This window comes from Pteronotus mesoamericanus, unplaced genomic scaffold, assembly GCF_021234165.1.
Source record: "Pteronotus mesoamericanus isolate MK-2021 breed Mesoamerican mustached bat unplaced genomic scaffold, CSHL_Meso_final contig_73, whole genome shotgun sequence".
In the NCBI taxonomy this organism is placed as follows: domain Eukaryota; kingdom Metazoa; phylum Chordata; class Mammalia; order Chiroptera; family Mormoopidae; genus Pteronotus; species Pteronotus mesoamericanus.
The window spans coordinates 5,195,172-5,339,350 of NW_026555245.1; the positions used below are offsets into that span (position 1 = coordinate 5,195,172).

Consider the following 144,179-nt stretch of genomic DNA (forward strand, 5'->3'; position numbering starts at 1 on the left):
CTTAAAATACCCATATTCTCTCTCCACCTTTAGCAATCTTTGCTTGTTGGTTGTGGATAGGGTAGTTGTTGTTGCATTTTTTAAAATTTTACCTCTGGATCTTCGTTAATTTTGTGTTGGTTTTTCTTTTTTTTTTTTGAGGAGACCAGAGAAAGACTGTGGGTAAAATCATGCAGAAAAGTCATGAAAGCTTAGACTAGCTGGGTTGTTTGTGAAAACAAGAATATAAAGGAGACACCAATAACTATCTGAACATCTTTTACTACAAAAAAAATGAGGAAGAAGAAAAGTTTTTATTCAGAACACATGGGGCTACATCAAAGTAAAACAATATCTTTATTGGCTTCGGTAAGAGGGTAATTCTGGTCTCATATGATGAGTTAGGACAATTTTTTGCAGATTGGATCTTCACTAATTTTGTATTTCAAATCTCAATTGATCATTCCCCTCTCCTACTCTTTTTTTCATCTCAAATTTTAATTTTGCCCTGTCTTAGCCTGTTTTTTCTTTTTTTTTCATTTTGCCCTTTTTTTCTATTTTTGTTTCAAGTTTTCATTTTTTCCTGTCTTAGCCTGGTTTTTGTTCCTTACTCTTAGTATTCCCTCTCCCTTTATCATTTCAAAATCATATCCCTTTCCTCTAGACATCTCTTAAGCTTTTCTTTATTTTTTCCCTCTTATTCACATCTCATCTATATTAATTTTGGCTCATTTGTTGAAGATAGTGCTGTGGTGGATCTTTTTCTCCAATTTCACTCCTATTATCTTATTATTTACTTTTTTCCCTTTTATTTCTCCTTCACATTATTTTATTTTCTTTAAATTTCTGTTTAAACCTAATACTATATATATATATATATACTTCCCTTTTCTTACTTCATTCTGCCTTCTTCATTACCTTTTTATTTATGATGTAAATTTGACATTCTCTCTTTGCATTGCTCTAATTCCCTACTCTAATTAGTGTTCCCCCCCCTTCCCCTTAAAATCACTTTTCTTTCAGTAGGTCATCTCATATTCACTCTCCTTTCTCAAAATAGTCTTATTCTCTTTACATCCTCATTAATATTGGTTTATTTGCTGTTGATATTGGGATTGTGGGTGGCAGTTATTTTTCCTTGTGTGAGTTTGTTTCCTGGGCTTTGTGGTTTTATTCTGGCAGCACCTGCACAGCTACATACAAGACATGGTAGTCAGAGTGGCCTTCAGTCAATCAGCTGGAGGGAAAGACCTACAAAAGACTGACCCAACAACAATCAAAACCCAATTACATCCAGAGAGACAACATAAACAGTATAAAGGGGATCTTAAGAGCATCAAGGTAAAGGAGATCAAGGAAACTGTACCACTGAATCATGCAGGTCTCCTACCAAAGAAGTTCACACTGCAAAGACAGGGAGTCAAAGCAGATTAATTTAAGAAGCAGAAGCAAACAATAAGAGTCTCCTCTAAAATGGGGAGACAAAGAAACAACCCCCAATCGAAAGGAAAGGAGGAATCCCCAGAAAGGGTGCTAAATGAAATAGAGGCAAGTAAACAATCAGACATTGAGTTCAAAACAATGGTTATAAGCAAGCTCAATGAGTTCAGTGGGAATTACCAAAAACTATAGGGAAGCTACAAGGAATTTACTGTGAACTACATCAGCATGAAAAAGGACAAGGAAACTATCAGTAAGAGCTAGGAGGAAATTAAGAATACAATTTCTGAATTGAAGAACACAATAGAGGGAATCAAAATCAGGCTAGATGAAGCAGAGGACTGAATCAGCAAGCTGGAGGACAAAGTAGAAAAAAATTCCCAGAAAGAGTAAGAGAAGGAAAAAAGACTCAAAAAGAATAAAGAGGGGTTAAGGGAACTGAGGACTACCTGAAATGTAGTAATATCCATATAATAGGGATATCAGAGGGAGAAGAAGAGGAGCAAGGGATAGAGAATATGTTTGAAAAAGTAATGATGGAAAACTTCCCTAATTGGAGGAGAGAAAAAGTTACACAAGTCCAGGAAGCACAGAGGGCCCCAGTCTAGAGGAACCCAAAGAGGCCCACGCTAAGACACGTCATAATTAAAATGGCAAATATCAAAGACAAACAGAGAATCCTAAAGGCAGCAAGGGAGAAAGAGGTAGTAATATACAAGGAAGCCCCAGTACGGCTAGCAGCTGGCTTCTCAACAGAAACACTACAAGCTAGAAGGGAATGGAAGAATAGTCCAAGTCATGAAAAGCAGAGGCCTGCAACCAAGACTGCTCTACCCAGCAAGGCTCTCAATTAAAATGGAAGGTGAAATAAGGAGTTTCCCAGGCAAAAGAAGGCTAAAAGAATACACCTCCACCAAACCGGCATTGAAAAATATGCTAAAAGGGACTGCTTTAAGACAATAAAGAAAAAGAGTGAGAGAGAGGAACACAGGTACAAAGGGGAAAAATGAATAAGTATCTATCAATAATAACCTTAAATGTAAATGGATTAAATACTCCAATCAAAAGACATAGGATAGCTCAATGGATAAGAAAACATGAACCACACATATGCTGCCTAAAAGAGACCCACCTCAGAACAAAATACCTACACAGACTGAGAGTGAAAGTTGGAAAAAAATATTCCAAGCAAATGGATGGGATAAAAAAAGCCAGGGTAGCAATACTTAGGTCAGAAAAAACAGACTTCAAAACAAAGGCCATAAGAAGATACACATAATGACACTTCATAATACTCAAAGGAAGAATCCATCAAGAAGACATAAACATTGTAAACCTATATGCACCCAACATAGGAGCACCCAAATATATAAGGAAAATGTTGGAGAACTTCAAGAAAGTTTTGGCAGCAACACACTGATAGTAGGGGATTTTAACATCCTATTGTCAACAATGGATAGATCTTCCAAACAAAACATCAACAAGGATATTGTGGCACTGAACAATGCACTAGATGAAATGGACCTAACTGATATATATAGAGCCTTGCATCCCAAAGAAGCAAAACACATGTTCTTTTCAAATGCACATGGAACATTTTCAAAGGCAGGCCACATGATAGGACACAAAACAAGCCTTAACAAATCCAAGAAAATTGAAATCATATCAAGCATTTTCTTGGTCTACAGGGCTTGAAACTAGAAACCAACCTGAAGGAAAAAACTCAAAAACATTCAAACTCATGGAGACTAAAAAGCATGCTATTAAACAATGAATGGGTTAATAATGAGGTCAATGAAGAAATCAAAAAGTTTCTGGAAACAAATGAAAATGAATACACAACAGCACAAAACCTATGGGACACACTGAAGGCAGTCCTGAGCGGGAAGTTCATAGCGACACAGGCCTACCTAAAAATGATAGAAACATTTCAAATAAACAACCTATTCTTACATCTACAAGAACAGGAGGAACAAAAACAAACAGAGCCCAGAGCAAGAAGAAAGAAGGAAATAATCAAGGTCAGAGCAGAACTGAATAACATGGAGACTAAAGAACAATTCAAAGGATCAATAAATCCAGGAGCTGGTTCTTTGAAAAGATAAACAAAATCGACAAGCCTTTAATCCCACTCATCAAGAAAAAAAGAGGGAGAGCCCAAATGAATAAAATCAGAAATGAAAGAGAAGAAATTACAACTGATACCACAGAGATACAAAGGATTGTAAGAAATTACTATGAACAACTACATGCCAAGAAATTTGAAAACCTGGGTGAAATGGACACATTTCTAGAAACATATTCTTCCAAAACTGAATCAAGAAGAAGCAGAAAGGCTGAACAGGCTGATAACAGCTAGTGAAATTGAAGCAGTAATCAAAAAACTCCCAGCATATGAAAGCTGTGGACTGGGCGGTTTCACAGGAGGATTTAACAAAACATTGAAGGAAGAGCTAACACCTATCCTTCTCAAACTGTTCCAAAAAATCCAAGAAAAGGGAAGCCCTCCAAACTCTTTTTTGAGGCCAGCACCATCCTAACCCCAAAACCAGATAAAGACACAACAAAGAAAGAAAACTACAAGCCAGTATCTCTGATGAATATAGATGCTAAAATTCTCAAAAAAAAATATTGGCAAACGACATCCAGCGATATACTAAAAATATCATACACCATGATCAAGTGGGATTCATCCCAGGGATGCAAGGATGGTAATGATTTTTGCAAATCAATAAATGCAATACATCACATAAACAAAAGGAAAGACAAAAATGATACGATCTTATCAATAGATCCAGAAAAAGCATTTGATAAGGTAAAAAACCCATTTACGATAAAAACGCTAGGCAAAGTGGGAGTAGAGGGAGCTTACCTTAACATAAAAGTAGGTGTATGAGAAACCTAAAGCCAACATCATACTCAATGGACGAAAACTAAAAGCTTTCCCACTAAGATAAGGTACAAGAGAAGGGTGTCCGCTTTCACCATTTCTATTCAACATAGCATTGGAAGCGCTAGCCATAGTGATCAGACAAGAAAAAGAAAGAAAAGGCATCCGAACTGGAAAGGAGGGAGTAAAATGTCAGTGTCTGCAGATGACATGATAGTGTACATAGAAAACCTTATAGACTCCACCAAAAAACTACTCGATCTAATAAGTGAATTTGGCAAAATAGCAGGATACAAAGTCATTATTCAGAAACTGAACGTATTTTTGTACACCAACAATGAAATATCAGATACAGAAACCAGGAAAAAAGAATCCCATTTGCTATAGTAACAAGAAAAATGGGAATAAACTTAATCAAGGAGGTAAAAGACCTGTACTCAGAAAACTACACATCACTGCAGAAAGAAATTAAGGAAAACACAACTAAATGGAAGCACATACCATGTTCATGGATTAGAAGAATTAATATCATCAAAATATCCATAACACCCAAAGCAATTTATAGATTCAACACAATCTCTTAAAATACCAATGGCATATTTCACATAGAACATTTCAAAAATTTATATGGAAGCATAAATGACCCTGAATAGCATCAGCAATTTTGAGAAAGAGCAAAGTAGGAAGGATCACAATACCTGATATCAAACTATATTACAAGATGACTGTCATCAAAACAGTCTGGTACTGGCATAAGAACAGATGCATAGATCAATGGGACAGAATAGAGGGCCTGGAAATAAACCCATGACTCTATGGTCAATTAATATTTGCCAAAGGGGGCAGGAGCATAAAATGGAGTAAAAATAGCCTCTTCAACAAATTATGTTGGAATATCTGGATAACTACACATAAAAATATGAAACTTGACCACCGACTTATACCATACACAAAAATAAACTCAAGATGCATAAAAGACTTAAATATAAGTCATGACACCATAAAAGTCCAAAAGGAGAATATGGGAAGGACAATTTCAGGTATTCCAGGCAGCCATACTTTCAGCAATATGTGCCCTAGAACAAAGGACATAAAGGAAAGAATAAACAAATGGTACTACATCAAATTAAAAAGCTTCTGCACGGCTAGAGAAAACATTAGCAAAATGAAAAGGGAGCCAACTTTATGGGAAAATGTATTTGCCAATGTTACCTTGGATAAGGGCTTGATCTCCAAAAATATAAAAGAACTCACATGATTCCACACCAGGAAGACAAAAAATCCAACTAAAACATGGGCAGAGGACCTGAACAGACACTTCTCCAAGGAGGACATACAGGGCCTCTAAACACATGAAAGGATGCTCGGCATCACTAATCATCAGCCAGATGCAAATTAAAACCACTTCACACTGGTCAGAATGGCCATCATAAACAAATCAACAAACAAGTGCTGACAAGGTTGTGGAGAAAAGGGAACCCTAGTACACTGTTGGGGGAAATGCAGACTGATGCAGCCACTGTGGAGAACAGTATGGAATTTTCTCAAAAAACTAAAAATGGGATTGCTTTTTATTCCAGAAATTCCCTAAGACTCCTGAATCACCAATTCGAAAGAACTTATGTACCCTAATGTTCATAGCAGTGTTGTTTACAATAGCCAAATACTGGAAACAGCCTAAATGCCCATCAGTAAATGAGTGGATGAAAAAACTGAGTTAAATTTACAGATGGACATTACCAGTGGTATTTACAGCTTGATAGATGCTCTGAGTGTTGATGGTGTTTATTGTACTATCGTGTCAGTCAAATCCCCTACTTTATCATATTTTTAAAAAAATCAAAGTAATAAGCAATAAAAAGAATGAAGAACGAGGTAAAATGGAAATACAGAGTCATAAATAAAAGAAATGGCAGTAAAGAAAGGCTAAAAAGTGGAGGGAACAGGTAATCTAAGTAAAGTAAAAATAACATGCATTTTCACAGGCTGTAAGAATCATGGTAAGAAACATTTGCTACACAACTCATATGACAGTATGAAGGTCTTTTGTAACTGGAAGGGCAAGATTTTTAAAAAGGAACAAAATGAATGAATTTTAAAGACTTTATACCCATAGAACAGTACTAAAGAAATAATAGTATTGTTGAAATGTGTTTAAGAACAAAGGGGAACATACATTTGGATATGTCACTTTCTTAAGGATTTTTTTAAACTACCCCAGTCTCGAAAATATTGCTGACTACCAATAATCTAGGTTATTAATTTTCTCTCAAATTGAAGAGACAAAAACTGAGAAAAATTATTTGGATGTGGGTATCTGGAAAATCTATGTGATTTCTATCGTGTATTATCTATTAGTTGGACCTTAATGTTGGACGGCCATGCCTTAAGGAAAGCCAGTAAAACCAAAGAATGGGGTCAATCTTACCCCTTGGTTTGTAAGAAAACTTGTATATACAGAAGTTTATCAATTGTCCGGAATTAGAATAAAATACACATAACGTCAATCAATTTGGAACACTATCTCTAACTCTTTTCTGCCAAGAGAGTTAGCGTCCTACGCTCATGAAAGCAACATTATCTGTGGGGAGCTAAGTTCTTGGTTTTAGTAGATTAAGAGCTTATGCCGAAGGGCCTGGCAACGCTACAACCGCACCCCCAATTCCGGCTGGGTCCCCAACTTCAAGAGCCCCAAATCAGAGCCCAACACGGAAAGCACAGCCGGGCTCCCGGAGGCAAGGGTGCCAGAGCCGCGCGCTCCTCCTCTCTGGCTGGGCGGGGCCGGGCCCTGCCAGGAAAGTAGCCAGTGCCGACAAACCGTGGACTCTCCTGGCGGACGCTCCTGAGCTGTGCGCCAAGTCAGCCGCTCACAGGGCGCGTAGGCAGCCAACAGGGCTCCGCGCGCAGGGCCATCGTTGGAGCGTGCCGCCCCCGACCCGCGCAGTCCCTTCGCGCTACCCGAACGTTCCCGCAAGAGGCCGAACCACCCGGACGAGTCCAACTCTCCACGACTCTCGCCAGCAGCAGGTGGCCCCGGACTTCCCGCTGTCGCCGCAGTCGGGGCGCGCAGTGCGCCCCGTCGTGTTCTGGAGCTCTCTCGACCGCCCCCGTCGGGCGGGATGGAAGCGGATGAGGACCGGGAGGAGCTGGCCCGGCTGCGCTCAGTCTTTGCCGCCTGCGATGCGAACCGCTCTGGGCGCCTGGAGCGTGAGGAGTTCAGCGCGTTGTGCGCGGAGCTGCGCGTGCGGCCGGCCGACGCGGAGGCTGTGTTCCAGCGGCTGGACTCCAACCGGGACGGCGCCATCACCTTTCAGGAGTTCGCGCGCGGCTTCCGCGGGGCCCGCCGCGGGGGGCGGCGCCGGGGCTGCGGGCTGCGGGAGCCCGCGTTCTCCGAGTCCCGGGCTGGGTCCGACCCCGGGGACAGCGAGGAGGACGAAGGCGACGAGGAGGTGGCAGCGGCAGCTCTGGCAGCTCCCTGGGGAGCGGTGGGCCCCAGCCAGGCTTGGCAGGACTTCCAGACGAGACTCGGGGACGAGGCCAAGTTCATCCCCAGGTGCGTGTCGGGGGTTGGAGGGCTGGAGGTGAAAATGGTGTTTCCTCTGCAGACCCATTGGAAGCTACTCTTCTATGTGACTTGCTTTTCTCCATTCACCGACTCTCTAACTTTTCCAAGACCGAGGTCCCCTAAGAGTTGAAGAAACAGAATGCATTCAGAATCAGGGTTTAGGGGACTAGGTTTCATTTGGCTATTTCTGAGCCCTGCAAAAGGCGCTTTGTTAATTACACGGGACAGAGTGAAATCTTCAACATCTAGAGATTCTTCCAGGACACGGGTTTAGGAGTGCCGGCTCCTCAACGACCTGGTTCTGTCACTTACTTGGAGGACTTCCGGGAGGTGAGCGGTGGTGACCCGGGTCCTTTGCCAGTTTGCTGTTCTCTGTAGCAGTTTTTGCATATGTTGTTTTCCTACTACTAAGTAGAAGAGACATTGTTGGCTATTTATATTGATGGACACATATTCCTTGGTGCTTGCTATATGCTAGGCATTTTACAGAGTTCATTTTAATTTTCAGAGTAACTTTGGGAGGTAGACTTTCTTTTCTCTGATTGATGAAGAAACTTAGACCCAAAAATATTAAGGGACTTGCCATTTAATAAAAGAGGAAGGATTTGATCCTAGGTGTTGTGAATCGAAAAACTCTTTTCATATATAACAGAATAACATGATAAAATCATACAATTAATTCTCTACTCTAATGACTCTAAGAGAAATAACGTAATATAAAGTTACTAAATTAATTCTTAGCGGGAAAAGGGATGCCTGCTGGGGCAGGGTAAGGAGGGGAAGCTGCTCAGGTTTTTTTTTTTTGTTTTTTTTTTTTAAGATTAATTTGCATCCGTCTATTCCTGGTGTGTTGGTACGTCTCAGGCAGCTGCTGTCTCTTCTTCCTCAGGCACTGCAAATATGTGAATGCTGTAATGTTTTTTGCTTTCTGTTTAGATTTTAGTTGAAATTTTTATGGGGCTCTGGGTGTTATTATTAAGACATTTTGAAAGACTATCCTTTTGGTTGGCAGTTCACATACCTGAGAAATAAGACTCAGAAAAGGAAAGAGCCCTGGGAGGTAGCAGTGGCCTGGCTCACCCAATCACAGACTAGACCTGAAGGGCAAGGAGTCTTCACTTCCGCCTCCTCCCAGGCTCTCTCCAGTTTGGAAAGTACAGGGAACGCTGGCATGGAGAGTGACTCACTGCAGTATAAGAGGGATTGTATAGAGAAAGTGGGTGTGATACCCATCTTTTCTAGTATTTACAAATGAGTTAAAATGCAATGTCTCCACCAGGGGAGAGGAACAATTTAGATATGGCTATAAACTGTGCTCTTTGAATCATCTTTCATTTGTAACTTGGCTTGGGTCCCTCTAATTAAAAAGATACCCATTTTAGGAATAACGAAAGGAAAGTTCACATCATATTATTTTGATATATATGCGCACACACATATGGACCTACTTTTCAGAGTTGTCAGGTCTCAGCAGCAGATACTTAACACTTAACCCTTAAATGATTAAAATGACCTTCCTAGGATCAGTGTACAAGTCATAACTTCTTATTATTGGTGATATTATTATTATTATTATTATAATACTTTTTCAAACTCTCCAGAGGTTATTAAATTTAATGGCTACTGGTGTCACCTGGTAGACTTGTGTCTTAAGCCTCAAGCCCTTCTGATGGGAAATTAACAAGTACAGTGTTTGCCTTCCTGTACTTGTTTAAGTGGAAAAGAACTAAACGGAGCCGCGCTTCAACTGATTGTTACCATGGTGGCCATAACTGTTTTTGTAAATGGATTGCTTTTGTGCCACTTCCTTATACAGCTGTGTCCTTCCCTTCCTCCCATCCAAATGTGATAGAAATCTTTTGTTATTGATAATGCTATTGCCATTATATCAGCCAAATTAATTCTGCAAACATTATTGAGTGTTTATTTTGTGCCAGACAGTATATTAGGTCCTGTGCTAGGTCCCTGGAGACAAAGGGAAGGATGAGATGTAGTTCATGCCCTCAAGAAGTTCATACTGTGGGTGCAACACTTTTCAAAAATTTCCTTAAAGACCATTTAAAGGCAAGAGAGTTATTTGCAGAAAACTCCATATATTATGGACATAGCCCAACAGACTGCTGCAAGCAGGAACTTTCTTTGAAGCCTTGATTTTTTATCCTTTAAAAAACCATGTATTTGGTTGTCATTTTACTCCAGTGGAACTTGTTTTAATATAAAATATTCTGTTTTCTTCCAAGAGGGAACTTGTCTCTCCAGAAAGGTGTGCTTTTCCACCTGGTGGCTTTGTTTCCCTCCTGGCACTCCATCTCCCCGCTGGTGGCACCCCGTCCCATGCCTGTGGGGTGAGGGGTGGAGGATATTCATGTATAGTTTGAGGACAGATATCAGGTATAAGAATGTTTAGTTCTTGTAGAGCCAAAAAAAGTGGTAATGATTTCCATTTCAAAATTCATTCAGGCTCTTAGATCCACATGAGCGAATTTGGATTAAACTCCCCAGTCATCAGTTACTGTGATATTAGAAAGTAATACTGCATTGCGAAAGGATAAAAATGGCCTCTTGGATGTGTGTCAACACATTCTTATGTTATTTTCCTTTTAAAAACAGAGAGACTCCTTCCATTCCAGGCTGAGTGGGGAGGGTCCCAAGGAGTCACAAGATGTGTTAACCTGAACTGGGCATGTGTACATGGTGTCTAGGGTTAGGATGGATGGTTAACACTTTCCAGTAAGTTGGAACTAGGTCAGCCAGCAGGTAGAACCACAGTGGATGAGATGATGTGGTTATGTAAGAGAATTCCTGAAGGAAGATTGTACCAGGCCAAGAAAAGTCCTTGATGTGGGGAGAGAATGTTTAGGGAGAGACAGAGAGCAGACTTACAATAACTTAGCCCAGCCAATTTCTGATGCTAGGGGCATTATCTTGGTGAAAGGGAGATTTGTACCCAGTAGGTACTCAATAAACGGACTCAGTAAATATTTCCTGGATGAATCGAAAAAACCTGTGTCTTCAGTTCCTTGGTTCATATACTGAGAAAGCAGTTAGTTCATACTGGCTGCCTTTTTTCAGTTCTCTATATTTTCTCAAGTTCTCAGTATGAGCTGATCATAGTGTTCAGAAGTTGGCAGGGAGAGAAGGAAATTATGTGTGTGCACGCAACGTGCGTGCACTTGCATGCATACATTGATCATTTGACCGGGGGTGGGGACGGCAGAATTAATGTCTTCTCTGGTCAGAGCTGCAACTTTTCAGAGTTTTCTGAACTCCATTTGTAGCCAGTGACTGTCATTTGTGAATTGATTCAGTTTGATTAGTTAGTTTAGAACCCTGCATTCTCAGAAACAGAAACATGAAGGTCTAGCTGGCACTGGGATCACATTTTGTGGAGGGGCACAGGTTCTGCCACAATAGCCAGCTCAGAGAGAGACCGGAGGCAGGTTCCCGGAGTATAACAGGAGTCAGTGCACTTGGTGACCTGCCAGGCAGGGTTTGGGTAGGTTTCGGTCAGACACAAAAATTGGGCCTGTGTGGTCAGTTGTGGCACATGGTTTGTGACCTTTCTACACACACAACACTGAAGGGGAGTCTTTTACTTAATTTAAAAACAAGAAATTTAATTGAGCAGAACCCAAACTACCCAGAACTGTACATGGATTGCCAAAACAGTTTAGTTCAGCATGTTCATATAATGGTGATTACTAAAATCAAGAGGAAAAGGTCAACAGTTGAATACTAATCCCACTTAACAAGAGCATTTTTAAAAACAAGTAGCTACGCATAGGCAGAAGCATAGTTTGACTCCTGGGGAGGGTTTCTTTTACAAGTCATCTTCTTGGCTTTTCAGTACAGTGGTCTTTTATGATAGTGTAGTTGCTCCAGCAGCCTGCTCACTTAACACGATGCAGTGCTGGAAAGACAGGAAAGGGAGAGAAGAGATGGAGGCAAAAAGAGAGAGAAACACAGAGAAAGGGCTGGAGACAGGGAGAGAGGGAGACAAGGTGAGAGGAGCTAAAGACAGGGATAAACAGACAGATGGCAAAACACTGATTGATTAGGTAGTGCCTCAGTTTCCCCCCTTGCCACTCAATGCATCTGTGGCCCTGAGCCAACTGGACACGGGATGGACAAATCAGCACTTCTCTGTTTAATCTCAGCTCTTGAGTACATTCAAAATGTGAGTATCTGGGTGCTTTAGACTGCATTTGTAGTGTTTGAAGATAAATACATGTTCATATATATTTTACTCATACGTTGAGTAATAAATTTTGTGTTCATCCAAGGAGATGAAGATTTGTTCCAGCCTAAAGGTGCAATGCGGAGTTGGACCCCAGTCCTGGAAGGGGCTTAACGTTTTGTTTTTTATTTTTTATTTTTTTTGACTATGTGTAATATGTATCTTTAGCATTGGCTCTAACATCTTAGTGCACTAGCCACAGGTTTTTTAGATCTTCTTTGCCTTTTCTGGATTCGGAACTGGGGTGGGTATCTATCTATCTATCTATCTATCTATCTATCTATCTATCTATCTATCTATCCTATCATCAATCATTTATCTATCTTTGTTTTCTCACTGTTGCTGGTCTGTTGTTTTTTCCTCTTTAGTACGTCCTCTGTCACAATTACGTGTGTCATTACGCTGCTGCTGAGGGGGGAGAAGGCTATTTGTTAGGAAAACTACTGCTTTACCTTGAACCCCTGGAGCCTTGCAGAAGTCTGTGCATGACTTTATATTTATGGGTTCCATTTACTGGTGGTCCCTTTGGGTTCTGATATTTGAATTTCATCTCAATGTCATAATTTCTTTTTGGCCTCCGACCCCAAATGGGTGCTCTGGCCTCCTCAGTCTTAGAGGACTGTCAGTTTTGGTCGCACACGCAGTGACCAGGTTTCTCTCAGGTTTTGGTGAGAGGTTATTTATTCTGTCCTGATGGGCAGGCAAAAAGGGAAAGGCTTACAATGGGGTGTCATTGGAAGACTACATTCCAACAACCATAGGCTCTTCTCTAGCTTGTCTCTACCCTGAAATGTTGACTGACTTCTCTCCCAAATCACTGTTCAAGTGCATAGTCATGCTGCTCCTGTCACTTTGAGTATGTGAAAATCTCTACCTGTTCCTTGATTTCTTTCTGGTTAAATAGTCTTTCTTTTCTTTTCTTTTCTTTTCTTTTCTTTTCTTTTCTTTTCTTTTCTTTTCTTTTCTTTTCTTTCGTCTCTGCCTCCCCCCCACCACTTTCCCTTGCCCCCTACCTCCTTCCCTCCCTCAGCTCTTCCCCTTTGGTTTTGTCCATGAGTTCTTGCTATATGTTCCTTGACTTTCCCCTTCCCTTCCCTTTCCCTGCCCGCCCCTCCCTCCTTCCCTCTTGTCTCTGTTGATTTCTTTTCCTTTCAGTGTTGCTGAATAGGAAAAGTGTTGGTTAAATAGTCTTATTTCATTTGTAAAATGGAAATAGCTACAACACATTATTCTACCTTGAACGGAGGTGTGGAAGCTGATTGCTGAAATGAGATTCTTTAGATGATGGCAGAGGTTCGAATGCCATAGTGATTCAAGTATCTGGTTTTTTTTTCCCCCTCCTAAGATGGTATATACAATATGCATCCTTGCTTCATGTATCTCTTGCTAAGGCTTAGGGAGCCCTCCCCTGCAATATGTAGTTGGAAGAAAGAAATGGGAGACGATCATCATGGGTATGCAGGCTGTTTCTGTCTGACGATCTTAGTCCTATAGCAGGTTGTATGCAAAGTAAATACTGATTCCCAGAGGGAGGCTATAAAGGTGGAATGTGTGTATGACACATATGATTTCCTTGGAATTGTTTCCCCTGAAAACAGTATCATTGCTTCCATTTGTAAACATGTGGGGTCTTCCAAATTATAATTGCTTTTGTCAGTTATAAAAAGAGAATAAGTGAATTTTAACCCTTGAGGCCTTAGCCTGTATGTCTTATAAAAACAAGGTGCAGTAGCTCTAACTTGCTTCCTTCTTCCTCTTATTCACTCAACATTGATGTGCCTGCTAGTGTCCTAGGCACTAGTGAGACTTTGTAGACTTGAGCCTGACCTTCAAGTTTCTGATACCTGAAGCACCTGCGATGCAGTACAGGGAACGGAAAAACACCTCCCCCTCCTGGCGTATACTCGGAACTATGCACATTTCCTGTCAAGAGTGTTTCTCAAGTTGGAGGCTAGAGACCCTTTGGGGCCTTTACGTGTATGTTTAGGAGTCTTAGAAGACTAAACATTTCTGTTTTCATTTAGTGAACGGTAAAATAATCTGAACACATTTGTAATTGCCTGGGTGACCCCTCCATCCTAGATTCGGCTACACAGTTTCACAACCTGCCTTGCGATTTAGATGGTGCAGCGTCCCACAGCTCTACACACATTGTCGTGGGTGGATGAGGAAGGCGGAGCAGAGGGCTTTCCATATGAATGACGTGTTTGGGTAAATGGGAAGCGACAGCATTGTTGGGCCATCTGTGATCTCACTAGAGGGTGATGGGAGGATGGGGTTATTCACGTAAGCGCTCAAAAGAACCACGCGCAAGCGCTGGTACCACATTGGCATTGGCTGTGGTTACTTAGTTTCAGTTAAAGTGCATCCCCCTGTCCGATGAAATCAATGTTGCCAATTTTCAGTGATTTTGTAAACCAGTGTTGGTCTTATAAATGTTTTGGAGCTGTAAGTATGAGGAGTTTATATCCGGTGTATGTTTGTTTGTAGTTAGGTAATATGATATAAACATCATTATATCAACTCTGGAATCCATAGGAAATGTTTTCTCTACTAAGGCCTACATGTTTATTGTTAGAAATACTCTTAAAAGGACATGAAATCCTCAAGAACCACATAGGGTTGAAAACATTAGTTTCTCTATTTTTCATTGCTCAATTGATCTTGTCTGTCATTTAAATTGAGGGCATAATGCTGTGGAAAAAATGTATCTTAAATTTTTCCCAGTCTTGATTTTGTTTTTTTTTTTTTTTGTATTCACATGTGCCGGGGGCTATACTGGGTACTGGATTTCAAATAGTATCCCATCAGAAATCAAAGTTTCTTGGCCAGTTTCTCTCTATCCAGAGATGACATCATCAGCGAGGGTAGAGAGTGGCAAGAACCATGAGGTGGTCTGGATCCAGCTCTCCCCTGTAGTTAGGAACCAAGCAAACCAATTAAATCGGGGAGTTTCCTCCCGACTTCAGTAGAGAAGTTATCTGTTTATCTACAGTGGTAACGTCACAGCTCCCGTGCGAGAGTCTCGGCCCTTGTCAGATGAGCTCTGACCTGTGGGTGACTGATGTGATGGAGGGGGGCTCACACTCAGAGGCCTCCGGGGCCAGGCGGGGAGCACCGATTCGGTGGAGTGGAGAGGAGCCTGGGCCAGGAGGAGCCTCTGCCTCATCCGTGGGCTGCCTCCCCATGGCTGCCATGCCGGATGTAGGCCCAGCATTGCCAGTGATGCCAACTTGTAAAGATGGTGAGAAGTCTGGATGTTAAGGGGAAATTTGCAGTTTTGTATACTCTGTGAAGGTCAAAGCGCGGAGGTGAAAAAGATGCTGTATCCAGTTTGCAACCTCTGCTTCCTGCCTGTGAATGGTAAATCCTTGCGTCAGGTGGGATCTTGCTTTGAAGATCTGTGTTGATGCTGGAGTGTAGTCCCGTGGTCCACTAACTCAGAACTTTAACTCTGGCCTTCCTTCCCCTTCCAAGTTTGTGGGATAGTATTTTGACTCAAAGATAATCTGTTTTTTACTCTCCTTTTTGCTTGGAGTTACCTTGTTCGGGCTCAATAGAGGTCGCTGAATAACACTCTGTCTCCAGGGTATGCTGCTCTGACAGATGAGTCCTGGGGGCCAATGCTGAGCTCTGAAGGCACTGGGGTGTCCAGAACACCTTTTCCTTAATGTCTTCCCACCTCTTCATCTTGAAGCTGGAACAGTTTTTAAGACATGTCACAGTTTTTAAGCATTCCCTGATTTTTAAGACATGTAAAAAAATCAATCGCAATGGAATGATTTCTGATGAAAAATAAGGAAATTTACTTATGAGAGGTCATATTTTCTGGTACCACATTGTTGGAATACTTTGTCATTCAAGCAAAAAAAAATTATAGGTTAAAAAGATGGTCAACATCATTAATCATGATGGAAATGCAAATCAAACTATGATGAAATACTACTTCACACCTGTTAGGATGGCTGTTATCAAAAAACCAGAAAGCAAACAAGTGCTAGTGAGGACGTGGAGAAACGGGAACGCTTGTGCAACTGTTGATAGGAATGTAAAAGGGTGTAGACAGCGTGGAGGTGCCTCAAAATATTAAAAATAGAACCACCATAGAATCCTGCAATCCCACTTCTGGGTATATAGCCAAAAGAAGTGAAATCAGGGTCTTGCAGGGATATCCGGACTCCCACGATGAATGCAACATTATGCACAGTAGCCAGGAGGTAGAAACAACCTAAGTGTCTATTTCACAGATGAATGGATAAAAAAAAGTTTCAGCTTTAAAAAACAAACAAACAGTGGCTCAGCTTTAAAAAAGAAGGAATTCCTACAATATGCATGCTAGGAATTAGGCTAAATGAAATTAGCTAGTCACAGAAGGGCAAATACTGTATGATGCCACGTATAAGAGGTACCTGGAGCAATGAAACTCTTAAAAGCAGAACGTAGAATTTTGGTTGAAGTGGGGTGGGGCTGGAAAATGGGGAGTTGCTGTTCATGGGTTACAGAGCTTCAGCTACTGCAGGTGAGAAAATTCTAGATATCTACTTCACAATAATGTGCATTTAGTCAACAGTAATGTACTATACACTTAAAATTTTATTAAGAAGGTAGATTTCATGTTGTATGTTTCTTACCATGAGAAAAAAACAAATGTTATGGGAATATGAATTTTTTTTACAGAGATAAGACATTGGAATAGCTACAACAGCTCCGTGTCTAGTGTTTTGGAATCAGTCCCAAATACGGGTTCTGTCCAGCTTTGCCCCTTAAATACACTCACCCCTTTCATTTTTATGTGAATAAGCAGATACACTGGGGGTAATAACACATTTAAGAGCTCCTTTCTGCCACACACACACACACCGGGGCAACCACTCTCTTCAATTCCAATTTATTTGATTTAGTTTTAGGACATTTTATGGGAATGTTCAGCTATGATATCCCATTGTGATAATTTACAATTACAAAATTATGGAGCATGCTGCAGTGGCTCTTTTGTTATAATCACATCTTTGACTAGAAATTTTTTTAAATGTCTGGACATACAGCAGAAAAGTGCAAATGAGTTACTCATTCTGAAATCTGAAGGCAGTGGTGCAAGTGTCCTCTGCTGGGAGCCGCAGTGTCCCCTTGTCTAGGCGGGAGGGCTCGTGGGAGGTTGTGGCAGCACATGCTGACTTGTAGCTGGTTGGCTGAGGCTGACGGCTGCTCTGTTTCATCTCCCGATGTGACATGGTCGCCTTGTAATTCTTACTTATGTGGCTCAGAGGTATGGTCTGCTCTGGGCTGAAGTGGACGAGTTCCTGAAAAGTCAGCCGACATTTGCTTAGAAAATCCACGTTTTAGGACTCTCATATGCCATATTTCCTGATGGACGTGCCATAAACTAGTGTTAGTGTTTGTGATGCAACGTTCTCTTTCTCTCCTTCCTTGGGGATCTGTTGGCATAGCACGTACTTCAGCCTGGAAGATACGGTTCATGTGGAGATGTTAATGAATGAATTACAGTGCCGGCCGTTCTGCTCTAACATAGTGTACATGCCACAAAACCTAATATTCTGCAAAAGCGCACAAGTCAAATGAAAAAAAAAGTAGGATTGGGGCAGACTACTCACTAACTGTACAGCTTTGTAACCAGATTAAAAAAAAATAGTAATAATCATAATAAGGTATTAGAACAGTAAAAAAAAAAAAAAGTCACGGAATAATCTTAATAAACATAGGAATACAGCAGCCCAGAATACCTGTAGATGTTTTAAAACACAAAAATATAGGATTTTGCAGGTTTTTTGAAAGTAAAAGTAGCTTGATGGAAGGAGGTATATGGATTGTGGCTGCTGAGTTATGGGGACAAAGACAAAATGTACAAAGATCCGAGAGAACCAAGACAAAGCACGTGGACCAAGTCTGTGCTGAGAGGAAGACCCCAGGGTGAGAGGGCGTTGTGTCCAGCCCTTTGTTCATGTGCAGCCTGCTGCCTTCAGCTATGGCAATGGACTTGCATTTGGTGGCTGTTACTTGAAGGTGCAAAACATTAACATGCTGGGAATTCACCTATTGACTTAGGAAATGAGCTGATTGGTGTCATGGGATCATGCATTGTGGCAGAGCAGTACGAGCCTTGAGTACAAATTCATAAGAGGCTAAAGCAAGGCACAAGGCCGTAAGTGAGTGTTAGATTGCTTCTCTGTGTACAGATTTGGAGGTTTTATACTGGTCTAAAAGGATGCTGCATTCCCTCTCTCCTAACAGATTATCGTGAATAAGCTGTCTTCAGGCTAATAAAAATCTGTCAACCCACAAAAGTACACAGATCTATCAGACAAGTTGTTACAGTCCTAATGAACCGTGGTGGGAATTAAAATGGTATTGTATAGCTGAGCACTTGGGGCCTTAAAAATTGACCTACTGCCCTGGCTGGTGTGGTTCAGTGGATTGAGTGCTGGCCTGTGAACCAAAGAGACGCTTGTTTGATTCCCAGGCAGGGCACATGCCTGGGTTGTGGGCCAGGTCCCCAGTTGGGGGCAAGTGAGAGGCAACCACACATGATGTTTCTCTTCTTCTCTTTCTCTCTCCCTTTCTCTAAAAATAAATAAATAAAATCTTAAAAGTGACCTACTCTGTTGAATAATATTTAAAATTAAAGTTCTGATTCAGCAACCAAGTAGGAGTTTAGTTCTTATTGAATGCAACTTATTGAACTCAATAAGTTGAATAATCTTATTCAGCTCTTGTAGGAATGATAGCAAATGTGAAGTCTGTCTGGAAAAAGTCCAGCCATTGTTAATTTAAAGAAAAGGATTTGTGCAACACTGATGTAACCTGACAGCCAAGGAGAATGGACTGGAATGTGCATGTATGAATAATGACAACTTCACTGTACTAGTCAATGGGGGCAGTAGACGCTATTGAGTGAGCATGTGTACTGTGTGGCCGTCACATTGAAAATGGCTGAACAAGTAGAGCAATGAATCTGCATTAAATTTTGCATTAAGTTTGAACATTCCTCTAGGGAAACTGGATGATTCAGAAGGCCACAGCTATGGGCAACTGGTGATTGGCAGCTTCATCCTGACACCATGCCTGCTCATAAATCACCTCTCGTGCAGAGTCTTTTGGTAAAACATCAAATCACCCAGGTGACTCAGCCTCCCTACAGCCCAGATTTGGTGCCTTATGACTTCTGTCTTTTCCTAAAACTAAAATCACCTTTGAAAGGGAAGAGATTTTAGACCATTGATGAAATTCAGGAGAATGTGACAGGGTAGTCGATGGTGATTGGGAGAACTGTGTCAGGTCCCAAGGTACCTACTTTGGAGGGGACTGAGGCTTCATTGTCCTATGTACAATGTAGAGTCTCTTTTTGATAGTACATGTCTGGATACCTTCTGGACAGGCCTTGTATTCACCATGAAGCTGGTACGTTTGTTTATGTGCAGTCAGCCCCAGTAGAAGTGCAATGATTTAAGCCACTGTATTAGTTAAGGTTCTCCAAAGAAAGAAAACCAATAAGATATGTATATATCTCTATATCTATCTGTCTGTCTGTCATCTATCTACCTACCTACCTACCTACCTATCATCTATCTATCTAAAAAAAGCAATTGAATTAATTTGAGGACTTGGCTCACAAGAGTGTGGATTCTGACAAGTCCAAAATGCAGGGTAGGCTGGCAGGCTGCAGACCTAGGGAAGAATCCATGTAGCAAATTCGAGTCTGAAGGCAATCTGCTGGCAGAATTCTTTCTTCTTTGGGGGAGGTGAGTCTTCATTTAACGGTCTTAAACTAATTGGGTGAGGATAATCTGCTTTACTCAGACTCTACTGAATTAAATGTTAACCTCATGTGCAAAATACCTTCATAGCAATGTCCAGACTTGTATGACCAAATGTTCGATTGCTGTATCCTAGGCAAGTTGACGCATAACATTAACGATCACAGCCACTAAGGAACTTTTTCAGATTCTCTCAGTTATTGAGATTCCCTGTTATGAGAATCAGTTTTAAAAAGATCAGAGAGCATTTTTTAATGCCTTAAGCTTATAAAATATGTACCAGAAAACTTTCAAATATTTATTTGAATCTGGAAAAATCCCTATACATATGTTATATTCCTCCTGTACCCCTTCCAAATACCTAAACACTTCAAAAGAATGTACTAAATTTCTGGGGCAAGTTTAAAATTATTTACATTTTTCTGTCTGCCAGGAAAAGGTTTGCCCTTCATGTGTTTATGGCTGCTCCCCAGGAGAAGAGGGCTTATTATTCACCCTTATCTTTACCCTTCCATTCTCACCCTTCAGTCTCATTCTTCATTAAAATATCTATAATTGCAAACTGAGCATGCACAGAAGAGACATCTTGGATTTAAGCAGCCGTAGCCATCTGGCAAGCCAACCCAGTATTTATAGCGTACACTTTCCGCGGCAACCTAAGTGCTTGCTTGCTCACTTTCTTTCTTCCTTTTCGCCTTCTCTCTCTTTCCCTTCCTACTTCCTTCCCTCCCTATCGTCTGTAAATGCTATGGGAAAGGAATTAAGCTAAGAAGTCCAAAGGCTGAACTTTTAATGAGAAACAGTAAGAAATTCCGTTCAGTAGGAACAAGGTCTTGTTCTGCCATCCCTAACTACTGGTTTTTGTCCCTCAGATAGTCGTTGCTAACAAGGATACAATTTGAGAGGCATGGAGAAGCCCAGATACAGGTCCTAAAACTCAGCAATGAGGTAGCCTCTAGCCCCAGGCTCATATTTTCAGGATGAAGTAATTCAGTTCCTAGAAGCTCAGCAGACAACGGTTTTAAATCTTTTTCTCACGCTTTGCTACTCAGGGGCCTTAGACCAGCAGCATTGGCCATACCTGAGAGCCCTGTACCTGAGAAGTGGATAAATAAATTAGGGTAGCTGTAGATCTCTCACCTCCATTGCCATAGTGCAGGGGTGTCCATCCCACGCCCATGGTGACTATGAATGCGGCCCAACACAAAATTGTAACTTTACTTAAAACATTATGTCATATATTAGTGACTCCATTTTCAGTCGACATAAATATGTTACCTGCCAATTTTCAAGTGGAATGCATAGAGCTGCAATCTGACATTCAGCTTAAGAAAAATTTGATTATGCTTCTTTCCTGGACTTTCATAGTTCCTATCTTCCCAGAAACAAATATCCTTTGCTTCCCAATCACGCCTTATTCATGTCATCGTTATCTGGCAGCACCTGCATTTGCAAGCAACTATTTTCAAGAATGAAACACATTAAGAGTAAAATAGAACCAAAATATCTGATGAGCACCTTGAGAACTCACAGAATTGCAACTACGTCTATCACACCAGATATTGATACACTAGTTTCCCAATACAGTGTCAAACATCCCACTAGTTTTATGTTGCCCTCTTTTCTTTTACTTTTACAATAAAAAATCAATGACATTTTATTACTTGAATATGTACATTTTCTGTATTAGTGATCACAAACTTGGGACCTGCTCGACAATTTTTAAAAGACTATTGAACGGGAGGCTGCATAATTAGGGTAATTATGTGAGGACCTTTTTGCTTCTCTGTGGTGGCAGATATCACGGAAATTATGCACGGACCCTTTTTTTGCTCATCAGTTTTCATTAGTGTTTGTGTATTTAATGTGTGGCCCAAGACAACTCTTCTTCCAGTGTGGTCCAGAGATGCCAAAAGGTCGGACACCCCTGCTGTAGAGAACTTCACTGTGTGAAGTACCACAATGTACCGATTTTACCATTAAGGACCGCTTGGATAATTTCTCCTTTGTGGCTATTGCATATAGTGCTGCAGTGAGTAGTCTGTCACATGTCTTTTGATAGGCATATGGACCCATACAATGTGTTGCTTTTAGTAACTGTTTGCAGAATAGTTTAAGCTTTCCTCGCTAACTCAGGGTCATCTTTATGACGTGTATCTCTTGCTGGGCAGTAGTGAAGTGATATTGCCAGGATCTGTGGAGACGGTAGCCCAGCCTGACTTTCTGAGTTCCTGTCTGCATCGTCTGTGCTGTGGTCAGGCTATGATTTACTATTGTCAGGACTTCCTTCCTTCTCAGGTACCTATGTTTGCCAAAGATTCAGAAAGTAAGTGATCCGATGTATTTGAATTGTTTTAAAAACCTCTGTTCGAATGCAGGTTATTCCTGTACCAGGCAGGTGTGTCGCAGAGGCCTTCATTCTCTCCTGAACCTTGACCTTCGTTTGGATTCTTTGTGGTGCCTGGGTTCCTGAGTTTCAGGTGGCTCGAGTGCCATTTCATCATATTGAAATTATTCCTTTTTTTGCAGTATTATTCCTTTTTCATTTGAATTCACATTTTAACTTTCTTCATGTTGAAAGTCCCCAAAGTAGACATTGTAGTTCTATATTATCTTTTTAAAAATAATGCCATTAAGAAAGATAAGCACAAAACATGGATTTATGTTACCTACATGTAAGAAGTAGGCATCGAGCCATGAGTGGCTGTGGGCTTACACTGAGAGGAACCCATGCAGCCGGGCAAGATAGGGGCTTGATCTAGGTCTTGGTCCCTCAGTTGGTCACTGAAATTATTTTTAATGCTTTTTTTTTGAGTCAGGGAAATGCTACAAAAACTATACATGAAGGTATATAGATACTACTGCTGTGTGGGGTCTCTTGTCCATTCAAGGGAATTATTGTAGTAACTAGTACAGCTTCTTCTTTACTACTTGGATTTAAATGAACTGTTCAACATATATTTCCATTTTGTTTAGTAGCTTTTGGGCCAGTGGCACTGCCAGAGGGGAGGTAATCCATGCAAGTGAGAGAGGAGGGCAGCTTAGACCACAGGGAACCAGGGGACAGTAAAGGTTTGGGATGAAAAACATAAGCTGAGATAAATGTAAATACAGAGTTCACCGAAATTGCTTTTCCCTTATCTGATGAACCAGTGAGCTAAGATGACTCAATTAAGAGAAGACCTGGTTTTTCTTTTCTTGCCTCTCCGGTGGGACTGGGGTCAGATTTCTCCAGTGGGTAGTATTTGCAAATCTGATGGTTATTTGCTCTTTTAGTGGGCCATGGCTCTGGGAGCTCAGCGTGGGCTAGTGTTCGGGACAGCTGATCCTGGGATCATGTGAAAAAGTCAGATTTTAATAGGATTTTTGGCTACCTTCTTTTTTTAAGCACATTCCAGAAAATCACCTTTTGGTTCTTCAGAAAATCAAATGAAAAAGTAATTAAATTCCTGCAGGTTGCTGGGAAAGCAGTGAAGTGCACAGGTGATGAGCAGTGGAGTGTGTCTGGGGAGGCTCTGCCTTGTGGAAAATATGCTGCAGGCACCATTGAAGGAGACCCAGCGCCTCGCGAAGGGTCTTAACTGTTGAAATGTGGAATTAAAGATGCCAGGGACATTTTATTTTAAAGGGGAAATGTGTTCAAGAAAATTTATAAGAAAATCCCTACAACTAATTTTGCTTTAGTTTGATATTTTTGGCCCATCTCTTTGCATAAAACAGAGATGCTGGAAAAGCATTATTGATTTATCTTTATATCTGATGGTTAGGTAGCAAGGTAGGCAGATGAAGATCAATGATTCTTAAAATTAAAAGTGGACTTTAAAAATTCTTTCTAGGACATGTCTTTTGTATAGCAAACAAATAAACACTACCATGTATGCAAATCGTTTTGATTTAAGCTAGTTAAAAATGTTGTCGTTGGAAAGAGATTCTCATTTCACTACATAATCTTTCAGAGCAACCCTCGTAACCTTTGAAAGAGACTTTTAGGCAGGTCAGAGCAGATTGTGTACAATCTCCAGCAAATTTTCTTGCCAGTATCACCTTTCCTCTGGCATAAGGTGGATATTTAACTGTTGAAGAAAATGGGACTATAGCTTTGGCACCTGTTATTCTTCCACGCCATCAATAATGTTTTAGAGTTAAATGCCAGTCACTCAATAATTAGTGAGTGTTGACATATATTAAATATGAATTTAGGAAATACATTTGCTGCTGAGTGAACAGGTAAAATGCATTTATATCCCTAATACACTGATTATAGGAGAGAAAATGTGCTCTTTACTGGTAGTCATGATTCTGTGGTATATTAAGAAGTCGATTGGAGATTTTGGAAAGACAGGCAAATTTTTTTCTTCAATAGAAGTTGGTGGTGAGTTATTTATGTAATGTAGTATTTAAAGTCTGTGTTGATTTATATAAAGTCATGTGATTTATTTGTATTTTTGGAAGGCGTATATATTTTAATACTTATAAAATTATACATACTCTTTTTAAAAAAATGCATTCTTTTTTATTATTGAAGAAATATATTCAGCATTCACAACACTGGTTTAGCCATTTAGCAAAAACACAAATCTGAGTTGGAAGGAACAGAGGGGCCTCTGCATCTCAGAAATATTAGTTACAAGTCCCAGGAGTTTCTCAAGTAGAAAATTTTGGCTCCTTGCAGCTTTTTAAGTGTGGGTTATATAGTAAATATTGGTCATTTCCTCTGTTGGAAACAATATGAAAGGAGAAAAGGGAAAAATAAACGAAGGAGAAGGCAGCCAGCTGGTTGAAGAATAGAGTGTGCTCCTTCAATCTGGCATACTTCCTGGAATCTCCTCCTTTCCTATTGTGTTCAGAGGGCATTGCCACTTTTTAGGTTGGTAATTTGGTTTCCCATAGTTCATCTCTCCCCTGGCCCTGTGCCCAGCAAGGTTTTCACTTCTGTCGTCTTTACTCTCTTTGAGTCAGTCCTTAGCCTGCCTCAGAAACAGTACAGAACTCCACCTTCTCCACATCCTGTCCCATTGGGTCTTCCTTCCTAGGCTTGTTCATTAATACAGGGACTGCTGAGGGTCAGATTTCTGGGTGCTTGGAAGGGATACGGGGGGCTGGTAGGGTAGTTGGAAAGGTAAGCATCCACAGAAAAATCAGTAGGCAGAGCTTCAGGTGAAGCATGGCATGGGATCTGAAGGGAGGGATTTCTTGTGGTTGGAGTAGTCAGGGCAGGCTTCATGGAGGAGACCATTCTTGGGAGATGTGCAGGATTTGATTTGTAGACAGGAAATATAGAAGGCTTAATTTTTATCAATGACTAATATTAAAATAATTCTATGACTAGGGAGGGGTAAAAAGCTGTTTCCCAACTCTTTTCAGTTTAAAAAGTTGAAAAAAATAGTTACGGGATGGGATGATGTGAAATGGACTTAGATAACATGTTTGATCCAAACATTGTCCCTTTGTGGAAATCTCATGAATTGTGTGTCAAGCACTGTACAAAAAATTTGAAGACAGTGAACTCCTTAAAATGCCTAGGAGATGAGAAAGGTGGAGGAAATGAAATAGAAAAGTAGAGTAACCATAGAGTTGATTCTCCAATCCAGAATTTTCTTGTGAATAAATGAGAGGAACTAATACGTACAATTATCTAATTGTATTGACATACTATTTTATTGTCCAAAAAATTGCTTTTATTATGTACATAGTCCTATAAAATGCAGCTGACCCTTAAACAATGAGGGGTTGCCTTCCTGTTCTCAGAATTACTTTTCAGTTGATTCCAAACTGCTAACAGCTTCAGAAGTGGAAGGAAAGTAGTTTTTAAGCTCCCATGTTGACTAATTTCATGAAAGTTTTCCAATAGATTTTCAACAAAATGTAGTGAAAACTCAGAGGACTAGTTTACAAAATAAGTAGATTGATTAGCTAAATAATTCTTTGAAGTTTCAAACATTTCAAAAACCCAAATGATGATAGACTGTAAAGAGAGAAAGTAACCACCGTAAAAATGGCTAGATTCTTTGTATAAGTATATTTGAAATTTTGACAGTTACAGCTTCTGTTTCAATTGGTATAATATCTGTTTGGGTGTAATTGTATACACTACTACCAATTCTGAGTGCATTTCTAATTCACAAATTTCTTAATTTAGTAAAAAATTTTATACCACAACATTTTTACTCTTATTTTTTTGAATTTACAATAACACTCATAATAAGGTTGGATGTTTTACCTTCAACACAATGAATTTCCAAAAACTTTACTTTGATTCCATGCAATGGATGGGGGAAAAAAATCAAACTGTTATTGGAACTGATGCAACTGATCAGACTGATATAAAACTGCCTCATTTACCTAGGTGAAGTTCTTTTTCTGATAATGGAGACAATAAACAACTATCACCTTACTGTTTGCATTTATAGAAGAAAACTTGGAATAAAACTTGCACAGTACCAAATTAGAACAGCGGTTTTCAACCTTTTTCATCTCATGCACACGTAAGCTAATTAAAATTCTGTGGTGCACACAAAAGAATGTTGTATTTTTTGCCAATCTGAAAAAAAAAAAGGTATCATTTTGTTTCATTCGCACCGGATGACTATTGTTGTGTTGGCTGTTGTCATTTTCTTTTTATTTGACAATCTGAGGGAAAAGAGGTCAGTGTCCCTGACTCAATAGTCAGGTATTGCATGTTTTAAAAAGTTCTTGGGGCACACAGGTTGAAAATTGCTGATTTAGAAGAACAGGTCATTCGATCTAAGGGAAAAGTCATGCTTCACAGGTGGTCTGTAAATGAACCTTCTATAGCTGCATGAGTGAAATTGTAGACTCTGAACACAGATTTCTTAAAAAACATAAGTGCTTAGGCTTCTTCAGGAGATTTGGTTCTTCTGGTTTTCAGGGGGTTAACGATATCACCCTAGTCCACCACGGCGAAGGATACATGTTGACAAACATTTTAAAATAAGCTTATTTTTTAGGATGTTTTTAGAGTTACAGAAGAGTTGTGAAGATAGAGCAGAGAGTTCCCATGTAACCACCACTCTCCCGCATTAATAACATTTTGCAACATTTCAATTAATGTATTGGTATTGGTATGTTACCATGAACTAAAGTCCATACTTTAGATTTCCTTTGTTTTCCTTGAATGTCCTTTTATTTTTTTGTTCCAGGATCCCATCCAGGACATCACATTACAGTTAGTTGTCATGTCTCCTTAGGCTCCTTTTGGCTGTGATACTTAAACCTTTCAGGCAAGTGACACATTTATCACCATACTGCTTGAGGACAGGAAATTTGGTACTTAACTTTTTATTAAGCACGCACCTTTGTTTTTTGAGGTCTAAAAGGATTTATTTATTGCAAAATATAAATGCATTACCATCAATAAAACAGCTAGTTATAGACTTTAAGCTAAAAATGGTTAAATCACAGTAGGAAGAGCATTCCAGTTACTCTCTGTTGCTTTCTGACAAGACTGCCCAACTTCTGTTTTTTGTACCAATTTCATGTACTTGTGCCTGGATTTTCCTAGTTTCCCATTGCTTGGGCTAAGCAGCATTGTGAAGGTAGCCCTGCCCCTGCATGTTCCCCAGGTGGCCAGCAAGCAGCTGCCTCTGGTCTTTCTCCGCCACTATCTGAGACCTGAAGGAGTTACCTGTCTCCTGCTTCTCTTGTCCCAGCTTGATGTGTTTTATCAGTGACTATTCTGTTTCCTGCTCCTGAAAAGCAAGGCTTAGTTACATTGTGTCTGGATAGGGTCAGGGAAGGGGAGAAGGGTTTATCACTGATTGTCCTCCGATTTAGGCACACATTAATGAGGAGTCTCTTCACTGCACTGGTGTCTACACATTACTAGAGGGAAGCTGGAAGTAAAAAGTGCAGATCCACCGGCTCACCCTGGCTTATTTTCATGTGACTGTTGATAACCATAATGCATCCTTAGTGCACAGTTTATAAAGTCACTTTTTGATTAAAAAAGAAAATTCTGGATGAATGTTAAAGCAGACAGGATACAGGACAATAAGCATGAGCTATGATTGTTCCTAGCAGACCTGGGAAGGTGACAGAGGTCATTTAGAAGGAAATTTTTACAGAAACTGTTATGTCACTTTATATTTTCTCCTCAAGCCTTATCTTTCTTGCCAAAGTAGAAAATTTCAGTTAAAAAAAAAACCTATAATACACCTACCTGCACTAATCTTACTAGATTATGCCTACATTTAGCTTGATTCAAAGTATGTTGATAGAAGAGAAATACTGGGAGAGTAAATGTGCATTATAAGTACTCTTAAGTAAAGAGGTGCGTAGTCTCACATGTGCATTGTACACAGGTGTAATAGCACTGATAACGTGATATCCATGTATGAAAAAAGTTGATATGGACCTACCTAGGGACAGGAAATGAACAAGTCCTGTCTCCTGGGTATGGACGTGTTAGGTCTGCATTACCCCACTTCCATTTTTATGTTCAGGGCCCATATTAATAGACAGAGATCAAAGTAAGGTCCATTTGGCCCTCTGCCTCTTGTAAAGATGGTTTTACTGATGCACAGCCAAGCTCATTCATTTATGTATCATGTAAGGCTGTTTACATCCTGCAATGGCAGAGTTGAGTAGTTGCAACAGGTATTATTAATACCTTCTATCTGGTGCTTTACTGAAAACGTTTACTGACCCCTGGACTATTAGGTTTGCAGACTGACTCAGGCATGACCCAATTCTCATTTTTCAGATTCTCCTGCACTGGTTCACATAAGGCAATATTTCTGTTCATGGGACTTCCACACCACGCTCCTGGCTTTCTTCTAGATCTTTCCCAAGACACAGCAGAGAAGCTGACAGGAGATAACCACCTACTTCTTTCTAATTCATTTGGATAGAAGAGTCACAGATCATAACAGTGGGTGACATTTATCGATTACCCTTGGTGTTCCTTGTGTGATTGCATGTGCTTCAGGAAGAGTTGATTCTTACAATGTAATGTGGAAGGTTCCATCACTGTACTTACATCATGACTGAGGAAACTGAAGCACAAGAGGTTAAGGATTTTGCCCTGGGGTCACTGAGCCAGGGTGTGGTGAGGAAGCACTTGAATTTGGCCAGGCGATTACACTTGCCCTGTGTAGGAGTCACTCAGGACTTAAGACGTCGTCTGCTGTTTCGAGTGTGCCTCCCCCAGGCCTTCAGCACGTTGCCCCTTGCTGTTTCTATCTTCCTCTCTCCATTGGCAAACTCCCACTGCCTAAATGTCAACGATTTTAAATAGGAAGCAATTTTGCCATTTGAAATGCTTCTAGACATTTAATAAATCTAGTTAACATACCCATTTTCCAGGGAGTGCTCATTTTAACACTTTCTGGGGGAATATTACCCAAAAAAGTACCTAGTGAAATATGTTTCCGGGACGTGAGTCTGGAAGGAATTTTACTCGCAGGAGCTATGTTTGGGCAGAGGGCCCGGGCTGAGGCACTGCTGATCGAATACCTGGACTAGGCCGTCCTTGGATGGAACAACAGCAGAACAGCCCAGGAAAGCCCAGGGCGCTGGACTGGCTTGTCTTTCCCAGTCTTTGGGATGGCAGGACCAAGTGCAAGAGACGCTTGTTTTCTCTGTTCGGAAGAGCCAGGTACCCATGCTGTGTCTGAGTTAATGAAGAGCAAGACCTATTGTGAGAACACAGACCAGAATCATTTCCAGGTGTACGAGGCTGGCTCAAGGTAGTGGCCCTTCCTGTCTGGAAAAAAGGACTTGAACTTCAGAAAGAGAACTAATGTAGCCCTGGTCTAGCAGTATAGCTTGATTTGGCTGTTGGAATTTATTTTCCAGTTAGTTGGATTTTATTCTGTGAATTATTGTACTGTGGAATAAAAGTACATTTTGAAATCAGTAAATTTTACTTAACTTCTGTGGGAGAGAAGGTAAGCCTTTCTTCTTAGTGACAGGGTATCTAGAAAGATCAGCTCGTGTCGGTTTAGTGAGAATACAATCTTTATTCTCCACCCCCTCAAAGAAATAAGGTATCAGATGAAATAAAGACTTTATTTTTTTTTTTAGAGCAGTTTTAGGTTCACAGCAAAACTAAGAGGAAGGTACAGAGATTTCCTGTATCTCCTCTGTCCCTACACACAGCCTTCCCCCCACTACCAACAGCCCTCACCAGAGTGGTACATTTGTTATAATTGATGGACCTACTTCATACATCATGATCAGCCAAATTCCTTATTTTACATTAGGGTTTGTTCTTGGTGTTGTACAGTCGACTGGTTTGTACAAACACGTAATGACATATACTCACCATTCGAGTATCTTACAGAGTATTTTCACTGCCCTAAAAATCTGTGCTCTGCCTGTTCATTCCTATCCCTGCACTCTTATTAACTACCGATATTTTTACTCTCTCCAAGTTTTGCCTTTTTCAGAAGGTCATAGAAGAATCATACAGTAGGTAGCCTTTTCCTATTGGCTTCTTTCACTTAGTAATATTCATTTAAGGTTCTTCCATGTCTTTTCATGGCTTCATAGCTCATTTCTTTTTAATGCTGAATAATATCTTCTTATATGGATGTACCACAGTTAATCCATTCACCTAATGAAGGACATATTGGTTGCTTTCAAGTTTTGACAATTATGAATAAGGCAGCTATAAACATCCATGTATAGACTTTTATGTGGACATGAGTTGAGAACTCCTGTGGGTAAATGCCCAAGAGAGTATTTGCTGGATGGTGTTATAAGATGATCTTCAGTTTTCTAAGAATCTGCCAAATTGTCTTCCAAAGTGTCTGTACCATCTGCATTCACCAGCAATGAACAGGAGTTCCTGTTGCTCCACGTCCTCACCAGCACTGCTGTTGTTGGTGTTCCAGATTTTGGCGAGTCTTATAGGTGAACAGTGATATCTCGTTGTTGTTTTAATTTGCATTTCCCTGATGGCATATGATAGAGCATCTTCTTTGGTGACGTTAAGGACTTTGACTCATTTTAAAGCTAGATTTTTTTTTTATTGTTGAGTTTTAGAAGTTATTTGTATATTTTACATAACAGTCCTTTATCAGATGTGTCTGGAAATATTTTTTTTCTCAGTCTGTAAGCTTGTCTTCTCATTCTCTTGACATTGTCTTTCACAAAGAAGTTTTTATTTTTTAATGAATCCAGCTAACCAATTATGTCTTCCATGGACCATACCTTAGATGTTATATCTAAAAAACCATAGCCATACTCAAGGTCATCTAGGTTTTCTCCTGTATTATCTTCTAGGAGATTTTTTGTTTTTCAGTTTAGGTCTGTGATCCAATTTGAGTTCATTTTTGTGAAGGGTGTACAGTCTGTAAGGTCTGTGTCTGCATTCATGCTTTTGCAAGTAGATGTCCAGTTGTTCCAGCACTATTTATTTAAAAGACTATCTTTGCTCCATTGTTTTGCCTTTGCTCTTTTGTCAAAGATCAATTGACTGTATTTATATGGGTCTATTTTTGGGCTCTGTATTCTGTTCCATTGATCTGTCTCTACTTTCAGATTTTAATTGTCTATAATTTTACACATTCTAGAATAAAAGAAAGTAGAAGCGAGTGAAAACTCCTGAAGTCCCACATTTCTGGATTAAATGATAGTGAACTTAGGTTTACCTTTACCTCTGAAAACTTTTTTCAAAATCCTTTGCTTAATTCTTTGCTGTAGCCAGAGTTTTTTGAAGATGGGAATAATTAAGACGCACACTTGATCATGCCATCTCTCTCTTTAAACCTGCTAGTGGCTTTGTGCCCTCTCAAAACAACCGCCCCCTCCTGTGTCATTACTGCGCTTTCAGGCCCTGTGCAGTCATCTGGCTCCTTCTCCTAATTCCATCTGCTAACTTCTCCTTTCTCATCCACACCTGCTGCCCCCTCCCCATTCTGAGCTCTCCAGCCTCACCAGCTCCTTTGAATTACAGGAATTGCTGGCTGCTTCCCTGCCCCAAATCCCCTCAGCCTGTGCTTATTGGTGCCTCAGACAGGCTGCCTCCCCGCCCCTTTCCTGCTTTCTGCCTAGTTGACATCTACTCATCCATGTTCACCTGCTCTATGCTGCCAGAACATCTTGTGCATAATCTTCATGGTGAGCCCTATGAGGGAAAGAACTCAGCCTGTTCCTTTGCATTTTGTATCCAGGGTCTAACATGGTGCCCTTTGGGTGGCATGGATGTTTAATTTCCCATGCTCAGGTGTTAGGGTCATAGTGTCAATTGTCTTGTGGCAGCCCCCAGTGTGGAATGATGTAGGCATTGGCACTTTTATTCACAGAAAACTGTTTGGGCCTTTAGATCTATATAACTGTATAATTTATAGTTTGAATAGTTAGCCCCCTTGTTTAAGTACTTAAAGCAGCAAGACTCTGAATCTAAGGGACAGTTTTTCCTGGCACTATTACTGGGTCACTGTGTTCCTCAGCGTGGAGTGATGTTGTCTGCACTTGACTATTTCCCAGAGGTTTCCTGAGATCGTAGGTGCCCAGACATTCTAAGTACCAGCCTCACTACATGATAAATACATAAAGACACACACACATGCATACACACACATATATGATCTAAGTAAAATGTTAATCTTATGTGTGACTTTGTAAACTTTTTATACAGCTTGAATGTACTTGTTTTTCTTATAAGTTCATATAACACCCCTATCAGCTTCAGTAGTACTGTTTGCAGTTTAAAATGCTTATTTCTTAGGGAAAAAGTTTAAAGTTGTGAATTTAAAAGTTTTAAGTTGTGAATTTTTTATCAGTAATTCGCCTTTACTACAATCTTTCACACAGATCATCTTATAGTTTATCCAGCAAGAAGATGAACAGGCTCAGATTTTAAACATCTAAAATGGGTTGTAATTCAGGGTGCATTTTTCTCTGAATGCCTTTCCTTTGAACCCTTTGGACCCTTTTATTTAAAAGTAAATTAGATTTTTTTAGTGGAAGTGGCTCCCTCTGCCCAGAAGCAGAGACTGTTCCTGTCTTGGCCAACTACCACATATGACTTGTCCCTTGATCTTTACCTGGTATATGTTAAGTACACCTGTAAAGAGGTCTGCATGGTATTTGTGAATCCAAGTGTAGTTGCCTTAGATGAGGCCCTAAACTTAAACTGAAAGTGCTTTGAGGCTGGTCACTGCCGGACACCCTTCTCACAACGCATGTTTGCTGCACTGGGACAGGCCAGGAAGAAAGCAGAGCTTTCTTTGTGCAGTCGCTGCTTGTTTAACCTTTGACGTCAGGGGCTAGGACACGGGGGATGGGGGAGGCCGTGACTACACTCTCAGGGGTGGAACAAAAGATTATCTTGGCACCAAGTTGTGACACCAAGTCTGTTTTGCTAAAGAATCTGTGAATGTTGAGCCGCCTATACAGAGCAGTGTTTAATCTTATGTTGAGAGACCACATATTATCTCTTGCTATGATCAAGTTTTTGTTGTTTTTTTTCCATCAGGTATGAAAATTGCCAAGTGCCTTGTTTCAGTCTGTTGGCATAATCTGGATGGGTCTCTAGTTTCACAGATACAGTTTCACACAGGCAGATGAAGGGACTGGGGAGGGGGGTGTGCCTGTGTCTGCAATAGTGTTTATCCCAAATAGCTTTAGGTAAACCAAGTTTTATAAGATTACCTCATTTTAATCTTAGTTGTGCCTTTATTTTTTAAAGGAGTCCCTTTGCAATGTGGACAGTTTTTGTAGCAATAATACATATCCTCTTCCAAAATAATTAAAAAAAATCTTGACACAACACACTTTCTTAAATGGAGCCGTCTACTTGGGATCCCTGAAAACAAGTTCAGCACTTACTTCTGGCCTGAAGAGTTAGATCCTCCCTGGAGAACTGGCCTCTGGAGCCAATGGGCTGAGTTGGGATTCTTGGCTCTGCAACCTGATGCTATTTACCTCTCTCTGCCTCAGTTTCCTCTGTGGTAAATAGGATACTAGTGATAGTTTCTTCATAGGGTTGTCAGGGGGGATTAAGTAAATAGTATGTGAAAATGCTGAAATCACTGCTGGGACTGCATATGGAAGGTGCTTAATGAATGTCTGTGTCACTATATGAATGCTTCAGAATAGTCCTTTGTTCCCTTGAAAGGGAGTAGGTGGTGGTGGGAAAGACAGCCTGGTCAGGGAAGTTTTATTACTTGGTTCACATGAAGCCATGAAGGAAGTAATTTAATCTGGAAGAGCATGATAAAAAACAAATTAGGGGACTACACTGCCAGCTGCTTAGCTCCAGGGGGCCATAACAGAACTTCCCAGGCTTAGTGGCTTTATAAAGTACAGACTTGGGTTTTTCTTGTGTGTCCGGCAGACCACTGTGGTCAGGCAACCCTCCTGAGCCATTCCCCTCAAAGTGGGGATTCAGGGATCCAAGCACATGCCATCCTTGGCTTTGCCATACTGGACTTCTTCACTTCAGCTATGAGGATGAGGGGGAGAGAAAGAGGGAGGCAGGGAAGAAGAGGGGAGAGAGGAGGGAACAGGATGGTGGGAGAGGGAGGGGGAGAGAGAGAGAGAGAGAGAGAAAATGAATGAGTGAATTAGAGAGAGAGAAAATGAATGAGTGAATTAGACTGAATATGAGCTGAGGATCTTACAAAGGATGGTGAGGGCCAAGCATGGAAGTGGCAGCACACCATTTCTGTTCCCATTCCATTGGCCAGAACTAGTCGCATGGTTCCACTCTACCTGCTTGGGGTTCTGGGAAGTCGGTTCTTCCTGGTGCCCTGTAATACCAAGCAGATTGTCTGTAGCACAACAGTTAACCATGTAACAAATTTTATGCTAGTGGTGGATATTGTCTATTATTAATCTATTTGTATACTTCACTGTAAATTATTTCCAAAATGCTGTATAATGCCAGCACCAGCAAAGGACCCAAGGGAATTTGCAACCATTATGTTTCCTTCTTATTTTACAAATTTGCGGGAAGTCAGGACATCTACTGAGAAAGCTACTTCTGAACATTTTATTGCTGTGCAGTTGGCCAATAAACAAGGACTTTCAGTGACTGTATCTTAATGGCCATCTCTGATAGGCAAGTTCCTATTATTGAGGCAGTTGTTATGCATTGTATCCTGCTGGTGGTCAGTAAATGACAAAAGGCTAAGAAGTTAATGATCCTGTTGTAATTGAAATTACACGGGACAGTATAAAAGTAGAGATTTTTTTAAACTGCTCTTTAATAAATATGGCTCATTATTGCAACTGCTATTTTTACTCAGCTCCAATGGGAGGGATGATGGCAGTTTTCTGTGTCTTATATCATCAAATAAAGTGACTTAGTCTTGCAGGCTTATTAGTACTGTTTCACTTGAGCAGTTCTTTTGAATCATAATTGGCCTCTGTACAGATCGAACAGTTTATTCATAAGAGCAAACCTGGGAGAGTTTATAGCTATATCGACATACCTTGGGGCCATGCTTAACTGAGCTTCTGGGTTAATTATATACATCATGTCTTGCCGTGTTTCATAGTTCTATTGGCTGATTTCCAACCCCATTTCTTCTGCCAAGGTTCAGTTGTTTAACACAATTGGGAAGCGATAACATAATGGTTGATCATGTGGTCTCCAGCATGAGACTTGAGTTTGGATCCCAGTGCTGCCACCCAGTCACTATGTGCCCATGGGTACTTTCATTATCTGCTGTGGTTGCCTACGTGTTTCTGGTAACAAATAGAAGGCTGGGTGGCTTAAACCACAGAAACCTATTTTCTTACCACTGAAGTCTGAGGTCAAAGTGTTGGCTGGGTGAGTTTCTTCTGAGGTCTCTCTCCTTGTAGATGGCTGTCATCCTGTGTCATTACATGGTCTTTCCTGTGTGCATGCCTCTGTTCAAATTTTTTCCTCTTATGAGGACACTAGTCATATTGGATTAGGGCCCTTCCTAATGACCTCTTCAAATCCAGCCACATTCTGAGGTACTGGCATTAGGACTTCAACATAGGAATTTTGGGAAGATACAACACAGCCCATCACAGGCACTTAGTTCTTCCCGATCTGCAAAATGGGTTTATAGAAGTATTTTTTATGGTTGTTATGTGCATTCAAAGATGTCATGCATACGAATTGCTTAGCATAATACCTGGTGTATAGTGAGCACTCACTAAATACAAGTACTTTTATTATAATCATGAATCTTATTATGTGTAGTTGTGTCATCTGTCCCAACTGGGAGATGGTTGTATGCGCAGCCTTTCAATTATTGAGGCCTGGGATTACTGTATTCTTTCTTGTACCCTCTTAGCATTGGAACAGGCTGCCTTCAACAGAGTAACAGGGCGGAGGCCCAGATGTTGTGATTGGGTATGGCTTTTGTGCTAGGGATTTCTGAGTGGTTTTCTTCTGCTGTGACTTTGGTGGTGTTAGGTGCCACAGATGGCTTGAAATATGCTCAGACATCTTGATTCCTGTGATGGCCCGCCCAATGGCTTTATCAGACTTAGAGAAGCACCTGGAGAAGAGCAATCTGTCAAGGGCAAGAGACTTTTAACATTGTCAGGGGAATAGTTATAAAATTATAGCAGTAGGTCACTGACTGAAAGAGTTATCCAAGCACCGGAGGTGATTTTTAAAGAATGAGGCATGTGAAAGAGGTTAGCAGTCCTGTGATTGTACCTGTCCCAAACAGTTCTAGACTGATGAGAATTGGTAGAATTCTGCAGTGTTGCTGTTATGGTAAGTTATCATCTCAGGCCCAAATAAGGGCTTATTATCTAAATTCCTGGCATTTTTTCGACTGACATCAATGTTTCTTCTTCTAAACAAGTGCTGCTACTGTCACAACATAGTCATAGTTTGTGTTAACCACCAGCAAGCGTGGTTCTCCTCTAAGGTCAGAGAAGGAAGGTCAGACTGCATGGGCCCTGATGGAATACACTGTTCAGGAGGACAATGTGCCCATTGATCAGAGAAGCTTTGGATGTGGTGGGGGATTCTCACGGTCCACTGATGGCAGTCGAGCCCTGCAGACACATTATGTGTAGTTCCAGCTAGATCCATTCACTACATCAGCTCCTAAACTTGAGTCAGCGGCACCACTAGCCAGCTACCCAGCCTTATCAACTTTTCTTTTGAAATGACCATGAAATATTTGTCTTTTAATAAAAGTTATTAAAGAGTATGAGGATTGTCACACATAAACACGTATGTAAATATGAATTTATATGAAGTGATTTTAACTGACCATAAAATAATAGCTATATGTGCTCTTGTGATCATGAAGTCTGAAACACATCCTTACGAGGGATTGGTGAAAGATGGAATTAATTGTTTTAGTGTTACCAAACCTTTTCCCTATAAGTCTATTTACCTTTCTATTACAGAAAACCCGTCAGTGACCAAAAAAATAATCCTTTCCTGTCAATGTCTTTGTGTGCATCTCCACTGCCCCACCGACCTCTGTCTTTTAATTCTAAATCATCACATGGTACAAGCTAAATCTTTACAGTTTTTGTTAGTCATACCTTAGTAGAGCTGGAAGAGCAGTAAGGTTGCTGTTCCATTATAAAAAATATGGAGAATGGTGTCGCAGCATCACTCACTAACTTCCCCCCATGCCAGGTCATTCGGTTATTGCTGGGCTTTTTTCCTTCCCTGGTTCTTATGTGTCTCTTTCATAAGAGTATTCTGAAAATTTGCCTTTTTGCTTTTCATGTGGTTTAATTTCATTTTTTGAAGGAAAGAACAAGTTAGTACCTTGTATCAAAATATCAACCTTGTGGAGCCAAGATTGATTCAGCCGTATGAACATGTTATAAAGAACTTCATCCGTGAGATCAAGCTTCAAAGCACAGAAATGGAAAACCTGGCCATTGCAGTGAAGAGGTATTGAAGTCCTTCCTTTTTAAGTGGCACATGGGGTTCTTGAACTTGCTCTTTGACCTGGGGGTCACAATGACTGAGCTGCATTATCGCAACATGACATGGGAGGACTTCCTGATCCCCGGGAACCTGGAGCTTTCTGAACCGAGCGAGCCTGAGGGAAGCTGAGTCAGGCAGTACTTCATAGGGTCAGTCAGCAATGCACCAGCAGGTCACCATGATCCTGTCATAGAAAGTCTTCCAGGCCACGATTCCATACAGAGCACTTCATAGAAGATTTGTTATCTTCAATGTAGCCACTTGAAAAACATACGGGAAACTTTTCATCCAGAGAGGCAGGCTGGGCTCCATTTGAAGCCTGGCCTTGTGACTGATGGGCATGTGACTTTGGACAGGTTGTTTAGTCTCCCTGAGTCTCAGCTTCTGCATCTGCAAAATGAGGCTGTAAATATTCACCTTTTCAGGGGTGGAGACAAAGATGCCATCATGAGTGATGCCCCTTGCACTAGGCCTCCCACATGGCGATGCTCAGTGATGCTTCTTTTCCTGTCTCTAGCCCTCCTCTCCCAGTCTGAACCTAAAGCCTAACCGCTGCTAAGCTCTTACAGTTTGTGTAAGGGAGAGCAAGCTTACACAGGACAGTTTACTGGTTTTAACAGCAACCCAGTGCAAAAAAAGAATTACATGTGTTGCAATCCAAATATCAGCCTCTTTGCCTCCTGGGAGGACCGCGCTCCTTTGGCATATGCTGGGAAAGAGGGCATTTTGTGTGTCACAGTTTGCCCCACAGAGGCTCCTCGCTGCTGTGTGTTCGTCCAGCAGCCCTGGGTGTGCCTCCCGGCGCTGGTCTCTGCCCAGAACGTGCAGACAGCCCCTTTGAGAGGGTGCCCCCATGGCTGTGGGGCAGGCAAGGGCTGCTGCTCTGCATTCTTTCCTTTAACATGGTGATGGAACTGGGTGGTAGACCCTTTGAAGTAACTGAAGTGAATAAAAATGTACAAGGAAAAATGTTTTAAAATGTTGATGTTAAGTAGGACTATTTTTATAGTCCTGGAGTTATGCAAGAGTGGAACTGTTCACAGAGGGTTTCTTTTGATCATGTTCACTTCCTGACACTGATCTTCTCCCTCACGTTTGCCTGCCAGGGGCTTTCAGCGGGGTGGTCTGCAGAGCTCTGCATTCTGGAGAGCACTGTGGGGTGCTGATCGGAATCCTCGATTGGCCCCCTTTGGGAGGTGACTAGCAGACACACATAGCGAGTTTTAGGCTGCCCAGTGAATACCTGTTAAAATAGACTCTCATGTACACACACAAGTACACATACACAGACCCACATGAAAGTATGCAGGACACACACAGACACACACATTCGCACATGCGCACATGACCTCTAAGGGTAGTACCATGTACACCCATTAGGGGAAAAAAGAATGGCATTCTTCATGTTCCCATTACCAGCTAGACTGTGGTCTGGCTGTGGAGGTTGTCACATTATGTTGAGCTATGTTGGGGCTTCTGTCCTGTCCCCTCGGTGCTCTCTGGGTGGGATCCAAAGTCAGCCTCTGCAGTTGCACTTGAAGAATGGGTTCCCACTGTCCCAGTAGAGGCCCTGGACCAGGGTAAAGCAGACATTCCCAATACCCTAGACATTTTACTAGGAATTAGGAATTGTTGGGGCAAACACTATTATAGACTACATAATCAAAAAATTTAAAAATTGCTCATAAGCAAGGAAAGCAGAAGGAACACATTCAAAAGCAGTTCCAGGTGCTCAGCTGTTTGGGACTGGATGCCCAACAGGAATGGCTGGAAAAACTGGTTATAGCAAAGGAAGAAATGGGTAAGTGGCATAGCTCTTTAGAGTTTCAGCGTTCACTAAAAACAAGCAAATCCCCAAACCAAGGTTGCTATGGAGAATATATAATTCCTGAGGTTCAAAGAGCAAGTGTGTATAAACAAACCAGAACTAGCTGACTTCCCACACGAGGTTTTCATGACCTTGGGCAGGCTGTAAGGTGAGGAGGGAGTGAACAGGAGCAGAAAACAGTACTTAGTCACTCAAAATTTTACTTTGGGGCTTCCTCCCCCCATCCATTCATGCTTGTTTGGAACTTTATGTAGAAATTAAACTAATGCACCAACAAATTGTGTTCCAAGGTGAAGGCAGGTAGGATGGGGTAGCAGAAGCCATCAATTTGGGAGGTGGGAGTCTTCTACTCAGGTCTTGTTCCCTATTTTTTTATTAATGGTGTCTCATTGATCCAAGTGAACTGACTCCCTAAATCTCAGGCTGGCTGCTTTCAAATCACTTATAATCTAGTTGAGTAGGCGAGACATACTTGTGAAAATGTAGATAATTAGGCATATTGCTAAGAGAGAACAAAAAATAAATTTTATAGGGCTTTACAGGAAGCCTCAACCATAGTAAGGTGACAGATGTCTCCATACTAGTCAACTGATAAATAAAACTGTCCTGGAATGCTGCTCAACAAAATTTTCCCATTTCTAACTTTTTTGCAAGTCAGCACATTGTGCCTTTAAAAATTGTGATTCGTTGATTACACTAATAAACAAATTTTCTAAAGGGTAACTGTATCTATATAATGTTAAGGAACTGATTAGTAATAATTACTGGGATCCTTTCTTTTTTTCCCTTTCTGACTGTAGCATGTAACATTGTGTGTTTCATATAATGAAATTCAAAATTATATCTAACCATCTTTTTGCCTTGGAGTTTATTTTTCCCCCCAGTGGTTATAGCTCAGTCATGACAGCAAAAAGGATTTTCAGAATTTATTGTGAGCCTGCCAGGAATTTGGTATTTTTTATCAGTTCTTTGCCACAGTCTATTTTAATCCCACTTTATCTAACCTATTCCATTTATTTAATATCTAGTTTTCATGTCCTCTTATACCCAAATGGACAAATTGGTAATTTCATTTTATTATGTGGAAGGGACAGTGATTATTATTTTAAATATTGTATTTCTCCTCATTTGTAAAATAAAGGGCTTGAAATAGATTAGGTCAGAGTTTTCATGTTACACCTTCAAGAGTATAATGAAAAGGTGCACACCCTCTCGACTTTCAGAGCCCAGGACAAGGCAGCCATGCAGTTGAGTGAGTTGGAAGAGGAGATGGATCAGAGGATTCAGGCTGCAGAACACAAGACACGGAAAGACGTGAGTGTGTGGGCCTCGTTCACTCAGTGAGTCCTGATGGAGCACCTTTTATGGCCTGGGCACCGGGCGTCCTCTGGGGGCAGCAAGTGCAGGCTCCCGATGATGGTGATGGTTTCGAGTGGTAGGTAGGGTAAAGGGAGGGAGGGAGAATAAGTAAGTAGTGAAAGAAAAAAAGCAGATAATTTCAAATAGGGACAGGGGCAGTTAAGAAACAGCGTGTGATAGACAGCGACCGGGATGGGAGGCTGTTCAGGTTGGGAGGTCCTGGGCCTCTTCAGGGAGGTGACCGAGAGCCGAGGCCTGAAGGAGAAGGCAGAGCCATCCTTCTGGAGAGCAGGGCGGCTCAGGTGGTACAAGCCACTGTCCTACTGCCCATGCGTGCTGGCAACTTTAGCTCAGTTACAGCAAAATTAAAATTCTCTCTGTAAACTTCAGTGTTTTATAATGGAATACAAATTACAAATAGAAGGATACATAGAATATACCTTTATTCATCATTATAGGAACTCTTAGAGTTGAAGTTTGGATGCCACCTTCAGGTATTTTCATAGAAGAAATAATTATCTTTTTTCTTTATAAAATATATTTGGGTGATTAATGTTCACTGGAAACAGAAATTAGATATATTTCTTTGAGTAGCTAGAGTTAGGTTCCATTTTTTTTGAAAAACATTTCATTTTTTTTTTTATTCATTTGTTCTATTAGCTCTGAGAGGCATCTATAGATGTTACTTTGCTCCTGGCTCTGTCCTGTCTGGATTATAGATGGTACTGGAAAAGCAATCTGACCTCTGAAATTTGTTGTTCCATCTTTAGGATGGGTTTCAATTTCAGAAGTGGCTATATATCTACACTCATGTGGTTACCTACCCCTCCATGTGTAGGGGACTTGGGATTAGCCTTTGTTGACACAAAACACCTCTCACCTATGGAGTCCTGACGAACCCATTTAAATCAACAAACCTTTTTTTTTTTTTTTTTTTTTTTTTTAGGAAAAACGCAAAGCTGAGGAAGCCCTCAGTGACCTCAGGCGTCAGTATGAAACAGAAGTAGGAGATCTACAGGTGACAATAAAGAAGCTGAAAAAGGTAGGCATGTGGCAGCTAGACTTTTCGGAATAGCTTCAGGATATCAGTGTATCTGAGTTAGTAGTGACTAACGATGATTGGGATCACACTGACGCAGCGGATGGAGTCAGATCTCAGTGGCAGGACTTTTTTCTTTGAGGGACCCTGTTTCCTTTTCTTTTTCCAAAGGCATCTGTCTTTCATATAGATCTAATAAATACAGTTATCCATCACACCAGTTTTCTTTCCTTAGTCTTCACCAACCAAGTGCCCTCAATACCCACGTGTGTGTCCAGTGGACTATCTGCTCATGACAGCAGGGGGCACTGAGTTCCCTGGTCACCTATCCCTGTATATCTGCCCCCAGCTTACTGCAAGGTACATGGTAGGTATTCAGTGAATATTTGTTAAATGAAATGAGTATTTCCCTTCTATATTCAAAGTTTCAGATCTAGGCATAGGTAGGAGAGGATTTGTTGAAGTGTTAGCAGAGGTGTGAATGGGTTTTGGCTTTTGCTCTGTTTGTTTCCTAATGAGTAGGAACATTTCACTCAGTGGCCTGCTGCTAGACATTTAACAACTGGCTCTGGTTCTGACGGGAGGGAGAGATTTGAAGCACTTACCACTTTCCATGGTATCTATATTCCCACCATTGCCTGTTACAAGCTACCAAGTTGGCATTGCTGAGTGCACTGTTTGGGAAGAGAAGCTCAATACAGGCTTTCAGCTGGGGGCACAAATTGACTCTAGCACAGTACTGGATCCATTTCTTGCATGTGGATTGTCTCCATAACAAATGGAAAATCTTGGCTAATGTGAAAATGAATACTTAAAAAATAATCATCCCTGAAAGTGGCATTGTGAATTTGGGGACATCACTTTACTTCCCTGGTTGGTCTTGTGATAACAGTTGATACTCCTTCCAGTAGCGTTAGATACAATGAGATGAAGTGATGATTAACTGTATTTTTTGGGCCAGTGTGATTTAAACACCTGGAATTATTAAAATCCTCATGGTATTCTTGGAAAATTATTGTCAATGTTAACCTTTTTTCTAATTTCCAAGGGTCATTAGACTATACATATGATGCTTGTATTACAGAATTTGAATGGACCAGCCCCTTATTTATGCCAGAGTCACAGATTCTCCTAGTTATTGTCCTCACTTATTTCCATGTCTCCCCACATCTTTAGACTAAGAGAATGTATGCAAGGAGAGACACATTTTTTTCACCCTGATACAGTGTATGATGAGGACCAAATAGGCCCTGGACAGCAAGAGTCAGGAGTGGTGAGACCTGAGTCCTTATAGAAACTGCCAGTTTCTGTTTGTAACACCTTGGACAATTGGTTTCATCTTTTTCATCTTTAGCTTCTCATCTGTAAAACATGATTAATAATATAGTGCCCTGTTTAACCGTACTACGATATTTTATTGACTTTACAGTTTACTAAGCACTTTTTAAAATAATTTTTAAAAACGAAATCTCAAACTTTTTACAAAAGTAGGTATAAGTATCCTATTGTTACATATGAAGACACCAAGTTCCACAGAGGTTAAATAACTTAAAGTTACACAGCTAACAAGCAATGGAAGAGTCCTTACTACACAGTTGGTGCTTCTTCACCTGTAATAGAATTTCTTTTTGCTTGATAGGGTTGTTCTGCAAGAAGGTAAGAGGCTATTTATGTGAGCATGCTAAAGGCTGTAAAGGACTATAGAAAAGTTTACAACGGTGTTATAATTGCCATTACTTTCTGCCATTGATTCTGAAAACTCAGTTTGCCAACTGTTTTCCTTCCCTGAAATTGGCATGCATGTTAAAGTCCATGGCTCTCCTCAGTTACTGTCAACTCTGTGTGGTCTAGACATAGTTGTGTGAAAACCTTCCGTGGAAGCCATCTGTCAAGATGAAGAAAGTCGAGTATCAAAGTACTTAGACTTTGATTTAGACTTAATGAAATAAGGTATACATTTTTACCAATGCATAAATATTCAACTAATGGACACCCACAAATCCTCACATTTCCCGTAGGGTGTAATCTGTTTGTACAGAAGGCATGTTTATTGTCCATGTTATTGATGCTCTTGAGCCAACTGAGCCTGGAAATACTAATGAGTCCATTAGTAAGCAAAACTCATTTACACATTTATATAATTTTGTGTGCACATGTCTCTACCTTCACAACGTACTTAAATTTTATGAATTTCAGTCATTTAATAAGAATTACTTGAAATCACTGTGAAGAAAACAGGTGGAAGTGACAATAACTTTGTTCTTAAAAATCTTAGACTCTAGTGAGGACAGGTAGAACATGTACAAATAAATATAATACCGGATAGAAGTGTTAAACGTGCAGATAAAGTTCTAGGTGAATATAGGGGTCCAGACTCATATGCAATGTAATTGGAAAAGCAAGGATTGGGTTGCTTAATTGTTGAATGGTCTCCATAAAGGGCTTTCACGTTGTTTTATAGAAAACATATTAAACAATAAAATTCCTTTTTCAAATTTTTAAATTATTTAGAGCAAAATTTTAAATGTTTACAGATTATATGTAGTTTAATGACTTACATAGTTGTATGAGGTTGAAAATTGAAGACTTCTAGAATTCCCATTTCTATATGCAAGGATATTCCTAAATTTAACTCAATAAATTCAGTGTGTAAACGCACAATGTTCATTTGCTCTTTCAGCTAGAAGAACAATCAAAACATGTAAGTCAAAAAGAAGATGTGGCTGCATTAAAGAAACAAATTTATGATTTATCAATGGTAAGAATCACCTCTTCACTTACAGGAATGCATTTCCTGTTAGATTACTGTTTTCTGAACATATTCATGCTATTATTTCAGTGTTCCAGGAATAGAAGCTTAAAGAGAAATTAATGCTATAGTTAGAGAAAGTCTTTGAAATACCTCAACCAAAGGTTTTATTCATGCAGACTTTTCCCCTCAATGATACGCCATCTGTTGTGAACACTTATATTTATTTTTTATTCCAAGCAATAATGGCATGGCCTGAAACGTTCAATAGTTAACTTTGCATTCTTACAGCATCAACTCTGGTCTGTGTCCCTGGTGTGGAAACGCCCTGCCCTTCCTCCAACTTTCCTATTTCTATTTCTTTTGTATCTTTTGCTGACCATATCTTTGGTCTTTCTATTGCCAATACTGATGACATTTACATCTGTTTTACTAGCATTAAGAAGTTTTCCTTATTTTTTAAGGTTAACTCTAAAAGTTGAAAGCCAATAACGAGCATTTCTTTTATTCTCACTTGCAGAGCCAAGACGTGAGATAACATGAGCGAGAATTGCATTCCTTTCTCTCTAGCCAGGAGCCCTGTGCCACTCAAAAGAGGTTTCTAACCTCACAGTCAAATGAATCCCCTTAATGCGTCACCAGTTCCATGTTTTGCCACATCTTAGTTGGCTCTGTATTTAGGTCATAACTATTTTACAGAGTTGCTTGTTTTTCTTGGATTTCCTGGTTGAGGTTTTGGTCTCTTGGTGTGAAAAGCAAAACAAAACAAAATAAAAATCTCTTCCATCTTCACGATACCACTGACTCCTTGTAACTTCCTATTCCTTCTTCTTAATGCATAGAATTTGTTTTTTCTCTTAAAAATAATTTTGGAGTCCACGAAGATTCAGTTCTTACTGGACTGATTGGGTCATCCTGGAATTTCTGATGAGTTTAGGTAGCTGGTGTAGGAGTCCTGTGCGGCTCGGAAAATGAATGTTTGCCTCAAGGCCTCTGCCCTCAAAAGAGGTCTTTCCAGGAGCTCTGTGTGTGAAGCTGGCTGTCAGACTGCGGGACCCCAATTACCAGAATGTGTGGGACAGGGATAGTCAGAGGGATGCTTTAGCTTTCCTTACAGGGGTCGTACAGTTTTTGTGAAAAAGACAGGCCCTGTCTTGTTGCCTTTGGAGAGTCAACCCTTGCTATTTGCTGTTCCTCCGTAGGGTAAGAGCAGCCTTAGGCTGGAGGGGAAGGGTGACTTAATATATAAATTGAATCTTTGTTTTCAGCTCCACACTCACTCTCTGGGCTTCCTGCTGGCCAACTGCCTCTTCTTTGTTCTATAGCAGAAAGTTCCACACTGTCTTCTGGATCTCCTTTTCCTTTACTCTCTTCCTTTCATCAGCACATTTCTGTCCAGTTTCCATTTTTCAGAAATGTTTAAGTCACTTCACTGCAGATATTCCCCTCTTCCATTATTTTAACTTTTATTGGCTTATTTCCTTTGGTATTTCATGTCAAAAGGGAAGGAAGACAAATTCATGTACTCAGTTCACCATTTTGAGCTGGAAGCTGCCAAAGATTTTTTTTTTAAGAAAAATTGCTTAGATAAATTCTTAAAGTTTTAAAAGTCCTTAGGAAATTCTAATTCCTTTAGAATTTCCAAAAAAAATAGAAAATTTTTAACTACATTGGTTTATTTTTAAGGGCAAAACTTAAAAATGTTTGATGATAGGATTTTTTGTAAAAAGTAGCCAGTCTACCTGGTAATAGATACCATTAATTTCCTAAAGTTTTTATCAGTAGTTTCATAGCTCTCAAGTAAAACATATGTTGAAATGTTTGGCCGCATTTAATTTGCCAATAACATGTCCAAGTACATAATGACAGACTCTTGAGTGTTGGAGTTTGGCATCAAATGACCAGTATTTTAAAAAAACAACTTTGAAGATTTAGAGTATTGACACCTTAATACTTTATAATAATTTCAAATTACCTTGACTTGATAATTAGTTCTTTGAATACCAAGATCTGAAGAATTGTGGCTGGGTGAGAGTGATATGTGGGGAAGTTACACTGCACTTTACTTTCTTTCTCCCAGGTGGAAGAAACTGAATCTAATGACCTGCACTATTCCTTTTCTCTAGGAAAATCAGAAAGTTAAGAAAGATCTTTTAGAAGCACAGACGAACATAGCCTTTCTTCAGAGTGAATTAGATGCATTGAAAAGTGATTATGCTGATCAGAGTCTGAATTCTGAAAGGTATGAAACTTCACATTTGTGTTTTTTTTTTTGTTTGAGTGGAAAGTTTATTTAGGTAACCATCCTGGGGATGAACTTTAGCTATATAATAATAAAAGCTTATCTGTTAGCTTTACTGATATATCCTTTACTTTCTAAAGATTTTCCTTTCAGTGTCAGCTTTCCCAGTAATTTTGGGGTTTTAGTATTTTTTTGTTTTATACAAACAGATGAATTAATTTAATTATTGGCTGGGTAGGACAGGGCAGGGATTAATAAATGTTTGAATTAACTGGGAGCAGAAGAATATATCTAACATTTCAAGGGTCAGTGCTAATTAAAGAGCTTTGAAGATAGGAATATTGGCCCTTTGACATAAGAAAAGTGGAAAATAAGCATTACTTAGGCAAGTAATTTTATTTCGCTTTCCTTTAGTTTTGCAGTATAGTATTAATAACAGAAGGCCTAACATACATACACAGAGGCAGGTATTTATTACACAAGCATATATATATATGAATGAAAATGAATATATGTGCAATTATAAAATATACATGAAGTCTGTCCAGAAAAAGTCAAACATAATGAGAATGGTTTGCGTGACATTGATGTAACCTGGCAGCCATGAAAAGTGTACTGGAATGCACATACATGAACAGTGATGACTTCACTATATTAGTCACTGGGGGCAGTAGATGCCATTGAGTGAGCATGTGTACTGTGTGGCCATCGCATTCAAAATGACTGAGAGAGTAAAGCAACAAATCTTCATCAAATTTTGCATTAAGCTTGAACATTCCTCCATGGAAACTTCGTGGATGATTTATGACAACCCACCTGCTCATGCATCAGGTCTCCAGCAGAGTTTTTTGGTGAAACATCAAATGACTCAGGGTGGCCTAGCCCCGCTACAGCCCAGACTTGGCGTCCTGTGACTTCTGGCTTTTCCCAAAACTAAAATCACCTTCGAAAGGGAAGAGATTTCAGACTGTTGATAAGACTCAGGAAAATATAATGGGGCAGCCCATGGCGATTGGAAGAACTGTGTCACGTCCCAAGGTGCCTACTTTGAAGGGGACTGAGGTGTCATTGTCCTGTGTACAGTGTTGTTTCTTTTATGTTCTTCAATAAATGTCTCTATTTTTCATATTACATGGTTGGATACCTTCTGGGCAGACCTTGTATATGCATATACATATTTGCATGTAAATGCATATATATGCATAGGAAATGCATCAATATGCATAGATGTATATACAGACGCATATATGTACACTTAGGAAAAGATCTTGTTTTTTGTTTGCTTCTTGGCAAACTTTAATCAGAATCAAGGTCCTATAATGGAAGGCAGTGCAGTGAAACATTTATGAAGTAGTTGCTGTATACAGGTCCGTGAGCTAAATGAGGAGTTTTGAGTGTGGAGCATATAAAAAAGGAAAGTTGTGGTCTCTGCTTGAGAACTTCAGAGTTAGTTGAGAAAGGTAAAAAGCTAAAGGATTACAGAGTTGACATAAGAGCTGAAGGGTGCCAGGAACAATACCACCAGCAGTGTCACAGGCTGGGTTCATTGCTGTGTGACAGTGGACAGTGTGTTCTTAGAGTTCAGAAGAGGTGAAGAGCTTTACTAAAGAGGAGACACTTGAAGGAACTTGGGAGGGGGAATGGGCTTGTGTTGATCAAGGGGAGCAAAGGCAACATCAGCAAGTAATGCACGTGCCATCTACCAGACAGCATCTTTAGTACTTTACTAGTATTAACTTATTCAGTCCACAGAATATCCTATGAGATAGGGGCTTTCCTTATTCCCATTTCACACATGGGAGGACAAAGTTCAGAAATGTTTCAGGTGAGGCAGTAACCAATGCAGTGTCAAGAACACAGGGACAGATAAGACTGTTTTGGGGAAGAGTGGTCATATCATTGGACAGAAAAAATAGGCAATTTGAACAGAGAGGTAAACATTAAAAAAATTAGAATGTTTAAAAGCTAGCTTAGCACTAGAATGTAAGGGCCCAGACTTTTTGGTGAAGGAACTTAAATTTCTATAGACAATTGGGAAACTTTTAGCCTTATCAAGAGAGAGAATGGGCAGGTTATTGTGCACAAAATTTGATAACCTGGGAGTTTTGGAAGCTACTGAGGGTGTTTTCTGCTTAGAAATGGGGCTGAGGTGGGGTGTGGGCTGGCGACGAGTGACTAATGTCCTGAGTGGACTTTCTGAGAATGAGGCCAGGGCTTCATTTAAAGCCACCGAGGAGTCAGTGTGCAAGAGTTTATGGAGAAAGCCTGATCCTGTGGGTCTCTCAGTGGTTCAGGGCAAGGAGGGGAGGGAGAGCAGGAGCAGGGGCAAAGCAAAGAGAGGAGAAGGTATCAAGAAAAGAGAATGTACCTGGAGTTGGGATTGTATAAGGCTTGGAATGAGCAAAAAAGGGTTTTAGGTGAGAGACTGAATTGGGGAGGGGGAGCTTAGCCGAAGATCAGTGGTTCATTCCCAGTGAAGAACAGAGCTGGGTCAGTGGGGTGTGGCTGGGAGGACGGGTGGGTGCTGAGTGGGCAGTGAGGTGGAGCAGCACCCGGCTCAAGGAAGCAGAGGGTGTGGGTGTGTTTGTGGAATCTAGGAGGAGAGGGGGCTGCAGACAACACAGAGGAACCAAGCGGGAGCATAGATGAATAGAAACTGGTGAAGGATGCATGTCTTTGAAAAGGTGAAAAAAGAGTCTGAGAGGACAGGTTTGGGTAAGGCAGGACTGAACACCTAATTTTCTTTCAAACATAAAATACAATTTTACAGGGATCTGGAAATAATCCGAGAGTACACGGAAGATCGAAATAGCCTTGAGAGGCAAATTGAAATACTCCAGTAAGTTCTCATATAAAATGCTCATTACATTTACATTTTATTTATTCTTTGTTAATAAAACACATGCCACCTATAACACAAGATGCTGAATGCTAAAGACTGGGTCCCCGTGTCCTTGCGTGAGTCTTCTGGCTGTGCTGCATTTAGTACAACCACTTGCTGTCTAATCCTAATTAAACTATTCAAATCCAGGCGCTCGAGTGTAATTCTCTAAAAGTCCTTGCAAGTCAGCTGATATGTCCAGCGTGCCTTTATTATGCCTCTGTAAAGAATAATGGCCCTGACCTTAATGGCTTTCTCTGCAGCTCAACTGAGAGGTTGTCAGGCATCTCACAGGAGTGCGTGTCACAGCGCTAGGCATACTCAACCATTCCTTCACAATTTATTGTGCTTGGTTAGAGGTATATTTTCCTTAGATTTAAAAAAAAAAAAGGTAGTGGAAATATTATACCTGCTCAGTCAACTTCACAGCTGAGTTGCAATAATTCCGGCTTCTGAGGCCCTTCTGCACAAAACCTCCCCCTATCCCTCCCTTTCTCTCTTTTCCACCCAGACAGTGTTTTCTGCTGTTTTCACCTCCCTCTCATGAAGTAAGATCAGGCTTGACAAATTTTTTCACCACCTTTGAGTGGTTATTAAGTCTCACCTGTGGCAATTACAGAGTTGACGTATTACCATAATCCTCTTCATTCATTCAGCAGATTTTCACTCACCATCTTTTATAGGTCAGGTGTGCCGGGACCTGAGGATAGGGTGGCAAGTAGGGAGAAAACTCTCTCTCTGTTACTGGGACTAGTCAAGGGAAGAAGAGAGAAACCGATCAATGACTGTAGAAATATAAAGTGTCGAATGAGAGAGGTGAAGCAAAGGGAAGGGATGTGTCCCCTACAGGCATACTGTAGAGAACTTCGGCCTAACCTGGGAGGTCCAGGAAGTGTTCACGGTGGGAGCACCGAGTGAGCTGAGGTCTGAAGGATGAATAAGCCATCAGCAGGGAGAGATTAGCCACTCTCCAGGGCAGAGGTTCTGTCATTAGCCTCATTTCATAGAAGAGGCTGCTGGGGCTCTGACAGGTTAAATAACTCGTGTCAGTCATGTGGAAAGGATGCACCTGAATTGGGATTTGAACCCATAGTCAACATTGGAGCCTTTAGCAGGTACATGACAGTGCCCGGTGGCACAGCACCAGGCCAGGAGTGGGATGCAGCAGTAGCCAGGAAAAAGTGTGGTGTAGCACAGCGCATCCACAGCCAGGCTGTGTGCAGGCCGATAGGGCGTGGCTTGCGGTGGTGGCCTGGTCCAGGCACTTAGGGAGTGGGGACCTGCATGAAACCTGTTTAAACAGCGGGGCTACCTCTGGGAAGATCAGTGCCACAGAACAGCTAATACCTTTCTTAAAATGCCTTGAGATCTTTAAAAGAGAGGCAATACATCCATTAAGTTGTGCATTCAGTTTATGAGCTGTGAAGGAAAGAGGTAGCAAGTTGCAAGAGGTGGTAATTCCACATTCTGAACATCACAGCCTGAAAAATAAGTGCTGACATTTACTCCCACTAATACGTCTCTGTATCGATTTATCTCTTTTATTCACTTGCTCTGTAGAACAGCTAACCGGAAACTGCATGACAGTAATGATGGCCTAAGGAGTGCCCTGGAAAGCACTTACAGCAAGTTCAACAGATCCTTGGTATGCTGTAGAATTTTCCAGTACCTGTTGTTCTGTCTGTGGTAGACTATTTTGATGAAAAATCAAAATCAATTTTGATGAAAATTAGGGAAGAACTTGCAATCATGAGGGACTATTCCATATAATAAAAGGGGCAGCATTTTCCCAAATAAAAAAAATATGCTACCCTTCTGAGGAAATAAATGCCTAGAGGTTAACCAACGCTTTTTAAGATGGTCTAGGAAACCAGAGAAAGGTGTATAAAGGCGCAACCTGGGTTCTGGCAGAGTTTATAGTGTAGTAGGTAGTTAAGATATGCACAGATAGCAGTACCATCAGAAAAAGTGGGCTGTCCTATTTGTTGTACAAATGAAATACTGCCCAACTGAGAGGAAGGAGAGGTGCTTCTGGCTGAGAAGTGTGTTTACACACATTGAGTGTTCTTTACGGTAGTGAGGTGATCAGAGTGGAGGCCTTGGATTTTAAATCCTCCTACAAAAAGCAGCTAAGCCCCATTTGGAATTTTGTGGACCTTCCCCAGACTGTGTGTGCCAGAAAGCCTCTTCCCCCACATTTCAGGGTCAGCTTCACATTTGGGGTCCTAGTGCCATGGCTTTGGATATGGAAGGGTCACTCATTAAGTCAAATGATGGTTTGAGAGGAAGCAAATCCCTAGAAGTTGGTATTGCCCAGTCCTGGCAGATCTAGGAACTGGGTGCTGCTTGATGGGGGACGCGGTGGGGTGTAGACTTATGACACGATAAGGAGAAAGTACCATGTGTGGTTGTTGCATTTTTCTCCTCGATTTCTGTGCTCATGTTTGCTCGTGTAGGACACCAAATTTTTAATTACATTCAAAATTAACTAGTGTGCTACAGTTTAAATAACATATATAAATAAAATGTTTACATGGAGTAACAAACCATTACTTATGTATTACAGCGTATAAATAATATATCACCAGGGAATACGATTTCTAGGAGCAGCCCCAAATTTAATGGTCATTCTCCTCAACCTCCGGGCTACGACAGGTATGTTACTTACATTTAGTTTGAATTCTAGATCAAAGTTGAAAGAAAAGTAAATTTCCTTAGAGGTAAATTAAGGTCATAGAATATATTTTGGGTACAAATTTCTACTTCTACTTTTACTTTAAATTTTGGAAACATGAATATATTTCAAAATATATAAAGATCAAAGTAAAAATGTTGCAGAAAGTCCAAAGTTATTTCTTTAAGCTGTTATCCTGACTTGGTTTTATGTATGTTCACCTTTACCTCATCCCTAATCATCTCTTGTTTCATAGGAATGGAGTCAGTAAGTGGAGTTTCAGGGAAACCAATCTTATGATATATATGGTATATGATTTTGAGACTCTTGGCAAATGTTTAATAGCTCAGCATAATATTATGTCAGCTATATTCAAGGGAAAGGAAATGTTCAAAACATATAGCACTATGGCTAGTAAATGTTTACAAGCCACTGTATTAAAGAAGCCACAGAGGCTTACCAGAAGTGGAAATTTAGCTCTGTTTTTAATTAAATGTAGTGAAATATTGGCTCTACTGTAACTTGAGATCCAGCAATAAAAATCAGAAGATTATATATGTGTACACATGTGTGAATTTATACATATATCCAGTGTTGCTACTTAAAAAGTTACTTTTGGAGTATGTCAGAGTTTGAAAGTAGAAGTGAATGCACAGACTACAGGTTTCCATCTTTCCATTTCTGGTGCAACTTTCTGATTCATGTTCATTCCCTTTTTACCTAGGAACCTTTGGGCTAAAGAATAATGTACTTAACATCCTGGTGATAACAAAATAGGCAAGTGCCCTTTAAGGAAGGTCTATAACCAAGGCAATTGGTGATCACTTTTAAGGAAATTCTGTCCACATATCAGATGTTTTTTTTTTAATTTTTTAATTTTTTTAAAGGTTTTATTTATTTATTTTTAGAGAAACGGGAAGGGAAGGAGAAGGAGAGAGAGAGAAACATCAATGTGTCGTTGCCTCTCACAAGCCCCCAACTGGGGACCTGGCCCACAACCCAGGCATGTGCCCTGACTGGGAATAGAACTGGAGAGTGACCCTTTGGTTTGCAGGCTGGTGCTCAGTCCACTGAGCCTCACCAGCCAGGGCCGTATCAGATGTTTTTATTGTTCACTGCTTTGTGAATAAAAGATGTTAATGGTTTACTGATTGATAGGCAGCTGGCTGCTCTGTGATTGGGAGATAGAGATCACTTCTAAGAATGTGGGGTGTGATGCCATTTTTCTGAACTGATATCTAAGGTCATTTTTAAGGACATAGGAGATAAGATACATAACTGAAAATTATTCCAGAAATTTTATCATGATTTATTTTTGAAAACAGTAGATGCCATGAATACAGCTCATAAATACTGGACTAAGAGCTCCTCGACAGTAGAGTCTAAGGGACAAAGTCATCACACCCCAGTGGCTCAGCGTGACAGGAACATATCACACGTATGCTCATCACCTTGAACAGTAACTGGAGAGACACATGGTGTGACTGATGTTTCTTTTGGGGACATCTTTAGTATGATATGAAAGTTAACATTTTATTTTCTTTTTGATGCTATAAAAAACTTAAAAGCATATTATAAATTTAATTTTATTAATCTGTATGTTTTTTTAGTTTTGTGTTTTTCTAAGAGCTCTAATAAAATATAACTTGTGTTATACTTTTACATATTGTAATAAAAATATTCTTTAGTTGGGTAAGAACAGTTTCCTTTTAAAATAGTATGTATATAAGTTGAGTTTGGAAAAGTCTGATTTGTATCTATATATTTAATTTAGAGTTTAGATATTCATATAGGTGATTTCTCAATTCAGGATTTTACTGCTCTTTCATTCTTTATCAAAGATACAATTAGGTTAAAAAAAATAAAGTTCTGACCAATAATGACATCAGCTGAAGTAGTTTTGTACTATACTATAATGAAAATTTTTTTTTAGGTTCCTTATAGGTTAACCTAAAATCAGTTTCAGGAGAGTTTCACAGATGATTAAATAGTAAAAGAATGTGTGTGTACACACACACACACACACACCCCCACCCCTCCCATCAAGCTAGCTAGATCTGGTTCCAGGAAAAAGACCTCATAACTAAGCAACATGTTTAGACAGAGTATGGTAGTTAAATCACCTTTTTAGTTAATTTCAAACATTTGCTAAAGGCACCAAAATATTTTGATATCTTAGATTTTTTTTGTATGGCTTGTACTTATATTAAGATCACCCTGTCTTTTCTAAGTGTACCCAACTCTTATTATTTCCCATATCTGGAGACCCAAGTACCCTGCCCCTTCCCTGCTTCTGATGAGATCATGTATGCTAAATAGGATCATGCCTGGTGTGTTGCGGGGTCTAAATAAATTGTAATCATTTTTTAAAAATTTTAATATAAACTTAGGTTCTTATGAAAATGAATAGAAAAACGAAAGTTAATAGGGAAATAGGCAGTTTCTTCAGATTCTCCTGTTTGAATTTCAAAAAAGGAAAGATCAATAAAAGTCAGAAGTTCTAGCCTTTACCTATGAAACCTCTCTTATACAGGTCTTTCCACACTATGTGTCAATGCTTAATGGAAGAAATCTCATCTCGCCTGTGAAACCATTCCAAAACCACACATTTCTAATTGCCTATCATTTTTTACCATTTTGTTAGAAATATGACTCCCAGGAAAGTTTAGCAGTTGGTCCTTATTTGGTCTTGGGCAAGCTGAGAGAATATATTCCTTGATTGTTTGAAAAGAGGAATCATTGAGACTGAAGCCGAGTACACTGAATGACTTCTCCTGTCGGAGGTTTTTGAGTCTCATGTCGTCATGGTGCCTTTCCCATCCCAGTTTCAGCATCCCTTTTAAATAGAGATTTTATCTAGAAACGGACACACTGTTCAGAATGTTGTCTGACCACATCAGAGTGAAAAGGTTCACATGTTCTATATTTTCTTTTTTAATGTGACTTTCGATTGCATTTAGACTCTGGGAACTTTTGTATCAGGAAATAAAGGTGGTTTTTAAAAATAGCTTCATTTAGTAAATGTTTGAGTGTCTTTATATATTTTTTTAAAGATTTTATTTATTTATTTTTAGAGAAAGGAGAAGGGAGGGAGAAAGAGGGAAACATTAGTGTGTGGTTGCCTCTCGTGTGCCCCAAACTGGGGACCTGGCCCGCAACCCAGGCATGTACCCTGGCTGGGAATGGAACCACAGTGACTCTTTGGTTCGCAGGCTGGCACTCAGTCCACTGAGCCGCACCAGCCAGGGCTGAGTGTTTTTGTCCTAATTGATTGTTGCAGAGAAAGAGCTGATGTGGCTTTGAACATTTATTTCCCCCGATGCTTAATCATGGATTACGTGTGGCTCTTGGCAAAAGTGAAAATGTTGGTCTTCAAGAGTCCATTATGTCCCACTCTTGCCTGTGTGGTTTTGAGCATTGCAAGCCCTCGGCTGAAGCAGTCTTCTCCTTTCTCCCAGGTCATCCCGCTCCTCCTACGTGGATGAGGACTGTGACTCGTTGGCCCTCTGTGATCCTATGCAGAGGATGAATTGTGAAGTTGACAGCCTGCCTGAGAGCTGCTTTGACAGCGGCTTGTCCACCCTGAGAGATTCCAATGAGTACGACTCGGAGGTGGAATACAAACACCAGAGGGCATTTCAGAGGTCACATGGCACGCAGGAGAGCTTTGCGGGGGATGCTTCAGACACAGACGTAAGCCCCAGAAATCACTGCTCTCCTAAGCCTTATCTTTTTAGAGATCTGTCACCCTGTTTGACTTTGATCCATCATCGGAATCCATTTTCAAGGTTATAAATATGAAACATAGGTGGAATTCTTTTTTTTTCCTCCACCAAAATAAGGAGAAATTCTCATAGACTGGTGTTTGGGACCACTTTATTTCATAACAGCATTGCCTGTAGATTCAACTGTATATTTTTCTTCTCTTTAATCTATGCTGTATATGTGTAATGAGAGTCTTTTGGTTCTTTAACAGCTAACTTTTTTTTTTTAATAGGTTCCTGATATAAAGGATGAAGAGACATATGGTTCAGAAGGCATGGCTTCCGTCTTAGACTGGAAGCCCCAGGGGTCTGCTAGTGAAGGCAGCGTTGCTGGTGTTTCAAGAAAGCCCATCTTGGCACTTTCACCCCAGGTAGGTAGTTTCTGAGACAATTTTATTCATGAACACAATTTTCTACATCATAAAACTTTTAGGAAGAAAACTGGCACTCCCTTTGTCACCCACTGTGGCTTTCCCCCCCAGACAGACCTGGTGGATGATGACAAACCTTCCAGCTCACAGAAGGTTTACAAGATTGTGCTTGCTGGGGATGCTGCCGTGGGGAAGTCTAGTTTCCTCATGAGACTTTGCAAGAATGAATTTCGAGGAAATACAAGTGCCACCCTGGGTATGGTTCCTTTTTCAGATACTTAAGGGAAAAATGACCTTCTTTAGCTTGATTTTATTTTCTTTGGGGATTATATACAAGATACACAGATCAGTCTTCTCTCTCTCTCGCGCGCTCTCTCTCTCTCTCTCTCTCTCTCTCTCTAGATGTGTGTGTGTGTGTGTGTGTGTGTGTGTGTGTCCTTGTCTGTTGAATGGTCCTCTTTTTGTTTTGGCCAAGGCCCGACGTTAGGAAAGGAAGACTGACAAAGGACAGAGGTATCTACTTAGCCAGTCAGATGAACCATACCAAGGTTGGAGCCTGAGATGATATTCATTTATTCAGTTAGCATTTCCTGGGTCCTACTGTGAGCCAGATGCTGTTGTAGGCACTAAGGATACATAATGGACAGAGCTGACTATATCCCAGCCTGCAAGGAACTTGCATCCTAAAGAAAGGAAGTAGATGTAAAACAACTACAAAAAAATATGAGGTTTAGGAAGAGGTGCACTTTTGTACAAGGTGGCTAGGGCAAGCTTTTCTGATAAGATGTCATTTGATTTTGGTAAAGTGATGTTATGGATAGCTAGTTTGTCACTGTGGCCAAAATCATAGATGTACGAGGTATGTCTGGAAAAAGTCCACCCGTTGTTAATATAAAGAGAACAGTTTGTGCGACATTGATGTAACCTGGCAGCCAAGGAGAGTGGACTGTAATGCACATACGTGAACAATGACGACTTCACTGTCCTAGTCAATGAGGGCAGTAGATGCCACTGAATGAGCATGTGTACTGTGTGGCCGTTGCATTCAAAATGAGCCAGTTGAGCAATGAATCTGCATCAGATTTTGTGTTAAGAGTCCATTATATAGAGTCCATTGTGTTCAAGAGTCCATTATGCATATGGAAACTATGGAAACTCTGCGTATGATTCAGAAGGCTTGCAGCTATGGGCAACTGGTGACTGGCAGCTTCATCATGACAATGCGCCCACTCGTACATCATGTCTCCAGGAAAGTTTTCTGGTGAAACATCAAATCACCCAGGTGACTCAGCCCCTCTACAGCCCAGATTTGGTACCCTGTGACTTCTGGCTTTTCCCAAAACTAAAATCACCTTTGAGAGGGAAGAAATGTCAGTCCATTGATGAGATTCAGGAAAACACAACGGGCCAACTAATGGTGATCGGGAGAACTGTGTGAGGTCCCAAAGTGCCTACTTTGAAGGGGACTGAGGTGCCATTCTCCTGTGTATAGTGTTTCTTGTATCTTGTATCTTCTTCAATAAATGTCATTATTTTTCATATTACATGGCTGGATACCTTCTGGACAGACCTTGTATGCTCCCTCCTCTACTGTAGAATAACAGTACTATCTTTCAGAACATGGAAAGATGTAGTGTCCTGATTTCCCAAATTTGTGTAATAATCAGTAAAAGGAGTTGAGGATACGCAAATTATTATTAATATTTTTCTTTTTCTAAAGTGTCCTTATTTAGATAACCAGAAATGTTTAAAAAAGGATTTATTACCATCTTCATAATGGGCATCTTTGTAAATTTATAGTTCTCTGTTAGACTAGTGAAGATAACAAAGCGGAAAGTTCACTTCAATTTGATTCATAAAAAGATTATAATATCTGGTTCAGTTGTTAGAGACCATGGTATATATACATATCATATACATATATACACGCACACATGTATACATGCATATATACACCTATACATATTTATGTACATGTGCACACATACACAGATATAACTGAGTTCATCTAATTACGTGGGCAAATAGAACATAGATTATCCCTTTGTCCTCATACTAAATCCTTCCCCAAGTCAGCCAACCTGCAGATGGTGCCTCTGCGTGCGCTTGTTTGGTGTGGCTTACCATTATTATGTGATGGTCACTCTCCGTGAAGTCCATGTTCATTTTTCTCTGCCACGCTGGGCTCTTTGGCTTATTGGCTTGAAAGTAAAACCAGTGGAATTATTTACACCATGTTCTCCATGTTCTCCTATATTCCTTTTCAGGAGTTGATTTTCAGATGAAAACTCTCATTGTTGATGGAGAGCAAACGGTTCTGCAGCTCTGGGATACAGCCGGCCAGGAGAGGCAAGTGCTTTCCGTAAAGCTTCGGGCTCTGCTTCGGCTTGCACAGACACGCTTTGTAGCACACTTGGTGTGTTTTATGCTTATAATTATATAATTGTAATATACCATATAGTTATATGGTCCATTAGAATTTCAAGAATGTTCACTTTTTTCCCTATCTTACCTTCTTCAGTTATCTATCAGTTGTGTGAGGAAAGGATCTTAAACCTCCACTGAGCTCATGTTCAGCTGGGAAAAAGAGAGCGGCCTTTCCTAACAAGTATTTAGGTGAGACCGCACCTCTGAAGGCAGTGACAGTAATTGGGGCACAGAAGAAGGTGGGGAACAGAACCTGTCAGCTCCTCTTGGTTCAGAGGCAGAGGCACAAACTAAGTAGTAGACTCCCATTTGGTGACCTAATTGTCATTTATTGCTGATGACCAGAAGCATTAAGCATAGCCTTTAGTATTGTCTAACTCTTTGGGAGTAGAATGCATCTCCCAAATTGTTCAACAAGTAAGATTGTTCAACAAGTAAGTATGGAATGCCTGCCTACCTCTATACCAGGCACCATTGAGGCTGCTAAGATTCATCAGTGAATCTTTTCAATAGGACACAGCTACCTGCCCATACGGAGCTCATATTCTGTAGCAGACTGAGAGTGTCAATATATGAAACATACTTGTGGCTGACATGACCCTATGTAAAACAATATAAAAGATTGCACTTGGTTTAGATTCAGACATATATTTCACAGTGTACTCTTCCCCCGGTGAATCCCTTACCTGTGTATGTGAAGCTTCTGGCGCATTGTCATGCCCAACATTGTTAGTTCTTCTAACACCCAGAAGACCATTTTTCTCTGATGTCCATCTCCTTCCCCCCTTTTTCTGTATCCCACTTAATGGATTTTGGTAGGTTTTTGCTAAAGCTGGAATTTTCAGAAATCACACTGTCAGCCTTGTCCTGGTTGTGTTCTGGGGTTTGTAGACATTCTTGGGGTTGTTTGGTGGAGAAAATGATTGGCTTTTTTAAAATCAGTAGCCCAGATTTTACATTACGTTTCACTGGGTCGTGTTAGGCCTCGGAGATGGCTGATCCACAGCGATACGTTGCCAACAGATTTTTCTCAATTGGGGCTTGTTTGAGAAGATGACAAAAAAGTGCGCATAAAAGAGATGAATGAAGCAGCACCAAATGAACTGATCAGAACCGTGACTTAAGTTCATTTCTCTCTTCCAGATTCAGAAGTATTGCCAAGTCCTACTTCAGAAGAGCAGATGGTGTTTTGCTGCTGTATGATGTTACGTATGAGAAAAGCTTCCTTAATGTACGAGAATGGGTAGATATGATTGAGGTAAGAAATCAAAACAGAGAAACAGGAAATTACATGGGAAGGCAGTAGGCCATCTTGGAAAATGCAGGTTCTTTTTTTCATCAAAAGGAATGTGATGAGAACTCACTGATCTGCGGTGTCACAAAGAACTGGATGTTAGAGGAAGAGTTCCCAGTGGCACTCGGCAGCGATGGTGTCTCCCTCAGTAGCTGGGCAAATTCCCACAGGGCCAAGTACACAACTAAAAAGGAGCTTCTGGGAATAAAACTTCTGGGTTTTCTTACAGATAAAATCAGAACCCTATTGGAAGCAGGTGGAAATGCAGGTAATCTGAGAAGCAGCCGCTCTCCCGAGGCTGGTGTGGCTGGGTGTAGAGCATGGTTGCACATGTGTGGGGACTTCCTCGTGCACTGGGAGCACAGGTGAAACCCACCTGGTGTGAGCATATGCGAAGCCCAAATTCCATAGCAGCTGTGTTCTCAGCCTTATTCTGGGAGTGATTTGGCTCTTTATAAATCCCAAGGTACCACTGGAAAACTAATTGGTATTTTAAATGTGTGTGATAGCTATCTGTGCTTTCTTTTGAGCAAATGAGATGGTGTCTTTCATCTGAGGAGCTCTCATATCCTTTGGTTTCATGGTAAATACTGTTTAAAAGTAGGAAATGATTTGACCACAGTTAGTGTGCTGCCAGCACTTATTAGTCCATGTAAAACTATAGTTCAAGCTGTGGTTCAGCATACTCTCTAGGGGGAAAAAAACCCCTGAAACACTAGACTAATACAATTTTTCAAGTAGGTCTATTATGTATAATTTTTAACAGGCATTAAGTACAGGGGCACTCAGTTTACAATCTAACTGAACAAGTTATGTGATAAGGGACATTGTAATTGGCAATAAAACTTCGTGATAAATAAATGTGCATTTTGTCCTATGGAAATATGACTTAAAATTATAAATGCAGAGAAAGTGTGTTGGCATTTACAAAATATTTTTTTCATAACATCTTCCGTTATGAAACCTATGAACGTTATATTCATCTCTGTAACATATCTGAGAAAGGGAGAGACATAGTGTTATTTTCACTTATTATGAGAAACCTGAGGCGCAGAAACCATATCACACTGGCGTCTAGTTATTTAGAGGTTAGGGTTGGAACGGGGGCCAGAATTGGTCCTTCTGGTTCCATGTGGTTGCTCCCTTGCTTGGAAAAGCATCAGAGTGAGCAGCAGATTATGAGAAGAAGCTTCTGAGGTCAAGAATTCCTTTCTTGAGGTACGGTCCGCGCATGAAGGAGCAGCATCTACGGCAGGGAGCAGTGGCACGCGGTGGGATAGAGCAGTAAGCCCAGAGAATAATGGATAATCCCAGCTAACTAACCCACATGGGTAGTTAAAAGTACGGCAAAACTTTTTGTTGAAACACTTTGAACTAGTTTTCATTGTAAGTCTTTGGATCATGCTCAAGAAAAAGAAGCCTAAGAGGCAAGGCCGCCGCAGGGTTGAAAGAGCCCCTAGTGACCCGCTGTAGTATGTGCCACGGGCCCACTACCATGGCTTGCCGTGCCGAGCACAGGCTGAGTGACCTTTTCAGCTTCGTAGCACTTTTCACGGGGTCTGGGGAGTACGAACACTGTATTCAAGATGAATTATTGAATTTGTTACAGAGAAAAAATTAGAGACCACTTGGCATTTAACTTTCATATCAAAAATAATGGGTGCAGTGAACCTTTGCCATGGCTCACCCTTTCCAATTTGAGGAAATTCCATAGGGACAAGTTTATATGGCCACTATGAATATGGGTAGAAACTAACTGTGTTATCATCAGGATAGGGCAGAGGGTTGAGAAGAAGTAGAATGTCAGTGGTGAATGGACCCTCCGAATTAATAAACACTTTGAAAGCCACTATATTACAGACTCTTGTAATAAAATCATGGGTAAAATAAAATTATGGCCATTTATTTATCTGTCATGAATAATTTATTGACTGAATATTTGAGTAAAAGTTGAAGGGAGATGCTTGAGACATGAGATCTCATCCTGACTTTTATACATTCAAAAATATTGGGTGCCTCCCCAGTGCTGGTTCTGTTCAGGTGCCTGGGATGTGTTTGTTAAGAAAGCAAAGAGCCCTGTTCTTGTGGAGCTTGTTCTTTAGTGAGGGAGATTTAACAAGAAGCAAACATACATAAATAATATAAATAGAATGATGGAGAGCGATAAATGTTACCGTAACAAACAGAGGGCAGGAGGGCGGCCTTTGGATGACGTAGTGGGCCGCAGTTGTCCTCAGGGTGGTCAGGGTGGCCTGACGAGAAGGTGATATTTGAGTCAAGACTTGAAGGAGATATTTACCTGTGTGACTTTGGGAAGCCATTTAGATGCTGGGATTCTTGGCTTACTTAAGTGCATATTTGGTTAATGGCTTCCAAATGAGGTCCCTTGGACCCTGAGCTGAAGGCCAAAGAACGCAGTTAATTAACACATTAAGGGGTGGGTGGGGTAGGTTTGGAGAGGGCCTTTTAATTCCCGCTGCCCCCCCCCCCCCCCCCCCTGCACTGAACACACTCATCATGATGCCTTCAGTGAGAGGAGAGTGGCCTGAAGAGAAGGGAAGTCAGATTTAAGTTCATGATTTCTAAGGCTTATTTCTTGACCCTGTTCTGGTTATGGCACCAAACTGAATGAGCACCTGGGTGTCTTTAGGCACTGCAAAGAGTAATTTCCACGTGCCTTATCCAGGGCTGCTGCTTCTCTCATTTAGGACCCAGAAACCCATTTTTTTGGGCTAGGCAGGTTACATTCTCTTGTTCTCATCATAGCCCACTGAGTTGGAATCTGGCTTTTATGTACCCCCTCATTTTACACATAGGGATATGGAGGCAGAAACATGAAAAGGCTTGCTTGATTTCACACAGCCAGTGAGTGACCTGGAGGTGGTAGAGGTGGGGTTTCAAATTCACATTGGCCTCTCACATCTTACATTTCAAAGCAGCTCTGAGAGTGTGAGATAGTGTGACAATTTCCATATGCTGTTTTGGAAACATTATCCTGAGACGCTATTATGTTGAATAGAGTGGTAATTGATGACTCATAAGAAAAGTGTTGACTTTGAGGACCTTCTTGCTTTGCTTTTGTTGCAAACCAGAGAGCAGCAAGTGTGGAACTTCCAAATTCCATTTTGGTCCCATTACAGCTGAGGGATTACTCATGCGTTTTATATCTGGGATAATGAAGTTGACTTGTAATCACTCTTGGTCAGAGTGAAAGTTACAGAAAATGATGTGGGCATTGCAGTTAGATGCAATTCTGATGTCATGCTTCTTGAGTTAATATTGATTTGTTTGTCTGGTGGGAAGGGGGATGCAGTCAATTTAGACCCTAGCCCAGGCCCTTACTATTTCCTATTTGAAATCTTTGGATTTCAGTGTTCTCACCTGGCAATGGGGAAGCATTTGGCTCTCTTTAGAGATTTTGAGGTTTAAGGATCATATCGGTACGTCATGTGGCACACAGGGACTTTTGGACATGGTAGCTGCTGTCGTCATCATCATAATGTGTTTAGTGTTTGATGTTTACACACCTTTCTCCTTTTCCTTGTGATAGGACGCAACCAACGAGAGTATTCCTATCATGTTGGTGGGAAACAAAGCTGATCTCCGTGACACTGCTGCTGCAGAGGGACAGAAATGTGTCCCGGGATACTTTGGAGAAAAACTGGCCATGGTAAGAGTGAGAGTGGGTCCACATTGGAAGAGGTCTCTTGCTTTTGTCTGCCTTTGCCTAAGAGGTTCTTTGATGAACCTGCACCCTGTTTGATGGGGCTTCTGTACTTATTCAGGCAGAACTCCCAATGTTCCTCCATTTGATGAATGTAAGTAATTGCACCAACGGTTAAACGTCTCCTAGAGGTAAATTGATCACTTGATCCTTTCCTCCCATTGACTATCCTTGACAAAGAGGAGCCAGAGTTATCACATCTTCCTCCTCCCTCTCACCCAGTTCCTGGAATCCTTCTGGCCCTGGAATCCAGGTAAAGGAAAAGAATGGGTGTCCTATTTTGAAAAGATGGGTTTGATTCCAGAGGGTTACAGTGCCTAGGGGCAGAAGATGGTGCAATGCGTCACCTGGTTGGAAAAGAATACTATTTTTTCCCACCCTGTAAGACCTGTGTTTAGTTGGAATAGTCTCAACTTATTTTCGGCTTGCATTTGTATAGAGGATGTAGCTCACTCCTGTCCAAATGATGACTGTGGGCAATGTTTATCCTCCTGTTACTATCACTGGGTCACAGTGCTACGCGGCCCCCTTGTACCTTGTCCTACCCTACAAGGAATCAAATGCGCATTGAGTCAGATAAGTTCATACTGTAACAGTCTGATGTGACATTGCTGCCATTGTTGTCTGTCATCAGCGCCATGAAAGGACGTCTCTGTAGCATATCCACATGAACTTTAGAAAGAAGTTTGAATTTCACTATTCTGAGTTGGGGGATCTTTCTTGTTTTACATTTTAGAACTCTGAAGCAAATACGATAAACATCAAAACGAAGCAGTGACACAGAAGAGATTCATTCAGCACTATTTAATTGTCTCCACGACATCACAAGCACTATATTGTGTGCTGAGCAAAGACTAGATAGAGAACAAAACACGCAGTCCTTGTCCTTCCAAGTTCACTGCCTGGGGGAGATGGACAGGACATGCACGTGACCACATTGCGGGCCGTGTCCCCCATGCCACATCAGAGACCTCACAATTCCTGTCCACGTGCCGGTTTTACCCCCTTCCCACAGCTTCTCAGGTTCCGAGGTGGGCCTGCTACGCTTCTCACTGCTGACACCCTCCTGTGTCCTCAGAGGCATTCGTTTCGCCCCGTAACATCCTGGCCACGTAACAGCAGCGGCACTACCCATTTCTGCTAGAAATCCGTTCATTTTGTGAGTTCTTACAAATTTGTCTATGGATTCGGGGGCGTGTGGGTAAAGGTCCCACAGCGGAGCTTCCCCCACTGTTTGGTTTCCCTCTCTCCGCCTGCCGCGGAACAGCCATCACACCCTCCCCGTATCCCACCCAGGAGTGTGAGACCCCCACCCAGGCCACAGCACACACCATTGTTTTTTCCTAAGGGAAATCGTCTCCACCCTGTTCGACAAAGACACACGGTAACTTCATTAGTTACAGCTGTGGCAAGTGCGATGCAGGAAAAACATAGATGGCTCTGAGGTTTTATAATAGGGAGACCCAACAGGGACTTAACAGGGTTAGAAAACAACCTTAACTTCAGGGGAGGATTACCTAACATCCTAAAGGTAGGTTAGGAGTCAGTCTGGAGAAGAGGGTCGATAGGGTAGAGGGTAACCTAGCTAATGGGAACAGCAGGTGCAAAGATCCTGAGAGGAGAGGGAATTTGGGGCATTGGGGAAACAGAGGGAGCATCATGAGTGAGAGATCAGGGCGGCAGGTAAAGCTGGGAGGTTGGTTGGGCCACATACAGGCAGGTCTTACTGGGCATTGTAAAGCATTTGAACATTAGTTAAAGTAGAACAGGAAGCATTGAAAGGTTTGAAGCAGGAGAACGATACGGTCAATGAGCATACACATAACCACTGGAAGGCTGACTAACAGAGGGCTAGAAAATGCCCAATGGTTTTAGCAACATGCAGCTGCTGAATCATGATAGGAAATGATAGTGTGTGCGCTGCTGCCAAAAGGAGACATACTTTTGATGGACTTTAAATTCCTGAGTAGTTACCTTGAGCTATCATTTCTATTTCTCTCAAATGATTTGGTAGCAAACGTTGGGTAGCATGTGTATGACTTTTGGGAAATAAACACCTTAAAACAGGAAATTTTGCATCGTGGGTTTTTATTTTTTAAATGCAAACTATAAACTACCTTGACTAGGAACTGTTTCTGGAATAACAAGGCTTTATAACTATTGTAACTCTGAATCCAATTTCTTAGCTACTAGTCAACTCTTAGTGTACTTACTCCATAGGAAAATATTTTTATTTTAATGATTTATAAGCTAAAATTTTAGGAAACTTAAACAAAAGCTTTGTTTAATAGTGTATATTTCTTTTCTACAGACCTATGGGGCTTTGTTCTGCGAAACAAGTGCCAAAGATGGTTCGAATATAGTGGAAGCTGTTCTCCATCTTGCCCGGTAAGGCTTTGTCTCTTATTTTGAAAACTGGATGTAGGATTGAATTTTCATTTAGCTGGTGTACTTGTTAAACTTCTCCACCATAACATGACTATGCATTGGAAAACACTGTCTGGCCTTTCAGTAGTGGTTAGAGAAACAAACACAGATTTTATAAAAACTAGTAATGCTGTATGTTCACTGTGAACATTGGCAAAATACCTTTACTGCCAAACAAAGCAGGTGCATCACTGACATTTCTGCAGAATGTCACCACAAAGCTAATAGTTGACTTACATGAATCATTTCCAGGAACCAGATTTTAAACACAAGAGACTATTATGAATGTAACTATTGTGACGTTTTCCAGTTAAAGGAAACAAAGGCTCAGTAAAGCAAATTGTGTATCATGCCAGTTGGAAGCACTTTGTTAAATTTATTACACAGGTAATTGTTAAGCTAAAGCAGTGATGTTAATAATAAATAACATTTTGTGAGGTAGATTAGAATAAAATATTGCATGCTTCGGGAACTTGGATGTAAATGTGTGTTTTAATCCTTAGAGTACTCTCAGGAAATAACAGCATTTTTTGTTATAATTATTTCTTCTGCCTAGTTTTCTGCCACAAATAAAAAGATTCTTTACTGGCCTAAAGGAATTAAGTATGCAAGAAAAAAACAAAACACCAAAATATGTGTTAACAACATCCAGGCCGATGATCTTTAATTGCTGACAGAGCCAAAACATAATTTTAGATTATAAAGTGCATTTCCTGATCACTTGTGAGATTTTCAAGAATCTTAACTTTAGTGTGATATTTGGCCTCTTATGCTAGTATACACTGATAGTTACAATACTTTTCAGTGTTTTAAATTCTGCTTTTTTATTAACAACTTGATGTTTATAGTACTGCCTGGAATAGAATTCCATTAATAGAAGGCTTGGACAGGGGCCCTGAGCGCCTGGCCTGAGAGAACCAGGAAACAGGCCCCGCGAGCGTACACGGCCTGCTCAGAATGAGTTTGTGGCAGGGCCAGGAAGGGGCCTTGAGCTTGAACTCCGAGTCTTTGAAAAACATTATCTACTTTGACATCAGTCCCAGAGAGAGAGCCAGCTGCTCCCACCACACTGGAAATCTGGAAATCATTTTTATTTAAAGCAAAAATAGCGCTAACTTTGATTATGACCTAGAACAGGTGGAAAAAGGGCAAACAAACATTTAAACATATACATTCAAGTGAATTATGTGTTTTTTGCTTGTGATTAGAAAGAGAATCATGGGCTAATATCACATATGTCAAGAGCCAGATAAAACCTTTATAAATGAGGTGAAATAATGGATCCCATGCACCTTTGGGTACACAGCCATTTTGGTCAAACAGGATACATGCAATAAATGGGGAAGGGGGATATACAATGATATGAACTACCGCTGGAATCATTACTCAGTTGGTAGGTGTCTTCCTTTTTTGCGGATGGTTGTGTTGTGTTTCATTAAAATGTACATGGGAATTCCTGGATGGAAGTGATGTGCCCGCTGAGGCAGATGGGTGTCGGCGGGACCTGCAGGCCTTCAGACTGTGGTTGGGCGCAAGGCTGGCCCGACGCCCAGTGCTGCCTTAGCCTCAGGAGGTGTGGTACCGAGCAGCTGCTCTGCCTGAGCAGGAAGGGGTGCTGCTGAGCGGGCTCCCTGCGTGGCTCTTGGCTGCTGCCCAGAGTGTTGGAGTACTGTGGTGTCAGAGGCTCAAAGTCCAGCCTTAAGTCTACCCCCGAATAGCTGTGACATCTTGGACAAGTCCCCATCTTCCTGTAGGCATCTCTCATCCATAAAATAAGGGAGTGGGCTGAAGAAAATGATCTCTCAGGCCCTTTCTAGTTTTGACAGTCTATGATTCTATGTACGAAAGCCTATATTCCACTGAGTAATACAGTCGCTATTTAGTGCTGACTTGTCTGGTAGGGTCATATTAAAGTCAGATGACTCCAGATTGCTGTGGTCACACCCAGAGTGCAGAACTGATTTTTTTATTGTATCATAAAGGTGGGAGCGGCTGTAAGCCGTCTGTCCCCATTTGCTCCTGCAGCTCTGTTGACGGTGTAGCTTCCACAGCGGGCTGGGTTTACTTAAAGCGCTGGGCACACAGGCATCTTGATAATGGGCAGTTCTTGTGGATTCCTGATCAAGGAGTTTTTTCGGTTGTTGTTATTGCATTATAGCCTAGTTTGAGGTCTCTAGTTCAGTCATTAATGTTAAATATGAAAATTATACAGAAAGCAAGTATGTAGAGACTTTGCTTTATACTCTGCCTTTGGATTTGCTTGTCAAAATACCTAAGTCTTAAATAGAAATGGTATAGTCTCCATAGGATAAATGAACATTTAAAAAGTTTTACACCCTTTAGAACGTTACTTAGAATGCACAACATGGACGTTGTTGATTTAGAGCTCGTAAGACAGTTCCCAACATGGTCCCCTTTTATGTCATATCATGTCATAGAATGTGAACTAGATGCGTTTATGGATTTGTACAGTCTGAAGGATTCGTTTTTGAAGGGAGGCCAAAAATGTTCGGTTGGCAACTTGAACTACTTTATCTTTTCTTAGAAAACCTCTCAGTCCCAGGAAAAATTTCTCTTAGAAATGTAATTTTGCAATTTCCCTGTAGTCCTGGTAGGACACCCACACAACCATTGTCCATTTTTGGTAAGTACATTTGCTATTAACAGAGCCACAGGCTTTAAACTTTTTTCAGTCTGTTTCAGTGCCACAGACATTTAATTGATCAATGGCCTGAAATTTGAAAGAAACAGGAGCAGCTCAGGTGATGTATCAGTTTAGCGCAACTGCCGAGCCCTTTGGGTGTAAGTGTGTTTCCAAGACTGAGCCATTTAAAATGCGGTTGTTAAGCCTACGGTAGTTTTTGAGGGGAGTGATTTAATTTTTCCAGCCTTGAACTGGTTTTTTGATGTTCAGAATCATAATCTCTCTAATTTCCTTGAAGTGAGACATGCCTTTATTTTTGGTGAATTAAAGAAACTGAAGGCCAGATGAACAACATGGGTGCATATTTTCCTCCCTTATTGTTTGCTTTCAGGTTGAGTAATGTCTGCATTATTAGGAGCACTCAGCACGTGAAGGTCCCATTCATGGTTCAGTAGAGATACCAAAGGGAAAAGGCTGTGCAATTTAACATTAGAGGGTAAAAAAAGAAAACATATGACCAGGAAAGCCATATGATATATAGGAGAAAGAGACTGTTGGACCTCCCAGAAAGGAGAGATGTAAGCTGTCTTGTGAGGATGCTATGATTATTGTACCCCTTGTACAATAAGAAAATTGAGAATTAGAATGCTTAATCTTACAGTGACATAGCTACTAAGTGGCAAAATCAGGACTTTTCATGACTAGTCTGAATTGCTGGCTTGGCATTTATATGTTGATAATTTTAGGATTCCATTTTTCACCTTTTTCCTGCTTCCTCTGTCTCTCTCTGCCTAATGCCTTCCATCCCCATGGTTTCTAGAACTATCTCTAGCTGGTGACTTATGGTTTCTGTGTTTTTAACCTCCACTTCTTTTTAAAATTCTATAACCATACTCCCACCCAACAGCTGGAAATTCCATAAGCTTGACTGACCCAAATTGCCCAAATCCTAATGTGTTAATTTTTCTTTAAAATCATTCCTCATTCTCAGGAAACTACCAAAATTATAATAAAAAAATAATAACCTGGAGTCAATCTTGACTCCTTTCTCTCCTTTATCATCTATCTGTAGTGGGTTCTGGGGCCCTGTTGACCCTTCTGTACTCTTTCTTGAAACTGCCCATATTTGCATTCATTTATTCATTCATATCCATTCTATCTGTATGCCTGCCTATCTATCTATCTATCTATCTATCTATCTATCTATCTATCTATCTATCTATCTATCTATCTATCTAATCTAGCTGCCTGCTTTGGGCCTGAAAACTTCCTGCCTGGGAATGTCTTGCCTAGGTTTAGTGCAGGAGGCACCAAAGATTCTGCCTCAGCCTTTCTTCAACTTCAGTTCATTCTTCACCCTGCAATTAGAGTAATATTTATAAATGAAAGTCCAGTGAACACTTTCTTACTTGCAGCCCCACATAGCTGTCCTACCTACAGCATAGAGTCTGAGCTAGCAAGTGGCTTAGTTTCTCATAGTCTAACATCACCCACCTTTCTGATTATATGTCTTATTTTGCTTCCCACATGAATGGTAATCTGTAGACACAGGAAACTTTATTTCCCATCATGGCCAAGCTCTTTTATTCCTCTTTTCCTTTGTACATGCTGTTCCCTGCACCTGGAATGTCTTTTCCTCATTAACTGAAGGTGAATTCCTATTCTGTCAAGAGGTCGCTCTGCTGTCAAAGCCTCCAGCGAGCTCCTTCCTTCTCCAGGAGGGCTTCCTTTCCTGCACCCAGCACCCTGCAGTGCTCCCTTTGTGTTCTTGCAGAACACTGTGCTTGTGTGAAGCAGCTCTCTCAGGACCTGGTAATGATTTAGTTAGACCTCTGGCTGTCCCTCAAAGCTCACTAATTGAGGATCCCAGAGTTTGGCACAACGTAGACATTTATCAAATGATCGCATTTGGAACTTGTATTAGTTTTCTATTGTCACTGTAACAAAGTCCCACTAACCTAGTGGTTTAAGCAACAAAAATGTATTATCTTACAGTTGTGGAGGTCAGAAGTCTGAAATGAGTCTTACAGGGTGTTAGGGGTTGAATTGCAGATCGTCTTCTTTTCCCTGAGTCCTTGTTAGCTCATCTGTGAAGTGAGGATAATAATGCTCACCTGTCACCCGTCAGGGTGCGTGTGTCTGTGTGTGGTATGTATTAAATAATAAAATGTATAGCACAGCATTTATTAGTTGGCCTTCAGCAAGAATTAGCTTCCTTTTTTTTCTTCTTACAGTGCAGTGGTTTTCAAAAGTTGGCACCTCCTAGACCTGTGCTGTCCAATTTGGTAGCTGCTAGTCACCTGAAGTGAGGCTAATTCAAATTTACTTGTGCTGTAGGTATTAAATACTGGATTTTGAAGATGTTATAAAGATTGTAAAGTACCTCATTAATATTTTAGAGATAACATGCTGAATTAATAATATTTGTGCCCCACTGAATTAAATAAAATACATCATAAACTTAATTTCACTTGTTTCTCTTTACATTTTTATAGTGTGGCTGCTAAGAATTTAAAATTACATATGTAGATCACATTATATTTCTATTGAACAGCATTGCTTTCCTGGCCATTGATTCCTGGTATCTACCAGTCTGTAACAGTTTTAGTTATCTGCCACTCTGCAATAAACAACCCCAGAACTTAGTCACCTTACACCACCACCACTTTTATTTTTTGAAATTACCAGAATTGGCAGGATCTCACGTGCAAGGTTCCTCAACTGCCCTCACTTGGGGCGTCACCCGTGTGTGCAGTCAGATGGCTGCCGGGCTGGCTCTGGCCTGATGCCTGCCACCAGGGTGCTCCTCCTGTGTCCTCCGCTCCCCCAGAGCCCTGTGCTGGCCTCACTGCATCCAGGAACCCTGGACTTCCCAAACGGCAGCTCGAAGCGGCCAGGCCTTACTCCCTCCTGGCTTGGAAGTCACAGCATGCCGCTTCCTTGGCACTCCGTGGGTGTAAGCAGTCACGGGACCCATCCTGACCAGGGGAGAGTGACAGTAGGGGGTGCCAGGCACTGACAGGGAAGGGCAGAATTGTTTGGGGATGCGTTGGGGACTAGCTGTCACACTCACCTCACCCAGGGAGATCATCTTTTGGCTTCTGTAAGGTGGGGCTTAAGGATCTGCATATCTTACAAGCATCCCCAGTGGCTACACTTGGAAGGACTCTAGGGGGCTTTTTTAAGAGCACAGAGACCTTTTGTCAGTGTTGCCTCTAATGGTTAATTCCAAAAGAAATTTAGGAAGATGCAAAAGGAATATATTTTTTTAATGGATTTTAACCATCCATTGTTGCCTCCATGATCATGTATAATTAAAGAATGGGTACAAAGTCATCATTGCTTTTATTAATGTAAGCACGTATCAGCTGGGGGTGTGAGCCAGGGTCCAGGGCGTTAAGAAGTAGGCTGTGTGTGTGGCAGACTAAAAAGCATGTGAAATCACAGGAGAGAGCAAGAGGAGTCTGTGTGTATGTGTGCGCGCGTGTGCGTGTACACGTATATATGCACCTCTGCACGGGTGTCTGTGCCAGCATGCATGAGTCTGTGCATGTGTGAATCTGTGCCCTTGTGCTCAGACTGCAGGCTCTGGAGCTGCCGGCCTGCATGGTTCGAATCCCAGCTCTGCTACTTCTCCAGCTGTGTGACTTAAGGGAACTCCTTATGTATAAAATGTAAAATGGGGCACCACAAATTCATATGGTTCTTGTGAGGACTAAATAAGTCAACACCTATATAAAGCATTCAGACCGATGCCTGGGTGGCACACAGCAAGTGCTCAGCTGTGCTGTTTTAATTTCTACAGAGCTGTCAGGGTTTAGTTTTGTACCTCAGTACACCCCCCTTTCCCTCTCCCTCTACTTTTACCTCTACCTCTACCTCTTTCTCTCTCTCCAGGGAAGTGAAAAAAAGAACTGATGAGGATGACAGCAAATCTATCACAAACCTGACTGGAAGCAGTTCCAAACAGTCAAGCCATATGAAGAATTGTTGCAAGGGTTGAACCCAAAACACCGTGGCCTAAGAAGTCTTCGTTTCCGGAGTACAGAACTTGTGGGACTTGCTTGTGCAGCCTACAGACACTCTCATACGAACTGTGTTCTTCAGTCCCACCGCAACCTTGGCTCTTCTTTGCTGCGTTTCCATGAATAGTTTGGGCTCCCTGGTTAAATATGCTTGTCCTTACAGAGTCTTAAAGATAAGGTGTAAATGTTTCTAAGTGCTAAAAAATCACATGCTCAGATCAAGGCTGTAGAAGACACTCTTGGATGTAATTAGATTCATGTGGTAGCTGATGTAACCTATGACCACATTTCCTATAAACAGTTAATACTCGAGTACTAGTAAAAAGGGGTTATCATCCTAGCTTTGCTGTTACCTAGGCTTGTGGTCTTGGACATGTCCTTGTAGGCGTTGGCCCTGGCCCTGGCCCTCACTCACATTCTGTAGTACATTTTTTTTTTGGCAGTGGGAAGGAGAGTGTAACAGCTTATGATTAATAAGGACTCTGGTTGTTTGTACTTTTAAAATGTTGGAGTATTGACTTTTCTCACTTCAGAAACAAGAACAGAATTTAACTGAGAAAAGTGGTAATTTTCAGGCTTCAGTGGAGACAGAAAAATCTATTTTTCTATGCATGGAGAAGAAAACATTTTTGTGACAAAAATAGTTTTATATAAAAGAAGGTATTTTATAGTCTCAGAATACTTACAAATCCGTGCTTTAAATTCAGTGTTAAAAATTCTAATAAAAACATATAAAGCCACATACTATTGAAAGTACAAAGCCCGGGAAAGGTGTGACTCTTCACTTAAAAAAATACACCCACGAGTGGTTTCCAAGGGCTGGGGAAAGGGAGGAACTGAGAGTGAGTGACTGCTAATGGGTATGTGACATCCTTTGGCGATGATGAGAATGTTCTGGAATTGTGAAATTAATGGTTGCACAACTTTGTGAATACACTAAAAGCCACTGAAGTGTATACTTTAAAAGGGTGAATTTTATGATATGTGAATTATATCATTAAAAAATACATTAGTCCTTAGAACTATTTAACATTTTGCCAAGTGAAAATATGTATGCATGATTATGTCAAACCTTCCAAGGGTTTAAATACGTATCTCCAATATAATGCAAGTCCCTGTACTCCCTACCTGCCAGCATTCGCTTCCTTAAATAATGAACAATGAAAGAAGTGCTATGCATGGTTTTTGGAACATCATCTCTTTGAAAGAGGAGGTGTGGTTAGGAAAGGAATCGGAGCCCTTTGATTAATGGGACTAGTGACTCATCTTCACCAAGGACCTGGTTAGTCTTGTTCTCCTTCTAGACCGTGCAATAGCTCCCACATGTCCCCATTGAAATGTCTCTAAGAGCCAAAGGGGTCAATACCTGACCCTGGGGTGGGTCAGCAATGCCTGGTTTTTGGTTTTTGGTTTTCAGTGGCCTGAACCAATGAAGTTATTCCCAACCAGAAATCCGAACTTACATTGGTTCATGTAGCTCAAGGCCCCAAGTTTTTTGCTTAAAAAACTGAAATAATAGCTTTTTTATATATAAGCTAAAAACATTCCTTTTTATTGAATTACAATTTATTGTAGCAATTCTCCTGTTTATGATTTTTATGATCAAACCTTAAATTCCCCAAGCTTCATTTTTATTCTAATGGAAGTTGACAAGGTACATCACACACATAGCTTATGAGCAGCCACTCCATCATTTAGCTTTTGAAAGCTTGCTTTCTCTCTATTGATGGCATCTAGTTTTTGTCCTGGAAAGTTGGATCTATCCATTGCAACTCCAGTATGGATTCCTGTTTCCACTTTCATGGTTTTTGGTCCCAGAAAAAAAAAAATTGTTTTTGACCAAAAAGAAAGCCTTGCTCGTGGGGAACTGTCAAACTGAGCGGCAGAGGGAGTAGTAGTTATTTTGGGGATGTAGTGAGATGGAAGTTCTGTCACCGCTGCCTGCCTAGGTGACGTCTGTGGAACCCAGTTAGAATGGACCTGACATGCGTGTCATATGGGACTCGGGTTTGGGTGTTTGGTGCAGTTGCACAAAACTGTTGTGAGGACATGTTCTCATGTCGCCTTTCTTTTCCACCAAAGTGTGTCTCTATATTAGTATTACCACCTGTGCCTATGAGTATACCTTTGATGCAGAAATATTATCTCTGCCAGCACCCCCACATTGATTAGATTACATAGGCACCTTTGATAGACAAAGCAGTCATCTTTAACTGCTCAAACATGGATAAATATTTTGGCAACAAAATCCAAATTAGAGCCTTATAGCTCTGGATAGCAATCTTGTTTGAAGAAAAGCTCTTTCAGCCACATTGCTATCAAATTGTGATTATTGCCAACATTTGATTTCATGAAGGTGTTCTCAAATTTTAAAGTATACTTTCATTAAGAACAAAAATACAGTCATATATTGCTTAAGGAGTGGGATGCATTCTGAGAAGTGCTTTGTTAGGCAGTTTTGTCGTGCGAACATCATAGAGGCACTTACACAAGCTTAGATGGTGTAGCCCACTACACACCCAGGCCATATGGCATAGCCTATTGTTCTGAGACTACAAACCTGTACAACATGTTATTGTACTGAGTACTGTAGGCAGTTGTAACACTGGGGGAAGTATCTGTGTATCTAAACAGAAAAGGTACAGTAAAAATACAGCGTGAAAGATAAAGTATGTGCGCCTGTGTACCTGAGTTGGGAGAGTGGCTGGGGGAAGGCTGTGAGGGAGGTGCTGTCCGAGGGAGAATAGACTTCAGGAGGAGGGAGGGAAGAAGGCAGAGAGGGAAGAAAGACAAAGGGAGAAAGAGGGAAAGTGGAGATGAAAGAGGCCTGGAGAGAGAAAGCTTGAGAGGAGATAAAAGGGAGAGGGGGAGGGAGGGGGAGAGAGAGAGAGAGGCCAGGGGGCCCAGACTGCTAGACGGGGAGGGAAGAGAGAGAAGCAGAGGAGGGACGCTGAGTTTGTGCACAGGAGCGTGCGTGTGTGCACGGGCGGGTGGACAGCACGCTGAGCCTCCCCATCGATTTAAACCACTCAGAGCGGAACATTCAGCATCTAAGTCGGTCGAGCCTTTTCTTTCAGCATTGTGAACAAACTTTTTGCTTGTAATCCATTATAATCTTATGGGACCACCGTCGAATTTTTGGTCTGTTCTTACATGTGGCACAAGACTGTACTTCATGTTTTTAACTTAGATTAATTTGATATATTTGCATAGTTCAATGTAAGTAACTCGTCTGAATTTTGCCTCTGAGAGCTTTTAGAATCACAATTATGCTACGCTCCTTTTTTATGCATCCTGACACATTGGATAATATTTTAATTTCATCATAGAAAAGAACGTTGGATAAGGAGACTTTTTTACTGTTAACTTTTAGCCTTATGCATTTTCATAATTTATTTTTTTCCACTTGCTGCTTTGTATGACACATGTGACATTTGATTATTTAATACAAACTGTGATTTGCATAAACTCAAGTCACACAGCCGTCTTGCTGAAGATAAAATTGAGGTTAAAGATAAAGATTTATTTTCATATTTGTGCTGAGATCGGCTTCAGAGTGATCTTTTTTGGGGGGATTTATTGTATATGTGTATAAAAATTTTATATGTATATATGAAGTAGGCCTCTGTGTATTAAATAATTGTTATATGATTTTGATTTACATGGTTTACATTTTCATAGTATCAGCCATATTTCATTTATACTATTTATTTCTCTTCAAACCATTAATAATTATACCATAAAGTATAATTTGTATAGCCATGCAAATGTCCAAGGAACTACAAATATTTTATGTATTGTACACTAAATAAAGCAGGCTTCCTTTGGCCTTGGGGTGTTTCCTCCAACTGAAGGCATCCCCGAAGCGATTTTAATTCTAGGAGGTGCATACATGAAACTGGGTCTGTAAAACACTTGTGGCCTGGGCAGATGGCTGGTGGGAGAAAAGAATGAGCACATGGTGGCTGGTGCTATGGTACAGCCAGGTCATCTGGGCCTGTGTGGCAGCAGGTCCACCAGCTTGGGGTGTGACAGCCAGGAATAGCGAGGCTTTTGTAGAGAAATTTCAGGATGTGCCTTGGCCACCCCCATGACCTCAGAGGTTAATCTGTTTCCCTGACTCCTGTCTTTCTCCCTCTGCTCCCCTATGCTGCCTAGCTAACTCCTTCTCATTTTGCTTAAACATCTGTTCCTTTAGGAAGTTTCGCCCTCTGAACCCCCAAACTAGGATGAGGTTGCCTGTAGCACCCTTTTAACTGATTGGCATCCTTGTACTTACTCAAGTAGACACAACGCCCAGTCCTTAGCCCAGCTGGCTCCTTTCTGCTGTTCACAGGGCTCTTGAATGGGTGATCAAAGAATTAACTTTAAATAAGGCAGACTTTGCGGAGAGCTTCTGCACACACACACACAGTGGTCATAGCCATCTAAATATGAGGTAGCATGTAATAGTGGCCACAGGTCTGAGTTATGCAACCAAGCTGCCTAGGTTTGAACTGGGACTCACACCTACTATCTGGGTAACATAACTATAAACAAGGGACTTAACTTTTGTGTACCCAAGGTTCTTTGTAAAATAGGGATGATAACTACCTTTTTCTCATGGGGTGGTTGTGAGGACTAAATGAACTAATGCACATAAAGAGCTTGGAATAATACTTGGCACTTTGAGCACTCTCAATTAAAAAATAGTTTTGAAGCACTGTTGGTTTTATTGGTCTTGTTCAGCACCCTGGGTTCTGCCATCGATGAATAACAGAACTCCTGAAATCTACCACCACATAACCTGGGGCATGGGGCATTCTGGAGGATTCACTTGCACATAAGTTCATTGACTATTTCCCTAGCCTGGGACACTTTGATGGACGCAAAGTTAGGGGATCATAGAAGATAGGATGTTACGTAGGATGAATTAAAAGAGAAGGAAACTGTTGAGAGAAAAATGAGGGCCTGAAAGTGAAAATGGAAAGTCGTGACTGGAATTCATATAGTTGTAGGATCTCAGTTTATTAAGGGCTGATTGGAACGAGAGGTTCAAAGGATGAAGAAAATACCAGAACTCTGACTGGGATGTTGAGTCTAAATGACAGAAGTAGTGACGGGGTCATGGGGCTCTCTGATTAAACGGAAGCTAGCTTTATGTTTATTCTGTGACAAGTAGGCTGTTGGAAAGCAGCTCCAGGGGATATGTCCAGAAGTCCACAAGACAGGAATGAATCCTCAGGAGAGCATATTGTTTTCCAAGCTTTAAAATAAAAATAACACCTTTCCTTTCCAGATCCAGACATAATGTTTGTATAGCTGAAAATGCAAAACAGGCAAAAATGCTTCAGCTTGAAATTATGGGGTAAGATAAATTTTCAAATGCAATATTCTAAGAATAATTACCCAGTTTTCTTTATTTTTTTCTGCATTGGTGTATCAGGTTCACTTGTGAATTTGTATTTCTTAACTACTGATAGGCTGGGAATTTGGTTGTAAGGCCCTTGAACTTGTGACCTCTCAGGCTGGTGGTTTATGAGCCATGTTTAGCTCTTGCAGAGTTCCTCACTGTCCTCCTTAAGGCCTTGGCTTTCCGGAAAACTTTCCATCCAGGTTTTCTGGCACATCTTCCCACAGCTGTGCAGTGGGGTAGAACTTGAGAGCTGGGTGAGGATCCCTTCAAGGGAGAATCTTGTGAGTAGGTCCAGTATGGTTTTGGGGGTAAAAGGAATGTTCTCTAATTCACCACAAATCTCTTCTTGATCAGTCATTTCAGTAATAGAACTTTACCTTTTAGATAACTAAACTTCTTATAACATAAACTTCTTAACATAATCTCCAAGTCCCTCTGTGATCTGGCTCCTAACTGTTAACTTGGTAATTTAGTCACATTTATCAAGTCCAGCTGTGTCCTTTGTATGATTCTAGACACTGGGGATACAGAGTGGATAGGAGATTCACGAGCAGGTTGCATTCTGGTGGGGGTTGACAACAAACTTGTAAACAAATCACTTGCCTCCTTTTTTCATAACTACAGACAAATGGGTCTTCACAACAGTGTTTTAATTTCTTGATTAAATGCTGTGCTACGTAATTCAGATTACCAGACCCTGTGGGAGGCATTTGTCACCTTTTCTATCAGTATCCGAAGAGCCTTCTTTAGGGGAATCTCACACCATGTGAATGATAACAGGAAGCAGAACTCCATGGTCCTGAGAGATGCTGAATGGAACAAATATGCCCCCTCCCATCCCTGAACCTGGGGGTGGTATAGGACTCACACTTAGCTCATCGCAGGCATCCACCCGGCCGCACACCCTAAAGGAGCGATGCAGACTTGAGGCAGTTACGGACTTGCTCACACCGCGGTGCTGGCGGAGGGGCTGCAGTGGTGGCAGCCTCTTGATTGGACCCCAGAGCCCCGGACATGGCCTTGGCTGTACCCTTCAGGGTTTTGCTTCCATTAGTTGCTGCTTATCATCTATCATCTTCCTGTGTTCTTGAACCTTCTCATTGACTCTGTGAAGCACCCATGGCTTTTCGATAAGATTGTCTTCTGCTAAAGCTCAAAAAATGCAATGAATCCATTGCTCTTTCTATTTTGTTGACACGTGACAGCTCTTAATTTTGATATCAAAACCCAAAATAGTATATATAATATGTCTTGTTTTTCTACATGATCTGTATTAGTTTCCTGTTGCTGAGTTAACAAATTACAGCAACCCCGTTGACCTAAAACAACACATGAATTTATTACCTTACAATTCTAGAGGCCAGAAGTACAAAAATGGGTCCGTGGTCTAAAACCGTGGTGTCAGCAGGACGCCATTCCTTCTAGAGGCTCTGGGGGCAGATCTGTTCCTTGTGTGTCCCGGCCTCCGCAGTCTGCCTGTGTCCCTTGGTTCATTGGCCCCCTGGGCTGTGATGACATCACCCCAGCTTCTGTTTCTGCCCTTATTTCTCCGTCATTGGCTCTCACTCTCTTCTCTCCCTTGTGAAGAAGGACCCTTGTGAATACACTGAGGTGACCTAAATAATCCAGGATTCCCTCTTCATCTCAAGATCAGTCATCCTATCTGCCAACTCCCTTTTGCCGATAAGATAATATAGTTCAGATTTCTACTTTGGCAGGGCATCGTTATGTGTATTGCAACATCCGCAATAATTTTGTACCATTTCCTTTGTCTTTCCTCGATTTCCAAGTTATTAGATGATCTAAATTTTTAAAAGGAACAATGCTTTATTCTTAATGAGTTTGCTTTTTAATCTTTTGAAAACTTAAGCGCACAACCAAAATTTTCACACTTTCTTTGTCTCTATGAAGTGTGCTGATGAATTTTAAAATTTCCTAATTGCTCTTTGAAAACCAGAAATAGGCATTTGTCATTTCAAAATTAAGTTTAACTAAACAACCCCACTTGACATAGAGTTGACCAGCTAAACATTTATACAGCACTGATTAGGGGAAGTATTTTCTCAAAGGCTGGGCAGAAAGGCTGGGCTCCCTATTCCTGATGAACATACCATTTAGTTGACAAGATCACAAAAGAAGTCATCTCAGCAACTGGAGAAAATGAGCCGCCAGTAAATTCCAGCTGTGTGGTAACTGGAAGAATGTGCATTCTCACACATTTCTCCACTAGCCGCTGGATTAATTTGTACACTGTGCTTCTTATCTCTTAGAGGTTGTGCTGGTGGCTGTAAACAGATACGGTGTTTTGAGCAGTTTATAACTCATGAGATTATAAACTTGATAGAATTTCAGTGGGAGCACTAAGCAAGTACACAGATGAATTGCTAAAAATATATATCAGCATGTACAACTGACCTTGTGCAGATAGTCTATCATAATGGGTGCTAGATATCTACCACAGAGTACCATAGAGCTTTAGACAGGCGTGTGGTCAGCTCAGAGTCAGGCAAGGCACTGAGAGGATATACATTTCTTATTGTGGACAGGAAAATGAGTATTTCCTAAATGTTTACTGTGCCCTTCAAACTTCCTACATATTTTCTCATGCTATTCTTGCAATAGCATTCCTGCTTTAGCAGACGAGAAAGCAGGCTGAACTCTAAATTGATTCAGGGCCAAAATGCCCAGAGCTGGGATTCAAACCCAAGTCTCTTTGAATCTTTCCACTATATATAGCACCCTGTCTCAGACCGCTTGATATAAAATTAGAGCAGCCCATAGTTATTTCACAAAGTTCAGGTTGGGAAGCATTCAGGTGAGGCTCCATCAAGGTGTAAGCCCCTTGTAGCCAAGTGTCCACTGGGCTGACCAGGCTTGACCAGCACTGTTTGCTACAAACCATCTCCTCATTCCATTCTTTCAGCTCCTTGTTGCTCCACCCTATCTCTGAATATTGAGTCTAAGTGGTCTTGGAGAAGGAAGTATCTTGGGACTTAATGATTATAAGGAATACCTAAAAAAATCACAGGGAATTAATTTTCTTTCTGTTGTCTTGACTTACCGAGCTGACTTGCCTGTAGGAGGGATAACACGGTAATGTGGCTACTGTTCTGATTCAAATTCAAGACAGTTTTCTGAAAGGCTTTGTCGCTGTGGCAGCCAGGACTCTTGCAGTTCTTGTTTTAGAAAGACTTTGGTTTCTGTAGGGTGTTTCTTCCTCAGTCTTGAACACTGGAAGATCTCTCGCTCTCCTAAGAACTGAATCTTGATTTTCCAACTGGTTGGTGGGCAGAAGAAATATTCTTGTCTCTGTGGATCTACTCCACTGAGTGGACACCCAAGATAGAATAAATGTCAGCGGTAAGAGGGATTTTAGATATCATCCATACTAAGCGCTTCTTTTTAACTGGTAAGGTAACTGGTATTCAGGGATAGTCTGTGATTGTCTGTGTGGTTTCAGAGCTGGACCCAGAGCCCAAGTCTCCTGTTTTCAGGCCAACAGTTCAACACACCACACTTCCTCTTGCTTGGTAGAACTGGGAACTGCGAGTGTGGGCTGTCTCCTCTCTCCCGCCCTCCCTCCCTTCTTTCTTCCTTCCTTCCATAAAGTATTCATTTAATCATTCACTCAGCTTTTCTGTGAAGTCACTTGTGAATTGAATTGCATCCACCAAGAAGTATGTGGAAATCCTGAACTCTGATACTAGGGAACATGAACTTAACTTGAAAATGAGGTCTTTGCAGATGTACTCAAATTAAGACGAGGTCATTCTTGATTAGGGTAGAGCCCAATCCAATGTGACTGGGGTCCTCATAAGCAGAAAGAGAAGACAGACAGACACACAGGGAGAACACCATGCAACGATGGAGGCTGAGATTAGTGATGTGTCTACAAGCCTAGGAACACTAAGGACTGCCAGCAACACAGAAGCTCCGAGAGAGGCACGGAACAGGTCCTCCCCTCGAGCCTGTAGGGAGAGCATGGCGCTACCAGTTGTGGCTATGTGGTCTCCAGAGCTGCAAGAGAATAAATTCATGCTGTTTTAAGCCACTTGGTGTGTGGTAAACTGTTACAGTTGCCCTAGGAAATGGTTACAGTCACCAAACATTTCCAGCATTCTTGCTCCAGCCAGGAGCTTCGAGTACTGTTTGGTGAGTGGAGGGAAGGACCAAATAGGTGAATATGACAGGTTTTCACCCTCTCAGAAGTCACAGTCTAATAGTTCTGATAGGGGCCTCAGCGATTCCCCGACACTGTCCCACCCACAGGTATATCTACTTTTCAGAACAGCAGCCAAGGACAGGTGACATTCATGGCGACACCTGTGCATTACAGTTCAATGCAGGGATTGAGTCAAGAAACACTATGAAATGTTACTAAGTTGTCAGAGTCAGGCAATAATTGAGATTGGCTTCAGGGAACTGAAGGCCACATTTTTGAATTATTAAAAGAACAATGCATGGAGCGTTCTATTTGGAGGGGTTTTTTTCCCCCCAGGGGGCGGAGGGTCTTTAGTTGAGAAGAGGTCTGAAGAAATAAGGCAGAAGAGGGTAAGAAAGTTCTGTCTGAAAATACTCTAGCCAGGAGTGCGGGGGCAATGTGGTGTGGTAATCACGCCTCCTGGGGACCTCATCCCCTCTCACCTCCTGAGCATCACCTCTCCCTGGCTCCCCTTCTGGACGCAGCGAATTCCTACTGGACTGGCTTGAATTGTGTTGTGATCATGTCTCCAGCTCTCATTTTTCATAAAGAGTCAAGTTGGGACCCACGGTGGCTCTACTTTTGTTGTGCCAATGAACTTATCTGCATTGGCCTTGTCCCCTGATGCCTGGTTTAAACCATTTCCTATAAGGACTTTGGAGAAGATGGAGAGAGGAAGACGGAGACAAAAGAGGGCAAACTCAGAGATAGGGTGGAGCAACAAGGAGCTGGAAGAACGGAATGAGGAGATGGTTTGTAGCAAACAGTGCCGGTCAAGCCTGGTCAGCCCAGTGGACACTTGGCTACAAGGGGCTTACACCTTGATGGAGCCTCACCTGAATGCTTCCCCACCTGAACTTTGTGAAATAACTATAGGCTGCTCTCATTTTATATCAAGCAGCCGACTAATTGATCATTTCAAGCTTAGCAACCCTTAATTTTGAAGAGGTTTGAATGTCTAACAGAAACTGCTAAATAGGAGGCAGCATGGTACAGCAGAAAGCACCAAAGGCTATGTCTAGGTCAGTGTTTCCCAGCCTTTTCAAAAAGCTATCATTAAACGAGTCATTTTAGACCTATTTTTATAATTGCCTCCACCAGGAAGTTTTAGTGCCATAGATACCTTACGTTATCTATTTATATACTTACATACATGTCTATGCTGAAGGTAAGCTCCCCCTCCCCCTTTAGGAAGTGATTTCTCCCACCTTGGGGCGATACCACCACGTTGAGTTTCCTGGTCTAAATGAGAACTGACTCCAGGACCTCGGGATCCCCGAGCTGGGACAGAGGCCCAGTGTTGGGCACAGTGTTGTTTAGACAGCATGGCTTGGAAATCAGACCGGCCTTTTGTTGAATTCCACTTCCTAACTGTGAGCTTATCCTGAGTTTTAGTGTCCTCATCTGTCTTATCTATGTATTAAGGGTAATTTAGATTAAATGGTAAGGAAAGTGAAGTACTTTGCCCATTGCTAGACACCTAGTCTGAGATCAAAGTGGATGTCCTTCCTACCTCTTTGCTTGGCTGTTTTTACCTCTCTGCATAAACCATCAAATGAATGGGCTTTGTGAATGTTAAGTCAGGAGATCTGCAAGTGTGAGTGTTCATTTGCAGAGAGTTTTCCTTCCTGAAGCACATTTCCGTAAAGAGCATGATGACCTCCTTCTCTCAAGGGACTTGCTGGGCCTGGGCGACCTGCGTCCCAGGGGGCTCTGTCTCTGCGTCCTCCCACCTGCCCACTCACACCGGGAGAAGCGGGCTGCAGGCTGCTCCTGGTTCCCAGGTACTCAGTGCAGGTAGGGTCAGAGGTAGAAAGGAATTCAGAAAGCCAAATGGGACACATAACGGTACAAAAGAAAAGCCATAAGCCTTCAGAGTGTTTAAAATAAAATAAAGGAACAACACATGTATGAACTATTGTCTAGAAGATAATTTGCTTCTCTTTAGCTGTGTGGCTCCTTAGTGGAAGGTGACTCCACATACCGGCAGTGGGGGAGAAAAAAAGAGAAGGAAAAAGTGCTAGGGGAACATTTCTAAGGTGATGAATGAAAGAGGAAAAACGCTTCCTTCACAGTGGTGCTGGCACTCAGGGAGAAGTTGAAAGTGGTGGTTAGTTTCTAAATGAGGTGTGTAAAGATAATCAGCTCTGAACTTTGTAGATGATGATGTACTTGGATAAGCTAGGATTTTCCTTTATTTATTTATTTATTTATTTATTTACTCATTCATTCATTCATTCCTACAAGATTTCTGAATTTTTACAAGCTGCTGAAGTCTGGCATCTGGAAGGACTTGATTGTAACAATTTTACCTTTTAGACAAATTCATAGAGAAAACATACCTCCCCGCCCCACACACCAAAGAATTTACATTACCTACCCAAGATTACATGGCTAGTGAGTAGCAGATTGATAAGCCCAGGTGTTTTGATTTCAGATCTGCTGGTCTGTTCTCCAAGTAAGCAGTTAGTAATGCAGACTCAGAAGGAGCACAGGATGTGGAGTCCAACTGCCTTGCACTGGACTCCAAGCTCTTCCCCTTATCAGATATCCAGCCTCAGAAACATCATTTAACCAGCCTTTTTCAGGTAAATAATAATACCATGGAAGAGCAAAATTCTGCTTATTGTGAGAAGCAAGCGTGTTTGCACGCAGTAGGTACTCCATCAATGGGATGTCATCTCAAATTCCAAACCCGGGTCTCTTGGGTCCCAGAATATCGGCCCCTTTGAAATGGGTCTAACCTGCTGTAACACACAAGATGCCAAGAAGTCCTAAAGCCCCAGGTGATTTTCATCATATGAAGTTTGTTCAGCATCGCTCGTAAGAAAAATTCATATGAAAACAATGATACTATTTCACTTTTCCTACTGATTAGCTTGAAAAGTTCAAAAAATTTGATAATAAATTGTGTTGCCAAGTATGTAGGGGAAAGAGGCACACTCCTAATTTAGAGTATTAATTGGTATCACCTCTTTGAAAATTAATTTGGCAAACCCTATCACAGTTTAAAACACACATACTCTTCAACCCAGAGTTTTCACTTTTACAGGTGTGTATCCAAAGTGTGCATCATCGCAGCATTCTCTGCTGTGTCAAAGTTTTCATGGGAAACTAAATGTACATTTACAAATGGGTTAAATAAATGATGGTGTGTCTACACAATGGAATATCATGTAGCCATCGAGAAGAATGAACTAGCTCTACATATACTGCTGTGGAACCATTTCCAAGATGTATCGTTGAGTGAAAAAGAAAGACACAGACTGATAAGTATAGTATGATATGGTTTGTGACATAAAGTTATATATATGCTTATATATGTAAAGGCTACCTGTAGAAGGACGTAGAAGAAATTCAGGGACATAAAATAGGGGAACTGAGAGACAAGAGAGAATAAGAGTACCACTCAGTGTACCTTTGCAACCTTTTGAGATTTGCTCCATGTACATGTACTGGAAAAACACAAGTTTGAACTGGATGGGTCCACTTAAATGCGGACTTTTTTCATTCAATACCTGTACTGTTTTTACACTGCAGCTGCCAGTCCTCAGATGCAGAGACCTGACTGTATGCACTGACCTACACAATTTTATGTAAAAGACTTGAGCACCCATGGAGCTTGGTGTCATCAGGGGTCCTACAACTTATCCCCTGTGGGTACTGAGGGACAACTTAAGTTTTGGGGGAGTCTAAAGTTATATGCGAATTTTTGACTGTACAGGGGATTAGCTCTCCTAATGTTTAAGGATCAGCCCTATTACCTATTCTAAAAAATAAACACAAAGTCGAAAGAAAGCCCAACCAAATGGCCCTCACACCCATCTGCTCTTACCTGTTTGGCTCATCTCTGGCTCACTTATCTCTTGGAGTCTTACCTTGGCTGTCTCTAGGCTCCTGATACCCACCGCCAGCCTCCTTTGTCCTGACGCCTCATTCCAGACAGGCTCCTCTGGCCTCTGTCACTGGTGTTCGGTCTTGGGCATGATGCCACGAACACTCTCTGGCTCTGTGAGCTCAGTTTGCTGGAGTCCCCAACCTGGCCAGAGGGTGTCCATGTGCTTGTTCATTGTATAGATGTAGTAGTGGAACTGCCTCCCGTGACATTTTACTTTTGAGTGGCCCCAGGACATCTTAGTTTCTTGATGAACTTGTTTCTTCATTGGCTGATTTGTTGGTTTTTCGGTTCATTAATTCATTCAATACTTCTGAAAAAGAGAAACAGAAGTTATGGTACAATGGGATTAACATTAGGGTGTGCCTGGGACTTCCTATCTATCTTTTCTCTCTTTCCCCAACCCCAAGGATAATTTAGATTTTATTACATCCTGATAGCATTAGACTTAATAATTAAACCAACTTAACATGTTATATGAACAGTGACAGCTTCTGGGAGGCTACCTTTAAATGACCTCTCTTTCACCCTTACCAGAAAGGAACTACAAGGCACAGCAAAGAGATGTTTAGTTTGATGACATTTGCAGATGAGCCTTATTTCCTGTGACTGATTTTTTTAAAAAGCCCGTAAAGTCCTTATTATTGAGGCTTTTCAGTGTTCCAGTTCCTCCAGAGGCACCCTGGGCGGAACACGGAAATGCCTGCAGGCGATCGACCACTTTCTATCTTAAGCCACCGGGGATCTTGGGTGAGGTTAGAAGTGCCACTAGGAACCCCATCAATATTGAAAACGCCTCTGGCTTGATTAAGCTTTCGAAATACCTCCATTGATCCTATTCAAATATTTATTGAACACCTGCCTCAGACCTGCTATACCAATTAACCCCAGAAAAGTCACCTTTGCCCAAGGCCTGGGAGGGGAAGACGCCTGAGGACACTTGGTGGGAAAAGGAAATGCCTCCCGGGTGACTGCAGAAAGGGCTGGCTCAGCTCTAACTGGTGAAAGATCCAGGGGGAAAAACCATCACATCCCAGAACACTGATAGGATTTACATAGGCTCCTGCTGCCAGGAGGTGATCCGACCTGAACGGGTATCCAAACAGGAGGGGAGGCCTACAGAGAGGCAGCAGGAGTGGCCGTCAAGAAGGCAGTGACTCTAGTTTGCTCATTTATTTTGCTCATACAGACAGACTCAAAGATAGAGAGCAGTCTGACAGCCATGGTGGGGCTGGGGGGAGGCTCTGGGGGAGGGAAGGGGTTGAGCAAAAAAGGAAAAAAAGAGAAAACTCAAGGATGCAGACAATTGTCATGAGGGTTGCCGGGGCAGGGGGCGGGGGGAGGGGGAGAAGGGTAAGGGGAGATAAATGGTAATGGGTGGAGACTCGACTTAGTGTAGTGAGCACACCATACAGTGTACAGATGATGTGTTGTGGAATTGTGCATCTGAAACCTGTGTAATTTTAACAGTGTCACCCTAATAAATCCAATAAAAAGGGAAAAAAATAAAATTGAAAACAAAAAGGAAGGCAAAGAGTTTCATTAAGTTGAGGTGCCATCTTGAACAACACCACAGGAAAAAGCAGTATAGTCTCTTGAGTTGTCCTGTAGGAAATGTTCTTTAATGTGATAATTTAATGGCATAATACAGGCATACCGCGGAGATATTGAGGGTTCGGTTCCAGACCACTGCAATAAAGCAAGTTATAATCTTTTGGCAGGTGGAGGGCCTTGGCTTCCATTTGCAAAAAAAACCTCAACATCTGTAAACTGCAATGAAGTGAAGTGCAATAACATGAGGTGTGTCTGAATTTAGCTGAGGCTCTGGAGACAGACCAACCACCTGAGTTTGGATATAGGCTCTGCCTCTAAGTTGGCCTCCTCTTTCGGGACCTCACTGTGCTCATCTGTAAAACAGAGATGTGATAGTACACACACACAGGGTTGTTGGAGGACCAAATGAATAAAGCACTAAGATAGTGCCAGAAGCATCGTAAGGACTAAAAAATGTGAAGTTATTTTAACTGTGCTAGGTTTTGCCCTTCTGAAAAAGACTATGTCTTCCAATGAGTGGAATTGTTAATTTGTCTACTTTTGAATTTTGTATTTTTATAGGTAACAAGATTTTGTGCTGGAAATACATTTTTTTTCTTTTTTGTGGCTTTGCTTTCTTGTCCTTTCCACATAATTTTTTGATCTCAGAGAAATGATGCAAAGGCAGGAAGCCACATGGTCTGTTGTCCCTAGATTGTGTTGCTAACATATGGGTGCTCCTTAAATTCAAAGTGGAGCCCATTCTTATTGGCTTAAACTGTTATAAAGAAGTTGCAGCTGAAAATTCCCTAGGTCTTGAATGATTTGTCCATCTCTTACCATAAGTATCATTAATAATGTTGACTAATTCCTTACCTTTCCAAAAGCCTGCCAAAATGATCTTTTCCCCAAAGTTGTGTGTTTATGGTGTTAATCATTTGAAAACAATGTTCTCATGAAATACAAGTTCTTCATGTTTAATTAAAATGGTTTGCATTTGTGTAAAATTTGACATTGCCTGAGGAGAAAGTTAAAGACCTTGTCAACAACAACAGGCTTTTGTGTTTGTCCTCAAAATGGTGAAAATTAGGAATATACTTGTCAAGTTGTGGTTTGAAGAACTTAAGTACTTCACACGTTGTCATTGGCCCTGTCCTTTACTTCCTGGCTTCTGGGTTGAGCCTGAATAACTTTTGAATAAATTTTATTTTTGCAATTTTGATTGTGGTTCCGAACATATGGGTCTATTCAGACTTTTATAACAACCCGTTGCCAAATGATTTTCTGTCAATTCAATTCAAACTGCAAATCAAATCTAACTGTTGTAATGAAAAGAACTGTGAGAGAAAAGCATTTTCGAAGTGGAACTATTCCTTAAAGGATCTCCTTCCTTAGGGCCAAGAATAATTTTTCACCGAACACACCCATGGCCATGCTTTTTCATGATATATTTTGTTTAAATGAAACTGAGGGAATCGTTTTAGTTTCTTTTACCCAGTCCGTTGCCCTGGGGACAGGTCTCATTTTAACTGAACAGCTGCCACGCTCTCCGAATAGCAGAGCGTCGGTTCTCCCGCGGTACCTCTAGGTGGCAGTGCAGCCCAAGCCAACGTTCTCCATCCTCCGCTTCCTCCCTTCCCCCTAAGTCTGGGTTGGCAGCACAGGTTGGATTGGCATGCAGGGAAAATAATCATTAAAAATAAATGCAATCAAAAGAAGTAGGTTATTATAGTGGCACATTGGAACTGCTTTAGTTAGAAGTCTGTCAGCCTCCCATTAGAAATGTTGTTTGGGAGGAGTGTGCCACTCGGCTGTGAAAATACACTAGAGGTTAAACATGACACTCTCTAGGTCTCAATCTCAAGCCTATTCATACCTAAGAAGTTTGATTTTAGATGGTCGGGTGGCTTTGAAGTAGCACGCAGAGATATGCAGATGGATTGTTTTGCTTAAGGCAATTCATAACTTTTTGTAACACTGAAAAACACTATGACCCAATGACATAGTGTGGTTTCACTGGCCACGTGAGAGTGCGTATCCTTAGCAAGATTTCCAGATTAAATTCTGAAAAATATAGTTGTATGAGCAGGGCAAATATGATTAGAAAGTGCTGCATAGTAAAACATTTGGATAGGGTTAGTAACAACCCTCACCCCGCCCCGTTTATCTGAGGCCCACCCCTTCTGACGCCAGCGTTCCCCCGCTGTAGAATGAGCAGTCACTCTCCATTGCTATTCTCACCCCGTGTGAATTAGGTGTTCTGGGTTGTGCTGTGGTAATAAGCAATCCAAATCAGAGTGGGTTACGACCACCAAAATGTATTTCTCACTCACGTAGTACGTCCCAGTTGGGTTCAGGGGACCCTGCTCTGCGCCATCACAGGAACTCCGCCGTCATGTAACAGCGCCAACGAGAAGACGTGCCCTTGCGCCTTCTCTTCCATGCTGTGCTCTGGATCAGGACACACCACTTCTGTCCTCAGTTCATTTGACTACAACTAGTGACAGCTAGTTACACGGCCCTACTTATGGATAAGGGAGTGGGTAGGTACTGGGTGGGTAGCACAGCACCCATCGTAAGCCACTGTAAGCTCTGTATTTTATGATCCTTTGAATCTGTTGGGGGTGCCAGCTTATTTTGTAGTGCTTTCAACTGCCAACGCCAAATGCATGTGAATTTCTCAAAAACTAAATTAAATTGAATACCTTGATGAACTCCCAGGTCCCCACCAAAGTGCAGGCTGTGCATTTTTTTTTTTTTTTTATGATACTTGTACTCCTTTTCTAGGCAAAATTAAACATTCCTTCTCTGTGCTTTGGTGGCACTTTGTTTGTGTACGTGGGCTTGCATTTATCACAAATTTGTTGCTACTCTATCTCCTCTAATGGAATATAGTGTGCTGATGGCAGGTAGTCATACTTATCCACCTTTGTGTTCCCAATGCCTGAAAAGGATAGAAAAAAATGGATGGGAAAAGTTATTCTATAAAAAATCATGATAAAAATAATATTTTTGAGGTCTATGTGCTCAAAATACTAATTAATATTTTAACCAATATAATATACATAGGTGCCTTGTCTCTCAATTCCTGAAATAATTCTGTAAGGTACATATTGGAGAAAACTGCATTTTATAGCAGTCAAGTAACTTGTGCAAATTTATGAGGTAGAAAAAGCTAGAGCTTAGAATCCAGACATCTCCAGCTGTAGGGTTGTGCTTTTGAACTATTATGTTATAGTGACATATCTGATTTGTATGTTTTAATAACAAAAACATAATTAAAAACATAGTGATGGTTGACTGACAAGTTTACTCTGCCAATGTGGAGAAAAGCCTCCTATAAATGACAGAGATCTGGATTCTATTTCCTGTTCTAGTTCTACCACTGATGACTTTGGACAAAGCTCTTCGTTTGCCTTGTCCCAGGTTCTGTATCTGTAAACTGAGAGTTAAGTTTGGATCATTAATTTTCAACTTTACTGTACATACTGAAGATCTTGTTAAAATGCAGATTCTGATTCAATGGGTCCAAGGGTCCTGAGATTCTTCAGTTCTCACAGGTTTCCTGGTGAAACTGTTGTTGCTGGTCCATGAAGTATATTTGGAATAGTTTGGAACTAAAGGATGGCTTTATACTACCTGATTTCATGAATCTATAATCTATAGAAACTCTTGATTAAACTGCTTCTTAATTTATATAACTGGCAGAAAACTATAAAACAATTGCAGTTATTTTAATGTTCAGGCACTTAATCATTCACTCCAACATTCATTCTCTCTTCTTCCAACAATAAATTTAGAATTTTCCTGAAGAGTCTCTCCAGTTCTCAATTCCTGTGCTTCAGGTGAATTTGGGAGGCATCCATGTTTAAAATTTTTGGCCACGACAATTGATTCAGTGAATGTCTTGAGACAGATTGAAAGCCAGTGAAATGTAATCAAATGTGTGCCTGAGAACTCAGAAACAGGGGCAGAGACATTTTTCTGCTGGACTTCAACTTGAAGGACTAGAGCTGCCATACCCATCTTACCTTATCACCTTCAGCATAAGAAGGCACACACCTAGAGAAAATGAATCTAAGACATGGAGGGACAGAACCCATGTCCTGGGGAAGTCTTTTGAGCATTACTTGTAAAAGTAACTGGACAGGTTCAACCATACATGGTTAGATACATTTATTACTTGTATGCGTAAGTGTGTGTGCACCCTGACATATGTGTGCCATGTGTGATTGACCTATTAAAGGATTATCAAATCTGCAGGTTCAGCCTCCTCCCAGACGAGGGCCTTGGGTGTTGGGATCTGGGCTCAACATGGGAGAATGGACCTGAGGACTCATTTACAAGAAGTCAAGACTGAAGCCACTACTAAAAACCAAGCAGAAAATTCAACAGAGGTCGGATGAAACAAAGAAGTAGGAAATGGGAGGAAAGCCACAGGACCACATCAGAGATTCAAGGCCACATCCCAAGGGGTAAGAATGGGGCTTGCAGAGTGGCCCAGAGCTGCTGGCATCTGGCTGTGGTCTCTTCCACAGGGAAACTCTGGCCTCTGCAATGGGTGAGGAAGGAATCGTGAGGTGCATCAAGCCAAGGAGTACAAAGAGAAGGCTGTACTGCTCTTCCAGACCTTAGTGAGGCAAAGACATAGACTGCAGGCTGAAATGTGTTTTGGTTAGGAAACTGCTGCTTGCATTGCGTGCGAGCTCTCTCTCTCTCTTTCTCCCCCCACCATTCCCCCCACCCGCTGATTATTTATTTTCTGACAGAAGCAGTAATCTCAAATAGTCTCTTGAGACTGGGTAACGATTATGGATGTCACAGATGAACTCCTCGAAGGCTGGCCGACTTCACTTTGACTGGGGGGCAAAAGCTATTTAAATTTTATTAGGGAAGCAGGCCAAATGCCCTATTAGACCTTGGGGTGATTAAAAGAAAATCACCCTACAAAATGTTTCATTATATATGTCTGTTCACTGACCATGGCTTCTTGATGAATTTAAAATATCTGATAGCATAACTAACAATTTTATCTGAATCTGACTAAACACACTCAATTTTACAGAATATCATGGGATCTCTGTTTTTCCTATTTAGGAGCAATCCCCGTCCTTTTCCCACCCCCTCAAGCATGGCTGTTTCTGCATATTCTGCAACCCATGTTCCCATGATCGTTTTTGCCTTGCTTCAGTAACTCTGGAGCATTTATCCATGTAATAGCATGGTCTTCTGCTCCACTGCTTACATAGCCCTCACGCCTCAATGCATTTTCTTGATGGGATGAAGACAAAATGCTGCTTAGTATATTTTATGTATCTAAATGAATATTTATAGCAAACAAAGGAAGCTGACATTTAAGAAAAAAGAGATGTAATCATTGTGAGGCAAATGGCTAATTAAGTTTTTATCAGCCATAATGAGTTACAAATCTGTATAACCCTCATTTGTCTTACACCAAAATACATCCTAAAATATGATTGCAAGCTCCTAACTTGGGTTAATTATTCTGGAGTAGTCATTTACAGGTACCATGATATTATGTGTGGAAGGATATTCTGAACAGAAAATTTTGATTGGGGAAAATTAGACAAAAAATTATCAAAAGGATGTCCATATTATGGTACAGACTCATGAAGGCATCTAATACAGTTGCTGAGAAATAATGAATAGATTTATTCTTGCTGACCAGGAAGAATTTCTAAAAATAAAGACAGTTTTGTAAAATGTATGTATAATATAAACATAATTTTATTAAAATGTGAATAGTAAAAATAATAAATGTTTGTATTTTCATAAAACTGTGGAGGAAACTACCAAATTGTTTTCATAAGGGAGGTAAGATAATGGGTTACTATCTCTTTCTAAATACATTTCCATATAATTTTATGTGGAATTGATAATAAGAAAAACAAAGTAAATGTTTCCTTTTGAAAAACATCCCAACTTAGTGTACATAAAAATAATTCTGGCCTCCCATTGGAAATCTGGCCACCCAAGAGAGAGCTATAAAATAAAATGAAGTAATTTCTATTGCTGTTTATGGAAGAAAGGAGTAGATCCCTCACAATAACATCAATTCTTGAATGTCTAGCCTGGTGGGTAATTTAGCAACAGGAAATCCAATGCACTGTTGTTGGAGAGGGAAGACTGAGGGGTTAGTAGTGCCTCTTCTGAGCTCGGGCAGTCAGTACCTGATGAGATGGCCATATGAGATGGCCATCCACGTGAGGTGCCAAGACTCCTCAGAGACCCCACCCAATGCTTCCTCTATGCGAATCTTCTTCCCAGTTTAAGGGCTAGTCATACCCAAGTTTTGAAATATGTCTGTCATCGCATTTGGAAGCTAAGTAATACTTTAGCTCGTTAACGTAAGAATCCTAGAACACCTGTGTCTTCAATTGCTTATGTTTTATTACTGTGCTGTTCGATTCTGGTTTTGAGTGTGGGAAATGAATTATTTATGACTCTTCATTGAAGCAGTGAGCCCTTATTCCGGTACCTTCGTTTTCCAGATGAAGGAACATGGCACCAAGAGGGTAAGTGATGTGCCATCCGTCACACGCTGGGTCAGTGGCAAAGTTGTTAACAGTCAAGCTTGGGTCAGAGGATTTTATCTCAGGTTCCCTGTATCCTCCTGCTTTAAAAACGAGTTTTGGAAATCCAGGACGCTAATCATTGACTTACAGATTCTGGTATTTGGGGATTCTAAGGATTCAATTTTTGTAGCAGCAAAAAAAAAAAAAAAAGGAACAAAATGATGAGGTTAGAAAATTAAGTATATAACAGAGATGTTAACAGGATACTTAACCTCTCACCACTGGGCCACCGTTGTTTGTGTACCTGTGAAGAATGCAGTACTTATAAAATGCCTGTGCATAAACCTTTTTTCTATTCTATGAGAAAGATACAGAAATAATCTTTTTTCTGCTTTCTTTTATTAAAAATGTGCATAAGGCCCAGAAATGTTTTAAATTTGTCTGTCTCAGACTTGTGTGATGAAGCATTGAATTTGTTTTTATTGAACCATTCTGTGCATAAGACTATTTTAATTATGTTTTTTGAAATCTAAATGAAACCCTCTATTACTTTGATAGGAAAGAGTCAGATAAGGGGAATCACATTACGCAGACTCTCCTGAGACACTCACACCATCACTGAACTTATTGGGACTCTCAATTCATCAAGTGCACTTGTGAGAATCCACAAGCGAGGTTTTTTCCACTTTAGGTCTTTGAGGGTCTTTGTTTGACGTGCAAATAATTTTAGCCACATACTTCCTTATGAAACGCACACTCCAAATTATTCTTCCTTGGTGGAATGAACTGAAGGTCCTGCCCCTGTTGCAGGAGCAGAAACCTGGTGATCAGAGAGAAGAAGTGAACTTTGTGCCAGTTAGCATCATACTTGTCTCCAGAGTTAATTTGAGTTTCTGTCAAGTAAACACTGACCCAGGAGAGCAGAAAGTGCACTTTCAGGATAACATGGTTGGGAGGTTTTATTCTGGCATTGGGTTGGAGTTGGGCTTCAAAGAGCAGCCCTGTAAGTTGTTTCCTGGTTTGGGTGTGGGTTGAGCAGGCAGTCTTCAGAGACACTAGCCCAGAGAACCTACAGAAGATGGTGGCTTATAACAGAGACCAGATGTGTTTGCCTCTAGATTCCTCACCTCCACCCAGCCATGCTGCGGGAGGAAGGTGGGAAGAGTTAAACACAGCCCTCCCCACAAGGGGACTCCACTCTTCCTTCTAACCTGAGTCTGCAGAAGCCTCCGCTGGCACCAGCTGAAGCCAACGACAGTCCTGTGTAGAAAACATGGAATGGGATGGTCTGTACCTCTGTCACTCTGTGAGTGGGTAGCAAGGCAAAGGTTAGTTTGGTGTGTCCTGAGGGAGGACTATTGACATGGTGAGGAAAGCTGAAAGAGGACACTGCAGGAGAAGCTGGGAAAGAATTTGGGGAGAAAGGGGAAGTTAGACATAAGGAAACACTTTCAGAAAGTGTGGGTGGGGAGGGGGAGGGTGTTTTCTCCAAAACCTTTTGTTGGTGCCTCTTGTGAGGGCTGCAGTGCAGAAAGGAAAGAGACTGCCGTGAACCAGAACAGAAAGTGAATGGTTAAGGTGTGACAATGGCTTGTTGTGACTAGAGTGGACAGTGTAGGATAGATAATGACTCTACAACAGTAAATTGAAACAGATTATAAAACTTGTTTGATGTCTGTTCTTGAAAAATCAGTTATAATACAAGTTAGCTAGACTCATTTAGAGTGACTCATTTGTCTTTTGGCCACATTGTTTATAAAAATATGCATATGTGATCCAACAAATCCAAGTAGAGAGGTGGGCACTTTTTGGTATGCATCCCTTAGCTAAAATAATACAGTTTGCACAGCATTGTCTATAAAGAGTTTTGTGAAGGTACCTATACTGATTGGAGGGAGCTAGTTTAGGGGTTATCCATTTTACAGGTTATAAAATGAAGACTCAGAGAGGCTCAAGTATATCCAAAGCTTAAGGGAAAACTAGTGCTGAAGCAAGGACAGGAACCAAGATTCCTCAGCCCCAGACTGATATCCTTTCCCATTGGCTTACACTGTCTAATATTACTTTAACCAGAATCCTTCCCCTGGAAAATATTATCCCCTTCCCCACTCCTTTCACAAACATGAAAAGAAAATATACTTCAGTTGACTGACAGGATCATCTGATGTAATGAGAAGAGGCTGGATCATTTCCTTCTCCCCATCTTTCTCAGTAGGATGCGCTTCTTCTCTCTCCTTTTTATGCTCATCCTCTCCACCCCCCGGCCACCTGGGTCAACACTCTCCAGTTGATAGAGTAGCCCTGAGCCCAACTTCATAGTGTGTGTTGTAAAACATCTGGATTAGATTTATTTTATCCTTCAGAGAAGGAGTAATCACAGAAAACAACAGTATTTTTTTTTTCACGTAGGCCATAGTTTGTCACTTCTAGTCCAAAAAGTACTAGCTGAAATTATTTATTATATCTTATTTGGGACCTGCAAAAATAAATTAGACATTGTTTTGAAACATCATTGAATTTCCTCTTTTCTTGGGAGAGTTGTCATTAATTTACGCAATGTTTGGGACTAGCAACAGCGTTTCATGTTTGAGGGTACATTCTATAGAGCAAACTCTTTGCATATCACAAGAGTATAGAATTTAGGAATATGTAATGGCAGAGATAATTCGATCTTCTATTTATTTTCTCCCTTTTGGGAGGATTTGTTATTTTAAAAAGGAAGACTGTGGTGCAGTCCATTTCATTTCATTTTGACGGTAACATTCCCTTGTACAGCATATCTGTTTTGAATGCTACAGATTCCCTTTCCCCCATAATATATAAACCTTCCAAGTTCAGAGATTCTAGAAGATGACTGACAAAGCTTTAACTTTACTGAACATGATGCCATAATTAAGGAAATGTGGACTTTGCAGGTAATCATTACTTCCTCTGTATGAGCATCTAGCCTAGGATTTTGCCACCTACTATGTTTCCTTCCTAGTGACAATGTTGGGAGGCTTCCATTTAATTGAAACTGCCCCCTTTGAAGAACTGATGTGTGAAGTGATCATGTAATCTCAAGATGAGTGAGTAATAGAGACATCAAGAGAATTTATATACTGGCACAAAGTGGAAATAAATAGACAATCATGATAAATTTCTGTACCATTCTACAAGTTTGCTGTAGAATCAGAGTAGTTAGATGTTGCCCACTGCTGCATAAATTTAGGAAGATGCTTCTAGATTGCTTTAGGCATGTCATAAATCAATTTCAAATATATTCCATGGAGTTGGCCACTTGGGGGGGGTGAAGGACCATATAGCATATATATGTCTTATGTAGGAGTTAGGGTGAGGAGAGTATGATTCAGCTGTTTCTGCAAAAGTGTTGCATTTTGAGCATCTCCCAATCTTGCTCACAGGTCTACGGGTCTGGTGCACGTGAACTGAGTGAGGCTGGACCCTGGGTTCCAGGCTCTGAGCTGTGTCTCAGGTTGGGTTTTGACTGCTCCACGGGTTTCTTGTCCTTCTCAGACCAGCAGCTCTCCAGAGCCTGCTCTTCATATGGCAAATGGCAGGAATTTAGGAGAGACAATGGAAACAAGCAACGCCGCTGGAGTTTTCAGTCATGAACTCTCACACTGTCTCTTATACACAGCATCAATTGGCAAGTTGCAAGGCCAAGCTCAACATGAATGCAGCAGGACAGGGATTCCACATCACTTGTCAAAAGCCATGGATGCATAGGATTATATTATATATAACTGCAAATAGTGATTAAAGCTACAGCAAGGCCATAATCTCTATTCCTACAAACTCCCTAGGTGATTCTTCCTCATCCTTGAGAAATGTTGGATATATTTTGTTATTTTTGTAGTCTCCTACCCACAGATTCTCAAATCAACAATGAAGTCAAGCTGTTAGTAATGCATTCATTTCAAAAGAAGATCACAAAATGTGCTAGAGGGGGAGTATTTGCTCTTTGCAGAGTCTTGTTTGTGTCTTGGGGATTTGTTTATGGTTGCACATACTTAGGGCAGGTATTTAGGTTTTGTCTTCTCTAGTCGCTAAATACCTTTTAGGAAACACGTAGGCTTCTGTTGTAGAAGAGCTCGTATCATCAGGAAGCCCCCTCTGTCTGGGGAAGGGATGGAGCTGCCATCTCCTGGACCCTGCAGCCTCCCCTCCCTTCCCACCCTGGACATCTGGCCAGTCAGCACATGGGCAGAAAGGCTGCACCTGGCTAGTCCAGGTTGTGTCTGAGCTGCTCTCACATTCAATTTTGTGTGGGTATGGAGTTGTATTCAGTTCTCTAGGAAACAATTTAAATATGGCGTGCATTTAATATCAAATCCAAATATGAGAATGTATAATACTTTTGCCTGAAGAACACTTAAAAGTTCACATTCTTAAGCCAATTTTTCTATATATTCTAAAAGAAAGGGAAAAATTTTCGGGTTGTTTTGTTCTTCCTGCATGTGACTCTGGTGAGCTGTACTGCATGTCTTGTTACAGAATATTCCATCCATTTAATTTTCACATTGTCTGAAGAGGAGTGTTTTGATGGGAAGACTACTTGAAATAGAAACTTTCCATTAAACCTTGAGAACACAACCAATGAGTCTATAAATGAGTTATTTTGGTGATCTCTCTTCAAAATTTAAGCTCTTAAAAAAGACCTTTAATTCATTTTATTAATATGAAGCCTCAAGTTACATATAAGCATTTCACAAATGTTTTTGGATTGTGGATTGATTTTGATTCCAATGCCTGGAGGCAGAGATGAAGAAATGGAGGCCAGGATGTTCGATTCCTCAGCTTAGCCCTCGCACTAGGTTTGTGTCCTAGGGACAGAGAGAGCATCTCTGCCTTTCCACATGGTGCATGGCCCAAAGAAGAGTTAAGGGCACCCAGGCCTGTCCTGCCACCTTCAGCGTATCAACTGATCCTCCAGGTTTCCTGGAGGACTAAGCACCAGGAAAGGCAACTTTCTATGGAGGGCACACAGCAGTGTAAGTGTCGTAAGGCCATCTCAGATACTTCTGCTGATACCTCACAGTCCAGTGGCGGCCAAAGTAGAAGAACAGATGGAATGTGTTTTGGAACCCACGCGAGGCATCTCTAAGGAGGCCCAGAAAGTACTGGGGGAGACTCAGCATGTGTGCATGTAAGGAGGCTGAAGCCCAGCTCTAAATCAGCAAATTTTTGCTTCCTAACATTTTTAGAACTTTCTGTTATGTTCAAAAATAGGTAAAACTCAAGACAATTCAGGTCACTCATACACTGGCAGATGCATTTGGCCAACTAGACATGTTAAATACCAACTGTTGAGTTTCTTGGCCTCATCCAAATTGTTCTATGATGAGAATCTGGTCATAGGAAGGTCACTGGTCCCGTGAAAGTGACTCCCTGCCATCATTCTCTGTCTTAACACCCTTGCAGTTCTTTGTTCTGATGACTCCCTAGTTCTCTACCATCCCACGCTCCTGCTTTCCTCACCAGCATGAGGTTTTTGGGAGATGATGTGTCTTGTTCCTGGCTCATGCTTCAGCATTTCACTGAAACACGTGTTACCAGACCTCAGGAATAGGGAGATTTATTTTTTGTCTGGTCAGGGCTGAGTATTTGATGGGATCATTTCTATTTTTAGTGTGCAATGTTCTGGGTCTGATACTTTGAGTCTGGCAGTCCAAGGCATTGCCTTAGATCTCAGGCCAGCTCCCTGTTTCAGAAGACTTAAGTCAGCTACAATCCTTAAAAAAACCCTATAAACATACTAGGTACATTTCTATATTAGAAATGTTCTAGCATTTTTGTAATGAGGTACTTTTGAGTATTTTTACTCCAAAGACATCATGGATGCCATATTTCAATTGCATGTCAATTACTGACTCATACTTCTGCAATATAAATTTTGCAACTTCTTGCCCACAATTTAGAGTGAGTTTGAATCATGCGAAAGGGATGAGCTTGCTGCCTACAGATTTTTAGAGAAAGCCATAGGAAATGAACTTTTTAAGTAGCATCAATGCTAAAAAAATTCTCTTAGAAGCATACAACATTTTCAAGGTTTTTCTAAGTGCTCCTTGATGTAATGGCACCTCTGTGATTAAGATTTGAACTCCTGTGATCTGCTTAATACTGAGAATGTTATTCTAAGTCTTTGTGCTCTTAAACAAGAACAGCATTTCATTACCCCAGAATTCAAAAGAACTTCTGAAATGCCAAGAATTTGCCTGCCATTCCCAGGCTCCATGAAACATCTCCTGGTCCAGCAGGATGGAGGACTTTACCTTTGGATGTAGCCCACCATGAATGTGAACTGCTAAGTTTTTACAGCCAGAGCATCTGAAATGGCCTTTTAGTTCTTCATTAGTGGATGCTTTCGCTACCACTAACTACCTGAGACTGACATAAAGGAGAATTTGCCTAGTTCACAGGGGGGCCTGGGAGCGCCATTATCAATCACAGTGTGTCAGAAATGAAAGATTGAAGAAAAGATGATTAAAACCCCAGCGGCTGCCTTTGCAAATGAACTTCAGGAGAAAAAGTAGTTCAGTGTATTGCAAATGTGGTAAGTATTCATATTGGAGCTTGATGAAATTAAAGACAACACCATGTGATATAAACCATTGTTGAATCTTTCTTTTATTAAAATTGGGCTAAAACAAGGAGTAGGAATTTGTCAGGTGCAGTAATTACTTTGGTACTTTACTGATGAAAGCTCTCTGGGGCAAGGCCCTCTGTTCATCTATTTTCCATTTCCTCCTAGTTTTACCTTTAGCTGCTGGAGAAGAATAAATATGAGCTGAGAAGAGCAGAGGGCAACTTCATAGCCTACCTATTTATGGATAAAATATTTCTAAGGGTAACAAGGAGGGTGTTTTTCTCATTCTTTCTGTTGCCCTGAATTCTGAATTGCCTTGAGAAATTTCTGGATTATTTAGTCAAATACATTCTTAGGAGAACATAGAAATATACATGTTTGTGACCACAGAACCAAGAAAAATATTGAAAACCCTCATGAGACACCATTTTGTGCTTGCGACAATACTATAACCCAGGTATTGCAGCTGGGACAGGAAATGGAGGGAGGACCCTGGGGCACAGACAGTGGGATAAAAGAAACTGGGAAGGGAGAAAGGGCAAGCCTGTTAGATCCTTGCTCCTCACCCTGTGGTCCTTGATGCAGCATCGCATCATCCGGAAGCTTGTTACAGATGCAGAATCTCAGACCTTACCTCAGAAACCGAGCTGGGATTTGCATTTTAATAAGATCTGCAGGTGATTCACATGAACATCAGAGTTTAAGAAGCTCTAGTCTAGCAACCACAGCCCTTGAACTGGCTGCTGCCAAAGCCAAGCACACCTATAAAACCCAGAGAACACTCACAGGCTCTCTGAAGGCATTTGGAGAGGGACCTGCCAGTTGAAAGAATTACACCTTCAGTGCTGGTGAAGACAGAAACAAATAGCTAGAGAAATGGAAATTCACATGAAATTTTTATAGGGAGGACAAGAAAGCTCTATCCTTTAACCACTAGAATTTGTGCCATAGTAGAAAGATATTAAAACTCTTTCCAACAGATTTACTTATTATGAAAAAAGGTCCTGAGTGGTCTAAACAAGGGTGGCAGGGATGAATATCAGACATGGAGCTGCCAGAAGCAGAAGGAACACATCTGCACCAGGCAGGAAGACAGCAGTGTGGCCCAGCATAAAGATCTGCTTCTAATCACTTTTTGCTAGAAGTTTTAACAAAAGCTATTAGCAAGGTAGAGTTAACAATGAACCCAGACCATACTAATCTATGTTAATCCTTTGTAATTTGCTGCATATTCTTATCTAGTCCCATGTGTACTTATAGTAACTCTAATAAACTCTACATACTCTGTTCATAAATGGGCTTTGTTTCTTCACAAGCATGAGCTCATTTCCCAACTCTACTTTCATATGCTGTGTGACTTTAACAGCTTGGATCTTAGCCCCACTTGCCTCAGTTTCTTTAGCTGCAAAACGGGAATAACAGCAGTACTCACCTCCTAGGTTCATTTGAGAATTAAATGAATTGGTACATGTTATTTGCTTAAGAGTGTGACATGTAGTTAGGGTTTAATAATTATTATTTGTGATTATTATTTCTAAAGTCCTGGAAAACAGGAATTCACTTGTGTATTATACAGAGAGGTAGCTGAACCAGGAGATTTAACCAGCATTGGCAGTCACTCTGGGGGCACCTCAGTCAGACCTATTATTTTTAGGTGCTCCCTACCTTCAAAGTGAAAATTTGATAGGATTTTAAGTTGTCATAAATGAACTTAAATGTATTTTTATATAACCAAGCAATGAACTCTTTGGAAATAGAAAATGTATTGCTTACCTTTGCTTCCAGAAATCTCATTCATTTTCTTGGCTCCTATTCATTCTCACTCACTCCGAAGGCCAGTAGTTCTTGGATAAATAGTGACAGTAAAAGGACTGTGTCTGAATTTCATCTTTAAAAATTGATTTAGAAACTGAAATAATTAGCAGCTGTATTCCACATCTTGTTCCAGATGATAGGAATACTAGAATACAATTAAGATATGGTAAAACTGTAAAATATTTAGGATCAGCTGGAACTCACTAAGAATGAGAGTGTTTAGTCTTAAAAACAGCTTTAATGAAAAAGTGTTTTTCCCCAACTACTTTGCAGTAGTTTTTCATGTGCATTTTGAAGGGTTTTCTCCTCTTTCCTCGTCTCTTCTCCCTCCTTCTTTTTCTCCTCCTCCTCTTCCTTTTCCTGTTTCTTCTTCTTTCTCGAAGGCCGTTTCTGCAAGGAACTTTCATTAAAAACACAAATTGTCATTGGTGATGGCAGCAATACCCAAAAGCAATGCATTCGAATAGCTCTCCTTGAAAGCCATAACAAACGTATAAAATAAATTTTGACCCATGTTATAGACTGAATATCTGAAAACGTTCTTACTGTGATTCTGCTCTGACATTGTTATCATCTCCCTTCTCTAGGCTCCAGTATCCCGTCTGAAATCTGGACTAAAATATAAAATCATATAGCCAGCTGAACTTGTAATTCTGGGCCTCAATGATTAGGACTCTGCACAAAGAATTATGAAAAGCATTTCTAACCAATAAACTTCACCTGGTTCAGGAGCATTGGGGTCAGGGACCAACACAAAACTTCCTTGAGGACAAGCACAAATCTTTCCCTAAATGTAATACTTTCCTTGGGTGAATGTAATTTCTGAAGATTTTTTTTTCCTGATTTTCCTTCCACCTGGACCCAAGTTGGTCAGCCTTTTTCTCATAATATGGATTTTTATTTTCAAAAGTGATTTTTGTTGCATTTGCTTTTTCTGTATCTTTGAAGATGCTGTTAACAATCTATACAAAAACAGGAGGAAGAGGTCTTTGGGATGCTGATGCATTACACTCATAGTCACTTGGCTCACATGGCCCAGGTTTGGGAAGAAGGACATGGCAAATATGCTGGGAGGTCCTGAGCCAGCAGGGATTACTGTAACTGAATTCCCGGGCAGCACCTTGTTTCCTTCCAGGGCAGGCACATTCTTTGCCTTGTTACTGTTTTCTTTCTGGCTTCCATAAATAATCTACAAAGTGGACAACTGGCAGCAAGAAAATCAATTGGTCTTTAGATTTTTCTTAATTAATTTTTCATTGTCAAACACTAAAAGACATTGGTAGGGAATAAACTAACTCTGCTACCTGTTACAGTGAATTCTTTAAAATAAAAAAAATAAGTTATAGTTGACATACATAATTATATTAGTGTCATATTTACATGTTGATTAGACATTTATAAACCTTATGAAGTGACTCATAAGTCTAATATCCTTCTGACATCATACATAGTTATTATTATATTATTGACTATATTCCTTATGCTGTACTTTGCATCCCCTGTTAAGGTATTTTTTAGAGATGGTAAAATGAAGAGATATTCAGGGTGGGAAAAACAGGCAAAATTCTATAACTGAGTGCACTCTATCTGGCTTTCCTCTTTTCTTGACTTGTATATCTGTAGAAGACAATGTTTTCCTAAATAAAAAATTATTAATATAAATAGTAATTATTTAGAGTTAGATATATTATCTTATTTGATTTCTACTTTTTAATTTCATTTTAGTGTTATATTTCAAAAACAAACTCTGGGCATTATAGCTAAATAGAAAATAGAGATGGTAAAATGAAAGGTAAAATCATAAAGTACATGAATGTTCCTAAGGCTGTGAGACATGTAAATAAGGAACACAGTAGACTCATATTAGATGCGTAAGAAATATTTACTGTATGAGTGGAATTTTCCAAAACAGTTCTTATTTATGATATATCTCTTCCTACCAGAAGCTTAGGTGATAACTCATTTGCCTTACACTTGCCCATGCCATTCAATTGTTTTCAATTTTTTAAATTTAAAACTAAATATTTTTATTATACACCTATGAGAATAGCTAAAATAAAAATTGTTGAAGGTAACAAATACTGGTAGAAATGTAGGGTAATAGGAACTCTCATGTATTGCTGGTGGAAATTCAAAATTGTGAAGCAACTTTGCAAAACAGTTTGGCAGTTTCATGTATATATACTTATAATAGAGTTCAGCAAGCACACTCATAGGTATTTGAGAAATAAAAATTTGTGTTCATACAAAAACTTGCACACAATGTTTATAGTAGGACCATTTATAATCACCCAAAACTAGAAACCATCTAAAAGTGCTGCAATGGGCAAATGGATTAGCAAACTCTTTTATTCTATCGTATGATGGAATACTACTCAGTAATATAAAGGGGCAGATTATTGATGTTCACAACTACTAGGATAAATCTCTCAGGCATTACTCTGAGTGAAAGAAGTCAGTCTCAAAAAACTACTGCATCACATTCTCAAGAAGTCAAACCTGTAGCGATGGAGAGTAGATCAGTGGTTGCTAATGGTTTGGGGTGGGGAGAGTGTGTAATTGTAAAGCGAAAGCAAGAAGGAGTTTTGGGGCATATAATTGAACTGTTCTGTATCCTGATTGTGCTGGTGGTTACATGGATCCTTATGTGTGTAATAATCCATAAAACTGCATACAAAAAGCCAGCTTTATGGTATGATTATTTTAAAAACAAAATTTACAAACAAAAGTAATATATTTTTACTAAAGATTGTTAACAGGGAAACATAAATGTAAAATGGAAATCTTGACCCCTCACCTTCCTAACTCCTATGTTTCGGAGCTCTGACAGGCTGAGAGTTGCTGATTAGTACATTGACTCGGGAGACACATGTGCTTGATCTGTGTCCCAGCCCCTCCACTTACTCATTGTAGCTCTGTGACCTTGGATAGATTACTTAACCTCTCTGTGTGTCAATTTTCTAATTTAAAAATAGTGATTGTAGCAGTGTTGTAAGCATACGCATTGTTATGTTGTAAACATGACAAACACCGTATAAGTGTTTGCCATTTTTATTAAACAGAAATCTTACATGCACATATAAAATGTATTTATATTATTTACATAGTTTTGATGTTTATTTGTTCTTTTGATAGTATGGTAGTAACATCTTTTTGTATCAGTATATAAAGATCTTCTCTACTGCTATGAATTCCAAAGGCTGTATAGTAGTGGTATATCATATATATGAATTATAATGTGTATAATATTGCATATAATATATAGATATATATTCAGTATACTTAATATTAAATATATGTCTTATTTAACATAATATATAATATTACAGGTGGTTTGCAAAGGTAGATTTATAGTTGCATGTGAAATGCAGAGCTTATTCTTGATTATTATTTATTAATTATTGTATTATTTTCCATACAAACCACTGTAAACCTACCTTTGCCCACCCCTGCATTTAATAAAGTATTGTTGATGAACACTTTTAAAGTTAAACTAGCTTTTTATTTTTGAAAAGTTTTCTCCACCAATTCAACCCCAATGTATTTGCAATGTTCCAAGATTAGTTTATATCCTGTGTTTCAATGCTGGTACTTTTTTTTCCTTTTTATCCTCTTCTTCCTTTCCCTTTTAAAAAAAATAGTATAGATGGATAGTGTATTCATTTTCCAATTACAGTCGACATTCAATATTATTTCGTATTAGTTTCAGTCGTACAGCATAGTGGTTAGACAGTTTTCTTCCCCGATGGCTCCCTTCTGCTTGAGAACTTCCCCAAACTCACAGGAGGGGCCGAAGAAAGGGTCTTGGGAGAAAGCCAGAGCCCTGGTTCAGGATGGTGGACTGATGACACACATCCCGTTCACTGCCTTTCCAAAGCCTATTGGATGTGTGGAAAAGTTTTTAAACAGAAGGAGAAGATGGGAGGAGGGTTAGGGGCTGGGGGAAAGGCAAAAGGATTAAGAAGTACAAATGGGGAGCTACAAAATAACCTGGGCGCAGTGGGGAGGAAAACTGGACTGGGGGCGGGAAACTTGAGTGTGAATTCTGCTTAGCCATCAGTGAGTGGGATGAAGTTGAGAGTTCACTTTATATTCTCTGGTTTTCAACTTCTTCAGCTGTAAAATGTCATGGTTAGACCAAATGAACTGTGAAAGTCTCTGTTACCTCCACTTACAAATGAGGAAAGCAGGCACAGAAATGAAATGATTTGCCAGTGGTCATCCAGGAAGTAAGAGGTAGAAGTGAGTCTTGAATATGTGTCTTCAGACCTCACATCTTGGCTACACCAAGCTGACCTGAACAATGCATCCTCACGAGCGCAGAGTGAAGGGAACGCAGCCTCACCGAACGTAACTTCCCACCATGGCAAGTACAGGTGTGGATGTGGTTATGGGCACCTCCCTGAAGAGGCTGTCCTGAGCTTGGTCTCCTGGGCCTGACGCCTCTGCACCCCTGCCAACAGAGCTGTGCTCCAGGGCCTCACTTGCTCTGGCCTTGCCCAGGGCTGGGTGGGGTTGCAGCTTGGGTTTGGCGCAGCCCCGAAGAGCAGCCCTGTACAGATGGTGGTGCGGCTGGCTGCACAGTGGTCGGGCCTCCCAGCGCTGGCGAGCACGGCTGTGCTCGTTCCGAAGTCGCTCTGACAACATTCCTCTCCTGGCAGCCATGTACTCTCTCCTCCAGTCCTGTGCAAGCAAATGGCTTTGCAGCAGCTTTCTCCACCCCTGTCGACTAGGATACAAGCACTAGGCCAGTGCGTATTCATACATGGCACTTATTTAAATCTTTCCATGGGCCCTCTTCAGACTTTATTTCCTCCTTCCAGTCCATGGATTCTCCTTTGGGTTATATAAATTCAGTTATTCTTTTTATTCAATAGTAGGATTATTTTTTAAAAATCACAAACCCAAGACCTCAATTTGTATAAACTCACAAACAAATAAGCAAACAGAAAATCAAACCAACAGAAACATTCATCCTACAAACCCATTAAAGTGCTTCTTTATCAGCTTCTAATTAGGAAACAGCTTGCTTGTTTTGTACATGGTTTAAAAATCAAGTGTTACTTTGTAAAGTGCATGATTGTCTAATCACTATGTACACTTGAAACCAATACAAAATAATATTGAATAGAAAACTGTAATTGAAAAATTTTTTAAAAATTTAAAAAATCAAGTGTTTGTCTATTACTGCATACCTTTAAGTTCTTTTGGATACAAGCTTCTGGAACTTCGATTTGTAATTTCATCCTTTCTGGCTCAGTTTGTTTTCTACTGCCTGGTTCTGTTCATTCCCCCAGTCTTGGCCAGCCTCTTGGTCACTCCTGGCCAGCCGTTCTCGACTCTGGGTGCATGCTAGAATTACTTGGGAGTTTAACGTGCCTTTGTCGGGTCCTAGGTCTGCATGTATTTAAAGGCACCTCCAGTGACTAGTAGGTAAAAGGGAATAAAAAATGGAAGCAATTGTAAAGGGGGTCAAACTTCTTCCTTTCTTTATGTGGCTAGCCTGTCCTTTTTCTCTTTCATTGATTCTCGGGTAGGAAATAGGTTCCAAGTGAGTGGTTGTGGTGTTCAAGTCTTTGATCCGACAATGTATTTCTCACGCTGTCTGGGGTTATGGTGGCTCATTCTATGGACTTACAGGCACTTTTAGGGGACACAGAATGAACACGAGGTACAGCAAAATTTTTTGCCTGCTTTTTAATTTCCTTTAAATCATTATTCTTCCACATATAATATAGAAAACAGCAGATGAATTATGTAAGATTTCTAGAATCCTCAATGAAATGAGAAGGGGAAAGCAAGCTCTAAGGTGCATAAATTTGCACAGGAAGAAAGTTTGCCTTAGTCGTTGTACATTTCAGAATATATGGTATCACTACTTGGATGTTTATGAGTCTGGTTCTTTTAAAAATACTTAGGGACATTCTGGCTATGAAGACATAGGGCATTTTGCACACTTTGTATGTTTAAATTCATGAGAAGGGAATCATAAAACATATCTCCCATGTCCACCTTCTGTTGCATATTGAAAAAACTCCTTTCTCTTTGCCTAAGCACCTATGTTGAATTTGGTAGCTGTGGTGTTTGGACTGATTTCGTAGTAATTAATCTCCAGCCTAATTATGAGCCCTGTTGTCATTTTGCTAGATGTAATTAAATTGCATAGCTGGAGAAAGTTTGGAAACTACAGTTTCCAAGAAAACTCTTCCCTGTAACTTGGCAAGGAGCTCCAGAGTGACAACATAATCAGCCAATTAAATATAAGCTGGAAGCCTGATGTCCTTCAGGATGAGTTTATAGGAAGAAGACAAATGTATGTTCACAAGAGGTACCTGCTGTTTAACTGCTGCCTTTTTGGAAAGAGCTTGGAGTGTTCTAGAGGTTTTTTCTCATTAATCCTTTTGATAGCTTTATTAAAGAGGAAGCGGGACAAACATTTTAGTCCCTTTCAAACCAATGAGAAGATTAACACCAATGAAAGTCAAGTGTCCTGTCAAAGGGCATAGTGACCATGGCTCAGAAGTGATTTTAATAATATGTTTCCTTACAAAACATGATGCTTATCTACACTGATTACTATAGCAACCCCCAAATGCATAAGAAGATTATACTAGCATGAATTTATAAGTATGCCCTTTTGGTGAATAAAATTTTTGAAGTCTTTTGGGGCCAGAGTTCTGTTTCATTTTTCAGTTTAGGGTAAGGAGATGCAGACCAGATGCCAAGTGTCAGCTAACAGGGGGTGGAGTGGGTTGCTGAATTACGCTGGCCTTGGCCTTGCCTGGCAAGAGGCACTTTGAAGAGATAAGTAATAAGGTGCATATGGTCCAGATGTCCATAAAAACAAGCTTTTGAGACCTCTTTGAGTCTACAAATAAGCTGTAGGCTTCTGATGCCTGATATAGGTAAGAAGATATACTACATTTTGCAACTTTAAATAGGTTTTAAAATTCCACTTTACTAGCATTCCTAAACTGACTATTTGCCTTGAGTGTGCAGAGGATGCCTCATCAAGATATTAAAGCGAAATCACTACTGTGGCTTCAGTGTTTCCAAAAGTGTATGTGGGCATGTACGTGCACCCCCCTGCTGATACTCAAGAACTCAGGGTGATTTGGGGAGCACATTGACTCATGTTAGTAGACTTTTTCAATTGTTGGGTATTTTTCATAATTTCACTATGGCAAAGGCTTTCCATCGAAAACAGTAGAGAAGAGTTCCTTTTGAACATAAATATTTTAAAACTGTGAACTGTGTAATAGAAATTGTTAAACAAATAATGATATGAATGATGTGTGGGAAGAGCCAAAATTATGAAGATGGGACTTGAGTGACCAAAGTTCGGGGCATGAGGGCCTCTACCCCTTGTGTTCTGCTTGTGTTAAGAGGTCTGTCTTCTTGATTCATTTGCCTGAACAGTGATTCAATTTGCAAAATGTGGGTCAGATAAAAAAAAAAAAACACTAATGTATTTGCCATTAAGTTACAAATGCGTATTCCATGATTCTTGCAATAATGAAAAAGTAATGGAAACCACGCCCAAGCTCTGCCTTGTCTCCTAATGAATTTTAGTTCCCAAACATTTGGCTAACCAAGCTTCGGATGTCGTGAACATAGGATTTAGTGCCTTAAACAGCCACAGATTTTGATTATCCCCTGAGAGTGTTTACACTCTCCCTGGACGCCAAGGAACAAACAGCCACACTAGAATCTTCCTTAACCATGAACAAAGCTGTACAGGTGAGAGTTCCAGGCTTTGCACACTGACTTTGGCTTTAGAAAATAAAAGAGCCCCTATAGGAAAATCTTCCTAGCCGTACTTTCTGAATGACTGACACACAACGGTGTGGATGAATCTCAAATGCTTTGTGCTCAGTGAAAGAAGCCAAACTCAAAATGTTACATTCTCTTTAGTTACATTTACATGACTTTTTCTACAATAAAACTAGGAGGAAGAAAACTTTTTAGTGGTTACCAGGGACTAAAGTCTGGCCTTCAAGGGGCAGGGAAAATTTTTCTGGAAGAAATGGAACCATTCTCTGTATCATGGTGGTTGTTGCATCATTATTTCCATTCATTAAATCCCTAGAAAGGGTGACTTTTACTGGCTGTAAACTATACCTCAATGATCATGAGAAACAAATGTGTCCTTAGCATTCCATAAGAAGAATTACAAATAAAATGTGTAATAATAGTCAGACTAAAATGAAAGGCCACAAGGTCCTATAAGTCATTTCTTGGTGGAGGAGAAAGTCAGACCCCACTTTTGAATTGATGTACATTGATAGACAACCTCTTAATCTGTATGTCTGGAGGGGAAATGTCAAGTGTATGCTTTTATGCAAAATGTTTCCATTTAATCCTCTTGTTTTTGCTTCTGACTAAATTCATTTCAGTCCTGCTGCTCCTTGTAGTGGGAAAAATGTTTAGGTCCTGGTAATGAGAACATTGCAAAAAGTGGTTTCTCTGATTTGCTGTCAGATAAAGTAAACTGCTGTTAATGATTGGACTGTTAAAAATTTTTCCATATGAAATACCATCATTTTTTTGCTTTTGGTACAATTAGAGAATTCCTAAATGTGGAAATGACAGAGAAATTAAGAACGTATAAACTTTTGGAGAGGAAGTGTTAGGAATTACTTGGGAACGGCCAACTTATTTAACAGTGTGATCAGGTGCAAATGGGGGTTTGTCGCCCCCTTTTCCCATGCCTATTCCTCTGCTCCAGTGCTCATCATACTGTGTGGAGATTTTTATTTTTCTTACCTGAGTGTCTTCTTTATCCTGTGAATTCTTCAGGAGCAGGGGTCGTATTTCATTCATTTTGGTATTATTACCTAGCATGGTGTTTGTAGAAACTAAAAATTGCTTCTGAATACATAACAATATAGCTTTATAATTATTTTAAATGAATTATTTCCACATAAAAATAGACTTTTGCAAGGAGTTGGACAAGGGCATGAGTTGCAATATGACCAGACAGGCCTGTGAGGACATTTGCCTGTGACACTGCAGATGCATCTCTCCTGAAGGCCTGCAGGTGGACTTGAAGGCTTCTTGAGACTTATTCTGGTCTCTGGTTGGGTGACGTAGGAACTACTCAAGGCTCTTAATGTATTAATTTAAAGCTGTTTAAGTTAATATAATAATTTAAATTACATAATTTAAAAATTAAATAAAAATATAGCACATTTTAAAGATTTTTCTACCCTGCAAATATAATGCATCATCAAAATTGAACCATAGTTTTATAGACATTGTTTTTACAGGGCTAATTTAGTTGGTGTATAAGCATTAGTATACTCTTGCCAATTCAGATCATTCTATAGTTTATGGTGTTATAGAGAAGTGTTTTTTTATATAGTACATGACTGATTATTATACAATTATGAAAAATAGATTGTGATTCAAGAACCGATTTTAAGATTTCTATTGCACTTTACTGTTTTTCTTCTCTGGTTTTACGGCAATTGGAGTAACCATGTTTACCTTCTGATAACTCTGAGACCATTTTATTGTCACAGAAGGCAGAACTTACCTTAGCAAGCCCTCAGGATTGTCTACCGATCACATACTCAGTTAATTTATCTCAAACACTGCACAGTCAAGATCAGCTCCTTTTTGTTAATTTACTTCCAAGAGGCATTGCAGGTACTTTCCACCTCTGTCTTCTTTTCACAATTTATCCTGGCTATGTTGCCCTCCACACATCATGTTTATCATCATCTCACTTATCCCAGGCTTCCTAATCATTATGTCAATTAACAAATATTCGCTGGATCATTTTTGTGGTGGGCATGTGTTTTTTCTCTTGCCTGAGAAACGTTATGTGTTCCTGTGGTAACAGGCTTTGTTTTTCCTCTTGAGAGTCTCCCCTCTACGGCTCTCAATCATGTGCTTGGATCCACAATGTGCTCCAGTGGTGGGCATGTGATTCTCACTGGCCAATCAGTATATTCCATTTTTCTGCCCCAGTGACTTGTACGATGATGGACACACTACCTAAAATAGTCCATTAGGAGTAAATTCCGTAATTTTTGCTGAAATTGTTGGGAAGAGAAGTTCTCTTTCTGCTACAGTTACTAACCAGGTGCAATATTTCTGTGTCTATCTTTTTTTTAATTTATTAAATGTATTGGGGTGACATCAGTTAAAAGGATCATGTGGGTTTCGGGTGTACATTACTATGATACATAATCTGGGTCTATCTTTAATACTACTATAAGAAGTTCTTCGGAAAACAAAGTCAATGTAGAGAAAATCAGAACCAAGGAACAGAGAGAGCAATTCTTATTTCCTCTTCAGAAAGCCTGATCCAACTGTGCCTGAAGCTGGTGTCAGCTATGCCTGGGCTTTAGCATATAGAAGCCAAAAGTTTTAAATGTAATTTGAGTTGGGTTTCTTTTTTTCACTAAAAAAAATAGTGATTAAAACACACACGCACACACACACACACACACACACACGCAAAGATTTAAGGTAAATGCCAAAAGAGTGATTTAGATCTGACGTTCATCCTTCAGGTTAAATGGCATTTTTTTCCCCTCTTTGCCAGATCCTCATTCAAATTGCTACTGCTCGATGATTTGTGTTTTGTTTTGTTTTATTAAGCAAAGACAGGGCTCAATACTAGACAGAGGCAGTTTTGCAGAGATAGAGGAAGGGGAAGTAGGCGACGAAGTCTCCAGGGGTTTATGTTCTTACAAGGAATATACTTCATTATCCAAGTCATGTTAAATTAGCTTGTTTACTTACCAAATTATGTAGGTAAAACATAAAATTCTAAGTTTAATGAGGAAAAGAAAATGAAGAAAAACTCACTCCCAAGAATTAAAAATATGTGCAATAATAATCATAGTTGGATTGTAATTGTTGTCTTTCACTTTCTGGTAGCTCAAATTACTCTTAACTACTTTTATATAGTTGCTGTGTGGAACCATTTTGTCACTAGTTAATTAGAACCAAATGTCTTGACAAGGTCTGATTTTTTTTTTTTTTTAAATTCTCAGAGCTGTGAATCTTCGTTATTCCCAGAACAAACAAAAGCGAACTTCCTTCCGGTCTGACATTTCTCTGTCTTCAAAAGTAAGAGCACCTGAAGCTACTTTGTCTAAGGTGTACAACTAGATATCTATACTGAATATTTCTCTTTTGAATTTTAATCAATACAAACATGAGTGGTCTTCTTGTTATATGAGTATGTATTTAAGGGAAAAATAATGCTTTTATTGCAATATCTGCCTCACAGAAGAAACTGATAATATATGGGTGATACTCAAAATGTGTATACTTTGGGTAATGTCATTCTGTGGGGTATAAAATAATGGTGATTAAGTTTCATAATTCCTATTTATGATATCATTAGATAAATACCATATGTTTTTCTTAAGAGAATGACTACTGGAGTCAGATAAACCCCAGTTTAAATCCTGGTACCGCCATTTGCTAGAGCTCTTAATTGCAGAGAAGTCACTTATGTTTTTCAGCATATTTTCTTGTCTGTTCCTCATGGGATTCTGCTGAGGACTAAATATTCAAATGTATATGAAGTCAAAGCACAATGGTGGTAGTAGCAGTGGTAACAAATTAGCTAGAGTGGTTATTCTATGACCATTCCCTGTATCTTTCCTAAGAAATGTGATATAAAGGCAATTTCATTTATTCCCAGGATTGTTGGACCCTATGGCTGGCGAGGCCCATTCTTTCTTCACATTCTACATGGCACCCTCCAAGGATGCATATAGGGTTGAACTGGTATTTTACCGAGATGGAGGAAACCTGTTCTTCCATTCAGGGTATACTTCCAGAACACATGAGAATAAAACATAGTAGAAAAGGAGTGGCCCCAAATGTTATCGTAAAGTAATGTGAGCATAAAGTAATGTTGATTTTCATGTAGCTGAGTTTTTTTGTTAAATGAATTAAATTCTAACAATACTAGCTTTGATCAAAAAAGCTGACCAAGTTTCTTACAAGAACTAATGATGTTACTGAGAATTGAACCTTTTATTGCTAGAATAATAAAGATCATGACAGGAAGAATTTTGCTCTCATGTTTTCTGTTGAATCCCAGCTCCTAAAGTTGTGCCTGAAATAGGGTGTTTCATAAACAATTATTGAGTGAATAAATGAATGCTCCTAAAATAAAAAATAGGTGGAGTTGGGATGAATTTCAGACATGATAAATGTGGCCATATGAAATAAACTAGATAGAAACAACATGGTTAACCCAGGAAACTGAAGTTCTTGTTCTCTGAGAATCTCTTAAGAATAGGTTCACCCCTCATTTTCTCCAAGATCATGTTTGTGTAACTTTGTAGAGAAGAGGACAGGCCAGATATATTCTGAGGTTGGAATGTTCTAGAACTCTCATGGAAAGCTTCTTATCTTTGTGCAAGAGCTTTCCTTCTCTTGGAACTTGGCAAGCTTTGCCAGGCCACACAAATATTCATCCATGATTAATCTTCTATCCCCGATCATGCCTTAAGACAGACAATCCTGGTACATATCAGTTTTGCTTCTCATACTATTTTGTTGCAAGCCACCTGTTACTTGTGAGTGCAGGTGACAATGACCTCAGTGATATTTATTAAGAGTTCATCTGTCCTTCACAGAAAGCAGGAAACAATTCCTCATTACTGTCTGGGACATAAGTCAATAGCTGAATGACATTGTTTTTTGTCTTTAGGCAAAGGAGAGATTTGCAAAGGTTTTCACTGATAATACTCATTTTTTGTGTTCCAGCCTTTCTTCAGTTCAGGATATCATAATACACTATGGTTCTACTTTCCTGTCAAATATAATAGAACAAAGGACTTTTTTCCTTTTTGTGAATAATGCTTTATTCATTCAAACTCCTACAAGAATGTTTATTAAAAGATTTTCTGGAAACTTTGGGTAGAAATTAGTGCTCATTTTATAATCAGTATGAAATTATTTTGAAGAAAAAACCTTTCTTTTCACCATGGTGAGGTGCTGACAATTCTTTGGGAAAGGTAACTAATGTAATAATTAAGTGACTACATTTTTGTTGCCAAAACATTTGAAAAAAGACAGGTTTTAGGCTAAATGGTCTAATGTATATAAAACTAAAGAATAATTTTTCTTGTTTTTCTTGTTTGGTAACTTAATAGATACAACACCAGAAATAAAGCACAACCAAGAAGCCCACTGTAGCCACAATACATCTCAGAAAAGCACAATTGGAAGAGAAGTTTGAACTTTACCCCCATATCAGAACAATAACCACCACAGATTTAAAGATCCTACAGTATCAAAAATACTTTATGATGATATTGATGAAACCAAAGAACCCAGTTCACTAAAACTGATTTAATTACATATATATGTAAATTAAAGACAGTATGTCTGTGAACCTAAGATGACTAAAATAGCAAAAGACTCCAGTGCTCTTTAGTTTGCTCTGAAGATATAATTTATGAAGATGCTTTAAGGTCATATGTAATACAAATGACAGTATTTCTAGAAATATATTTGTGCTCTATAGGATTCATGAGTAATAATGCCTGGAGCCCTCCAATAAAGGTTGTTGCATGAATTAATGGAGAACACCTGGGCTTCAGTCCAACAAAAATGCTGGCTGAATGATTCCTTCTGGGGAGGGGGGAGATACTGAGGACAGGATAGCTATAAGCAATTGATACTGTTTAAACAGAACATCTTCCTTACTCTTTTACATTCTCTTCTCAGCTAGGTCAGAGAGAGGAAGAAGTCTTCGAGGGGCAAGTGTACTTTTATGCAGAATCAGTTTTCAAGTATTTTACTTTTTGGGGGGTAGACTAACATTGCACATGAATACTCAGGTTTACTTGCAAGCTCTTAATAATGAAGTGTCCACATGTAATGCTGATATCTCAGCTTATTTGCACAGTTCTTACAATATCAAAGTACAATACTTAATTCTCAATTTCTATGCAACTATATATGTGAACTATATATATTTACTTTGTGTTGCAAACAGTGGGAAGAAACGGAATGAATTAACCAGGTCTCATGGGAAGATTTTCCTTCTCTCCTGGCTTGAATAGATTATACTGTTTTCCATGGGGACAAAAGAAAAGAAAAACTCTAGGCTCATAAGAATCTCTGTGTCCCACTTGCCAATCAGAAATAGAAAGCACGTGGAAGGTCTTCAAGTGATTGGTAATGTGGACAGAGGGCAAGAAAGTGTGGTGTGACATAGCTGACCTGGGGAGACTGTCATTTGCTCTTTAGAATTCGTGTGACGTTCACTCTCCCATTCATGCTCGTGAAATGGATGAAGAACAAAATTCAGGGTCAGAATATTTTAATTCCATCCCTATCACTGTCCAGCCATTTTATTCAGGTTAAGTCACTTAACTTCTCTGAGCACTGCATTTTTTCATCTACATAATTAGAAAAATAAAAACTCTTTTTTGTATCGCACAATCAGTTTCTGAGACTCCTCTGAAATAACTGGTGTGAAGCATTTTGCTGGTTGCGGAGAACGAAGTCTTTGTGAAGTGTGGATGTTGTTATCCTCTCTAATGGAAAGCTCCCTGAGGGTTTATACCTTTCATAAACCTCCTCTAGCTGCCTACTTTATTTCTCGAACACTCCTCCTTTGGCTCTTCCTTTTCTTCTAATTACATCCAGGAGGAAGCCTCCATTAGGAATTAATGAGTTTTAGTACCTTCATTTACCATCTGCTCCCCCTCCCCCTTTTAACAACCGAAGGTGTTTCTCAGTCTCAAGGCCTTATGTTGGCTATAGACAGGCAGATGGGAGTGATTCAGATGAGAGAGATTCTTTTGTCTATGGTACCAAGGTCACATTTGGATTTGGTGTTGCTTTGGGGAGCCAGATGGTGACTAGAAGGTGCGAAGACCCTTTTTTTAAAGCCCTGCTATGCAACACATAGACACCATGGCATTCATTCATTCAAGCATGCATTTATTCATTCAATTAACATTTATTGTGAGTCAGTCATGTGGCAGGTACTATGATAGGTAGTAGGTATATAAAATTGAACAAGATAGACTCTTTTCCTTAAGTTGCTCACATCCTAGTGGAGGAGATAAATACATGTACTCAAGTAATTATAGTGCAATGTTTGATATGCTGTAATAGTGCTGTAGCACCAAGCCTGGTTTAGGATATGGGGAAGGTTAGAATAGTTAAGTTACTCTCAAAATTAGGGCTTTTCAGAGAAAATACTGTCCTTTCAGTTCTTGCCATGTCTCTTAGCAAAGGGACATGGTTTGTGGCCCAGTATGTATCTAGTTGATACCCTCAAATCCATGTTTCTCTTTTTCCTGTATGCTTATTTATGCTGTGTCCAGCTCGGGATTCACCTAGGACATAACTGCCACATCGGAAGTATTCATGCATGTACAGGCTGCATAATAATCTCCTATCTCTATTTATAATAATGATATGCCTATTGTTTGATGAAGAGGGTGATAACTAGGGTCCTAATAGAAAATAGATGACTCTCAGAACTATTAGAAATGAGTGGGTACAACCCCACCCAAGGATTGTGCAGGAATCTGGAGGTAGTAGCACCTGAGCTGATACGACTTCTATATCCAAAGGGAAAAAGAGAATGATTAGTTTTGAGAGGAGGTCTTATGGAATTGACGTCCTTAAGAGGTATAGTGACCTCCTTGTGGAAGGTCACAGCCCCCTTTAAGGCAGGGAGAGTCAGACACACAGTCCCCCAGCCTCGCTCTCCTCCCTCCCTCAGATCTCTCTGCTGCTTTCCATTGTCTAGACCCAATCGAAAGACATAGTGGTCAGGATCCTGTAAACCTCACCCCTTACAGGTCACTTGAGAAGATTGGAGAGTGGACCTCGGGGGGTGCAGACAAAAGATAGTCATGCACAAAATATCAGGTTCTCAACTGTAACATGAAAGCATGAGAATACAGATTTGTCTGCTCCAAAAAGTTATGTTATATATATATCACAACTTCTATGCACATATTTCTGCAATGCCTAAATACTTACATACATGTTATATATGCATGTGTGTGTTTTCTGAAAATAATACCATGTGAATTTTGTATAACTTCTACTTTCTTACTTGAGATGCTTGAAGAAACAGGTGAGCCAAACACTGTTTTTCTTCCCTTCACCTTTTTTTTTAAACTTTATTTATTATGGAAAATTTCAAACATACCAAAGTAGAGAGGATATTATAACAAATCCCTGGATACTTACTATCCTGCCTCAGTACTTGTCAATTCATGACCAATCTTGTTTTATTCATACTTCCACACAATCTCCACAATCCTAGGATTTTGAAATACATTCCAAACACCGTATTGTCTTGTGTTTGGCTTTTGTTAGGTTAAAGACATATTAAAACTATTCTCAATCACAAATTCAGTATATATATTGAAGAGTTGAGTCATAAGCAGGCATGGATATATTTTTAAAAAGGTCAGTCATCCCCCCTTAACTCTAAGTTAGTTTAAAATGATAAAAGAATGACTGCAAAATACAATGAAGTCACGTGATTTTTATCACTCTTTACGTGTTATAGTGTAAAAATATTGACCTGTATCTTTGTTTACCTCATTCTTCTTCTTTCCTTTGCTTTTCAATTAGGCAAAATAAAACTAAAGAAATCTTCATTTGGGAAATTAGTTATCCTCAACCCCACAGTGGGAACCTATGTGGGCTAGTATGTATTGCATAGAACAGTATTTCCCTCTGATTTGTAATGTCATATTTTTCATATATCAGATTTTAATGCATGAATGAGACTGTATTTTGCTTTATCTTTTGGTTTGTTATTTTTTAAAAATCACTGTATTAATCAATATCACTTTATAATAATTTTTCATTTCTGGTGTTTTGCATCTTTAAGAGTTTTCTGGCCTTTCTTGGGCTGCTCTTACATAGAAGTAGATGCAACTTCTCTAACTCCATAGGGGAAAAATCTGGTTGGTATATGGCAGTTGATTTCTAAAATGATCCAGACTATAAAACATATTTTTGAGAACTTTGAAAGTTTTTTGGAAGTTTATGAACTGAAGACTACATGAGCCTGAAGCTTAAGACAAACAGAAATAAAATAAGGTTTTCTCTTTATTTGTGTATGTGTTTTTCAGCAGCCTGTAGAAAGCTTCAGTTAAAGAAAAAGAATATATCTTTGTAATATTTGTGTGTCAAACAGAGAACATGTATCTCTTTGATTAATGTAGTTTTCCACTCACTTTAAGACCTTTGTTTGCAATATAAACTCAGTGACAAAGAAGGCAAAGTTGAGAAGAAATGATTGACAGATAATCTCAACCAGCTGTTTAAAAAAATATGCACCATGGACCCAAGGAACAATACATTGAAGGGTCATATTAATTGGCTGGTGATTTAAACACATTAATGATGAGGACCACGAATGCAATAGAACTTGATCACCAGTAATTTAAGAACAGAGGACCTGAATACCCAGGGATTGCATTACTTATCTATTGCTGCATAACAAATTACTACAGTGACTTAAAACAACACAGGTTTTATCCCCAGGTTGCATAGATCAGCAGTCTAGGCACTGAGTCTTCTGCTTAAGGTCTCACTAGGTTCCAGTAAGTATGTTGGCCGGACCCCATTTTCATCTGGATGACAAACTGAAGAGGAATCCAGATCCATGCTTATTTAGGTTATTGGCAGAATTCATCTCTTGGTTGCTCGATGACTGAGGGCCCCAGCTTTTTGCTGCCTGCCAGTTGGAGGCCACCCCAGACCCTAGAGGCCACCTGCATGCAGTTCTTGCACGTGGCTTCCTCAACATGGGTATGTATGTTCATGGCTCTCACAGGCAGGCAAAATCTCCTTGCCATCAGCAGCCCAGGAAAGAGGTAAGCCTTGACTTTTTTCCTCTGCCAGGAGTTTTTTTGATTAGATGCTTAATTGCAATTGGATGCTTATGTTTAGGGTACGTGCTCAGTGACCTGAGATATTCAGAGACGGCATTTCATACTTGCTCTTAAGCCTGCCCCCCAGGATGAGAATAAAAAGAGTTGTGGGCATGTTGTTGGCACAAATGCCAGGCAAACAATCATCTTTCTGGCCTTGCGACAATTCCCTGGTACAGGTGATTCTGTTTGTGGCATTTGTGTTGTGCATCTCCCTTCACCTTTCTGGCCCCAGCTTGCGGGAAAATTTCTGCCACAGAGGAGATGAGTGCCGAATAGAGAGAGAAAAAGCCATTAGCATTTCCTAACAGCTACCCAAATACAAAAGCTTTCCCCAGCCTTGGATGGAACACCTTTGACCGTTCATTGCTCCTCTGTGGCAAAGCCGTGCACCTTACAATTTGTGCTTAATTATACAGGAAAAGAGAAATCTGTTTCTCCAGGAGAGCCTCTGAGAACCTGTGGGGGGAAAGCTTTCAGTTTTAATTACAGAGAAATACTGGCTGAGGCAATGTTGAAAGGGAATTACCTTTCCTTTTCTTCTGATTTTGCAAAACAGCTGGCCAAACAGAACACCGCATCTCTGTTTAGGCAACCTGTGCAGGGTGGCTGCAGGCCACGCTGACGTTCATTTTGCAAATCAGCTGGAAAGATTTCTTTGGGGCTTAAGGAAGCTAATTTAAACATTGCCTGTGTACAGAAACTTTAATCCCTCTTAATATGTCAGCTGTACCATCAGAAAAACAGACCTGCACTGGCGTAGTCGAGAAGAAAACCAATATCGTCTTCATTATTCAAACCATCAGCCCATAGACAAAGGGGAGTAAAAGAAACAAATCATCCCAGTGACACTCAGATCTTTCCTATTTCAACTTGACAGGGGTTGTTTCCACGCCAGCGCCCGCTCCCCCACCCTCCCCGCAGCTATCGCCTCCTGTTACTCTTTATGGTAATTGAAGCTGGGCCCCAAAGCCCTCCGAGGCTTGTATCTTCTTCTCACATGAGTGACGCTTCAGTGATAAACTTGAACTTAAAGTCACTGAGGCGGAACTGAGGGTTCATTTGATAGCTAGTGGTTTTCAGCAGCTCCGCGGGGCTTCAGGCCGCAGCGTGAGGTAGATTGTTAATGTCCTGTGAGGGGAAACAATAACACATTTCATTAATGCGTTCATGTGTGAAGCATCCATTAGTGCACTGGAGGTATTAATGACGTTATGCTTCAAACTGACATGTGGGCCATGACAGGCATGGCAAGGTCGGATGGGAACAGATGACACGGTGAACAAATATTTGAATGGCTTCATTTGCCTTCGGGTCAAATGGTGGGTGTAACGAAGGGAGGGGGTGGGGGCTGGAAAGGAATCTTTGGGTCTGAACATAGACCAGTGGCAGCCAAACCTAGGAAAAGAAAACACACACGCATGTGTGCACGTGCGTTCCCTTCTTCCCAAGGAAAACCGGAGTCCGACAGTAATTAAAGCATGAAAACAGATTTTACTCAGGAATGATTGCAGTAGGGGAAATGAGACCTCAGTTTAAAGCTGGGCTCCGTGCCAAGAACAGCGTGGACAAACGGGAATTTATGGCTGAGGAGCAGGGTGGGGGGCTGCGGTTGGAAAATTACTGAGAGAAAACATCAGGACTAAGGGGGCCTTGTGACTAAATGCACTTGACAGGGTCCTTGCTGAAGGCAGGCCAGGGTGGTCAGGTATCAAGGATGGGGGGATGAGGAGTCTGATTAGATACTAGGGGTCATCAGATATCTAGGGTGGGGGTTCTTTCTAAACCAACTTATCAAGTGTGCCTGACTATGATGGACGTGGAAGGTCAAGGCCTGGAGGGCTTAGAGGGGCCTGACTATTGTTAAGGAGAAAGTCTCTGTCACCTCCCACCCCCACCGCCACACACACACACACACACACACACACACACACACACACACACACACAGCCAAAATGGTGGGAAGGCACGCACAGGCATGCACAGGGACTAGCTAAAAACCACAGATCTGGTGGGAATGGACCAGACTAACTCTTGGCTACCAGGAGAATTTCCTTAAGCAAAAACTTTGTAGAGTATCCCATAATCAGGCCAGAATGGAGAAAAAGCAGTGCTGCTTCTGCTGAGCCTGATAATAACTGATGGATGGGGAATGCGGAAACCCAAGTGTTGCCCAGTAGCATTGCTGGATCCTTCATTCTAGCTCCTTGCACTGGGAGAGAGACATGAAGAATCAGACTTGACACTGGCCTATAGTAGCAGGGAGTTTGTTGAGTATTTAGCAAATATGCAGAATGTGACCAATGTTACAACAGGAGTCAGTGCGAAGTGCTTTGGGAAACAGACCAAATATGACTAATATTTACAGTAACATACATCTCAGTCTGCCACAGAAAGTCCTGGTTTATGCTTGTTTACCCAGGGTAATTACTGGGTTTTTAAAAGAATCCTGGTTTGAGGGCAAATGAATCTATGGTGTTGGAAGTCAGATATGGGGGCACAGGGAGGGAGTTCTGGGGTAATATTCTTTTTCTTTTTTTTTAAATCTGGTGCTGGTTCCACAGGGACAGTCAATATACATATGATTTGTGCCCTTTTCCCTCTGTTTTGTTTCAATCAAAATATTTTTTTTCCTGTTTGTCTCCCAGTTGGAAAACACCCTAATGCACTGCCCATCCACATTCCTCACCAAAATAAGATCTTAGATAGAAGGAGGTGTGCATTAGACATCTTAGCTCATAGTATTTTAACTTGGCTTAGCTGACAAAGTAGAACAGACTACTTCATCAAAGTCTCAGAGACAGAAAGGCTGCAAAAGGAACCATGTGAGAAAGAAAGGAAGAGCAGAGAAGATTCTCATGATGACCACTCCGACTCAGAACCTGGGCTCTCAATGCAAATTTCTGCAATTCTGGCCAAGAATCCTCTATCATCGCCATCTTAGTCCCAAGATGCTAACATTTGAATTTAAAAAAACAAACATACAAACAAACAAACCGTGGCAGTATAATTCATTGAATTTCTTATATAAGCTGAATTGGGCAGTTACTGTTCTGTTTTTGCTGTGTTAATGAGATGTAGAGAAAGATTTGATTTTTTCCCCAAGTTGCAACTGTTGAGGGTTTGCATGGATTCTGAGCAGGGAGGGTTTGACGGCTATAGATCAGGCAGGAGATGCCAGCAACACATGTCTCAGGGTGGCAAGTGTAATTCAACATGAAAGGTCTGAGCGTTTGGCAGCTTCTCTGAGGAGGGGTTCCTTTGGTTTCCTTATCTGTATTCCAATGGTCTTTCCCAGCCAGAGAAGATAGTTCCCTTAATGCTGTTCTAGAACAGATTGAGGACTTACCTCTAGCTAAATTAGCAAGACAGTGGGCTCCACATGCTGGGAGAACCAAATGCCAGCTTGGGCAATCTCAAATGGCAACCCCCACACAAGAAGTTATTGCAGGAGCGGGGCCTCACACCTTGCACATATTTTTCTTTTTAAAAGGCAGGATTCAAATGGAACTGGAAGGAATTAAAATGTTGGCTGCGAGATCGAGCTCTCCAAGTATTTATCTAGACAGTTCATATGACACTGGTCCCCAGATTAAATAGAAACACCTATGAAGCTTCAAGACATTTTTCCTTCCCAATTAGAAGCTGAGTATGATGAATCTTCCCTGATGGTATTTTAATATTGCTATTTATTCACTGTAGTCAATGGCCCTCGTTAATGCTGGAAAAAGACAGGGTTATAATGAATCAAAGTAGTAAGATCGAGCCAGAGATGCTGTGAATGGAAAAATTTTATGCCAAACTTTTTTTGGAACCATGACTACCCAGAAGATGACCCTGTCCTCACCAACTGCCTCCTCTCACTCCACTGATTCCTGGACTTCGGTTTGGCTGCCCCTACAAATGCTTGGAAAACCCAGCCAAAGTGCTGTCTCCTTGGAGAGTCTGCCTGGACCTCTCCAGTCGAGGTTGGGTGGACCTCTGATATATTCCCTATGAACCCTGGCTTCCCTCTTACAGAACCATCACACATCTGTCACTTCTACTAGAACATGGGTCCCCTTGGATACCCATGGCAGAACTTGACATGGGTGTTTAATGAATGGATGCCAAAAGGCAACACAAGAAAAGAAATGTGTGACATAGACGTACACTTCCTTTCATAAGGAAATTGTCACAATCTGCAATGATTCTGAAATAAGATATTTGGTTATCTCGTTACACATGTCTCAGGCAACAAACTCATTCTTCAAATCCTGGTGAAGTATGTGCCGATACTGGTGTAGACAATTGTTTATACTCTTAGTTTGAACCATATGGAATTGCTGGAAATTGACCCTCTTTGGCCTAGAAAAACGGCAGTTTCACGTGTTTTGAACTACTATTTTGCTCTCCACAGTACCAGATATAATTCTAATTGGAAAAAAAATATGTGCTTTCCTTCGTATGGATTTTAGTAAGTTTTGCCAAATAGGTCCAAGCATTCAGACACTTTCCTTTTTAAGGCAAGCTCAGAAGGTGTTGAGCTTTTGCCACCCCTAATTGACAATACGTGACTGTCTGACACGGACAGCAACGGCTGACGCTGGCTGGTGTTGGTGCAGGGGAGGTGAATGACATCGAGGAGGGAAGTCTGGATCCCACCTGTCCCCTGGTGCCTGCATCACACTCATAATTGTGACCTTTCTTCCTGGGAGATGACTCATGACAGATGGCAGTGAGCGAAAGGGCAGAGTTGGCATTAATTAAGTCCAAAAAAATTAGGTCTGAATAATTTGAAAAAAGATCGTTATGTTATTCCTTTTGGTGGTAACTGAGATTCCTTTTGGCACAGGAGGTTTTCGTTTTTGCAGAATTTCTGTCATCCCATAGTTTATATACAGTGGAGAAATTTTCACATGGTGGACAAAACCTTTTGATTTTGGAGGTGAAAGAAAGAGGTTAATGTGCCTTAAAAGAAGGGTGAGGAGCAAGGACAAGGGCCTTATGCAATGAAGAGAGGGTCAGAGAGGAGTGGGGAGAGGTGAGATCAGGAACTGTCTCCTACACTCTGCTTTGTGAGTAGAGAATCTGAGGTTGCTGTCAATAGTGTGTGAATTGATCTCTCCTAAATGAACTACCACCAGGGAAGAATTGTTGGGAAGGTGTTCTCAATGCTATACTTCCCATTTCAGGGAAAGCAAAGACAGGGCGCAGGAGAGCCAGGGCCTCTCCCAGTCAGACATTGCTAATCGATGGCAGCTCCCTCCTGCAGGCATGGCCTCAGGGTCGCAGAGTTTGGGCAGCGTCTCTGAGGAAATTCATTTACCATTCCTGCCAACATCTTGGGCAGACAAACAGATGAAAATATGTGGCACACTAACAAATTGGCTGGCTCAACTTGCTGAATAGCTTTTCAATAAAAATTGACTTCAGATGAATTTCCCATAGGCTTTTCCCTTATTAATGGGCTCCTCCCAAGTTCTACAACATTGACAAGCCTCTGTATTCTAATATTTGCAATTTATTTTTATCTGCTCTTTAATGAAAACTTAAAAATTTGAGAAAGAAGAACATTAAAAGAACTTCATTTGTTTTTTTAAAAGATGTTTTTAAAACTTTTTTATATTTAGTTTTGAGGACTAGATATTTTTCTTAATACCACATATTTTTTGTTTGTGTTCTGAATACTTGGAAATATAATTAATTCTATTCAAATTATCTTGTCTGCTCCCTCATAAGAAAGACAGATGTTGCCTTGATAAATTTTTAAAAATTGGTGGTTGAAACTGAACATTTAAAACACACATTTTTCTGAATTTATATAAGTAATTGCTCTGTGCACTCTTTTTCCCCCCTGTTCATAATGGGTCTACGCATGACCAAAACATGATATTTTCTTCTCATTTAATTGTTAAATTATTTTCTTCCAACCATCAGTATTCGGAAATCAACATTCATTACCAGTTCTGGGTCATCTGGTTGCTTTTATAAAACCAAACAGAACATTAAATACTATAAAATGGATTCATATAGTAATGAAACGTGTTCTCTTCTCCTCTTCAGTGTATCATGTAGTTCACCTCAAAGGCATCCATTGCAAATAGTCAGTCCCCCTACAGACTCTGTCTTGGTTATGCTTTCAACTCAGGTGACTGGCCCAAGTTGTCAACTGCACACAAAATGGAGAAGTGGCTGGCTATTTGGCCAGTCTTTGATGACTAAAGCCAAGCTATTTTCATAGTTTGTTTACTCACAATCCAGAAACTCCAGAAATGTTGGTGCAGACAGAGTTGAACAGGATAGAAAAGACCTTTTCTGCTGCTGTCTCATTCTCCCAAAGTGTTCCTTTAGAACTGAGCACATGGCATGCATTTTCTTTATTCTGTTCGATGAAGTTGACATCTCCTAGACCACACTGTCTATAAAAGGTATCACAGGGGCTTGTAATTTTTGTAGCCTCTGAATGTCTGGCTCATATGTTCTCCAATGTCTGTTTAAGCACGCTCTGTAGAAGCTGAAGCAAACATTGGACCCCCCTGGGGGCTCTGTGGTCTTACTTAGGCTCACTGCAAGCACTTATCTGAAACCACAAGCACACGTTCATGACTTCAGGTGTGATTCTCTCACAGTAACTCGTTGTCTAAGAAAGGTCATATAATTTAATGCTTCTATTTGGCCTGCCAGAATTTTTATGTACCTTACTGGTATGCTTTAATGCTGAGGCAACTTGTAACAATAGGAAGATAAGGTACAAAACCGTAAGCTCAGGGAACCTATGTACTGCTTCCCAGCTCACATGCCTCCAGGGGCTTCATTTACTGAGACTGTGTTTCTAAGTTCTTCTTAAAAGTGGATCGTTATGGTTTAAGGCAGCATGGCCCAACAGAAATATAACGTGAGCCACATATGGAATTTAAAGTTTTCTATTAGCCACATCAGATAAGTAATAAAATTAATTTTTATAATATATTTGATTTAACTCAATATATCCAACATCAATATAACATGTCATAATCAATATAAAATAATCAACATGTAGCCCTGACTGGTGTGGCTCAGTTGCTTGGGCATTGTCCAGCAAGGTGAAAGGTCACCAGTTTGACTCCTAGTCAGGGCTCATGCTTAGGTTGCAGGTTTGGTCCCCAGTCAAGGTACATATGAGAGGCAACCAATCGATGTTTCTCTCTCACACCAATATTTCTCTCCCTCGCGTTCTCTCTCCTTTCTCCTCTTTCTAAAAATAAATTGATAAAATCTTTAAGAAAAAGAATCAACATGTAGTCTCTATAAAACTTATTAATTAGATATTTTACATTTTTTCTTTCGTACTGTCTCCAAACTCTGGTATGTGTCTCATTTGTGCACATACAGCACATTTCAATTTGGACTGACCGCATTTCAAATGCTCAATGGCCACATGTGGCTAGTGGCTACAATATTGGACAGTGCCAGTCCAAGACAGTGAAGCATATAGTATACTGAGATTTATATTTATATTCATCTTGTAGTTATCAATAGTAATAATGGCCTAAGAGAACATGGAGTAATGAAATCCAGACATAATTTAGATTTTAACATTTTTTAGGAGTTCTTCCCAAGAGGTAGGATGGATCAGTTTGACTCTTACCTTTATATTTTAATAATTGGTCTATTTAAAATTATTTGTATTATATAGTGATCTTTACTTTTTCATTTTCACATATATTTTCTCATATTCTGCTCTTGACAACCATGTGAAATCAGTGGGAAAGTGACAATAGTCATTTCAGTCTTTTGAGATGAGGAAACTGAGTCACAGTCTCCTGGGTAAAGGTGCTAAAGTCATGGAACTTCCTAAAGATGGGCAAAAGGGAATAACCGGGGGAGTCCCTTGTTTGAATGATACACTCCTAAATGAATGAAAACTGTCATTTATTAATCAGAGCCTTTGGTTCAGTCATGCCCGGGAGGATCGTTGTTAGCTGTGACTGAGCACCCAGCACTTCTGAGAACTTGACATGTGTTGGCTTACTTAAATCTCAGGACAAACCAGAGTAGATATTATTATTAATCTCATCTAATAGACAAGGAAACTGAGGCTCAGCGAGGTTAAATAATTTACCTGAGGTCACACAGCCAGGAAGTGGCAAAGCTCAAATCAGAACCCAGGCTGACCTGACTGCAGAGCACAGTCCATAACCACTGTGCTTTTCTGCATCAACATCATGTCTAGGATAGAGGGATTCAAGGTCCCCAGTTTTTCACAAAAATACAAAGGGGATTTGTCTTTGAAACACAATAGTTTGAAACATACTGTTCAACAGAGGCCTTCACCAGGTGGCCTGCTATCTAATTCTTCCCTCCCTCCGAGGACTGGCCATATTAACCAAACATGATTCATATAACTCAGGGTAAAGGTAAGGCATTTTCCTTTAATGCTCTTTTCCTCACTAACTTATTGTTTTTAATCTTTTATTTAATACATGTCACAAGGTAATAGAATTATGGTTGCTGTAAGAATTTCATTGTTCTGATGTTTAAAAAGATGAGCTGAGGGCAAGAGCATTCCTCAAGGGTGCGGGCAATGGGCGGTCAGTCATTAGTCCTTGGAGCAGACTCCTATGCAAGTGCGGGGAGGAGCAGGGTCGGAAGGTTTTATTTTTAAAAGTACTAGACTACGTCTTAGCACTTATTTTGTTAGCTTTGTATCCTTCTATAACAGCACCTTTTTACAGTTCGGAAGTTATACATATTTGCCTTAAGTAACTTCTAGACACTAGAGTATTATAAAGGAAATAAGACCACCTGTAACCCGACCTCTCACAGATAACTTGGGTTAACACTGAGAGAGTATTTCCTTCTTTACAAACCCACTTATCTCCTATGCCCCCTGCCCCCGTCTCTCTCGTCATATGTTGTCCTTTTTCACTTAATATTTTGTTATATATAGTGAAGTGTTTTGCAGTATCACTGTGGATTTTTCATAAATGTGACTGGTTCATTGAATAGTCTTAGTTCCTCACAGTATATATGCAAAACAGCTTTAGCTTCCCAGCCATTATTTTCAAATGACATTTCTTTCCTTTCCCATCACTTTCTATTACTACCACAGTCCCATTTTCTTTTTCTTTTCTTTTCTTTTTTTTTTTTAAGGCTGAGTGAGCCCTGTGCTTGAAGTTGCGAAGCTTGGCTCTTTTCATTTCCCAGAACAGTATAGCTCTGTGATCCCGGAGTAGGGGAGCCGGAGGTGGCAGGCAGAAAGAATGATCGGGCTCTGATCACTGTCCTCTCCCTGTTCTCCACCTGCTACCTCAGGTGTTGGGGGCAGACAGGAACTGGCCCCAGGTATATGGTGAGGAGATGATCCCACCTCATTCTGCTTCCTTCTGGTTGGATCTGGGGGTGATGGGTGTGCTTATCCTGAGCGGGGGCCAGATGTGGTTTTCTTGGGGTGGCGTTCATTCTAACCCCCTATATCACTGGGAGTCCTCTCAGAGGGACAGTTGTGTTTAGCTTCTGCATGGGCCTTGGATGACTTTTCTTAGATAAACCTCCTCTTTCCCAAGAGCCCAGCCCCTGCCCCGATCTTGATGCCCCTTGACAAGGAGCTCTGGCTATGGTGTGGGTGTCTTTTGCACTCCCCAGGGGCCGTAGAGAACTTACGTGGTGGCACTGCCCCATTTTCTTTCCTGGAAGATTGCGCCTTGGAGCCTTCGAGCCTCGCTGTGTTGGCTAGTCCAACAGGCACCTCCTCCTTCAGAAATCTCTCCACCCAGCTTGGTACCACTTTCTGTGTCCACTGTGCCCAGAGCTTCAGAGGGCACACATCAAATGCTCCCACAAATTCTCACTAGGATCACATTGGTCTGTAGGCTGCTGCACCTCAGCAGGGAGGCAAGGCTTTCACCTCTCTTTCCATAAATCCTGCAACCGGTGCAATCTTTTCTTTGGAGATCATTTGACTAGAACACCTTAGAAAGGATGCTTTGCAAAAAGTTGTGTGTGGTTTCTTCAGGTCTCTGGTGGGTTTCTTGTAACAGAACTCAGAGGAAGTAAGGCCCTTAGGAGGCATTTTAGGTAGTGTTTTAAGGTAGAAACACCAGAGAAATGCTTAGGAAGAGAAGCTCAAAAATTGCCGGGTCCACCTCGCCAAGCCTTTTGGAAAGAGGGAAACGTTTTTGCTGAGTCCCTTAATTGCAGTTCTACTTCATTATGGATATTAATGATCCAGCATTTCTAACTGTTAGGAGATGAACTGAGCTGGAATTATGGTCCATAAGCATGATACATTTTTAAATAGATTGAAATGATAATTAAGATACGCCTGCACGTTGGGGTCTGAGATGAACGGCCAGCCTTTCAGCTTTACTGAATTAGCTTATTTTAGCTGAAATTAAAACTGCAGTTTGCCAGGCAGCTTATCTCACTCTTTCAGGCTGTCATAGCCACCCCAGTCGCACTAGGTGTCACTGTGTGAACTTCTACTGACTGAAATGCAGAATTTTAATCTGCTGGTATTGTTCTATAGTCAGCACTCCTCTCCCATTTATTTCTTTTTAATATCAGCTACTTTTAAGATTATGGAACACGTGTATATACTTATTATCGAATGACTAGATTGTCCAACTAAGTATATTTCTCTGACTCTGGGGATTGTCATTCTTTCGGGATAGCTACAAAGAGCCCTGTTTGCACATGTGGTCAGGAGTCTAGTAGAAAGACGCATGCGATTTTAATTTTTTTAAAAATTAAAACTTGAATGTCTTACTTTTTCTTAGTCTTTTTGTATCATTTATACAAATTTTCATCTTAAGGGCATTTCTGTTTTTAGAGGAAAAAAAGGGAGTTATCCTACTTGATATGAATGACACAATGTGTAAAAGTATTTTAGTTTTAAAATTCCAAAAATAATAACTCATTTTCAAATATTTTATTTCATTCCATTTCAATTGCAAATGTTCTTTCCCTCCAACCCACGCAAGTAAAATTGAAAATTTTGTGGTTTCTGTGGCTATGGTCTGATATTTGTAGCACACGATGTCTTTTCCTACCTCAACTAGCAGAGATATTCAGTCTATGCAATAATCCTATCATTGAAAGGAATGCTTTGACCAGAGAAAAGATCAGCGCCGCACTTGCTTTGTATAAAGGCTATGGAAATTGAGACGTGGTGCTGCTGACAAAGAAACACAGACAGACCCCCTAAACACACCATCAATCATCACTGTCTCTTAAGACTATGATTTTCCCTCTGCTCAAAAGCCTGGAATTTTTTTATTTTGTGTTAAGTAACTTGGTAGCATCTTCCCTTAAAAATATACAGCTCGGAATCAGTTAGAGCCTGGAGAGACTGTTATTCTGTAGTTTGTGCAATGCCTGCAGCATTCTGTAGTGCCCAATATGTATTTCATAATAATAGCTGCATGCCAGAAATACAGTATGTGTCATAGATAAGCTTCATTTTCAGACAAATAATGGAAATACATTTCAGTTTTTTGACACCTGTGACTTGCATGGTCTTCATTTCTATAAGTATTGTGACACCTGGGAATCTACGTTTTTCTTGAGTCAAATGATGTCCTTTAGAACTAAAGAGAGTGCACACATGATACAACCTGTGGAGTTAGAAGATAGGCATCAGAAATACAAGTCAAGTTTTAATTGAGGGGATACTCCTGGTGACTTTTATAATAAACTTATTACTGAGGCTAACACTTAACTATCATTACCTAGATACTGTTCTGTGCACTTTCTAAATGTTGACCCATTCATCCTTCCAACAAACCACTGAAGTAAGAAATGTTATGATGTCCACCTTGCAATGGTGGCACGGAGAGGCTAGGTTACTTTTCTAAGGTTATTCAGGTGGTAGGTGGCAGGGTTGGGGGTTTAAATCCAAGCTGTCTGGCTCCAGGGTCCCTGCTCACTCAAGTCCATTGAACTGTAATATCTGTTTTATGAACCCCTCCTCTAGCCACCAGCGTTATCTGCAGGTGCTTTTCAGCTTCTGCTATTAACCTCTCTGGGCTTCAAATTCTTAATAGTTTGAAGGACTTGATGTGGATAGATTATCTCTTAGATCCTTCCCTATCTGGAATCCTATGATTTTATCGTCCACAAAATGTGTCCTAGAGAGTGTTTAATAGAATATTCTAATTGTGGGTTAGAATCTGGGCACAGTGGAGTCAGGAAGAGTCAAAGCATATAGTAATACACTAAGATATATAGGAAAGTTGAGTCTGGCAAGGCTATGTATGAATTTATGCAAGTCTAGTTTTTGGTGGTGGAAACACATCTCAATAGATCTGTGAGGCTATGGTAATATGGTTTCAGAGCAGTGTTTCTCGAACTCTGGCTTACAAGCCACCTGCATCAGTATCACTTGGGTGCTTGAAAAATGGAACTTCCTGGGTTCCTCTGCAGATCTACTGTGCCGGAAACTCTGAGGGGACCCAGGAATCTGCATTTTATCAGGATTTCTAGGAGCTATTCCTGGGTCACTGGATGAGAATTTGAGGAGCAGCAGTTGGTGATGCTACTTCAGAAGCCATAAAAGGGAGTTCCCTGAGTGGGGTGAGCATACAAGAGAGGTGTGCAGTCCAAACCAGCCGTGAAGAAGATGACCAGAGGAGAGGCGTTCAGGAAATGGAAGAGCAGCATTTAGAGAAGGGAGGGGACAGTGTAAGGAAGGAGGGGAGACTCACTGTCATTTGACTTTGAGAACACAGAAGGAGCTATTTCAGTTGAGGGATAAAGACAAGTGGAAGACACATTTAGAGAATTAGGAGTAAGTGGTGGTGATAAAAATGTAGACCCTGAAAATGAAGATTAAAACAGGAGGGCAGTGTGAAGGGGCATCATTGCAAGAGGTGTCTTGTCAAGATAAGGAAATCTGTCCTTATTGGAAAGCCCTTTAGAGTCACATTTTTATAGTGGGCCAAGTAGGGTAGCTTGGGGTGGGTAGAGACCTGTGTATTATCCCTCTCCCATGTTAGGTTTTCCTTAGAATTACTATGGAGCAGAGAGAAGGGAATTGTTCTCCATCACCTTTAATACTTTGGTGATGACTGATAGAAGCTACCTTCAAGGACATGAAATATTTTCTACTCATTCCAGGGTGTCTGTGTAGGCTAAAAAATGGCTCCCTCAAAGATATCCATGTCCTAGTTCCTGCGTCCTATTAATATTTCTTTGTATGACCAAAACAAAACACAACAAAACAAAACAAAACAAAACAGGTCTTTGGAGGTGTGATTCAGTTAAGGATCTTGAGAGGGGAGAGTATCCTGGATTATGTGGGTGGGCCCTAAATGCAATTACAAATGTCTGTATAAGGGATGAGCCAGGGGTGATTTGACCACACGCACTCAGACAGAAGAGAGGAGGCGATGTGACCACAGAGGCAGAGGCTAGAGTGATGCAGTCTCGGTCATGGAACTGCCCACAGTGCCCAGAAGCTGCAGAAGACAAGGAGTAGATTCTCCCCTAAAACCGTAATTTCAGCCCAGTGAAAATGACTTTGGACTTCTGTCCTCCAGAATTGTGGGAAAGAAAGTGAATGTTGTTTTAAACCAAGTTTGTGAGTTTGTAAGAATTTGCTATAGCAGCCATAGGAAACTAATACAGTGTCCCAGATGGGAAGGGTTTCATAACATACAAAGAAAATACTCTTTTATGTCCCCCCAGCCCCACACCACCTTTATTTCTGGATGGATTAACAATAACATCCTTCACAAAGGCACTTTTCACAGCCCCATCCCTCCCTGTCTTCTTGACAGTTTGAAAGGAATTAAAGCACTTTCCTTTTCCCACAGCGACTAATGGGGCTTGCTGTGCTATTAGAGTGGTGTTTTACCATACTTTTTTGGGTAAATTGTGGAACTCATTATTGTAATACTTGAACAAATTTAAACACCTAACTCACACTCCTCTTTTATTCCTTTCTCCCTGTGTGACTAACTGTAGATACTGCATAATGAAACCAAATAAACTCCATGAAGTGTGTAATGCCTACTTAATTCTGTCCCTGTTCGCTAAATCAAGTACTTTTCTTTTCTTTCTGACTACAGCCTGTCATTTAGCATGTACAATAATACCCATTTGTCCACATTTAGTTACGTGGAGTTAACAGAGATAGAACTCAAGTCTGGTAACATTTTCAAGACAATTAGTAATTAATGGAAATGATCTTTAAATTAGTGTAAGGGGGAAAAAGTAGCATTTATAATGTCCATTGATTGCAGTGATAGGTCCCTGCCTTCTTGGAGAGTTTATTCTAACAAGGAAACAAAGAAACATCAAGTGGTTATAGAGATATATGTATACACACACTCACACACACACGCACATGCATGCAAACATACACCATCAGAAAATAAAAGAGACAGGCAATAAATGATATTCAGTTTTTTCCTTAGGCTTCCAATAAGTGGTGAACACATTGTCTTTGTAGAGATGATTTGAATAGAATGTCAACTGGTTGAAAAGCTTAAGTTACTGTTTTAAAAGATTGGTATCTTTCAGTTTCTTTGTACCCCTTGTAACTAGTAATACAATATACTACCACATTGTAGTACATGAAGCATAGTACAATACTTCACGGATAGTACTTTCTTTACTACGAATGAAACTTTAAGGAGAAAAATAAGCAAATGAGTAAAAATAAAACAGAACTATTTAGTTGTTTCACACTAAATTCATGCAGATCAAATTACTATTTCTTAGAGATTAACAGGACTGTTTCAAAAACAGTTTTAATTAAATTTACCTGGCTGACATTGGTTAATAAGATTAAGTAGGTTTCAAGTGTACATTTCCATGATACATGATCTGTATATTGCATTGTGTGCCTATCAGCCACAGTCATGATTTAAAAACAATTTAACCATCGAAATAAAGAACAAACTGACAATAACCAGAGTGGAGAAGGGAGAGGGATAAAGGGGGGAAGAAGGGGAAGGGTCATCAAGGAACATGGGTAAAGGACACATGAACAGAGCCAAAGGAGGGTAAGATTGGGGGTGGGAGGTAGAGGTGGGTCGGGTGGGAGAAAGTGCTTGGGGGGAAATGAAGACAACAGTACTTGAACAACAATAAAACAAAACAAAACAAAACAAAACAATTTAAACATGTCCTTAATTAACTTGAGATACCTTTGAGGTTCTTCTGCAGATCCTGACTTTTGTGATGCTATTTTGTGATCTCTCTGGCCTAACCCTAACTGGACTGAAGTCATGGCTATATTTTATGCAAGCTTATCCTTACACAGTTACCCATGAGATTTTAATAGTTGAGAAGGCTGGAGTTAGGAGTTAGGAAGAAGGAGCTGATTGTCTGAGTGTTCATGCATTCATTCCTACACTCTTTTAAGTTTGCTCATCAATATTCAGTAAGCAGAATTTATGTCTCCATCAAGACAGCAATTGCTAGGACAAATTTTCCCAAAATATGGGGTGGAAGGAAAGAAATCTACAATTCGTGTATGTCTCAGAATTCCATATACTTAAATCACTAAGGCTCCATCTTTTTCTGATTACCTTTGTACCCTCAAAGCCAAAGCATCTCACCAAGTGAAATGGTCTTTAAGCTTTCTCAGTCTGATTTGGACAGCTCTTTCTCTTTTTAAATTCCTTAAGTGGTTTCTCCAGATTTGTTTCACAAAATTCTGACTTTTCTTCCTCTTTAGCTCCATTCTGAGTGGAACTGTGTAGTATATTGACTACTGTGATTGGACTCACATAGACTTCAAGAACCTCTTTGGTTATGAGTGCAGGCTATCAAATGCTTCCTGGCTTTGTTCACACTTTCTGTAAAAATTATAGTACTAACAATAAATAGAGAAGTAAGAATGTTGGTGTACACTCTTTCTATGGTGAACTGAAGATAAAATTAACAGACCCAAGTAGGTGAGCCTTATTTATAATGCACCATAAATGAAAGAAGGGTCCTTCCATGAAGAAAAATGGTATGAGAGCCTAATCCAGCATGTTTAACCCAATATAAAATACAGAATTACTGTGCGATTGAACTGCCTGCCATACATGGGAAAGGCATCAGGCCATAACATTTGTATGGCCTAGAACAAGAAGGTCCTTTCTCTTCACACTTTTGACTCTCTCCCAAACTTTGAGGGGCTTTGAGTGCATACTGATGGGCTCCCCAGCCTGCAATGTCAAGCCCCCTTCACATTCCTCCACCCCGAAGAGCTGCTCTTTGGTCACCCTCAGGTATGTACAGCATGGTCTAGAAGGGAAAGAAGGCACAGTCTCCAGGCGGGCTGCCCTTTTGCACCCATAGTCCATTTTTCTGGTAGGAGTCATATAGCTGGAGGGGTGGCAGATCAGGGCCCTCTAACTCTCCAAGGGTTAAGACTGGCCCCTGAGTTGCCTGGTGGCAGTCCTGGAAAAACAACTTTTTCTGGATTAAGTTAGAGATGTATTTTTTTTTCATAATTCACAACTCCTTCTATATCTTTTCTTCTTTTCCCTCCCTTTCCTTCTTTCTTCTTTCTCTCTTACTCTCTTTATCACTATTCTCCATGACCTTCACTCCATGAATATTTAATAGCATTTTATTCTAGAATCCTGTAGTTTGGATGAATATAGGTGGTTTAACTTGAACTCTTTCTCACTAATGTTCAACTCTAGAGTTTGTGTTCAGTCAGCAGCCCAGGTGAACCATGGAACAGAAGGAAGTCAGCTGGTATAGTTTGGAAACAATTTTCCAATATACCCCATAGGACATTCCCTTTGGTCTTTAGTTTCCAAGTTGGATGAACCTAGACTCTCCCATCTGCCGTGTTGCCTTTTGTTATTAATAAACTTCCTCTTCATTGGCTCCGTCCCTACTGGCACAGAGTCTGTTTGACAACATGCACACACTGGACCTATATATTTTTGGGAGATAGAAGATTTAAAATGTGTAGTCATGGAAATATAAAGTGTTTTATTTTATTGACAGGATAAAAGAGATAAAGAGGAGGCAAAGTTTCTGCATCACAAAACAATAAAAGCTTTAATTTATAAATACTCTCAGAATAGTATTAAACTACACGGTGGCATAAGGCCAGGACATGTTGGAAGAAGCAAAAATATGTACGTACATACATACATACATAATAAATATATAAAGAAAATCAGAAACATTGCATATTTTGGTGTTTTTCTCATTAACTAAGAAATGTGCTATAAACAAACAACATAATTTTTAGACACTATGTTATTCAAACTCTATAAACCTGTGCTAACAGAGAAGCTGCTAGCCAAACATGGATATAGAATCCCTGAAATGTAGCTGGTCTGAACTGAGATTTACTACAAGTATAAAAATCACACTGGAGACTAAGTAAGAAAAGGGGGGAATAGCTCACTAATAATTTTTATATTGTTACATGTTGAAATATTAATACTTTAGATATATTGGATTATATAAACTATGTCATTACTATTAATTTCACCTGATTCCTTGGAGTTTTTAATGTAGCCACCAGAAAGTTTAAAATTACTTCTATACTTCACACATTTTCTTTTTCTTGGCTAGTGGTGGTAGAGCTGGCTCTGAAAGTTGAAAGTTGGTATCTGTCAGTTGATATATATATTTAAAATTTGAGGAACACCTGAGAGTTTAGGTGGGGCAGTTTGCATGTTTGCTCCAGAAATTGCCTTTCCTGGAGGACGAACGGCTAAATGACTTTTGGTCTGTCTCATTTCCAGATCTTTGTGCAGGCAGCTCTATTTTGTTCTTCTCCTCTCGGTTCTGGGGTCACCCCTTAGTAGAAGTTCCCCTCAATACTCCAGCTCCAACAGTGTCAGTGCTGCCTTTGCCCCATTCCCCACTCATTCTTTCTCAATTTTATTTTCTTTATAACACTTACACTTACCAGAAGGTATCTTGCTTGTTTTCTAATTTATTGTCTCTTTCCTCTACTAGAATGTAAGCCATATAAGGACAAGGATGGTATCAAAATTGATTATCACTACATCTGATAAGGGGTTAATATCCAAAATATATAAGGAATTCATACAACTCTATAGCACATAAAATAATCTGATTAGAAGATTGGCAGGGGACCTGAACAGACATGGATGGGTTTGTTAGCTTGACTGTGATAATCATTTCACAATACATGTGTATATCAAATCATCACATTGTATACCTTAAGTATGTACAAGGTTTGTTTGTCAATTATACCACAATAAAGTTGAATAAGACTTTATAAGATGTGGGAAATGCTCACAGTATAATGTGAAAAGAGAAAAATAAAGGTTATAGGCCATATAAAATATAACTCCAATTTTATAGAAGAATATGTATAAGTTTAGAAAAAACACTAGAAAGAAATACATCAAAATATTAATAAAATATGTTAGTCTGCATGAAAATAAACAAAAAAATAAATTGATTATCACTGTATTCCCCAGTGCCTAACCTTGACAGTGACCGGGATGCACAGTCGGTAGTAAAGTTACTCAGTAAATGCTTGCCAATTGATCTTCTAACCGCCTGTGTATTACACTGTGGCTAAGACATATTGATGCAGCCAAACACAGAGATAAATTAAAATTTTTAATGTTTTACTTATTTGAGTGCTTATAAGATTTGCATATTTAAGACCAGGGCTGTTAATATGTTTAAGAAGTAAAATCAAGTTCAAGGATTATCTTGACTCTATTTATGGCTTTCGGCAGATCAATAAAAGTGTTGGATTTAGTTTCATCTCTCAAATGAGGGATTTGAATAAAATGATTGCTCAAATAGTCTTCAGCTTTGAAATCCTATGTTATGGATTTCATCGGAGTGTTGGGTTTCCCTTTAGCTACTAACTGCCTGAGCCTTTCTCATCCATTGTTACAGGAGAGGACAGAGCCCTGGCAGTGAGTGTGAAGGGAGGGGAGGAATTGGGGCTCGCTGGTCAATTATGGGGATAATGGAAGGCTAGACGGGGGATCATACAAGGAAAGGGGTTGAAGCTTCAGGATGCTCTGTATGAGAGCAAGATTCTCCGAGGGACTTTGCTATTTTCCAATTTATATTTATGAAGCCTCTGTGTGTATATGTGGTCCCCTCCCCGCCTTGCTCCTATTATGTCTTGATGCTTTTCCTTTTATACTGTGGAAGAATAGGACAAATTAGACTTAACCCTTTGCTTTGGACAGTGAACTAAACCGATCATGGCAGGAAATGCATGAAAGGCATTTAGGAAGAGAAAAATAGAAAAGAGCTTCAAGGATAAAGCAACAGGTACTTGAAATCACTAAGAAGTGCTATTCAGCTTCAAAGACGAGGGCAGTATGGCGAAGGGTGCATGTAAGTGTCTTTTGAAAAGGACAATTTCTCTCAAAATGTGTGGAGATAAATTTCTCTATAGCCCTGAACTTTTGGCACCAGGTGGCCTTCTCAGTATTTCAATTTATTTTTATAGACACTTTCTGATGAACACCTATTCTTTTTTCTTCGTTGTTTATAATGGGCCGTGCAAATATCCGAATACACAGTGACCAGGCATCCGAGTGAGCAATGCTCTTAATAATTCTTAAACAAACTCTGCTGATAGGATGTATAAGCCATTTTATAAAAGGGGTGTCCTTGGTTTGGATGAGATGAGATAGGGTGGAGGGGTATTGCTTCTGTTGGTGAAGTGACAGCGTGGGGCCAGTGGGTGGCTGAGAGCCTAGATAGTAAGGTGAGAGAGAAAACTTTCCAAGCCTTTCATTTATCTTGTATTTTGGTGCTAGAGTTCTTGAAGAGTTCAGGTATAATCACAGCCTTCTGTTGCAACAGGAAGCACCATCTGCTGGAGCATTCTGTAAGCAATATAACATCTCTCCAGAGATAGTTTAGCATTCAATTCACAAAGAAGGATGGCAGGGACTTGTAAACAAAAGGAAACAACTGAAGCAGTGAAGGATGGGTTGCGCTCTAAACATTCAAAATGTTTCTTTATAGCTGAGAAACCCTGTAATGCTACAAAATCCTGGCAGAATTCTCTGATGTATTAATTGTTTTGTGCATGTGTGTTCTTTTTTTTTTTTTTAAACTTGAGTCTTTGAAACTGCGTCTTCTACTCCTGGTTTTTGTTTTGTTCTGATTTTTGTTCTTTCATCATAGCTATTTTTTAAGGGAACAGGATGACCAGGTGTGGTTACTGGTGAAAAACTTTATAGATATTAATTAAAACATTTTATAGATGCTGCACTTTATAGGTAGCTCTGTGTTTGAAATAGTGGTATATCAAGGGCTGAGAGTGTTAGGCACTAGAATATAAAATGGAGTCTCAGCTCAAGAACTGTTCCATTGAGTGCTTTGCTATTTTGTCACAGGACAAATGGACAGTCCCAAAATTTCTGGAGTTACCAAGGTAGTAGAAAATACTGCATTGTATCAAAAAGGAGAGTCCTTTGGAAACTAATTTGCATTGTTGAAAGATCAAATGTTTAAGAAAAGTAGTCTCAGTTTTTCTAGAGTCCAACTGTCTCCGATGAAGAGACCCTGTGGGGGCAAGTGCTCATGCTGTAGAGAGAAAAGACATCAACCTTTGGTTTAATTCAATTCTTTCAGCAGAACAGGAGCTCAAAACTTAAGTGTTAGTAAATAAATAACTTGGGGGGAAAATTTATATTAATAAAAGCCTTCCAATACTCAGCTCCATCTTTTATTAGATACATATCTGGGATGTTTGGATCTTTAGTTGCATATTTTCCAAAACAGTGAAATATTTTATGGTTTATGTGGCATAAAAATGCATAGTAGTACTGATCATGATTTAATATCTTAATCCAGAACCTAGACTATAAATGTCCTAAACTGCAAAATACAGGGAAAAAAAACTCACTTAAATACCTCTCCCCTCAAAAAACAAAAAAAGTCTAATTCTTATTGTTGTATCCTTATGTAAATTAATGATACTGTGTGTGCGCACAAGCATGCATGCACTACACCTTGAAAATTGTTTTATCTGATGGCCTTTATTACCTTGTAGAAATTATATTGTCATAATTAAAACATGTTTCATTATTTTCCACTTCTACTCCCATAAAATAGATCACTACCGTTTTTGTGGTGGGCCATTAGGCAATACAGATTGGATTGTTTTCTCCTAGATTTGTCGGTTTACTGCTTTTAAAAGAATTAATCACCTGTCTTATAGCTTCCCTTGTAACTCTGCTGGCTTCCACTTGGAAGGAGCTCTTCATTTTTCAGAATCACAGAATGTCTGAGGAGGACTCAAGACAACAAACCTGAAGAAGGTACTGGAAACTGCACAATACTGTTTATAGAGTCCCTGGAGGTGATCTCTTGGCTATTTTGTTTGGCTACCAGAATGTTTTAAACAGTTATGTTTCTTTTTGGAAACCTTGTGCAGTAAGTGCTATTGGAGATGGACTTGGTCCTGGTTGCAAAACAAGGACTTAGCAACTTTGCTTTCCATCCTGCCTGATTCCTGCATTTGTTGCTTGTCTGCCCTCTGTACTTGCAGACAAGTTTTTCACTTATTATAGAGGAGTTAGGCATTCCTTGGTTCCTAATAATGATGCCATGAAATATCATATATGCACACACACACACACACACACACATCTCAAGACATGTCTATACATTATCCCATGTTGTGAACAAATAACTTTATAGACATATAGCATATGGTTTATCATAATGACCAGTGATCTTCATTAAAAATAAATTTCTCATTAAAAATTTTACATGTTGCATATAAAATAAAGTATTGTAATCACTTGTATAATTATGAGAGAAAAGGCTCCAGAATAACCTCCATTCATTCAACATCATTTGTATGCTTGTTGAATATCTATAATATACTGGGTATTCTGTTATGGCACTGTAACGACCTTGCAGGAAATCATTGATTTGATGTCACTTTAAAGTTTCTGTTGACTAAGTCAACTGGTGATAATACTGAGACAATGTGGCCATGAGACTAGTCTTTAAATTGGCTAATCATGTACTAGCTTATGTCCCTCACCTCCCTTGTCTAATGTATTTCCCAGGAGAGGGTCTTTAAAAGTTAGTTCTGTTGGATGCAGAGCTCAACAGGCCCTCCTGAGGCTAGTTGTTTGATTTATCATCACCAGGACATTGATCTCTCTGAGCCCCTGTGTTTTCCCTTGGTGTTCCTGGCCGTGAGTCGAGTTCTGAGTGTCCTGAATGTGGGAATCAGAGGGCCCCTTGCTACCTCTCTGTATAGGAGAGTCATTTCCAGCTTGTATCCTAACTCACAGAAGGATCTCTACTGGGTGGTGCTCTAACACCTTCTGTGAAAGGTCATTAAGTGTCCCCCTCACCCCCAATACACTACTGGGGTGGTAGGATAATGGATGCCCAAAGATATCTGTATCCTGATCCCCAAACCCTCTGAATGTCAGCGCCTATTTTGCCACAACTCCGTGCCTCTCTTACCTTTGATTAAGAAATAGAAATAACAATATCATAAATTCCTCTGAATAAAGCTGAGTCAGCAGGAATCTCAGACCCTCAGGTGTATTTCCTTCAAATTCCTAACTAATACTTTTTTCTGTTATGTGAATTTATGGGACTGGTCTCAATCCTGGTCTTCTGAGTCTCTGTCCAGTGTTCCTTCTATTATATCAATACAGCAGTTGCTTCTAACTTGCCTGGAGCTGCCCAGGATCAGGAGCTGATGGTGAGAGCTGTCTTAAGCACTGCTCTCTTAAATGAGCAGGTGACCTCAGCTTTGGGCTTTAGCATCCTTCCACATTAGTGCTTCTGTTGTTGATGGCAGTCGCAGTTTTCTTGGTACCTTCTTTGTCCTTTTAATTTGTAGGCATCATAATATCTGTCTCATAGTGAATGATTTCTTATTGCTTGTTGAGGCACAAAGAAGAGTCTGAGGGACTTGAAATAAAATTGCTATCATTGCTCACTTCCTTCATCCTCTGTCCATCCCATAGTACCAATGCATTTTTGAAATGTAAGAGAGAAGTTTCAGGGTATAACAAGACCAAATTAGTGTTTCTACTTAGCTTTAGGTTCTGGAGGACTGTCTTCTTGACTTTTCATGAAGGAATGCCAAAAACTGCTTGGCTTCTCTGAACACCTTTATGCCCCAATCCCTGGAAATGCTAATATTTGTGATCCCAAATCCTAGCACTTTCTTTTGCATTATTATTGAGTTTGGAGACATTCAAA

The 144,179-nt window shown here is 40.3% G+C and overlaps 1 protein-coding gene across 1 annotated transcript; it reads left to right on the forward strand.

The window, feature by feature from the left end:
* The first annotated feature begins 7,352 nt into the window (after window positions 1–7,352).
* RASEF (RAS and EF-hand domain containing) lies at window positions 7,353–73,873 on the forward strand. Its single transcript, XM_054582988.1, has 17 exons — window positions 7,353–7,862; window positions 37,558–37,704; window positions 40,792–40,882; window positions 41,874–41,969; window positions 44,647–44,724; window positions 46,842–46,957; window positions 49,728–49,796; window positions 51,399–51,483; window positions 52,405–52,493; window positions 55,971–56,205; window positions 56,510–56,647; window positions 56,759–56,903; window positions 58,915–58,996; window positions 60,218–60,332; window positions 63,919–64,038; window positions 66,404–66,480; window positions 73,061–73,873. The coding sequence occupies exons 1-17, from the start codon at window positions 7,429–7,431 to the stop codon at window positions 73,164–73,166; spliced, it is 2,223 nt and encodes a 740-aa protein (XP_054438963.1). The 5' UTR covers window positions 7,353–7,428; the 3' UTR covers window positions 73,167–73,873.
* Window positions 73,874–144,179: the final 70,306 nt, after the last annotated feature.

Coding starts and splice junctions, on each gene's coding strand:
- RASEF (XM_054582988.1), top strand. CDS start 7,429: ATGGAAGCGGATGAGGACCGGGAGGAGCTGGCCCGGCTGCGCTCAGTC. Junction 7,863..37,557: donor GAGGCCAAGTTCATCCCCAG/GTGCGTGTCGGG, acceptor CATTTTTTGAAG/GAAAGAACAAGTTAGTACCT. Junction 49,797..51,398: donor AGGCAAATTGAAATACTCCA/GTAAGTTCTCAT, acceptor CTTGCTCTGTAG/AACAGCTAACCGGAAACTGC.